The sequence below is a fragment of the Trematomus bernacchii genome, unplaced genomic scaffold, assembly GCF_902827165.1.
Source record: "Trematomus bernacchii unplaced genomic scaffold, fTreBer1.1, whole genome shotgun sequence".
NCBI lineage: Eukaryota > Metazoa > Chordata > Actinopteri > Perciformes > Nototheniidae > Trematomus > Trematomus bernacchii.
The window spans coordinates 267522-382111 of NW_022987550.1; the positions used below are offsets into that span (position 1 = coordinate 267522).

Consider the following 114590-nt stretch of genomic DNA (forward strand, 5'->3'; position numbering starts at 1 on the left):
GGTATGTTGAGCAAAACACTTCATAGACATTTTTTATATCTGAGACCTATAAAATATGTTTAAAAATAGTACAATAGGAGACCTTTAAGTGCTGTTCCAAACCAACGAGTGTTTTATCCAACAGAGAGTCTGCATCACCTGACTTCACCTGCTGCTCCACCTGACCGACCAACGTGTGTGCGTCCATCAGGAAACACGCTGCTTACAAACAGTTCAAACATTTACTGAACAACAAGATAGATGTTTAATATCTTCATACAGATGTTAAAAACTTCCTGTTCCCTCGTATTGTTTTTAACTCAGGATCATACCCATGTTTAGTCTAGAAAACGGTAAATGTGTGCATTATTTTATAAAGTTGTGTATATTTACAGACTGTTGCAAACAATAAGAAGCTTATAAACAACAGGTTTTAAAACTAAAAGAGCTTTACAAAAAAGAAACACAATTAAAGTTTTTTGTATTAACCTGTTACGCACCGCCCCCCCGGTACCAGGCGGATAAACGCGTAATTTGCAGGAAACAACGTCTAAGGAATCTTAATATTTAATAAACTATGAATGTTTTATATCCATGTAACGGGAAGAAACTCAGCTAACTGATCTTTTAACATTTTTTTTCCAAAAAAACCCCACAATGCTAACACTCAGCCTCTGAATTACCCACGAGTGAAAAAATGTAACCTAAAACTGCACCTAAACTCACTCATAACTCCCTTATTACTTATCCTAGATGCACAGCCAACCCCTCGTTTAGCATCTCCTGGAGACACTGAATCTGTGTAAAAAACCTCAACACTCAGTGATAAACATTTGCGACGCTATAAACGAAAGCGTACATCAGAACATGTGGAGCTAGGTAGCTAGAAACGCTAACATGGCTTACCTTGGTCAAAACTGGTCTTCAATGGCATTAAAACGATAAAAAAACGATGCTGCAGTTAATCCATAGGCTAATCCAATGTGTCTGTGCCCTCTTTGAAATGATTTATGATAATCCATAAGCAATAAAACTGCTTTTTCGTTTCCAAATGTCAGAGCTAGAGATAGGTCCACTCTGACGCAAAATTACATGCGCGAAGCCCCCACCTCTTCTCTTCACAACGTGTGTGTGTGGGGGCCTCCCCCTTCCATTCTATTGGCTCTAACGGTCAGAAAGAGGTGTCAACCATCCAAATCGAGCAAGGGGGGCCAGAGATATGGAAAAAAAAACATTTTCACCCAAATCACCTCAGAGTTGGGTTGCGGTCGAATAGTCCATTTAGCTTAGGAACCTTCCTAACGGAGTGAAATGACCCGGAAGTCCCTCAGTGGCAGCCATGATAAGTGCCGTTCGAATTCTCTAAAATGAAAGGAAAGGAGGTTTCAAACTTCCTTTATAACCTCCTTTAGCTTAGGAACCACTGGACCTCCCTAACCGACATGAGAGGAGAAAATGCTGCCCCACAATGCCTTGCGGCCGCGGCATTTAAGCCGAGGGAATGTCCGGTCGTTCACGGAAACAATCGATTATGAACGAGAAATGATATCATGAAAGTTACGGTTCAAAACGTATGTGGTAAGTTGCCAAAGTGCTTTGTTTTGAACGTTCATCAGTATTATAATCAAAAAGGGAAATGTGAACGTTAGTTTTGACTGAAATGATCAAATAAAGTCAACATTTCACAGTCTTTACTAAGCTGTGTGGGGTTTGTTCAACTTTTAAAAAGATGTTTGAATGGTGATATACACATTGATAGATGTTAAGAACTAACGTTTATAATAAATACATTTGTATTTATTTTAAGATCTTTTCATAGTTCACACAATCATACGTATTGGGATCATTTGTATTAATGTGGACCGGAGGGAGAGGGTGACGAGCATAAGTTTCACTTTCCTTTTTTATTTCAATTCCAACTTTGGTCATGAAGAATATGTTTCTCTGTTGTCCCCGTTCATAAAGCATAACAGCATCAGAGCACGGTGCAGAGTCTCTAGATGAGTTTACAGTAGTCCCTCGTTCTTATTAAACATCCCTGTTGTAGTCCGCTGTATAGAAAACTGTAGTTTCCATAGTTTCCCCACAGCAGCAGGCGCACATTTATGACCTCCGCTGGCGCATCATAAACACGTCGGATAGTGAAAGTGCAGTCGGATTCTCTAAAGTACCGCAGTCTCTTCTCCTAAGTCCTTTTGAATTCTCCTATCCACTCTCCCTTAACCCCATGACGTTCCACTCCGAGGTTAAGGAATAGACGATAGGGTTAGAACTTAGGAGCTGTTTTTTTGGAGTATTCGAACGCAACCTTGGAGTGGTTTTGGCTAAACCTCTCTAAAAAGGTCAAATGTCACTTGTTTTGCATCAATCTTGATACAGGGTACTTATTATATGTTGTACTTTGGATTCCTAAAGCTTTTAGTCTACTAACCCATCATCCAAGGGTAGTTTTCACTATAAGTAAAAAATAATTTTTGGACGGACACTATAATTTACAGTTTTTTACTATGTAAAATCTGAATTTTCTTTAAAATAAAAAACATCTATATTGATTCTGACACTTCTACATCCAACTCATAGATGTAACCTTGCTTTGATAAAAGAAATTATTCATATAACCCTTTTAGAAATTAAGTTGTAGTCATTTGTTTTGGGCATGTCATTTTCGAGCCTGAAACATGAAAAACAGGCTTGGTGCTTAACAGGTTAAAATGTTTTATAAGAGATGCTGATTTGAAACCATTGTTACGAATAGTTACGGCATTTCCTGTTTCTTCCAATGCTTGCCGCTTAATATACACCCTCCGTCTGAAGTCACACTCACAGTTTAACGAGGCTCCCTCCTTTCAGACGGAGGGGGAGTGGGTGGGGTTTGGAATTGGGCCTCCATTTACTTCATCACTGATTCAAAGGGTGGGCTTATACATTTAAGGGTTAATAATCTGTCATGTAAAACCCAATATAATAACTGATGTGGAACTAAAGGTGGATTGAACAGCAGTGAAGGGGTTAGTATGGAGGACAGAACATGGCATAAGTATAAACTGATAGAAACATAAATGTATAAATATATGTATGAATAAATACATTAAAATAATAAATAAATGGAAATAAAACAGCCTGTCCTCCTACAAAAAACGACCATATAGGTTGATTGTTCAGCAGCTAAATACGACCCAGAGTCACGTTTTAAAGTGTAGCACCTCTAGTGGTCGTGTAAGAAACAACATGCTCCCGTTGATTGCAAACGCTCTGGAGGGTCGTTTATTCACAAATAACCCTCTCTGGAAAATCCTAAATTGTGGAATAGTTTGGCCATTAAAATGCTTTTTGATTAGATTTCTAGCGAGAAGTGTATATTGTACTTTTATAATCTACGTCCAGTCGATGTGTAGGATCTATAGTTTGATAGATATTACGAAGATGATTTGAGGTCTTGCCAGGAGAACGTGTATATGGGGCAGCTTCCATGTAAAGTTAGCGTGGGTGAAAACAGTTTTTCCGGTCTCGAAGTTTTCATAAAACCGGATGTATTCCCCTCACTGTCAAATTATTACACAGTGATATCTGCATTACTCATCCACTAAAAAACTCAGTTTATCCTTGTTAATTACACAATATTGATTGGTTTAAATTGTGTACAATGCTTTTGTGTTTTTAACCTTCGATTCGGAGAAACACTACCCAGAATCCCCAGCTATCGTTTGGGACTACAACATCCGCCTTGCTTTACAAACCCCGTGATTAGTCCTCAAGCTCTGTGATTGGATGTTGGAGTGGCAGTGTGACAAGGTTACGCCGAGCGTCAAACAGCTCTTTGAAATGGAATGGAACCACGGCAGACTATCCAAAACTGGACTCGGACGGGTCCAGCCCAGCCCTCCCCCCCAGAATTACACATGCTGGCTATTGTGTGTTTCGCAACATGTTCTATGGCACGTCTCTACTGGGAATTGTAGTTTTAAAAGATGTTTTCGTATTTCCCACAATTAGAAGTTGCCAGTATTAAACTGTGTACAGCCCTGGAGGTTTAGGGGATACGAAACACAGTGGTGTTATCACATTTAAAACATATAATTAATAAATGGGTGAAAATTGCTTGTGTCCATAAGTCTTGTGTCTATGTCCTGTTGTTCATTGATAAGCCTGAAACATGCACTTGTATAGTTTCAGAGGCACATTTTGCAAATATGGCAGTAGCCATCGATAATCTTAAGATAAGATAAGATAAGATAAGATACTTTATTGATTCCAAGTTGGGAAATGTTTTTGTTACAGCAGCATGTACTACTTTGTTCTAATTCAGAGGTTAACCTGGTATTTTTACTCCACTACATTTATTTTTGTTACTTTGCAGATTCTGATTAATGATGTGAAATATAAACAATCCTTAAATCAGACTTTAGTTACACCGGAGTAAAATTCAGCCTTATTAGTTTGTCTGTTTTGCACATCCTCCTGTTAATATCTGTGGACGTCCTGCACTAAACTGTTTTATTGTAGAGATCACTACAGTATCTTCTTGATATTTTCTATTCTATATTTCTATCATTGACCCCTATTTTGTATGTAGGCTACTCTTAATATTTAAATGTTTTCATCAAATATAACTTATTCAACAACTAAATTCAATAACGTGCTTTAACCACTAGGCGGTGCGGGTTAAAAAACCAGTGGTCTCGTTAAAACATAATATCAAACATAATATGACTATTAACTTTATTGTGAAATTAAAACAGAACGGTAAAGAAAAATACAGTTTCAGTCTCTCGATTTGAAGCTTATGCATTGTACCATGAACCTGTATAGACCTGTAACAGTCAACTGCATGAGGAGTTGGAAAGGTAGTTCAGAAAATCAGTAGTATCTTTAAAAACGACAAGTCCCTTTCTATCAGCTGTGCACCGTTATGGTGTAAATATAACCTATCCACCAATTGGATCAAATATAAAAGTCAGCCGAATTAGTATTGATACTGCAAGGAGACGTATTGTGTGAAAATAAATGGAAGATGTTGTTTAATATATTTATGATTCACGTCACGTATTCAGTTTTGGCGGCACTTCTTCCCGTTTGTCTAGAAGTCTTCTCCTCAGGGCTCTATAAATAGAGAACTACGGCAGATATGTAATATTTAATGCAGCCGAACCGTGTATTACAATGCCGTTATGTGATGACTTCCAAAGAGAAAAGCAAGAACACTCCGAATAAAGTATTATTTTTAAATGTTTTCCAATTTCATATCACATAAACACCAAATCCCAACGTGCATTGCGTCTAAAACATCCAGGATTATGGGTGTAGTTCGATGTTTTAGCCTATCAAAACCTCTGAAAAAAGAAATGTGTCTCTCAGAATCGAAAGAGAAAAACCTATGGGAAAAACACAAAAGCATTGTACACAATTTAAACCAATTAATGTCGTATAATTAACAAGGATAAACTGATGTTTTTTAGTGGATGAGTACTGCAGATATCACTGTTAAATCATTTGATCATTGGTTTTATTATGAAAACGTCGAGACCGGAAATACTGTTTTCAACCTTTAACTTTACATGGAAGCTACCGCATATACACGTTCTCCTGTCGAAACCTCAAATCATCTTCATAATATCTATCAAACTATAGATCCTACATATCGACTTGACGTAGATTCTAAAAGTAAAATATACACTTCTCGCTAGAAATCTAATCAAAAGCGTTTTAATGGCCAAACTATCCTACGATTTAGGATTTTACAGAGAGGGTTATTTGTGAAAAAACGACCCTCTGTAACGTTTGCATTCAACGGGAGCACTAGAGGCCGAAAACTTTAAAACGTAATTATAGGTCGTATTAAGCGCTTGAACAAACAACATATTTGGTCACAATAAGGGCTTGAACAATCGACCCATTTGGTCGTATGAGTTGGAGGACTTCTTGAAATAAAATATAGAAGAAATGTGTATGTTAAAGGGGACCTATCATGCAAAATGCACTTTTGTACGTCTTTTCTACATGAACATGTGTCCCCGGTGTTCCAGGGAACTCACCAAGTGTCAGAAAACACAACCCTCTCTATTTTCCTCCATAGCCAAATCTCTAAAACGGGGCTGCAACGGATCTGATAAAAACTGATCCAGATTTGAACACTTTCCTGACGTCAGGACGGTGGCGCTACGGCTATTGGGCCAACTCCACCAATCAGGAGGAGACAGCCAAGACCATTGCCGTTCGAAAGCGCTGGAGACGCTGTAGTACATATGCCAGGCCTGTAGGTGGTGCTGTTCTCACAGAATCTGCCCTTGCAAAAACAGAGCTAAAAAATGTGAAATTGAGCAAAATGAGGCATGGCTAAAATGCATGATCTGTTTGGTATTTTGAAAAAAAAAAATTATAAATATGCCTTATATAGGTATGGTCCTACACTATATTATTATAATATAGCATGATAGGTCCACTTTAACACATTTAACGTGACACACAGGGGACTCATTTATTATTTTAAAACCACCATAATTATGCTAGATGTTCAGAATAAGTGTTGAACTGTAACGAAAAGAGAGCATCCAAGTGTCTTTGGTAGCACTTCACTGCGGCGTTATTGAATAAATAGGCTGCTGGAGAATGAGGTGAAATGTAATAGGTTAATTAAAGAGAATGCCCGTGATGAGCTGATTATATGCAGCTGCGGAGTGAATGTATATATATACCCAGTCTTCCAGAAAGAACTCGCGCTGAGCTTCATTTATTAAAAAAACATTTGAAAACATCAATCTATTGTTTAGACCAGGGGTGTCAAACTCAAAGCCCGCAGGCCAAAATTGGTCCGCGACCTCATTTTATGTGGCCCGCAAGAGCTTACAAAGAATATGATATACACTACAATTGGCGTAATTGTTGAATTGCTTGATAAATAAAATGTATAATTATTATTATCTAGCCGCCCTTTAGAGGACATGTGTAGGAGAAGAGAACATCCATCATATTCTTAATAATAGGAGGTTGTGGGTGAAGGCTGTTTGGCAGGTGGTGAGCAAGGACCATCTCCCAGGCATCAATCAGATGAACATTCAGTCCTTTAAATATGGCTCTTAGCACCTTATCACACTGCACCGAGAACCAGTCACTGTTGTTTATCACCACATCAAGCCACAAAGCTTTGGGGTTTGCAGTCCTGATGATGATCACCATTTTTGGAGCCCTGTCCAACAGCCGTACCACTGCACTGCGGATCCTTTGTAGCCGCCGGATGTACACCTCGATGGGGAAAGAACCAAAGTGAGCCGAGATGCCAAGAACGACAACAGTGTTGGGACCCCCGATTAAGTCATCTAGTTCATTGGCTATGTAACGAATTTCTTCATTTGAGCCAATAAAACGGAGAGGAGGACCATGGAGGCGGAAAGTCACCATGATTTTGTTTTCATAGTCTAAGGCCAGGAAAGGTCCATTTTTCCTCGAGCTGCCCAGGTTAAACTCCTTAAGATCTAAAGGTATTACAGAGGAAACAGATTAAGATGCAGTGTGAACATAATGAAACTGTTGCCGGAAATCCCTGTGGATTAGTTACCTGGTAGTGTTGCGTTGAGGAACTCAAACCACTGCCTGATGGTAGAGTCTCCATACAGGTGGACCACTTTGTCTTTTAGACACTGAGTGATGGCAGATGCGCCGGTGAATTGGCGAACTGTGGTGCCATCTAGTGCTCGCCATAAACCCTGGTAGTAATAGCCAGAGGCTTGAAAGTTCACAATGCTGCTCTCCACCTCTGGTTGACCTGAGAGAAAGTTGAAGGATAATAAGGGGCTTGTTTTACATTTCTTACTGACCTTAACCAAATCAAGGTATAGACTGAATGTATGAACATTTTATGGCCTTACTCCTGAGAGACACTGCAACAGCTGTGCCTTGTTGACAAAGTTTGAGCTGAGAGCTCCATGCTCCCTTTGCTCCTGTCAAATTGGCCTGCTAAATACATCTCTCAACAGAAGAATGATACCCAAAAGAAAGAGTTGTTGTTTTGTTCTGCCCCTACACTTTCATCATCTGTACATGGAGCACATTAGATTGTGAATTCAGTGATAAATGCATTCCTTACCTTCCTTTTTTGGTAAAACAGTGACACCGGCAGGTCCTGAAGCCGGAATGCAGACTTTCAAGTTGACACGACTGAAGAAAAGCACACACACAATACTACAATAAACATTAATATCCCAAATGCAGCTTTTCTACATGGTTGTGGAATGGCATGGAGGTTTACCTGGGGTAAACAGTTTAGAAGGTCTACTTTTCATGCTGTATCTTATCTTCATTATATTGATATAAGGGGTCTTTTGCTGCAGCTTTTGCCACCCTACATTTTCCTTGTGTGAACTTGGAGAGAGAGAGAAGAGAGAGAGAGAGAAAAGAGAGAAGAGAGGAGAGAGAGAGATATTTGCGAGTTGCATAAGAACAGGTAAGATAGCAGGGTTTACCACACATAGGCTATACTTGGGCGGGCCGCCCAGGTATATTAACGGCCGCCAAAGTATAATTCACAAGCCATTTAGGTTTCATTTTGTATATCCGTCCCCGAGCACGACGGCATCTGCGATCCCTCGCTCTACCCCTTGCTATCGCGTGAATGGTCTGCTTTATGTGCTCCGCACAGTAACCCCGCTGCGAGGCCCCGGCGAACAGTTCATGAGCGTGCATCCCCCCCCCGCCCCCCCGTTCATAAAGTCAAGTACCCCTCAAAAGCTACGGTTTATTTCATTTTAAGGATGCGCACCAAGCAACATCTCCAGGTGCTCCTTTGAGAACCAGGGCAAAAAAGTTATGTGCACCCCTGATTATAAAATGACAGACATGTGTAGATGTTATGTGTACAGATTAACAACATTATAAAATTGAAACAGAAAATCCAGATTTATATCCTATCAAACATGAAGGTCAACTATGATTCAGACTGAGTGGTTACATTTATATTATCCTTTAATCTAAACTACCTGTACTGACAAACTTCTCAAACTTCAAGCCAAGGAGATAAATAGGTAACACATGATGTATGTATTTATAAGAAGTCACACAAATGACCAGTCTCTTTGCTTCCTTACCCTTGAAAGAGCTCATCCTCCTTGGCCTTCAGCGTTTGTTTGTATCCTGCACTGCTGTGGGCGATCCTTGCATCACAGCTCATGTTCTTTGGCTTGTAGCAGAACCAAGGATCGCCGGTTCGAGGGTCGGTGAAGTCGCAGATTGGCTGCTTGGTTTGACGCAGGCAGATGTTACAGATGGTGGTTTCAGAGTGTGAGCCTGAGCGAAAGAGGCTTATGAAAAATACCCTGTCAGGTTGTTCACTCGTCAACCTGTTCAGCACTGTGATAGCTTCACTGGGATGAACTAGCGTCACCTGATTGGATAGACAACAAGAGTTTTTGTCTGAAATAAAAAGTCGTATCAACATTAGTTAAAAGGGGGTGGGGCTTTGTGAGTAATCAGTTGGAAGACAAATGACACGCCTACAGCAAAATCACATAGAAAAAGATAGTTTTAAGCATCACCTCAACCTGAGCTGCTCCGTCCCAGAGTAAAGGAAAGACAGCAGAGTAGCTCCCATTGAGATGGTCCACCACTTTCCCAGCTACACCTGCACCAAGCGTTAGGTTGTGCAGCCGGGCAAATAAAAAGTCCCCCCCAGACTTCTTGGGTTGTCCCTTGAAGTCAGAGATGATGATGCTAACTTCCAGCTGATCCCCTACGTGCCACTGTCCTCCTCCTCTCGCTGGGAGAATGGTGAAAGAGCTGTGAGCTGGATCACTGGTCAGCTCCAGGGAAAGAGGCGATGGCAATGCAGGAGTTTCAGGCCAAGCAACAGATTCTAGTAGCAGGCGTTCCTCCAGAGCATCCTTAGGGGACAATGGTGGGAAATTGCAGATGCTGCGGACTTCAGTAGTAGCTTTCGAGTAGAAGATGGTGGAGCTCATTTTAGGCTGAAACTTGAAGAGGTTGAGAGACAGAGAGAAGTTTACGTAGATACGTCAAACAAATGCAGCAAATCTATGAATATTTGTTAAGGCGGTTGATAAGAGATGTTGTTGTGTAATGTTTGCTCCATTCCAGGCTTCCTGATTTCTGTCTTCAAAGTTTCTCTTTCTTGACTGTGTTTGGCAAACTGCAGAATTACATGTTCTACGGATTCCTCAACCTGGCAGTGTTCATATAATCCAGAAAGATGTTTTCCTTATGAATAATGCCATGTTTTGTTCAGTCTAGTATGTCCTAATCTAAGCCTTGATAACACATTATCCAAATTGATGGTTCTTTTAAGTGTCCTGACTGATTTTTGGCTGCAGTGCATATAGGTGTACTGAAAACTCAGTGTCCTGGCGAAGGAATACCTTGCTATACCCGCAACCTCCGTTCCAGCTGAGAGGGTCTTCTCTACAGCTGGCCTGATTGTGAATCGCCTCCGCACCCGCCTCTCCCCTGAGCATGCAGACATGCTCATATTCTTGAACAAGAATGAGTATTGAATAGCTGCATTCTGTGCATACTAGGCCGTGTTACAGGTTGTTGATCTCTGTTGTAATAGGGTTACGTTACCCTAACCCGTTATGTTGTTCGTGTATGATCCCTCTTTCATTTAAAAAACAAGTTATGTTTTAAGCATGAAAGCTGTAGGCCTATAGCTGTCAACGGTTCAAACTGATCACCAGTTCAATACATTTGACAAATTCGACTTGGTTTCTAAACTTATTTGAACAATATTATTTTTAAAAATGTTTAAAAAAATGTACATTTCGGTTAATCGGTTAAACGTTTTTTTGGGGGTCGAATATTCGAATATACATTTGCTTTCAAATTCCCATCCCTACTGTATAGGGCCTGTCTCCTAAAACAATCTGACTAATGTTAAACATGTCACAATAAGTCAACCCTATTAGTGATCCCAGATAACAGTTCTCACCTGGAAGAATATTAAGAAAGCCATGAGCAGAAGGAGAACGATGGTGAAACATCTTCTTCCTTTAAAAGATGATTCCTTCATGATATTGTCCAGCTCCAGCCTGACACTGTGACCACTTCCTTTGGTACAGGATTAAAGGATAAAACATTTATGCCAGGTTAATACAAAATGTAATCATAGAATAAATTATAATTAGAAAAAGATAAAGTCACTCTTACCTGCAGCATTAGAAACATGCCTTTTATTTTTACAAGAATAATTATATTGTTAAATATAAACTCAAATTTCTACATAATAATGACTTTTTACTTTTGGTACTTAATGTATATTTTATTGCACTTATTTGCAGTTTTGAATGCATGATTTAAATGACTTTAATCTTCCCGAGAAGTTTAAAGTAGCATGACAATTGAAATAGTCAAAGTAAATGCAAGTACCTAAAAAGAATACACATTGATATTAGGTTAAAGGCAACATTTAGTGTTATGTTACCAATAAAATGAAACCCCAAATAGGCCTAATGTATTAGAGAGCATGGCCTTACCTTAGCATAGCTTGGGAGATTATGGTAAGAAAGTCTTAGTGTGATCCTACACTTTAGTATGGGATGATCTATCAGGGAGGGACTGGGACTGAAAAACGGCCCCTGGACTCTGACCAAGCCCACAAAAAACACGCTGTAGATTTTGCTCTAACATCTGTATCATGGTCAGTAGCGTCTGGAGCACGAAAGCAACCCTGTGATCCGCCATTGTTGTTGTTTTTGGCGAAACACATCAGCAATGACGCAGGTGACGCGGGGGTGAGCAGCAGAGGTGGGGAGAGGCGGGGAGAGGCGGGGCTATGGCGCGATCGTTATCAGGAAATGATCGTATAGGGTGTACACACGGAGCCGTTTGGCCCCCCAGAGCATTGCGTCCGCAGATCTACCCACATTGGGACCCGTCATCGTTATCCGCGTTTCCCTGTCGGCCTCGTGTGGACGAACCCTCTATAAGATAGAGAACTGTAGCGGATACGACCCGTTTCGTCCCTGTGTGGCTGCAGCCTAACACTCTTAATTCCAGCAGGATAGCCAGTAACCCAGTCTGCATTGGTTTTTGACATTACGTGCGTGATTCTTACGGTATTTGCTGCCTAAAGCTGCTTTATAGTATGATAAGCTCCTTCACTTAATGAAATCCCTGCAGTATGTAGAGCCTCTACAAAGAAAGAATGATACACGAGTAGATTTGCCGCAGGAGCGCGCACAGAGTAATGCCGGTTACGCACAGTCTGGCACTGTTTACCTTCATTAGATCTGATAAAAATGACAACAGGCTTCTACGGAATAACCACTGCTAATTCAACACACACCAGATGATCGGTTATTACTTCACAATGTGCTTTTATGATGAACGATACGTTCACCAGGGCGTAACCATGGAGTGCTAGTGGAGCCTCGCAGCGGCGAAACTGTGCCGCGCTTACACTAATTGCGCCGCATAAGCACATAAAGGTGCGATCAGTTGAGGCTCCCTCCGCGAGGTGAGGCCCCCTCCGCGAGGTGAGGCCCCCTCCGCGAGGTGAGGCCCCCTCCGTGAGGTGAGGCCCTCTCCGTGAAGTGAGGCCCCCTCCGCGAGGTGAGGCCCTCTCCGTGAAGTGAGGCCCCCTCCGCGAGGTGAGGCCCCCTCCGCGAGGTGAGGCCCCCTCCGCGAGGTGAGGCCCCCTCCGTGAGGTGAGGCCCTCTCCGTGAAGTGAGGCCCCCTCCGTGAGGTGAGGCCCTCTCCGTGAAGTGAGGCCCCCTCCGCGAGGTGAGGCCCTCTCCGTGAAGTGAGGCCCCCTCCGCGAGGTGAGGCCCTCTCCGTGAAGTGAGGCCCCCTCCGCGAGGTGAGGCCCCCTCCGCGAGGTGAGGCCCCCTCCGCGAGGTGAGGCCCCCTCCGCGAGGTGAGGCCCCACGCAGTCTGCGTGATCTGCGTGTAGGGAGGGGCGGCCCTGCAGATAAATATAAATGATAATAGCCAAACTAATCTAGCGAGAGTAAACTGACAGGCTGCTGTGCCGCATCTCACTTAGAAAAAAACACCTTTAAAAAAACCCACAAACAACTCAACCCAGCGAAAAACCAGTCTCGCGCGCAGACTTTCATTCACCCAAATGCAGACTACAAAAAAGGTAAAAAGGTCTAGAAACAAAAAGCGAGCTTTATTTTAAAAGCTGAACAAAAACATGGCATGAAACACATAGGTACTGTCGCACAAAAACTGACCGTGACCAACATGGAGGGAGACAGGAAAAACAATGAACCGACCAGGCACACAGGGGAAGACAAGACTAAATACAGAGAGGGGTAATCACAAGACAAGACACAGCTGGGGTAAGGGAGGCAGAAACACAAGGGCAACAGGTGAACACAATCAGACAATCAGACACACCAGGGAAACTAACGACAGGAAGGCAAACACAGGAAGAAGGAACAGAGAAGACACAAGGAGGAAAACATTTCAAAACAAGGGTGGAAAATGAAAACATAAATTCAAAACCGTAACAGAATTTCATTCAGAATTTCATTCAGAATTTCCTAGCAAAATAAAAAAGTTATATTAAACTAATCTTTCAACATAGTTTAATACAAAATAAATATTAGGAGCCCTACGAATAAGCCCTACAAATAACAACAATAAACATAATAATCAAAACATTTAAATGTTTTATTCAGCCCTGATTTCCAAATCCTGGATGGGCGGGCCCGGCCATGACGCCGGGTCTGACCCTAACCCTCATCTGAACTAGCAAAAACCCTAACCCTAAAGTCATCTAAACTAGCAAAAACCCTTTTAAAGGTTCCAATTTCTGATTGGCTGGGCGAATTGCAAACCACGCCCCGTAAAACTACAAAAGGTTTTGTGAAGCCGCCATTTTCTTTGCTCGCATTAGCATTATTAGCATTAGCATTAGCCCAGCGCACCAACGGAGAGAGACTAATTTATGGCAACACAAAAGAAAACATGGGAGCGGTGGAGTGATGAGGAGGTGTTGGCGCTTCTGGCGATTTACCGGGGACTTTGGGTGGCAGTATACGCCGTGAAGTTGTTTGCGGCCTGCCAGTAAACCCAAAGCAGAAGAAGAAGAAGTGACGTCAGCGGCTTAATTTGCCTAATCCTCCGTCAGGGACTTATTCCGGTGAGAACGCGATCTACTAGGACAGTTCCAGGGACTAAAGAGTTCGGCGGGACTAAGTACTGGAAACTAAGTACGGCAAAGTACTTGGTGTGAAAGCGGCTATAGACATACACAGAGGAATACATTTAATAATAATTGAGTTAAATAGAAAATGTAGAATTATGAAGAGAAATTAATGAATGCATTTAAAAATGTATATATATATATATAAAGTAAGTAAAAGGTATATTTAAAAAAAGGTTACGAATAATAAATAAAATAATACATTCATTTATGTTTTATTATGTTATTGTTTAATTCTCGCTGCAGATTCTTTTAAAACATTTTAGAAATGAAGTATATATTCCAGGCGGTATTCAGGGCGTCCGCTTTAATGAATATATAATGAGTCTGAGTGAACGTAGGCTGTGAGGTTCAGGTGAACTCAGGCTGTGAGGTTCAGGTGAACTCAGGCTGTGAGGTTCAGGTGAACACAGGTTGTGAGGTTCAGGTGAACTCAGGCTGTGAGGTTCAGGTGAATGCAGACTGTGAGGTTCAGGTGAACTCAGGTTGTGAGGTTCAGGTGAACTCAGGTTGTGAGGTTCAGGTGAACGCAGGCTGTGAGGTTCAGGTGAACGCAGACTGTGAGGTTCAGGTGAACGCAGGCTGTGAGGTTCAGGTGAACTCAGGCTGTGAGGTTCAGGTGAACTCAGGCTGTGAGGTTCAGGTGAACTCAGGCTGTGAGGTTCAGGTGAACGCAGGCTGTGAGGTTCAGGTGAACGCAGGCTGTGAGGTTCAGGTGAACTCAGGCTGTGAGGTTCAGGTGAACTCAGGCTGTGAGGTTCAGGTGAACTCAGGTTGTGCGGTTCAGGTGAACGCAGGCTGTGAGGTTCAGGTGAACTCAGGCTGTGAGGTTCAGGTGAACTCAGGCTGTGAGGTTCAGGTGAACTCAGGCTGTGAGGTTCAGGTGAACGCAGGTTGTTCCTGCAGGACGATACCAGCTCCTTCTATCTAATGACGGCTTCAGGTTTGTCTTTGTTCTGCAGTTTCACCCAGAGCAGGAGGAGGGCTACCCACAATGCATCAGGGGGAGGGTCCTCTCACCTGAGCAGGTGTGAGCGGACCCTCCTCCTGATGCATCGTGGGTAAAATTACCCTATTTTACATGGGGCTCTGGACCCAGAACTCCTTACTAAAACGACCTTATTTATAAAGGTTCCCTAAACTATTATAATCATTTACAAACTCCCAAAATCATTGAATTTCATACCGGAGTCTGAGACCAAACTCATTCAGTGTTATTCTGGTCCCCAAACAAAACACATGAAGGAACATCTTCAGCAACTTGACAACACATGCAGCATTTAGAGAACATTCAGCAACTTGAGGAGACATGCACAGCGTTTACTAAAAGCTGGTCAACTTTATAATCCTGAACGTCGCCAAGCGCTCCGTGCGTCACTCTTTAGTGTCCCCTGGTCTCCAGCTGTGTGCGTCACTCTTTAGTGTCCCCTGGTCTCCCAGCTGGGTGCGTCACTCTTTTGTGTCCCCTGGTCTCCCAGCTGTGTGCGTCACTCTTTAGCGTCCCCTGGTCTCCCAGCTGTGTGCGTCACTCTTTAGTGTCCCCTGGTCTCCCAGCTGTGTGCGTCACTCTTTAGTGTCCCCTGGTCTCCGTTGTGTTTGAGCTTCTTCAGCGTTTGGTTTCTGCAGCTTTTAGTAAACGCTGCCATGTCTCCTCAAGTTGCTGAATGTTCTCTAAATGCTGCATGTGTTGTCAAGAAGATGTTTCTTCATGTAGAACATTTGGGTTTTTATATCTGCATCCTTTCTGAAGCCGAGGCACATTTCTCCTGATGGAAAAGTGTTTGACCACCGTAGTTGTTGGATGATTGAGGGAATCATGTCATTTTACACTGGACACTGTATTCAGTGCTGTGTGTACAGTGTGTGTTCAGTGTGTGTTCAGTGTGTGTACAGTGTGTACAGTGTGTGTTCAGTGTGTACAGTGTGTGTTCAGTGTGTGTACAGTGTGTACAGTGTGTGTACAGTGTGTGTTCAGTGTGTACAGTGTGTGTACAGTGTGTGTACAGTGTGTACAGTGTGTGTACAGTGTGTGTACAGTGTGTACAGTGTGTGTTCAGTGTGTGTTCAGTGTGTTCAGTGTGTACAGTGTGTGTTCAGTGTTACTGTGGGTCAGGTTTAATCTGGTAATCTAATTAAATCTGTGCAGCAGGTTACTGTCGGGCAGCAGGTTTATTCTTGTTTCATGTTGTTGACATGTTAGAGTCAAAGATTTTTACTGTATCTCTCCATAAATCAGCGAATACTGACAGAAATAGTCATTTCCTGCATGTGTGTAAACAGCTTCAGAATATAGAGAGATGACTGCTGAGAGAGGAGGAGAAATAAATTCAGGTAAAGATTTTTGAGCATTTTAGAGTGAAAAAGTCTTAATATCCGTCAAAAGTTTAAATATTTAGACCAAAAAAAAAGTTTCAGATATAATTTTTTGAAGAAATCAATTTGGAGGTAAAGACATTTGAGAAACATTTTAGAGAGAAAAAGTTAAAATATTAAAAAGAGAAAATCGAGAATTTGGAGGAATAATGATGATTTAGTGGAAAGTATTCAAGTGAACATTCCAGAGTACATTATCAAATATTTTATGAAAGATAATCAGAAAAACGTTTTTGTCGGTAAAGTTTTTAGGAAACAGCTTCTTGAGATCTGGATTGTAAAATACATGTTGTTACTGCGCAGGTTCAACCGTAACCAACAGACATCACCTCTGACATTAACACCGTTCTTTCTACTCTCCTGTAACCTTCTATGTATGTCAGGAAACTGTCTGTTGGTTTTGCTTTGTAGTTATGGATCTGCTATGTCAGAATCAGAATACCTTTATTAGTCCCACAGAGGGGACATTCACATTGTTACCGCAGAAAAGAGCCGAAGACAGTTTAATGTTACCTAGAAGCATGCATACAAAATATTAAAGATTAATACATTATAATACAAAAAAGTTGAGGTGTCTAGGAACACCTGCTCACTGGATGTTTCTGTGCTTCAGGTTACAAGACACTGCTCAGAGGGATTTCTGGGAAGTTCACCAGCGGGGACCTGGTGGCCATCATGGGGCCCTCAGGAGCCGGGAAGTCCACCCTGATGAACATCCTGGCCGGGTATAGGTGGGTACGTACTGCATACTCACTGCATACTCACTGCATACTCACTGCATATCACTGCACACTCACTGCACACTCACTGCACACTCACTGCATACTCACGGCATACTCACTGCACACTCACTCTATACTCACTGCATACTCACTCTATACTCAGTGCATACTCACTCTATACTCACTGCATACTCACTGCATACTTACTCTATACTCAGTGCATACTTACCCTATACTCACTGCATACTCACTGCATACTTACTCTATACTCACTGCATACTCACTGGTCCAGTAAGACCACTTTACTATAAGTACTATTTCTATAGCACTTATAGGAATATCCTGTATGTAACAATGACTGAATTTTATTGTTAGAGCGCCCTCTGGTGGCCCAGGAGAAAATCACCCAGCTTTGATAACACTTTAATGATCAATAATTATAAAACATATCATATATATTATTCTGAAATGGACCAATCTGCACAATGACTACTTTTACTGTTGCTACTTTAGCTATATTTTTATGATAATACTTAAAACTATACTTTTTTATAATACTTTTACTTGAAGAACATTTTGAATGCAGGACTTTTACTTTAACAGAGTATTCCTACACTCTGCAGTGTTTCCCCTAGCTTTACTGCTTTGGGGGGGTGCTGCCTGGGCCGGCGGGGGTGGGATATATTTCTTTTTAAATCCTCAGGAGCAGAGAGAGGAGCTGTGGATTATTGTTATTAATTAATGCATCAGTGTTTCTTAGGGTCAAAAACACTAAACTCACAACTTAAAATGAAAGCGTTTAGTTTATTTAAGCCCCGCCCCCCGAGTTCCCACTCTCGGCTCACTAGAATGAATGGAGAGAGAAAATAAATCTAGATTCGGCTTTTAGTGCATTTTACAACTTTAAGGACCTAATGACTCTAATAAGGGCTATAAAATAGTTCATGCTGGGTAGTTTATTTAGTTTTAAAAAAATTATCCGCTGATTTACAGACTTCTCTTTCCCCATGTTAGTCAATAGCCGCGTTCACACCGCAGTACTTTTCCCACTTTAGTTCCGATATAGTTCCGAAATGTCGCCTTCACACCAAAAAGAGCCGGAACTTAAATTAGTTCATCAGAACCTTTTTACCCCCTTTTCCGTCCCTGCTAGAGAGCAGGGACTTTTGTGGGAGAAAAAGGTTCCTATGTCTGATTGGCTGGGCGGATTGCAAACCACGCCCCGTAAAACTCCAAAAATGTTTTGTGAAGCCGCCATTTTATTATCCTCGCATTAGCATTATTAGCATTAGCATTAGCACAGCGCACAAACGCAGAGAGACTAACTTGGCAACACAAAAGAAAACATGGGAGCGGTGGAGATGAGGAGGTGTCGGCGTTCTGGCGATTTACTCGGAAGAAGCTGCTGGGAGTCCCAGCAGCTTCTACTGAAGCCAGTCCCCAACTCCGGGGACTTCCGGCCGGGGACTCCGGGTGGCAGTATACGCCGTGGAGTTGTTGGCGGCCTGCCAGTAAACCCAAAGCAGAAGAAGAAGAAGTGACGTCTAAAGAGTTCTCATGAACTAAGTTCTGATGAACCTTTGTGGGAAAAGTACTGCGGTGTGAATGCGCCTATAGGGAAAAAGTATTTCTGGGCCGGGTGACGTCACAGACTGATACGGAAGCTGTAGTACCGCCGTTTGGCCACTACGATTGTATTCCTCAGAGTCCGGTGCACTTCCTGGGGGCTTGGCCTAAACCGTAACCCTAAAGTAATCTGAACTAGCCTAAACCCTGACCCTAAGTAATCTGAACTAGCCTAAATCCTGACCCTAAGTAATCTGAACTAAAGTCGACATTTCCTGCAGCTCTGTTGTATTGATCTCATCAAGCTGTATCTATTTTCTGCTCACTTAGTGTGACGTACCAACAGGCTGAATTTCAGCTTCATCTAAACTAAACTGTTGTTGTTCCCTCTGGAGTTGTGATGCCTCCACCAATGCAGTGAACACAACACATCAGTACAGCAGCATGTCTACTGTTCTGTTTAACAGCGGCTGACACACATGATGAAAACTGTTCTTACGCTACCTTCTGATGCTGAAGATAATCTGCATCAAGCAGAGTGAAGGTGAGATGAATCAGCAGCTCCAAACAGGAAACCAAGCAGAGACAGAACACATGTTTAAATGCAGGCAGGAGGTTTCCACAGCTCTACTGATTCACATACAGTCTAACTCTGTGAATTCATCTTCAGCTGAAATACGATCACAGGGCACATCTGGACTTTGGACCAACCAACAACAGGAAGCAACTCAAGTCAAACATTAACAGACAGCATAGAACATTATCATCTGCATCATAAAGGTTTACAGTTTTATCCTCAGAGACTTTGATTTTCAAAACTGAAATAAAAAGAGGCAAGGGGCCATCTCTTACTGCAGTCTGTTGTATCTTTAATATATATAGTTTGTGTGTGTGTGTGTGTGTGTGTGTGTGTGTGTGTTTGTGTGCGTGTGGTTTCACATGTTGATTACCTTTGTTGCATGTTATTGTGTAATCTTCAAGGACGTGACATTTTTAATTAGATGCAATTATTTCTTATTTTTCCAAGTGGACCCTGGCCCTCGCTCAGGCACCTGTTGGAAATGACGGATGTATTAGTTTATATCTTTGCAACCACAAGATCCACTACACCAATCCTTTGAGATCTAACACTTGTGAGATCACTGCAGGATATTAGAGTCTCCTCAGGTTAAAAAAATAAGTCACTGCAGACAATCAGAGTTTGATGCATTGTTCTCTAATAAAAAACAGAATTGAACTGAAGACAGTGAGTCTGTTTCCTCACTTTATAGAAAGAGTTCCACCCCCCATGTTATCTCTACATTGATCTTTTAATGTTTTGACAGCTTGTGCCAAAGCATCTGGGCCTACAGTTCTCCTCCACAGGTCCTGCGTTGCCCTCCTTATTGCACACAAACAACATCAGGACTCTTTAGGGTCACATGACCACAAAGACCATCACATTGTCGACCTGCAGACAGCAGCTTCAGCCAAGTCCAGACCGTGCTGACGGAAGAACTTCCTTGCAACAGTTTCTGACATTTTGTGCACAAATCTTTCCATAGTGCACCGGTGTTGGTGGGTGGTCTCAGACAATCTTTTTCTCATTCTAAACGTGTGATGGGTTTTCGACGGAATAGTGGATTTCTTACTCTCTGTGTTGCGCTAACAAGAGCAACCTGTTGAAACTTTATTACGTCGTTCTTCTGAAGTTTAGGCTATGAAATCTCTTTTACGATTTTATCTAAAAAATAAATTCTCCGTAAAAACTCTGCTTCACATTGGGCCTCACAGAGGGCACCAGATATAGGTATTGATAATTAATAACCCTAAATTATTTATCAGTAACAGATGAATTGGTATGGTAAAGGAACGTGTTAATATCATATAATACATTTAGAAAACACATTGGGAATCGATGAAGGGTACATGAGTTCATAGGACCAGGTCTTCTTTTCCATGACTTTTATTTTATCTCTTTGTGAATCACTTTATTCTAAATTTGCTGTCTTTGAATGTGCTACATACATAAACGTACGTAACGTAGGAAAGACAAAAGCAAACGAATAAACAAAAGATTGCAATAAAGATAAAAGAAAAATATTTTATTAGAAGTCTTTAGAAACATAACAAATATAGGACAGTACAACTCTCATTACCTTACAGAATAATTCAAAAGTCATTGCATTTTTTTTCAAATGTTGCTCATCATTTGACCAACAGAATGTTTTCTCAATCAAAACAAGAACAAAAAAATATTCTGTGGATCATTGCAGTCAGCATCTCGTTTCACACAATTCCATGTAGAAATGTTACATAGTATATCAGTATATGTATAAGTGTGAAAATGTTGACTCTCAGACCTGCAGAGGACACAGAGACACCGAAGAGGAATCAACACAAAACGAGAACCCTGACCCAAACCCAGCATAGAGAGGTTCAGTGAATGTGGTTCTGAAGGTGTGGAGGTGGACCAGTGTTTCAGAGGAGACTCTGTAGAAGGAGAGAGAGCCAGCAGGAAGATCCAGATACACTGCTACTCTACGAGAGGAGGAGGGGGGTGAGGAGGGGGAGAAGGGGGAGGAGAGGTTTGTATTTCTCTTATTGTGCCTGACATAGTAACCACCATTAGCGTACTCCAGACTCCAGGACTGATCATTCCCACCAAACACACAGTCCTCACTGTTTCCTCTCCTGCTGATTCCTCTGGAAGTCACTGCTATAGAAACCAGTCCTCTCCACTCGACCTCCCAGTAATGGCACCCAGTCAGAGCTTCTCTACACATCACTTGAGACCAGGTGTCAAACCTCTCTGGATGATCAGGATATGGCTGCTCCCTCTTCACACGTGTCACCGTCCTGTTGTTGTCAGACAGTTTGAGGTTCCTGTGTGCTGTGTTTGTGTCCAGCTCCAGTTCACAGGCATCTGATGGAGAGAACAGCTGCAGGTTATCATCTGTTCATTTATTAACTACTTTACTGATAGTTTCAAACTGACATTTTAAATTCACTTTATTTTTTTTATATTGTAACGCTACTGTTGTGGCGATCCAGCATAACACAACAGTAAAGAATGAAACAGAGAGGAATCAATAAAACACAAACACAGATATAGCTAATCAGTAATTATTATTTAGTTATTGCAACAAACAAACAATAATGGTAAGTACATCACCTGCTGCCACAGCAGCCAATCGCGGAAATGCCCCCCGACAGTAGCAGTAATCATACAGCATATGTAGCCACTGCAATGAGCACACACACTTTCCCTAAACATGTTTAACGCACACACATTTTATCATGCAGCCTACCACACAAATGTCACATGTGTTTCTCTGTGAAAACTATACTGTATATGTTGAAACGTCATCATCTCATGACATCCTTAGGATTAGTTAACTAACAAAGGTTAACTGTTTTTATAACCTGAGGCCTTCTCTGAACTTCCTCTAACCTCGGTGTCAGCTCACTTAAAATGAATACATGTATTGATAATTCAGAACGACCATTGTCTCTCTAACTGTGTGTGACCCAACTCAGTAACACACATCATATGGAATACCATGTGATCTTTAATGAATATCAGAAATACGCTGTATTAAACATTCTGCTATAACACTACCGTTAGCATACACGTTAGCGTTAGCCATACTAGCCTGTATACATGCTTATTGCACAGCTAGCATTAGCTATATTTACCTTGTTTACACTTAGCGGTCCTATGTGTTAATCTGTGTATGTTACATTTGCATGTATGAGATCATTAAGTGCCTTGTAACTTGTTTTTTTATAGTTTCACTCCGTTTGAATGTCAGTGGACTGCAAATAAGTCAATAAAGGAGCATGGCTGCTCATTCCAACCTGGTCTCACCAGAATGCGTGACTCCACCACGACTCCTTAACACCGCAGTGCGTGGTGGAGTCACGAACTTTGCTACATTTACGTGTCGGCACCACGCAAACAACCCCAATGTAAAGTGAATGAGGCTCCTTTGTCGTGGTGCACACACGCATTTCTACAACGTCCAGCAGTGAGCTTTTATTCTATAAAATGTTTTTAAAATCTACTTTATAGCTTGTAGTAACTCACGGGAGGCTTCTTTTATTTTATTTGTATTCATAATAATTTTTATTTTTCGTCAGAATGTATTATGGTGCATTATTCACCAATGTTTGTTCTCAAAAAACAGTGCATTGTGTGTAATACAACTGTGATTTTTATTAAATGAGTTAGTTTTTAAGGAAGGCCAGAGCTTCAGCTGTGTCAAATAGATTGTTCCCTTTAGTTAACGTTATTTAAAAGATAATTATATTCCTATTTGATCATGTCCCCTTTATTGTATTACGGACCCAAAGAGCTGAGCGTCCATTCCCATTGGATAACGGAGGATTTTACACCCAGAAGTAACTATTCCCCTTACTGTCGATTGATTTTATTTACAGTGATATCTGCACTACTCATCAACTCAAAAACACCAGATTATCCTTGTTAATTACACAACATTGATTGGTTTAAATTGTGTACAATGCTTTTGTAATTTTCCCCTTCGATTCGGAGAAACAAATATGTGTTCAGAGTTTAGGATGGCCGAAGACACTACACTACCCAGAATCCTCAGCTATTGTTCCGCTTTGCCTCAAGCTCTGTGATTGGTTGACCTCCAACTGCATTCCATATGAAAAAAACGTTTCGTCAAAGATCAAATCATACTTTATTCAGCAGTGCTTGCTTTACTCTTTGAAAGTCATCACATGAATGCATTGTAATGAATGGTTTGGCTGCATTAAACATTACACATCTGTCGTAGTTCTTTATTTATCTACAGAGATCGGGCCTCAGAATAGACCGGAAACTATTCTTTTCCCGTTCGGTTTTAATTTCACAATAAAGTTAGTAGTAATAATTTGTTTTGATATTATTGTTTTTTATTAACTACTAGACCGCTGGGTCATGTTAAGACCATCTTTTCTGTGTTGCTGTGGGTTTTTTACATTGCTTTTGTGTTACAAATATCAAAACAATAACAGAATATATCCGTCGTAAACTAAACCAGAAACAGCAGTATATTTTATTTTGTTAACACTGTAAACTTGACAGCTTTTTAACCCGCACCTCCTACTGGTTAAAGCACGTTATTACACGTTTAGAGTAATAACTCTATATTTATTCAGCACTGCTGAATAAAGTATGATTTTATCTTTTACGAAACGTTTTTTTCATATGGAATGCAGTTGGAGGTCAACCAATCACAGAGCTTGAGGCAAAGCGGAACAATAGCTGAGGATTCTGGGTAGTGTAGTGTCTTCGGCCATCCTAAACTCTGAACACATATTTGTTTCTCCGAATCGAAGGGGAAAATTACAAAAGCATTGTACACAATTTAAACCAATCAATGTCGTGTAATTAACAAGGATAATCTGGTGTTTTTGAGTTGATGAGTAGTGCTGATATCACTGTAAAATCAATCGACAGTAAGGGGAATAGTTACTTCTGGGTGTAAAATCCTCCGTTATCCAATGTGAATGGACGCTCAGCTCTTTGGGTCCGTAATACAATAAAGGGGACATGATCAAATAGGAATATAATTATCTTTTAAATAACGTTAACTAAAGGGAACAATCTATTTGACACAGCTGAAGCTCTGGCCTTCCTTAAAAACTAACTAATTTAATAAAAATCACAGTTGTATTACACACAATGCATTGTTTTTTGAGAACAAACATTGGTGAATAATGCACCATAATACATTCTGACGAAAAATAAAAATTATTATGAATACAAATAAAATAAAAGAAGCCTCCCGTGAGTTACTACAAGCTATAAAGTAGATTTTAAAAACATTTTATAGAATAAAAGTTCACTGCGGGACGTTGTAGAAATGCGTGTGTGCACCACGACAAAGGAGCCTCATTCACTTTACATTGGGATTGTTTGTGTGGTGCCGACACGTAAATGTAGCAAAGTTCGTGACTCCACCACGCACTGCAGTGTTAAGGAGTCGTGGTGGAGTCACGCATTCTGGTGAGACCAGGTTGGCTCATTCCCTGGCTCTCAAAAGAGTTTGGCTGGCTGTTGAGTCTATGTTCACACTGAGACAGTACAACACATAGAGAGAACAGTACACCTCTTGTGTAAGTACATACAAGCAGGTCACACAGTATGATCACAAATACATAAACTCTGTTAAAAAATCAGTTTTATTAAAAAGTACAGGCTGCATGCAGGGCCGGCCCTAGACTTTTGGGGGCCCTAAGCGAGCTTTGGCTTGGGGGCCCCCCTCATTCTAGCGCGTTCTCACTTCACACAACACGGAACCAACTTTTGTCTTATGATGTTAGCATAAGCACACATATTGTATAAATAAGCATGTAAACACCGTGGACCTAACATCCTCTAGGGGGGTCCTCACCTCCTCTAGGGGGGTCCTCACCTCCTCTAGGGGGGTCTGGGGGCATGCCCCCCCTGGGAAGATTTTTTTTAAATATTGAAGTTAAAAGCATCAATCTGGTGCACCCTAACCCTAACCCTGTTAACCTCTTAAGCACAGCGGTCACCCCATTGGACCCCTCCCACCGTTTTTTTTTCGAGATAATGTCTCAGGGCTTCTTAACATTTATGAAACTATTAATGTGTAGCACCAGATTAACGGGAAGAATCTCAGCTAACTGAAGATATGAACCATTTTTACCAAAACAAAACACAAGTCTCATAAGAAGCGTCTAAATGACCCCTGAGCGAAAAAATTCTAACGCACTGCGGCACACAATTCAAGATAAAAATACCCTTATTACTTATCGTAGCTGCACATACAATATAGCTGATTAAAGCTGAGACTCCACGGATTATTTAGATATAGTATCATCACTGAGCGATCCGAACTTGCGACAGGGGAAGCAAACACAGACATCACAACACGTACCTTTACGGAGCATTTACGGCAGATCGTCTCACCGTAGCTGTCAATTAGGTCAAAAGACGTGTTCAATGGCATTAAAACGAAAAAAAGAAATGCTACAACTGTTGATCCATAGGTTGATAATGTACCTGTGCCTTTGAAGAAATTATTTATAATCCATAATTCCATTTTTTATGTAAAAATCGGAGCGGAAAAGTTAGCTGCTAATGGTAGCCACCAGAGTGTATGCAGCTTCCGGTTTTGGTAACGCGTCACTCTCACTCCTTATTTGTTAACGTTTTGGTGTGTATAGAACTTTCCCTCGATTCCATTGGCTCTAGCGGTTATAAAGAGATTTCATTCATCAAAATCGAGCAAGTGGGGCCAGAGATAGGTCAAATCCACCCAAATGACCCCAGAAGTGCGTTTTTTTGGCTAAATCTCTCTAAAAAGGTCAAATGTCACTTGTTTTGCATCAATCTTGTACAGGGTACTTATTATATGTTGTACTTTGGATTCCTAAAGCTTTTAGTCTACTAACCCATCATCCAAGGGTAGTTTTCACTATAAGTAAAAAAGAATTTTTGGACGGACACTATAATTTACAGTTTTTTACTATGTAAAATCTGAATTTTCTTTAAAATAAAAAACATCTACATTGATTCTGACTTTTCTACATCCAACTCACAGGTTTATCATTACTTTGAGAATAAAGATTATTAATTGAACCCTTTTAGAAGGGAAGATATGGTCATTTGTTCTGGGAATGTCATTTTCGAGCCTGAGACCTGAAAAACAGGCTCAGGGCTTAAGAGGTTAAGCCATAAAATGGAAACTGAAGTATGGTGTTCCTAACCCTAACTTAGTCACGGTGAAAGAGGGTCAGACGACACACACACAGACTAAAGTATTTTCCATTTCAGCACTTTAATATTTCTCAGGCTCTTTATAGATAACAACACTGTGAACCTCTCTCTTTCTTTCCATTCCTTTAAACTCCATCATCCTCTCTTCCTCCAAATTTCCACTTTCTTCTCTATCTTTAGCTCCATTTGATTTATTTCTGTCACGCAGGTTGCCTTATTTTAATGTCAAATGTTCACGTCTGGCTGCTTTTCTGCCCATTTATTTGTCATTTCTCATAATGTAATTCCTCCGGACATTTTTAACATGTCTTTTACACAGTTTAAGTTTCTTTGTGATGGAGTTACAGGTGAAGAAAGATCTGATGGAGGCCAGTACGGTGGCCCTGAAAGTCAAAACATCTAAACATTTCACAAAACAGAATTTTAAATTATGAAAAAAAGGACATTTCACAAAACAAAACTTCACAATAAGGCTTTTCACAACATTTAAACAAAAAAACTAAACAAGTTGAAAGCAGTTTTTTCAGTTACTTTTTTAGCGCTGTTCCCACGACACCGGATGACCTCCATCTCCCTCTCTCTCCCTCTCTCTCCCTCTCTCTCCCTCTCTCTCTCCCTCTCTCTCTCTCTCTCCCTCTCTTTCCCTCTCTATAAATGGCCCGTCTGGTGGCATTTCGGGGACCCGTCAGACTTAAAAGGACCGAAAATAACGGAGAAAGGGAGGGGAGATTGACGGGGAGAAAACAAGAAGAATTCAAAGAAAGGGCGAGGAGGAGGAGAAACTGTTTTTGGAGCTTTTCTTTCTGACGTGTTTAGATATTAATCTCATGTTCTGTTTTTCACTATAGGGAGCAGGTTAGCCTAGCTTAGCATAGTGACTGCAAACAGAGGGAAACAGCTAGCCCAGGGGTCGGCAACCTTTTTGATATGAAGTGCCATTAAAAAAATTAATTGTTATCAGCGTGCTAACGATAGAGAATTATCAAGGGGGGGGGGGATTGAGGAGCTTGACGCTCGTGAACTATCAACAGGAGGGCGGGGGGAGCCTCGCTGCGGGGAAGCAGTGTGTGGAGTGGACCTGTCAGCAACTTACATGATGCCGAATTTAACAAACACATTTAAATAATTGGTTTAAACGGCATAATAATAAGGATGATCGTCCGTTCTGTGATTCTCCAGAACACACATGTTATGATATTAGGGTCATGCAGAGTGAGATGAGATCGCTGTCCCTTTAAGAGAGAGAGAGAGGGGTGTGGCGTGTGCATGTGTGTGTGTGGATGGTAGAGCGACAGTGAGGGAGCGTGTGTATGTTTCTGGAAGTGAAACGAGGCAGCAGAAAAACAGAGGTCTGTGATGTATTTTGTGAAACAGAAGAACAGCTAAATAAATGCAACGGCTTCCCAAGAAGAGCTCGCCTCTCTCCAGTCATTTAAGCTAAAGTGGGTTATTGAACCTGAAGCTTGTTGCTTCTGCCCTCCTCGACTATGGTCTGGGAGCCGACAGGAAAGTTCAACCCACAGATGGCCAGTCCGCCCCTTTGTAGCATATTATTTCAATGAGAGATGAGCAGATCGCCACTGGGCTTTCAACTAGGGGTGAGCGGATCGATCCCAAAATATCGATACTTCCGATATTACGTTACGTTTCAAAATATCGATACTAGAGCCTATAGGATCGATACTTTTATACTTTTTTCCCCCTCTCCTCTACTCGTCAATTTCATCAAAAACTATGTGCAGACGAACACAAGTATATGCGCTCTTTTCTTCTCTCTCCGCTGCTGTCCCCCTCTCCTCGAGGCTCGTGCAGCGCGCTCCCTGCCTGAACGCCGATTATCAAACTGACTGACAGCAGCCAGCAGGGCAGGACAGCAGGGCAGGACAGCAGCAGCCAGCGACACACACACACGCATGATGGCTGAGAGAAAGAGGAGCGTTGTGTGGAGCTATTTCACAACTGTCAATGAAAACTTAGTGAACTGTGATGTGTGCAAGAAGGCAGTTCGCTACTGTGGCCACTTTGTATTGTTATTGTTCATGTTTGCACTTTACATTTGCAAAAGTAAAACGTTTATTTGTCTGTGAAAACGGTCCTGTCTTTAATCATGAAAATGAATTTAGATTTAGTCTATTTATGATGCATTCAGCTCAAAAATCATGTCATGCAGCTCTCCCCTACATGAAAGTACATAAGAAGCTTTTCATTTGAAAAAGTATCGGTATCGGTATCGGTATCGGCGATACTGGCCCTGAAATACTTGGTATCGGATCGAATCCAGATTTTGTGGTATCGCCCACCCCTACTTTCAACTAAAGACACAGCCCGCAACAACTGCGGCATTTGTACAGCTCCTTATGGGTACTGCAATTTGTGCTTTCCTCTGTGTTGAAACGATCAGCCCTGCACCACGGAGGAAAGCGGCAGAAAGTCACCTGGAGTTAAACAGAGCGGGGCTGCGCTGCGTGCATGGCTTCCTTCTGCAGGCAACGGGGAGACGCGCTCTGGCGGCGGTCTCGTTCAGGATCCGAAAATACAATTTAAATATTTTTGCACACTTATTCCACTTATTCCTAGTGTGCCACTGGTTACGGTGCCGCGTGCCAGCCAGGGGTTGCCGACCCCTGAGCTAGCCTGTAACTAAGTCCATTTATTTTACATTTCTGAGGTACTTTACATGAGTTTTTCTACTGTACCTTATACTGTTCACCCTGCACTATATACCTGACCGTTTTAGATACTTTGCAGATTGAGATTAAGTTTAATAAAATACATTATAGAATATTTGTTCATGTATTATTTTAGGTTAAGATAAAACTGCATTGGTTCCTTCGTACAATTCTGGCAGAATTTAAAGTGAAAAGGACCAAATAGCTGTTTTATATAATTGATCAGTGCTTCACAAAGACTCCTTTAGTGGCACAGTTTGGTAAATACAGGTATAGAATTAGAGGACGAATATAGTAATGGTTAAATAAGTTGGAGTTGAACAGAATTAAAGACCAGACCTCCTCTATTTATGGACTTGATCTGCAACATTGGTTAAAAGTCTTCTTTCTTTACACCCTGTGGACGAAAACTCCTTATTTTCTACCAACAAAATATATTTGTGTCAATAAAAAGATGTTTTTTTGAGCATTTATTGATGAAAGAGAAGTGATGCCAGATTAAAACTAATTTCCATCTGCAGCCACTGATATAAATCCATGTAGACGCAGGAAAGGGGATTACATATAAACTATATGCAAAGAGGGCTTAAGAAAAACATGTATTTGGATGTACTTTTGATCACTTTATATCCCTCAAAGCAAATAACTGTTATTAAAAGTCATTCTTAACCCTAACCCTATCATTCTGCTAACATGTACAATATTACAATCACCATAAAACTATTGGAGGAATTCAGGTTAAAGTACTTCATGTCTCCTTGTTTGATGATGACTGAAACAACGCTGACTCACTGTGAGCTAATATCAGAGTCAGGATCTAATTTTAGAGTTTTTTTATTGCAAAACCAAGGACACACACGCACACACACACACACACACACACACATACGCATGCACGCACGCACGCACGCACACACACACACACACACACACACACACACACACACACACACACACACACACACACACGCACACACGCACCCCCCCCCCACACACACACACACGCACGCACGCACACACACACACACACACACACACACACACACAGACACGCACACACGCACCCCCCTCCACACACACACACACACACACACACACACACACGCGCCCCCCCCCACACACACACCACACACACACACACACACGCACACACGCACCCCCCCCCCCCCCACACACACACACACACACACACACACACACACACACCCCCCCCCCCCACACACACACACACACACACACACACACACACACACACACACACCCTTTGTTCTGTAAAGTCAAACATTATTTTAGAGGCCTACTTTCCAAAAGCTTCTAAAACCTAGTGAGGGGGGGCTTGTGCAACTGTGCTAGGCTAACATTACTATGTTACAACCCTAATAGTGCTGTTACAACATAAATACAACAGATGAGCAGAGGTTGTTTAACACACACACACCAAACAACATTAAATAATTACATGATATTATAAAACAAAAGTATTTACCAGAGTTTTTCCAGATCAGATCCAAATCAAGCCTCATTGTCTCCAGTGGTCACTTGTCTCTTTCTGGTGAATACTTAATCTCCTTATAAACCTGAATAGCACTAGCCAGGTCAATGGCTCAAGAACTGGGAACCAATCGGTGTAGTCCTGCTAGTTTAACAAATTAGCATGTTTGTATGGCAGAGAAAATACTTTTTAAAACGTATTCTTTTATATATATTTTATATATATATATTCAGTAGACGAAGCCTTGTATATTTAGAAATGAATAATTTCATTTCACCCACACTCTTAAGTGTTTACAGCCTTTCTTGGCTCTGATCAACCCCCATGGATCCTCCCCCAGAATGAATAGCAGGACCAGTAAAACATTTAAAAAAACTTATCTTTTCTGCTACATACAGTTAATTCTAATATTACCCCAACACAACCTCATATAACTTCATATAGGGATTCTTTAATAGTTGTGTGATGTAATTAAACATTACAAATACAATATCAGGGGGTCATTAACCTCTTTTTTAATAATTATTACCCTCTTTCAAAAAGAGAGTCCCTTGTAGTTAATAAAGTAATTAAACATTAGTTCACAAGCCATACAACTTAAGAGAACATCCTTAGTTAACACAAATCTGATACTCCTCCGATTCGCGCCAAAATTGACGTTACTGTGTCAGCTTCCGTGGTAGTAACAGTTTTCTGTGCTTGCTAGCTAGCGACCGACTTCATAAGGTGAATATTTTGTCTAAAAATGTCTGAAAAACGTAAAGGAGATGACAGCTCATCAGCAATCAAAAAGAAAAGGAGGACCTACCTAGAGAGCTATCTTAACTTAGGTTTAATGGAGGGAATGGACAAAACCCACCCAGAGTGTGTGATATATAGATAGAAGCTAGCCAAAGACAGCATGAAACCCAGCAAAATGAAGAGACACCAACAGACCATGCACCCAGAAATGGTCGGGTGTGATCGGGACTTTTTCATAAAGAAACAACAGCTTGCAAAGGCAAACAAGCCAATGGATATCAGAACAGCGTTTGTTAGGGCTGGCAGCGATGTACAGAAGGCCACGAGGCCTCTTTTGAATGTGCACTTTTAATAGCAAAGGCAAAGAAACCACACAACATTGGCGAGCAGCTCATTAAGCCAGCTTGCATTAAAATGGTTGAGAAAGTGTTCGGCCCGCAGGTGGCGGAGAAGCTAAAAACTGTACCACTGTCAAACAATACGGTGAAAGACAGAATTGACAAGATGGCAAGTAACTGCGAGCTGCAGCTGCTCGTAAAGCTTGGAAAGGGGCCATTTGCCATACAACTTGATGAAACTACAACTGTAGCAGACGAGGCTGTGCTCATCGTTTATGTGCAATATATCGATGGTGAAGATTTGAAGCAGGACATTCTTATGTCAGTCAACCTTACCACTACCACCCGGGGTGAGGACATTTTTACTGCAGTGGATTCTTACCTCTCATCCCACAATCTTTCCTATGAGAATTTAGTTGCATGTTGTACAGACGGAGCTGCCTCAATGATGGGGAAAAACAAGGGATTTAACAGTCGCTTGAAAGAAAAGGCCCCACACTGCACAATATTTCACTGTGTGATACATCGCCAGGCCCTGGCCAGCAAGAAACTGTCAGAAGACCTCAGCGAAACACTCTCAACTGTTGTTAAAATAGTCAATTTCATCAAAGGTCGCCCCACCAACAAGCGTCTATTCGCAGACTTGTGCGAGGATGAAGCGCACCAAACCCTCCTCCTGCACACCGAGGTGCGCTGGCTCTCACGCGGCCGAGTGCTGGCACGCTTTGTAGAACTGAAAGACAAAATAGAAGAGTTTCTACAAACTCGTCAGAGCAAGTGACTGAGTCATTCTGGATTAAAACAGCATACCTGGCCGACAACTTCAGTCTCTACAATGAAACGAACAAGCGTCTGCAAGGCGTGGAGTCCAACATAATCCAATGTAAAGAGGCGCTCAATGCGTTTGTGCGCAAACTGATACAGGGTCGGGAAAATGGAGAGGGGGGAGCTGCAACAGTTTCCACTACTGCTGAAACAATCCCGAAACAATCCTGAAACTGTGCCTGTGTCTGTACGTCTCGAGTTCATCCGCCATATGAACGCACTGCAAAAGGAAATGAAATCACGGTTCGCTGACATAGACGAGGGATTGTGGGTTTTAGATCCCTTTATTGCCAAAGTTGAGGATGTGGAACACCTGGATTGCGAAGATGAGCTCACCGACATCCAAGCTGACTCTCTGTCAAAGAAATACTTCCAGGAAAAAGGATTCAAAAAGTTTTGGATTGTCAAAGGACCAAGCCTCGCTCCAAAGCTCACACTGCATGCCACGACCAGGATTATACTCCCATTCAGTACGACATATCTCTCAGAAACAGCCTTCAGCGCACTTGTTGCCATCAAAACAAAAGCATGCAACACACTGGACGTTCACAACGACTTTAGACTGGCTGTCACTCACATTACACCGGACATTCCATCCCTGCGGGCATGCAAGCCCAAGGTTCACATTAATGAACCTACTTGAACCTCGTCTTCTCTCTGCTACCTGTTCCATGTCAGATAAGCATTTGATTTACCTGCTTAATATGCCAGTTTTTTATTTTTGTTTTATACAGGCCTATGCCACTATATTACCATTTTTTTATTAGGCATAGTCTATTATTTTGAAGTGTCCTGTTCTTGGAAATTTGAAATAAATATGATGCATACAATTGCAAGTTAGTAACTAATAAAGGCATAAAAAGACAGAAATGTATCATTTTTTCTTTGATAGAAATGTTTCTTCTGCGCGTAAGGTGTCGGTTTCAGTTGGATTATTTGTCACAAATTCCAACAGGAGTAATTTGGGGGGGCTCTGGGTGAAAAAGGTTGGGAACCCCTGCAGTAGAGGGCTCCGCCTGTGTTTATATAACAAGGGTTACCATACGTAACCCTCGTTATATCTGTATTGTTTGACCTTTTATATTTCAATAAAAGATATCATGTTACAATGTTTTTGTTTAGAGCAAGATGAGTTATTAACCGGGATAGAAAGGACGTTTATTTATGTTATAGTGTTCTATAAAAACCTGGCTTTTCATCTATTGTGGTTATTTGTTGTATTTGTTTGTATTTGCACTTATTAAAAAACATGTTGGTATTTGTAGTTGTATTGACCTTTTACTTGTACCTGTGTTTGTTAATCTCTTAATGTCATACTGTATCTCACACACTGGTGCTCTGTGTTTCCCCTCACACCCCACACACGGAAATTCAAGTTTAATACATCTCTGTACATTTTAAAGTTTCCCCTCTGTCTGTCTCCTCGTTGAAAATGTCAATAATCATTCTGAAACTGACTTTATTAACCACGTTAATGCTGCTGTGTGCACAATTTGGAAAACACCTTATATTAAGGTATACATGTGAGCCTTTATCTAGTTGTGTATTAGCACGTACATAAAGCATATTGGCTATTTATCCATCATTATAAAGCACTAATTTAGGGCATTCTTCCCCCAATAACCTCATAAATACTGCCTTTTGATAATAAATAAGAGGTTATTCTGCATTAATTAGGAGCTTTGCCATGTTTGACACCTATAAGGTGGTAGTACTACAAGAAAAGGGTGTCATTCTCCCTTTATTCATAGTTTATTAACAAAATACTGTATAAATAGAGTCCTCTTTCCCCCTCATTTCAGCAAATTACAAGAGAAGATGGCAAACATGCTTTCAGTAACCAAACAACGTCACGTGTGTGTGTGTGTGTGTGTGTGTGTGTGTGTGTGTGTGTGTGAATGTGTGTGTGTGTGTGTGTGTGTGTGTGTGTGTGTGTGATGCAGGGGGGCGGGGCCTGTGTGCTTGTTGAGTAAGAAATAGGAAGTCAACCACACATCATCTACAGCTTCCTCATGATCTGCACCAAAACCTCGAATCAAACGCACCCTGAAGACCTGAGGGGGGGGGGGACCCAGACCTCAGGGGATCAACACGTGGTCTGAGGACCTGTGAGGGGACGCCTGAAGGTAAGGGTTCATTCAGGCTTTATTTCAGTGTAAGCTTGTTAAATATCAGACAGGATGCACACTCACGACTAAAATAAGAAGAAGTGTTACTCACTGAATTCATCCTAAACGTCTTCAAACTTTACATTTTAAAATCTGCTTTCTCAACATTGTTATTTTAACTTCAGGTCACTGTGGCACACATAATCATATGTCAAGATGATTGGAGGTTTCTGGCTCAAATGCACTTTGGGAATTACCTTTCCCTTTAAATGTATACATCCTCAAACTGAAACCTTATGTGATTCTTTTAAAATATTAAAAGCAAACGAATATTTCGTCCCGCAGAATAAACCTGGAGACTTTAATGCTGATTGAAGTTGCTTTACATTTTTAAGGGTGACTCTGAAACATCTCCAGGAACTACAAAGTAAAAATAGCTTTTACTGCAACTTGTATTAATGTTCAATGTCCTAAAAAGGCTTGATGATACAATGAAGTTGATACACTTATATATACATATACAAATATATATTTCACAGTAAATCTACCGGCCTCTAAGAAAGCAGATGTGACGCTGTTACAACATTTCCTGATTCACTACTTCCTATTGCAGTAATATTTTTTACGTGACCACATATTTGCATTTCTGTCTGTTGCAGTAAAGTTCTCTGTCTGTGACCTCCCGCCTGCTGTCTGCATGTCAGCTCCCACACGACACAAATCCAACGCGCGTCAGTTCCTGATGTGTTCCATAAAATGACTTTATCTTTTTCTAATTATAATTTATTCTATGATTACATTTTGTATTAACCTGGCATAAATGTTTTATCCTTTAATCCTGTACCAAAGGAAGTGGTCACAGTGTCAGGCTGGAGCTGGACAATATCATGAAGGAATCATCTTTTAAAGGAAGAAGATGTTTCACCATCGTTCTCCTTCTGCTCATGGCTTTCTTAATATTCTTCCAGGTGAGAACTGTTATCTGGGATCACTAATAGGGTTGACTTATTGTGACATGTTTAACATTAGTCCGATTGTTTTAGGAGACAGGCCCTGCAGGGACACAGACAAACATGAGGGCACACAGTTAGTGTAAAAGAAACAGATTATGTCTAAATTATGCTACACGTATACTTCAACAACAACAACAGCGCATAAATATGAGAGGATACATTTTTCTGAAATATAGGTACGAATTCTTTTCAAAATACATTCAGGTATTTATTCTTTACATATTATTTTATTCAATTGGAATAAAAAAGCATATTGTTTAATGAATAGATAATATAAAATCCATAAAATTCCAATTTCTGAACTGCAGGTATGAATTGAATTCCAGAAATGTTTTATATGTGGCTAAAACGAATGTTTCCTTTTTCAGCTTAACATATGGGACACATTGGTGAGTTATTTTTGGATGTGTGTTGTGCATGAGCCATCCACAGTGTATGTTATATGTTTGAGTGTAATGTGTTAGCACAGGTGTTGCTGATTAGAAAAAAGCATCAGGTTTTCTGCTCAAACCAACATTAAAGTGCAGACACACGGAGAACATCAGATCATTTATCTACAATCACAGTCGAGTTGATGGCAATTGCACGAGGCATTACAGGGGGTAGAAGAGATGCAAATCCAAAGGATAATTCTTTGTTCAGATTTAAGTTCAGCAATAATGCCACTTCATTACATCTCATCGTAGGCAGGATATTGTGAATGACATTTGTAAGAGTCGGGAGTCATCCGATAATTTATTCCGAACTTAAATTACTCAGACCTCCTAATTGACCTAACCGAAGTTATTGAGTCTATGTAAGTTTACTGCTTGGCTCAGATCCACCAACGATCAGCAAGATCTCACCTCTATTAACTCCCCGAAGAACCAGGTTCAATTAACTGCTGTTTCAATTCAGACGACCCCCTAAATCTGTTTAAGCGATCCCGAAGGATTTTGATATCAGTAAATGAGGTGTGGCCCTACTGAAGTGTGAATGTGGCAGTGTGCAATCTTACCTTTCAAGCAGGAGAGGAGAGTGCAGATGTCTTTTAAGTTGTCCCAATAATAAAGGTGGGATCAGTTTATTTGAAGAAAAATAGGTCCAAACTAATACAGGGTTTTTACCTTCTCTCGTTACAACATTATAATCATACTAAACATATCATGCTGGGGTTCTTTTCTAATCTAAAACCTTAATTCATAGTTCACCCATTAAAGTCTTCCGACAAAATCCAAAAGGAATTTCCTCGTGGTGGCGAGGGTTCTCTAATCAGTCCTAAAATCACCACACAGTTTAAGTAAGTAAAACTTTATTTATATAGCACCCTTCTCAACACGAATGTACAAAGTGCTTTACAGTACAGTACACAATTCACAGTACAACTAAAATGTAGAATAAAAGGCATAAAAAGGCATAAAACAACAGCAGGTAATACATAGGATAAAACATACGATAAAACACCAATAAAAGACAGCTACTAACTCACCTCCTCCGATGCCCCAAAGGCCTGACGGAAGAGGTGGGTCTTTAACTGCCCCTTAAAAATCTCTTAAGATGGTTGGTTTAAGAATTCCAACACATTTAAGAATGGTAAGAGTAAGAATTCCAACACATTTAGGAATTGTAGGAGTAAGAATTCCAACACATTTAGGAATGGTGGGAGTAAGAATTCCAAATTATTTAAGAATGGTAGGAGTAAGAATTCCAACACATTAAAGAATGGTAAGAGTAAGAATTCCAACACATTTAGGAATGGTAGGAGTAAGAATTCCAACACATTTAGGAATGGTAAGAGTAAGAATTCCAACACATTAAAGAATGGTAAGAGTAAGAATTCCAACACATTAAAGAATGGTAGGAGTAAGAATTCCAACACATTTAGGAATGGTAGGAGTAAGAATTCCAACACATTTAAGAATGGTAGGAGTAAGAATTCCAACACATTAAAGAATGGTAAGAGTAAGAATTCCAACACATTTAAGAATGGTAGGAGTAAGAATTCCAATACATTTAGGAATGGTAGGAGTAAGAATTCCAACACATTTAAGAATGGTAGGAGTAAGAATTCCAACACATTTAAGAATGGTAAGAGTAAGAATTCCAACACATTGAAGAATGGTAGGTTTAAAAATCCCGTTCAAAACTCTCATCTAAACCATTCCCTCAGCATTCAATACACAGAGATTTACGCAATAGTTACCAAGTTTGAGAGAACCTTACCGAGAGCAAAAACCCAGCTCTCGGGGAGAGAGCGTCACCGAGAGAGAGCATACCAGGCGAACCCCCCCCTGCTCTCTCTCTCTCTCTCCAAAAAGGAAGTTCCTCCTCATCTGCCAGTGTCTTTATGCTCGAAAACAGGATAGAAAAACCTAAAGACACCTCCTCCATACCCATATTTGTGGAAACTGGGCATGGCCTCTGATGTAAAGAACTGGACATGACCAGACATATTCTATGGCTCTGGCATAAGACACACCTTCCCATGTTTGTGTAAAAAGGACATGACCCCTACTCTGCAGGACTTGCAAAATATTATTCTCGGCTATGACATAACCACCTTTTTGGGGCCTCAATGTATTTCTCCTTAAGTCAGGAGCCCCCCTCCCTGTGTACTGCTGTGAGGGGAGAGGGAAGAAACTGCCTCTTCTCTTATCAGTGACACCCATAAACCATTACAGGCCTTACACACTCAACTTAACAAACCACTTGTGTTTTGTTTATACTGTAAATATAGAACATCATAAAATATGAAGCATTTTCATTGTGGGTTATACAAGAATATGATTGATTATATTTGATTATAATTAACTTTCGTTTTAAGTATTCAACCTAATATGGAGATCTCAACACATTTATGAAACACCATAAAGATGAAGAAATATAAATATCGAGTAAACATTTATGTGGATAACATCATACAGAGGAATGAAGGGAAATGAAAATGTGACACATTAGCCAAGCAGTCTCTTAAACACGAGTAAATAATCAACATTGCACTCAGTAAATCTAAGGCAAATAAAATGAAAAATAGAACATCATTAAGGAGTGGCAACACAATTGGGACAAAAGAAACACAAGAAGACACCTATATGCACTGCAGCCAAAAATCAGTCAGGACACTTCAAAGAACCATCAATTTGGATAATGTGTTATCAAGGCTTATATTAGGACATACTAGACTGAACAAAACATGGCATTATTCATAAGGAAAACATCTTTCTGGATGATATGAACACTGCCAGGTTGAGGAATCCGTAGAACATGTAATTCTGCAGTTTGCCAAATACAGTCAAGAAAGAGAAACTTTGAAGACAGAAATCAGGAAGCCTGGAATGGAGCAAACATTACACAACAACATTTATTTTCAACCCCCTTAACAAATATTCATACATTTGCTGCATTTGTTTGACGTATCTACGTAAACTTCTCTCTGTCTCTCAAGCCCTTCAAGTTTCAGCCTAAAATGAGCTCCACCATCTTCTACTCGAAAGCTACTACTGAACCTCCCAAAGTCTGCAGCATCTGCAACTTCCCACCATTGTCCCCTAAGGATGCTCTGGAGGAACGCCTGCTACTAGAATCTGTTGCTTGGCCTGAAACTCCTGCATTGCCATCTCCTCTTTCCCTGGAGCTGACCAGTGATCCAGCTCACAGCTCTTTCACCATTCTCCCAGCTAGAGGAGGAGGACAGTGGCACGTAGGGGATCAGCTGGAAGTTAGCATCATCATCTCTGACTTCAAGGGACAACCCAAGAAGTCTGGGGGGGACTTTTTATTTGCCCGGCTGCACAACCTAAGGCTTGGTGCAGGTGTAGCTGGGAAAGTGGTGGACCATCTCAATGGGAGCTACTCTGCTGTCTTTCCTTTACTCTGGGAAGGAGCAGCTCAGGTTGAGGTGATGCTTAAAACTATCTTTTTCTATGTGATTTTGCTGTAGGCGTGTCATTTGTCTTCCAACTGATTACTCACAAAGCCCCACCCCCTTTTAACTAATGTTGATACGACTTTTTATTTCAGACAAAAGCAGAGTCTAGCCACCAATTGTACATTTTCAACAAAAACTCTTGTTTTCTATCCAATCAGGTGACGCTAGTTCATCCCAGTGAAGCTATCACAGTGCTGAACAGGTTGACGAGTGAACAACCTGACAGGGTATTTTTCATAAGCCTCTTTCGCTCAGGCTCACGCTCTGAAACCACCATCTGTAACATCTGCCTGCGTCAAACCAAGCAGCCAATCTGCGACTTCACCGACCCTCGAACCGGCGATCCTTGGTTCTGCTACAAGCCAAAGAACATGAGCTGTGATGCAAGGATCGCCCGTAGCACTGTAGGATACAAACAAACGCTCAAGGCCAAGGAGGATGAGCTCTTTCAAGGGTAAGGAAGCAAAGAGACTGGTCATTTGTGTGACTTCTTATAAATACATACATCATGTGTTACCTATTTATCTCCTTGGCTTGAAGTTTCAGAAGTTTGTCAGTACAGGCAGTTTAGATTAAAGGATAATATAAATGTAACCACTCAACCTTCATGTTTGATAGGATATAAACAGAGATGGGGTCGTTACTCAAAAAAAGTATTATATTACATATTACTTATTACTTAAAGTGGACCTATCATGCTATATTTGAATAATATAGTGTAGGACCATACCTATATAAGGCATATTTTCAAAATACCAAACAGATCATGCATTTTAGCCATGCCTCATTTTGCTCAATTTGACAATTTCTAGCTCTGTTTTTACAAGGGCTGATTCTGTGAGAACAGCACCATCTACTGGCCTGGCATATGTACTACAGCGTCTCCAGCGCTTTCGAACGGCAATGGCCGTGGCTGTCTCCTCCTGATTGGTGGAGTTGGCCCAATAGCCGTAGCGCCACCGTCCTGACGTCAGGACAGTGTTCAAATCTGGATCAGTTTTTATCAGATCCGTTGCAGCCCCTTTTTTAGAGATTTGGGTATGGAGGAAAATAGAGAGGGTTGTGTTTTCTGACACTTGGTGAGTTCCCTGGAACACCGGGGACACATATTCATGTATAAAAGACGTACAAAAGTGCATTTTGCATGATAGGTCCCCTTTAAAAAAAAAAGTAATATATTACTTTACTTCGTTACTCTCTACATAAAGTAACGCGTTACTTTAGTCGTTACTTTACATGCAGGGCCGCCCCTCCCTAGGCAGATCACGCAGACTGCGGAGGGTGCTTCATTTTGCAGAGGGAGCCTCATCTGAAGCGCAAATGCGGCGCACCTACGGTGTAAGCGCGCCACAGTTTTCGCCGCTGCGAGGCTCCACTAGCAGCACAGAGGGCCTCATCATATAACTTTGCGTGTTTGCTGTTTACTCGTTACTTTACTCGACATCCTCACTCTAGATTCGGAGGTGCTCCTTAGCTATTAGCTTCACGTTAGCATGTTGTCTTTGCAGGTGCTTGTAGAGGTTTGACGTTGTGTTTGCAGCAGTGGATAAAAGCTTCTGGCCTGGACACAGTTTGCACCTCACCGTCACATTCCTGTCCTTTCTTCGGACAAACTCAAAATAATGGGCATACCTCCACCCCTCGAAAGTTATCGCTGTTGACTGAGCCATATTTATGCACTGCATGTGGACGCGCAAGTCGCGCAAACATTACGTAAATATAAACCTGCGGCGGAAATCCCTCTTGTCTGTCAAGGGGAGAATCTAGTAATTCTTTATGTTAGTAGTTAACTGTAGTGTGATTACTGATTTTATCAAAAGTAACGAAGTAACGCGTGTCGGGCAATGTTAGTAACAGTAGTGTGATTACTGAATATAAAAGTAACGCGTTACAATAATCCATAAAACTCTCGATATAAAGGATATAAAGGGAAAATAAATTCTGTTTTAATTTTATAATGTTGTTTATCTGTACTAGGGATGTTAAGATTCACCGATTCACATCGGTGCACCGGCATAAACGTTCAAGATGCGAGTACACCGGTTGAAAGAGTGCACATCGGCTACAGTTTGGGTTGAACTCGCGATGCATCGATTGTAGCGTCTTTGCATCGGTAAAAAAACCGATTCATTCATATAATATCCCCTCATCTTGTCAGCACTCAGCAGAGACGATCTTTGCTCCGCACTACGGAGGCCGAGAGTCTCAGTTATCAACAAACATGGAAGTCGAGGAGAAAGAGATACACAGCGCACCGAAAAATACCTACAAATCAAACGTTTTGGCAACAATTCAGATTTTTCAAGAAAGATGGACAACTTGAAAAATCGCTCGCAAATTGTAAACGATGCTGTGCCGCTTTAAAGTACACAAGTAGTACGAGGAACTTAGCGACGCACATAGAGGCAATATGGGGTCTGCGGCTGAAAAGAGAAACCTGAAAGTTAGACATATGAGTTCGATCACTCAGTGAGGTGTTCTGTCAGTGAGAGTGGTGTTTAGTTTACAACAGCCTGTGGCCAATAATAGTTTACATGTCTTCCTTACTGTAAGCAGTTATGAAATACCTGTTTGTGAAAGGTTATTTGTATTCTTTATTGTTCCTATAGAAACCACTGCTTTCTGCTCACTGGTGAGTTAGCCTATGAATGAGTGTTAAGCACATCAGGCTGGCAGTTGTATGGGCATTGCACTATGGTAGTTGTTATTTGCACATTGTTAATCATGGGCAATGCATCCTTAAATTGTTTAACTGTGAGGTGTTATACAATTGTATCGCATATCGCATATCGCATAATGTTGAATCAAATCGTATCGAACTGTATCGCAACAGGGGTGAATCGTATCGTATCGCACCGCCTGGTGTTTCAAATGTATCGTTAATGTATCGTATCGTTGGCAACGTATCGAGATGCGCATCGCATCGGCCTCAGTGATGGAGATGCACATCCCTAATCTGTACACATCTGTACACTTTTCTCTCATTCTCCCCGAGGTTCTTCTATTTGTTTCCTTTAATCCCTCAATTGTGGGGTTTCTTTTAGGGAATCTTTCCTTGTGCGCTGCGAGTGTGTGAGGACAGAGGGCGTTGTGTGCTCCAGAATACACTCTGTAAAGCAAATGAGACAAATGTGTGATATTTTGATTATTTTATCAATTCATAGTATTTATAGACAGCTTTGGTCAAATACAAATTATGCCGTAAGGCTTAGTTCTAAGGTGTGAACCTTCCAAGTTCACAAAAGGAAAATGTAGGGTGGCAAAAGCTGCAGCAAAAGACCCCTTATATCAATATAATGAAGATAAGATACAGCATGAAAAGTAGACCTTCTAAACTGTTTACCCCAGGTAAACCTCCATGCCATTCCACAACCATGTAGAAAAGCTGCATTTGGGATATTAATGTTTATTGTAGTATTGTGTGTGTGCTTTTCTTCAGTCGTGTCAACTTGAAAGTCTGCATTCCGGCTTCAGGACCTGCCGGTGTCACTGTTTTACCAAAAAAGGAAGGTAAGGAATGCATTTATCACTGAATTCACGATCTAATGTGCTCCATGTACAGATGATGAAAGTGTAGGGGCAGAAAAAAACAACAACTCTTTCTTTTGGGTATCATTCTTCTGTTGAGAGATGTATTTAGCAGGCCAATTTGACAGGAGCAAAGGGAGCATGGAGCTCTCAGCTCAAACTTTGTCAACAAGGCACAGCTGTTACAGTGTCTCTCAGGAGTAAGGCCATAAAATGTTCATACATTCAGTCTATACCTTGATTTGGTTAAGGTCAGTAACAAACGTAAAACAAGCCCCTTATTATCCTTCAACTTTCTCTCAGGTCAACCAGAGGTGGAGAGCAGCATTGTGAACTTTCAAGCCTCTGGCTATTACTACCAGGGTTTATGGCGAGCACTAGATGGCACCAAAGTTCGCCAATTCACCGGCGCATCTGCCATCACTCAGTGTCTAAAAGACAAAGTGGTCCACCTGTATGGAGACTCTACCATCAGGCAGTGGTTTGAGTTCCTCAACGCAACACTACCAGGTAACTAATCCACAGGGATTTCCGGCAACAGTTTCATTATGTTCACACTGTATCTTAATCTGTTTCCTCTGTAATACCTTTAGATCTTAAGGAGTTTAACCTGGGCAGCTCGAGGAAAAATGGACCTTTCCTGGCCTTAGACTATGAAAACAAAATCATGGTGACTTTCCGCCTCCATGGTCCTCCTCTCCGTTTTGACGGCTCATTTGAAGAAATTCGTTACATAGCCAATGAACTAGATGACTTAATCGGGGCTCCCAACACTGTTGTCGTTGTTGGCATCTCGGCTCACTTTGCTTCTTTTCCCATCGAGGTGTACATCCGGCGGCTACAAAGGATCCGCAGTGCGGTGGTACGGCTGTTGGACAGGGCTCCAAAAACGGTGATCATCATCAGGACTGCAAACCCCAAAGCTTTGTGGCTTTATGAGACGATAACCAACAGCGACTGGTTCTCGGTGCAGTGTGATAAGGTGCTAAGAGCCATATTTAAAGGACTGAATGTTCATCTGATTGATGCCTGGGAGATGGTCCTTGCTCACCACCTGCCAAACAGCCTCCACCCACAACCTCCTATTATTAAGAATATGATGGATGTTCTCTTCTCCTACACATGTCCTCTAAAGGGCGGCTAGATAATAATAATAATACATTTTATTTATCAAGCACTTATTCAAGAATTGTAGTGTATATCATATTCTTTGCAAGCTCTTGTGGGCCACATAAAATGAGGTCGTGGACCAATTTTGGCCCGCGGGCCTTGAGTTTGACACCCCTGGTCTAAACAATAGATTGATGTTTTCAAATATTTTTTTAATAAATGAAGCTCAGCGCAAGTTCTTTCAGGAAGACTGGGTATATACATTCACTCCGCAGCTGCATATAATCACCTCATCACGGGCGTTCTCTTTAACCTATTACATTTCACCTCATTCTCCAGGAGCCAATCACTGTGCTGCAGCCAAACTTTAAAAAGGTTCTCCTCTCTCCTGCAGTCAGCTGTGATTTCAGGTTTTCATGCTGCCATCCGCCTCCTCCCCATCCACCTCCTTTCATGATATCCAGTGCCAGGAGAGTTAATCCAAAGATCTCATCACACCTCCTTTTCATCCCATCTCCTCATCAAATCCAGATCTTCAGCATCATCACCAGTGTCTAGACCCCAGGGGGGTTCCCTATATGCTCACGGCTGCATTTCCCCCTTTAGATATATGATTTCAGGATCGGGGTCTAATCGCCAAAGACTTAACATTTATCATATGACATGTGTCAATAAATGTTCTTTAAACAAAATGAAGTCTCTCCTGATTGAACTCAAGTTCAGAGGTATAACAAATTATAATACCAGCCTTAAAGGAGACATGTCATGGCCATTTCCACTGATCATAATTCCATTGTTGAGGTCTACTAGAATAGATTTATATTGTGCAATTTTCCAAACTCACATTGGTTTCTCAAACAGCATCTCTGTAAACTACGTGTATTCACTGAATTTCACTCTCTGCCTTTAACGGCTTGTTGTAGCTCCAAAAGCTCCAGCCCCCACCCTCCCTGTGAGCACAGTGTGCTCTGATTGGTCGGGACGTTGTGAATCGCGCTGAGCTCCGTGGAGCTGTTGTTTCCTTGTTTAGCGATACACAGTGAAACACAGCCAAACTCATCCTGAGCACACACAAACTCACAGCCGAAGTAAAAACAATAAGTGTGGCTTGATATTGAGTAAGAAAAAGGTTGATAAACGCTGTGAGAATGGGTCTGCAGAGAGAATTTCGCTGCGATCCCAACTGTCTGTTATCAGCCTGCACAGGGAGGAGAAATCCTGTGTGTGAGGAAGTCCGTGGATTGGTCAATTTGGACCAATCAGCGGGGGCTTAACGTAACGGCTCCGCGGACGTAACGTAACGGCTCCACGGATTGGTCCATTTCGTTCTGGGTACGGGGTTACGTCACCCCGTACCCGGAAGAATCAAATGGACAATGACGTATCTCCAACGAGGCATTTTGGGGAGGTATTTTCTGTGTTAGAGTTTTTGTCGCTACAGGGTGTACTTTGAGGGTTTTGACTCTGCACACCGTTTACATGCATAAAAACCTTCATAACACACAAGGGGACGGGTAATAACCGGAAAAGCATGACATGTCTCCTTTAATATTAAATGACATCCAACTTAACTTCAAAAGTCATACTGTATATTCATAAAAATATACCTCAGAAGATTTGAATGTGTTTTTTAAGGAACAGAAACCGGTTATTTTGATGATGGTAGGATGTTTATCAAAGTATTGGTGTAACACTGTTAATGTTGTCACGATCTGTCTGTGTTGTGTTTTGTCTTGTCTAGATCTGTCTTTGGTTTCCTGTTTTATTTTTGAAAATTATTCATCCCCGTCTTGCCTGTTGCTTCCTGTCTGTGTGTTCCCTCCTACCTGTTCCCTCCTACCTGTTCCCTCCTACCTGTTCCCTCCTACCTAATTACCCGATTGTGTTCACCTCTCCTCACCTGTGTCTTGTTTGTTTCATTAGTCCTGTGTGCATTTAGGTTCTGCTTTTTCTGTTAGTCTTTGTGAGATCCTTGTTTGTTGTTGACTGTGTTCACGGGGGAGATAGTTCTGCTGTGTTTGTTACTTGTAGCCTTGAAATAAAGGTATTATCTGTTAAACCTGCATTTGGGTCTTTCCTGCTTCGCTCAACACTGACAAATGTATTACACATACACAAGATGCTGTTTTGACATCATAATGATGAGTCAATGAATGTTTACTGTTTTGTGCTTTTAGTTGTGGGTTGATAAGTATGAGTTATTTTTTGGGCGAAAGCCTAAAAGGGTTATCATGGGTTAAGATCAATTCACACAACAAAATACTTAAAAAGAAAAACTCAACGAAATAAAAAAATGAAATAAGGAACTGCCCCATAATAAACTTTATTTAGTAAATGTGATGGGATGTATTGCCAACAGCCATGCAATTGCTCTGAGTTCTGAATGAATTGTATTGCAGAGCGACCTAAATCTAAGAAATACAAAATACTTGTGGGCAGTGGCGGCGCTAGGGGGTGGCTACTTGCGCTCAAGCCCCGGATGTTTTCTGAAAAGCCCTGAATGTTTCACTTGAAGCAATTTTTCACGTCTCGTGAGTAATGTGCAGTACCGGAGTCCAACGGAGAGGCAGCAGCTGCGGGACAGTAGCCTGCGTACTGCTTAGCCTTCCCTGCCCTGAAGAAGAAGTGATCCTTCGTTAGCTTGAAGAGTCTGATTTATGTGCTCCGCAGTAGCCCGGCCCGCTGCGAGGCTCCGGCGAGTTCACAGTTCATGAGCGTGTTCCTGTTTATCTGCAACAATGGAAATCACGCCGCAATGCACGTCGGGATGTTGGCAGCTCATCCCTTAAAACAGAAGCTTCAGAGTGATTATACTAAGGAGAAATATGAAGGGTCTATTTCAAGCTTGTTATGGAAATAAGTCATTGGGCTTTTCTTATCAACTAAGATGTGTTAGAAAATGTTTCCAACTTTAATTAAAAAATATATATATTTTAGTTATATTTTTCATTAGTTTTACCAAAATAATTTGATTTAATTGTATTTAAAATAAAATTTCCAAAGAAATAAATCCTTCGAATCTGCCTATTCAGTTTTTGTTTGAATGTGAAGGGTTAAATGAAAGAAGCTCGTCTCTGCGAGTTACTGTGAATAGAGGAATAATCAGTCCTGGAGTCTGGACTGCTCTAGTGGTCATTACTATGTCAGTCACAATAAGAGACAAACACACACTTCCTCCCCCTCTCTCTTCTCTGGTAGAGTAGCAGTGTATCTGGATAATCCTGCTGGCTCTCTGTCCTTCTACAGCAGGGGTGTCAAACTCAATTTAATCTCGGGCCACATCAGCATTATGGCTGCACTCAAAGGGCCGGTTGTAACTTTAAGACTATATAAAAATACATATATAAATATATATATAAAATAATGTATTATATTTCCTTATTGCCTCTGCATTGGATTATTATCTGATAGGGTGATAACTTCATAATTAACTACATCTGGAAGCATAAGTATAGGGCAAATAATTGACATTTAAATAAAAAAGAAGTGACATTTTGAAAAAAGGAAGTGACATTTTGAAAAAAGGAAGTGACATTTTGAAAAAAGAGTCAAATTCTGAGAAAAGTGCACAGTCTAAGAAAAAAAGGCATATTTGAAGAAAGAATTTTGAGAAAGTCTAATTGAGATGCATTGTGGGACATGTGCAATGTGCTTCTGTAAATCATGTACCCGTATAATAAACATATAGTATTCTTTGCAAGCTCTTGTGGGGCCACAGAAAATGAAGTCACGGGCCTTGAGTTTGACACCCCTGTTCTACAGAGTCTCCTCTGACACACTGATCCACCTCCTCACCTTCAGAACCACATTCACTGAACCTCTCTATGCTGGGTTTGGGTTCAGGTTCAGGTCTGGTTCCTCAGTGTCTCTGGTTCCTCTGTAGGTCTGAGAGTCTCTCCTGACGACAGAAACTGACTGCAGATCAGCTGCTGAAATCAGTTCAGTGTGTTCACCATCACACACACATCTGTCTCACACTCAGACACAAAACATTTATCTGATTTCATCCCTACGGCTAACATCATTTTTAAACTAACAAATAAATAACATTTCTACATTTACATTTGCTTGTTCTATATTTAGCTGTCTTGTGTAGGTTCAGAGAAACGTGTGATGTTCTTCGGGGTAACGGTGTGTTTCCTCTGGTCTCCTGTGGTGCCTTGTATCCTCTTTGAGCAGCGTCAGTGTTTGCTGCCATAAACTGATTCTGAATCCAGTTTGAAGCCACATGTTTACCATATGCAGTGTGGTATGCAATAATCAGAAATACTTTCTTTGTTTTGATTCAAAAGATGACGTATTGTTTTTATAATGGTACGAAACATCTGAAAACCAATTGCCTTCTTTAGCTTCCTCTTGAATAATACTGTAATGTAATAAATATAAAACTGATCTTTTTCTTCTAATGTTTCAAATTATTTTGAATAAAATATTTTCTTTTTATTCTGAGGCTGAGCTTTTGTTTTGTCATAAAGTAAAACTAGCACCAGAATCACTTCACACATCTTCTAACACCCCCCCCTACTGGTTTTACTACTACATATATTTTGAAGGATTAAATGCTAAAACATATTTGTGGAGAATATTCCATAGGCGCGTTCACACCAAGTACTTTGCAGTACTTAGTTCCGGCACTCAGTGCCCCGGCACTTTTTACCCCAGGGCACTTAGTACCAATCGTGTTCACACCGGAGTACTTTTCCCTGAGGGAAGATTACGCAAATGAGTCGCTGACGTCACTTCTTCTTCTTCTGCTTTGGGTTTACTGGCAGGCCACAAACCACTTCACGGCGAGTACAGTAGATGGCGGTATGCACCTTAAAGTTGTTTGCAATCCGCTACAAAAACAAGAGAAGAAGAAGAAGAAAAACTTCCCGCGTATACTGCGACGCCCACCCACTCGCTGTACATTAGGCGTCTGTTGTTTACCTTCCGACCTCAGACATGATGGAGATGGAGTCGACTGAAGTTGTGCTGTTTGTGCTCATGTTATACAGCTTTGTAACTGAGTTAATGCAGCCTGAGCAACTTGCGTACAATAATAAAACAAGCCGAGCTCGAGTGGTGGTGGAGAACGCTTTTGGCAGACTGAAGGGCAGGTGGCGGTGCTTGATGAAAAGAAACGACTGCAAGATGGACAAGATCAAAATCCAGGTGGCAGCATGTTGCATATTACATAACCTTTGTGAAAGTAATGATGAGTACAGGGACGAATGGACTGCCTTACCGGCGACCCAGCTTGATGGGCCAGCGCCAGCCATTGCCGAGGCTGGGGGGCAAGACACGCGCACAGCCCTTATGAGGCATCTGAACAGCGTGTAAATTGTAAACATTTTGACAATAAAGCTGATCTTTTGTACAGTGCTTTTGTTTCTCTCTTTTATTTTCCAGTCAAGACAGGCAACATTACAATAGTGTACACAGTGTGGCAATATAATAACAATAAACTGTGCCAGGTGGGTTGTATGCACAGTAAATAGGCTCAGCAGCAAACCCACCTTTATTATTTATTATATATCTTCCTGAGACCCACTGCATCCGTCTGCCATAAACACTATGGAAACATACATTTTGTGTTGTGTAAAATGGGGGGGGGAATTAAAAGTTTGCAAATCCCCATGTCCTCGTCAGAGGACAATCATAAAAACATTTAGTTTTAGGTCAAATAATATTTAAAATAATATAAATTATCATATTTGTGTATGTGCCCCTGCCATTCCTCCACAAGGTTGCAACATTGATGATAAATAAATGACAAATAAAGCTTCGCCAGTTTATAACCGATGAAACATGATGGTATCAGAATAATCACTTACATGTGATGTATAGGATGCTACACAGGTCACTAAAGATAAAGTGTCAGGAGAGATAAGCAAGATCCAGGATCTGTTTAGGTTCTCTTTATTGCACTCTCAAGACATAACAGTAAATAGAAGTTCACATTTTTAATGTAAATAAAATAGAAGTTGTACATGTAAGTTAACATTATCAATATAAAATAAAGTGTCAGTTGTATCAAGACTATATAATAACAGTAATAACAATAATATAAAATAAACTGTCCCAGGTGTAGGGATAGGCTCAGCAGCATACACACCTTAGTGCAAAGTTGTGTGTCAGTATTAATAAAAACAATGCAAAATGAACTGTCCCAGGTGTAGGGATAGGCTCAGCAGCAGACATTGTTAACAGTGGCAACTATAGGGAGGAAGACCTGTTGGCTTTCACTAGCTGGAAAAGCACTTCCAGAAACCCATTCTGAAACGTGGTTTGTCGCTCATCCTGCACCGACACTTCATCCTGGTGCTCCTGGCGCTCCATCTGCCGCTTCAACACTTCAGCCTGGCGCTCCATCATCGTGAGCATCTTGTCCTCCGTTTCCTGGGCCTTGGTGAACAGCACCATCTGATCCCCGTGCATCGACTCTTTCACCACGGCACGCCGGTCCTCCAACGCCTCGACGGTGTCAAAGAAATTCACATCCCGTGCCCGCTTTCCTAAGAGGGAAAATAAGCAAGATACAAGATCTGTTTAGTCGCCATGTAGTTTTACAACATACTAGGAATGTGTTTACAAGTCAACATTGGACAGGGAGCAGGCCGGGACAAGACAGTGTACACAATGCAGGTGTATAGTAGAAGATAATATAGGATCAAATAGCATAAAATATATATATATATACACACACACACTGAGTGTGTGTGTGGAGCTGCCGCTCAAAGTGCCCTTATTTATTGTTTTGTATTTTTGAAGAGTGCTTCAAAAATACAAAACTAGTCATGTATGCTACAGGACAAAGTAGTCCTGTAGCATACAGGACTACTTTGTTTGTAGTTCTGTATGCTTGAACTTTGTTTAATGTTGTTGAGGCAAGTTTTCTTACCGGAAGTCATGTGACCTCTAGCCCGGATGTTTACAATGTTTGTGAGAGAGTAAAAACGGCATGAAAATGTGTAAACGCCGGTCTAGGCGAATACGTTTTCACGCTGTTTCATAATTGTACCAAGAAGTAAAATAAACGTGATTGTGAACATCAGTTCGATGCGTAACGTTCTTTCAAGACCAAGTTACAGTGTGTGTACCTTTGCGTTTGGTTGCTGGTAAGGGGGACGAGCAAGCGCTGTGATCTGGAAGGGAAAGCTCGCTTGTTTCTAATCCTGAGAGTTGTCCAGCCTCGCCTGAAACACACGATTAGTTCCATGAGTGAAGCAAATTACAGAAACACTGCACAGTTATTCACAAGTCAAAACGTTTTCATAGCGGCCGAGAATATCTTGCTTGCTAGATGTTATTAGCTAGCTCGGGGCCGGTGTTAGCCAGTTCAGCCTAGCATGGCTAGCTTGATCTACTGAGCAAATAAAAGTACATCTGAGACCATTATTGTGCAGATTAACCTGTTAAGCACCAAGCCTGTTTTTCATGTTTCAGGCTCGAAAATGACATGCCCAAAACAAATGACTACAACTTAACTTCTAAAAGGGTTATATGAATAATTTCTTTTATCAAAGCAAGGTTACATCTGTGAGTTGGATGTAGAAGTGTCAGAATCAATATAAATGGTTTTTATTTTAAAGAAAATTCCGATTTTACATAGTAAAAAACTGTGTCCGTCCAAAGATTATTTTTTACAGATAGTGAAAACTACCCTTGGATGATGGGTTAGTAGACTAAAAGCTTTAGGAATCCAAAGTACAACATATAATAAGTACCCTGTATCAAGATTGATGCAAAACAAGTGACATTTGACCTTTTTAGAGAGGTTTAGCCAAAACCACCCCACCTCTGAGGTGATTTGGGTGAAAATGGTTTTTTGTCCATATCTCTGGCCCCCCTTGCTCGATTTTGATGGTTGACACCTCTTTCTGACCGTTAGAGCCAATCGAATCGAAGGGGGAGGCTCACACACACACTCATTGTGAAGAGAAAAGGTGGGGGCTGCGCGCATGTAAATGTGGAGCAGAGTGGAGCTACATTCTAGCTCTGGCATTTGGAAACAAAAAAGCAGTTTTATTGCTTATGGACTATCAGAAATAATTTCAAAGAGGGCACAGATACATTGGATGAACCTATGGATTAACTGCAGCATCGTTTTTTTATCGTTTTAATGCCATTGAAGACCAGTTTTGACCAAGGTAAGCCATGTTAGCGTTTCTAGCTACTTAGCTCCACATGTTATGATGTACGCTTTCGTTTATAGCGTCGCAAATGTTTATCACTGAGTGTTGAGGTGGGCACCCCTAGATTCAGTGTCTCCAGGACAACAAAAACGAGTGGTTGGCTGTGCATCTAGAATAAGTAATAAGGGAGTCATTGTGAGTTTAAGTGCCGTTTTAGGTTACATTTTTTCGCTCGTGTCTAATTCAGAGGCTGAGTGCTAGCATTGTGGGTTTTTTTGGAAAAAAAAAATTAAAAAGATCAGTTAGCTGAGTTTTTTCCCGTTACATGGATATAGAACATTCATAGTTTTATTAAATATTAAGATTCCTTAGACGTTGTTTCCTGCAAATGACGCGTTTATCCGCCCGGTACCGGGCGGATTGTGCGTAACAGGTTAAAACCCCAGTGCATGTAGTTGATTTTACCTTCGTCGTGGTCGCCCATTGAATCCGCCGTTTGAGCGGCCTCCCACACCATCGTGCCCGAATCGAAGGTCGATGCTGTCCCGGAGAAAAGGTCTGTGGCCTAGCAGAGCATCCAAGCGCTCATACCATTTACTGGTCTTCCGGTCGTTACCACACCGACACCTCCTCATCACTCCACCGCTTCGATTATTTATTGATGCTTGCCATAACTGCTTTCAAAACAAACTACTCTCCGTTGGTGCACTGGGTTTTTGTAGCGAGCAAATAAAATGGCGGCTCTACAAAACATTTCAGAGTTTTACGGGGCGCGGTTTGCAATTCGCCAAGCCAATCAGAACTGGGGCACTTTTTTCCCCAAGGAAAGTACCATCTCTCAGCAGGCACTAAAAATGGGGGTGAAAGTTCCCGAGATTAAGTACTCTTTTTGGTGTGAACGCGACATAAGGGGTACTAACGGAACTAAACGCGAAAAGTACGGTGAAAAGTACTCCGGTGTGAACGTGGCTCATAACACCACAGTGAAGTGCTAACAACAACACTTGGATGCTCTCCTTTCGGTTATAGTTCAACACTTATTTTGAACATTTAACATTATTATGGTGGTTTTAAAATAATAAATGAGTCCCCTGTTGGACAGTTGTGTGTCACGTTAAATGTGTTAAAATACACATTTCTTCTGTATTTTATTTCCACATTTATTTATCCTTTTAATGTATTTATTAATACATATATTTATACATTTATGTTTCTATCAGTTTATACTTATGCCATGTTCTGTCCTCCATACTAACCCCTTCACTGCTGTTCAATCCACCTTTAGTTCCACATCAGTTATTAGATTGGGTTTCACATGACAGATTATTAACCCTTAAATGTATAAACTCACCCTTTGTATCAGTGATGAAGTAAATGGAGGCCCAATTCCAAACCACACCCACTCCCCCTCCGTCTGAAGTCACACTCAGAGCTGAACGAGGCCCCTTCCTTTCAGACGGAGGGTGTAAATACAGCAGCAGCTTTGGAGCAAACTCCCCTCTCTCTGGCAGCAACAGGAAATGCCGTAACCCTTCGTAACAATGGTTTCAAATCAGCATCTCTTGGATAAAACATTTGGATACAAAAAAAAAAAAAAAAACTCCAAAAATCTTAAAGGGGACCTATCATGCAAAATGCACTTTTGTACATCTTTTATACATGAATATGTGTCCCCGGTGTTCCAGGGAACTCACCAAGTGTCAGAAAACACAACCCTCTCTATTTTCCTCCATACCCAAATCTCTAAAAAAGGGGCTGCAACGGATCTGATAAAAACTGATCCAGATTTGAACACTGTCCTGACGTCAGGACGGTGGCGCTACGGCTATTGGGCCAACTCCACCAATCAGGAGGAGACAGCCACGGCCATTGCCGTTCGAAAGCGCTGGAGACGCTGTAGTACATATGCCAGGCCAGTAGATGGTGCTGTTCTCACTGAATCAGCCCTTGCACAAACAGAGCTAAAACATGTCAAATTGAGCAAAATGAGGCATGGCTAAAATGCATGATCTGTTTGGTATTTTGAGAAAAAAAAAGTATAAATATGCCTTATATAGGTATGGCCCTACACTATATTATTCAAATATAGCATGATAGGTCCACTTTAAATTGTGTTTATTATGTTTAACAGTCTGTAAATATACACAACTTTATAATATAATGCACACATTTACCGTTTTCTAGACTACACATGGGTATGATCCTGAGTTAAAAACAATACGAGGGAACAGGAAGTTGTTAACATCTGTATGAAGATATTAAACATCTATCTTGTTGTTCAGTTTATCAGTAAATGTTGGAACTGTTTGTAAGCAGCGTGTTTCCTGACGGACACACACACGTTGGTCGGTCAGGTGGAGCAGCAGATGAAGTCAGGTGATGCAGACTCTCTTGATAAAACACTCCCCCTCCACACTCGTTGGTTTGGAACTGCACTTAAAGGTCTCCTATTGTACTATTTTTAAGCATATATTATAGGTCTCAGATATGAAAAACATGTCTCTGAAGGGTTTTGCTAACCCTCTGGTAGAGTAGCAGTGTATCTGGATCTTCCTGCTGGCTCTCTCTCCTTCTACAGAGTCTCCTCTGAAACACTGGTCCACCTGCACACCTTCAGAACCACATTCACTGAACCTCTCTATGCTGGGTTTGGGTCAGGGTTCTCGTTTTGTGTTGATTTCTCTTCGGTGTCTCTGTGTCCTCTGCAGGTCTGAGAGTCAATTTTCACACTTATATATACATATAATGATATACTATGTAACATTTCTACATGGAATTGTGTGAAACGAGATGCTGACAGCAATGATCCACAGAATATTTTTTTTTCTTGTTTTGATTGAGAAAATCACATTCTGTTCGTCAAATGATAAGCAACATTTGAAAACAATTAGTTTGGTAATTTCTATGACATTTGAATTATTCTGTAAGGTAATGAGAGTTGGACTGTCCTATATTTGTTAATTTTTCTAAAGACTTCTAATAAAATATTTTATTTTTTCTTTATTACAATCTTTTATTTATTCGTTTACTTTTGTCTTTCCTACGTTACGTATATGTTTATTTATGTAGCACATTCAAAGACAGCACATTTAGAATAAAGTGATTCACAAAGAGATCAAATAAAAACACAGTCATGGAAAAGAAGACCTGGTCCTATGAACTCATGTACCCTTCATCGATTCCCAATGTGTTTTCTAAATGTATTATATGATATTAACACGTTCCTTTACCATACCAATTCATCTGTTACTGATAAATAATTGAGGGTTATTAATTATCAATACATATATCTGGTGCCCTCTGTGAGGCCCAATGTGAAGCAGAGTTTTTTTTTAAAGAGATTTCATAGCCTAAACTTCAGAAGAACTATGTAATAACAAGTTTCAACAGGTTGCTCTTGTTAGCGCAACACAGAGAGTAAGAAATCCACTATTCCGTTGAAAACCCATCACACATTTAAAATGAGAAAAAGATTGTCTGAGACCACCCACCAACACCGGTGCACAATGGAAAGATTCCTGCACAAAATGTCAGAAACTGTTACAAGGAAGTTCTTCCGTCAGCACGGTCTGGACTTGGCTGAAGCTGCTGTCTGCAGGTCGACAATGTGATGGTCTTTGTGGTCATGTGACCCTAAAGAGTCCTGATGTTGTTTGTGTGCAATAAGGAGGGCAACGCAGGACCTGTGGAGGAGAACTGTAGGCACAGATGCTTTGGCACAAGCTGTTGTTGACAGTTCTGCTGTGAAAGTGGCCGTGTCAGACCTGACCTTTGCCTCACCTACCTCTATTAAGCTTACCATTGATAAAAAGAGGCTACATTGGCTGTGAATGGAAAGGATGTATGTTTCCTTCTTTGTTGTTACAGACATGAAACTAGATAGAACATTCTGAACTTTTGACCTATACACACACACATTCTAGATGGTGCAATAAAAGCGTAAAAGTTCCAGCTACCACCTTGAGAGCGGTTACAGCGGGTATGAAGACAATGAGGCACAGGATGCAGGCGGCCTGTGCACAGATTTTAATCAACTTCCTGGGCCAGAGAATCGTTACGTATATGTTTATTTATGTAGCACATTCAAAGACAGCACATTTAGAATAAAGTGATTCACAAAGAGATCAAATAAAAACACAGTCATGGAAAAGAAGAGCTGGTCCTATGAACTCATGTACCCTTCATCGATTCCCAATGTGTTTTCTAAATGTATTATATGATATTAACACGTTCCTTTACCATACCAATTAATCTGTTACTGATAAATAATTGAGGGTTATTAATTATCAATACATATATCTGGTGCCCTCTGTGAGGCCCAATGTGAAGCAGAGTTTTTTTTTAAAGAGATTTCATAGCCTAAACTTCAGAAGAACTATGTAATAACAAGTTTCAACAGGTTGCTCTTGTTAGCGCAACACAGAGAGTAAGAAATCCACTATTCTGTCTAAACCCCGTCACACCACCACCAACACCGGTGCACAATGGAAAGATTCCTGCACAGAGACAAGCTGTCCTTATTTGGGGAGACGGCCTGACGCAGAGAGGGAGGAGGAAGAATACTATAAAGAAGGAGGGAGAAGAAGGAACAGGACGGCTTGAGGACATTTGACTTGTGAACCTATTGCTATTGTATTTGGACTTGTCGTCTTTATTATTTTTTAAGGATTCTTTTTAATCCTCAATTTTTGTTAAAACCTTAATAAATCCGGTTTGTACTTTGTACACTTCGACCCAAACTCCTGGTCTCTCTCTCGTGGTATCTGAAGGTATCTGCTTGGTCTTAGAGTGAGGTAAGAATACCCTTCCTTGGAAAAGGCTGACATTAGTTGATAATTTGGATTTAAATTGTTTAAGGGGAATAGAAACTCTGCTAAGGTTAAACTATAGTTTCACATTGGTTACTGTGGTTGATGTGGTTGACATATGCTCTGCTGATGTGGTAATATCACTGCTGTGATATTGAATATTTGACTCTGGCTGGTGATGTCACTGCTGTGACATTGATGTTTGACTTTGGCTGTGTTTGATATTACATTTGCATTGTTTTGATTGATATATTTGGGGATCAAGAGAGGGTGGGGTTAGGGACTGTGGGTTCTGAAGCTGCCCTAATTACCAGGGAGTCTCCCATTAACAGAGGGATTCTCCTCCAGGGGCAGTTTTGATACTGCTCTGGGGGTTCTACCAGCCCACCAACACCTACTACACCATACACACCATTTTGCTATCCTAGCGGTCGGACATCCGTGGCTGGAGTGCCAGAAATAGGGATACGACGGTGTTAGAGGCCACGTTGTAAACTCCCCCCTAAGCAGATTACGTTGATCTTGCATGTAGATTCTGGGGGGTTTTGAAGTCATAAAAAGATTGGACGGCCGTTCACCGGAGCCTTATCAGCACCGGAGTTCGGTATCGGAGACGGCCTAGGTATTAACATTTGTTTGTTGTATCGAAGTTAGATTCCTTTTCACTGTCAAAACATTAAAATATCAATGTGGGGTGGAACTCTTTCTATAAAGTGAGGAAACAGACTCACTGTCTTCAGTTCAATTCTGTTTTTTTTAGAATAACAATGCATCAAACTCTGATTGTCTGCAGTAACTTCTTTTTTTAACCTGAGGAGACTCTAATATCCTGCAGTGATCTCACAAGTGTTAGATCTCACAAGATTATTATAGTGGATCTTGTTGTTTCAAAGATATAAACTAATACTTCCGTCCACTTGAGAAAATAAAGATTTTAGCTATTAATATAGTTAATTTATCCAGTTAATAACCTCAAATTTGCATCTAATTAAGAATTATACGTCTTTGAACATTGCACAACAATAACATGTAACAAAGGTAATCAATCTGTGAAACCACACACACACACACACACACACACACACACACACACACACACACACACACACACACACACACACACACACACACACACACACACAACACACACACACACACACACACACACACACACACACACACACACACACACACACACACACACACACACACACACACACACACACACACGCATTAGAATGCAGTAAGAGATGGCCCCTTGCCTCTTTTTTAGTCTCTGAGGAAAAAACTGTAAACCTTTATGATGCAGATGATAATGATCTATGCTCTCTGCAGTTAAGCCCCATGCCCAAAACGCAACATCTTGCAAGAAACAGCGTCTGAGGGCTTCTTAACATTTAACAAACTATGAATGTGTCATACCACTTAACGGGAATAAACTCAGCTATCAGACAATATTAACAATTTTTAGCAAAACGAAACACAAGGGTAATACCAAGCAACACACTCTCACTCCCTAAGCGTCCAGGAGCGACGCTTGGTCAGGGTCCCGTGGCGTGCAGTTGGGACGCGCCGAGGCTCCTTCAGCTTCATAAACGGACGCAAAGAGCTTTCAACTGATTGCAATTTATTCCCATCAGCGGCGGTATTTGACGCTCAGGGAAGCACCGCATCGGTCCATGTCGGCGGCATTTAAAGGCAATGTGAGCGTCCATTCCCATTGGATAACGGAGGATTTTACACCCGGAAGTAAGTATTCCCCTTACTAACTTTACAGTGATATCTGCACTACTCATCAACTCAAAAACACCAGATTATCCTTGTTAATTACACAACATTGATTGGTTTAAATTGTGTGCAATGCTTTTGTGTTTTTCCCCTTCGATTCGGAGAAACAAATATTTTTTCGGAGTTTAGGATTGCAGAAGACACTACACTACCCAGAATCCCCAGCTATCGTTTGGGACTACACCATGTGCTTTGTTTGACAAACCCCGTGATTAGTTCTCAAGCTCTGTGATTGGATGTTGGAGTGGCAGTGCGCAAAGTTTACACCGCGTCAAACAGCACTTTGAAATGGAATGAAACCTTTATATATACAGTCTATGAATGAAACCCATCGACGGCACACATTACATTACATGTTACTTGTTAGACGCTTTGATCCAAAGCGACTTACATACTCAATACTGTGGGCAATCCCCACAGGAGCAATTTGGGGTGAAGTGTCTCAGGGACACAATGACATGCTGAATGCAGTGGGCTTTGAACCTGTGACCCCCTGATCCCAACACCAAGGCTCTATCCACTGCGCCACACGCCTCCCCACACACACTATCCAAATCAAGACTCGAACGTGTCCTACTACCCCCCCTTAGGTCACAGGCTCCTCCAACAGTGCAACACAATAAAACAGATACACAGAAAAAATAGTGCAAGTAAATACAAAAAGAAAAATAGTGAAATAGTAAGAAGTTAAATAGTGCGATAAGAGTCTATATACAAGTGATTGGAATATGATATATTAGACAAATAATTTCTAAGTAGCAGCCAGATGAATGTTATGGATGTTGTTTCAAAGTTCAGGTGTTTAATAGTCTTCTGGCCTGTGGGATGAAGCTGTCCCTGAGTCTAGTGGTTTTAGTCCGGATGCTGCAGTACCGCCTGCCAGACGGCAGCAGACAGAACAGTTTGTGGCTGGGGTGATGGGGGTCTTTTATAATCCTGAGGGCTTTCTTTAAGGTTAACCTGGTATTTTTACTACATTTATTTTAGTTACTTTACAGATTTGGATTAATGATGTGAAATATAAACAACCCTTAAATCAGACTTTAGTTACACCTGAGTAAAATTCAGTGAAGGTGATTGTCAAGTGCAAACAATCAGGCGAGATATTTGATAGTTGGTGCTTGAGAAGACAAAAGATGTATCTGCAGATCTCTATAAAGCATATCCATTACTCGTTATTCTCTAATTGTTCATCAAAAACTGTATATAATGGCTATTTTGCACATTTTCAAAGGTTTATTGAAATATCATATACACAACTACAGTGTAGTTATGCAATGATGACAAACTTGGGTCATAGGTTCCTCAACAAGAGATCTATCAATATGTGTGTACCTCCACCATTAAACTGGCATATTCTGCACATTTCTTATTCTATCTACATACATCTTATAAGAGTATAATAAATATGTATAATATCGGTTAAAATAAGTGCTTCAACATAGTTAACATTGCAGGAAAGTTGATTTTCAAGTCCCAAAACAAACCATGCAATATATTAGACGTTAAGTACTTTGTCAGGCTTAATATAGATACCCCCAAAGCTTTTTGCTTACATGTATTTAAAAGAAGACCTTAACCTAAAGTATTATTTAATGTTTGAATAAATTAGTTTGTCTGTTTTGCACATCCTCCTATTAATATCTTTGTACATCTGGCACTAAACTGTTTTTATTCTAGATACCATTTACAGTATCTTCTTGATATTTTCTATTCTATATTTCTATCATTGACCTTCTACTTTCCTCCTATTTTGTATATACTCTTAATATTTAAATGTTTTCATAAAATATAACACATTCAAAAGTGCTTTACAAAAAGGCATTTTAAACAGTCATTAAAAAGCAACACAATCTACCTGCATTGCAATTACTCTAAACGTGTAATAACGTGCTTTAACCAGTAGGAGGTGCGGGTTAAAAAGCTGTCAAGTTTACAGTGTTAACCTGTTAAGCCCTGAGCCTGTTTTTCAGGTCTCAGGCTCGAAAATGACATTCCCAGAACAAATGACCATATCTTCCCTTCTAAAAGGGTTAAATTAATAATCTTTTTTCTCAAAGTAATGATAAACCTGTGAGTTGGATGTAGAAAAGTCAGAACAATATAGATGTTTTTTATTTTAAAGAAAATTCAGATTTTACATAGTAAAAAACTGTAAATTCTGTCCGTCCAAAAATTCTTTTTTACTTATAGTGAAAACTACCCTTGGATGATGGTAAAGTAGACTAAAAGCTTTAAGAATCCAAAGTACAACATATAATAAGTATCCTGTATCAAGATTGATGCAAAACAAGTGACATTTGACCTTTTTAGAGAGGTTTAGCCAAAAAAACTCCACCTCTGATGTGATTTGGGTGGAAATGTTTTTTTTCCCATATCTCTGGCCCCCCTTTGTCGATTTTGATGGTTGACACCTCTTTCTGACCGTTAGAGCCAATAGAATCGAAGGGGGATTCCCCCACACACACACGTTGTAAAACAAAAAGGTGGGGGCTTTGCGCATGTAGTTTTGCATGAGAGTGAAGCTATCTCTCGCTCTCACATCTAGAAACGGAAAAGCAGTCTTATTGCTCATGGATTATCAGAGATCATTTCAAAGGGAAACAGACACATTGGATTAACCTATGGATTAACTTCATCAGCGTTTTTATCGTTTTAATGCCATTGAAGACCACTTTGGAGCAGACTACAGAGACAAGGTAACCATGTTAGCATTTTTAGCTTCCTAGCGCCACATGTTTTTATGTCTGTTTTTGTTTATAACGTCGCGATTTCGTATAATTGAGTGATCATGAGGGTACCCTTCGATTCTGTGTCACCTCAGTGAGTGGGTTTGGCTAAACCTCTCTAAAAAGGTCAAATGTCACTTGTTTTGCATCAATCTTGATACAGGGTACTTATTATATTTTGTACTTTGGATTCCTAAAGCTTTTAGTCTACTAACCCATCATCCAAGGGTAGTTTTCACTATAAGTAAAAAAGAATTTTTGGACTGACACTATAATTTACAGTAAAATCTGAATTTTCTTTAAAATAAAAAACATCTATATTGATTCTGACACTTCTACATCCAACTCACAGATGTAACCTTGCTTTGATAAAATAAATTATTCATATAACCCTTTTAGAAGTTAAGTTGTAGTCATTTGTTTTGGGCATGTCATTTTCGAGCCTGAAACATGAAAAACAGGCTAGGTGCTTAACAGGTTAAGAGTGTGGGTGAAATGAAATTATTCATTTCTAAATATACAAGGCTTCGTCTACTGAATATATAATAATATATATAAAAAAATACGTTTTTTAAAGTATTTTCTCTGCCATACAAACATGCTAATTTGTTAAACTAGCAGGACTACACCGATTGGTTCCCAGTTCTTGAGCCATAGACCTGGCTAGTGCTATTCAGGTTTATAAGGAGATTAAGTATTCACCAGAAAGAGACAAGTGACCACTGGAGACAATGAGGCTTGATTTGGATCTGATCTGGAAAAACTCTGGTAAATACTTTTATTTTATAATATCATGTAATTATTTAATGTTGTTTGGTGTGTGTGTGTGTTAAACAACCTCTGCTCATCTGTTGTATTTATGTTGTAACAGCACTATTAGGGTTGTAACATAGTAATGTTAGCCTAGCACAGTTGCACAAGCCCCCCCTCACTAGGTTTTAGAAGCTTTTAGAAAGTAGGCCTCTAAAATAATGTTTGACTTTACAGAACAAAGGGGGATTTTAGGAACATGAATTTACACAACTGTTATGTAATTAATGTGTAATTGTGTGTGTGTGTGTGTGTGTGTGTGTGTGTGTGTGTTGTATTTAGCTTATTTTTCAAATCAAAATATGTTTGTTTTTTTGTTGATGTGTAAAGTATCCATAATAACGTTTTAAATACTTACTTTTTTGTTACAAGGTGATGAAGTCTACAGCATAAGCCAGCCGTCTATTTCTAAGCTGGATTTCCGCAGGGAGGTTTTAAATTGTTAGGCGGCGACCACTTGCTGCAGTATTTAAGATTAGATTAGATTAAAAAACCTTATTGTCAATTATATTTCATTAAATGGACATCTGCCTTTTGCATTTTTGCAACACAGGGTAAAACAGACAATGCCAATCCAGTAAGGGGCAGCTAAAATACAGAAGATACGTTAAATATTTCACAGTGGTGGTGCTCATAGACTTTGTGTGCATGTGTGTGTGTGTGTGTGTGTTAGTGTGTGTGTGTGTGTGTGTGTGTGTGTGTGTGTGAGGGCACATGAGGCGAGTTATGGTGGGTGCAAAAACTGTATAATAAAGAACTGCTTACTGGATATTTGATAAGAAAGTGAATGGTTTGTTTTAACCTGTTAAGCCCTGAGCCTGTTTTTCCAACACACTCTCACTCCCAACGCGTCCAGGAGCGACGCTTGGTCAGAATTCCGTGGTGTCCAGTTGTGACGCGCCGAGTCTCCATCAGCGTCATAAACGGATGCAAAGAGCTTTCAACTGATTGCAATGTATTCCCATCGGCGGCGGTATTTGACGCTTAGGGAAGCACGGCATTCGTTTGTGTCGGCAGCTGTTAAAGGCAATGTGAGCGTCCATTCCCATTGGATAACGGAGAATTGTACACCCGGAAGTAAGTATTCTCCTTACTGTCGATTGATTTGACAGTGATATCTCCATTACTCATCCACTCAAAAACACCAGATTACCTTTGTTAATTAAACGACATTGATAGGTTTAAATTGTGTGCAATGCTTTTGTGTTTTTTCCCTTCAATTCTGAGACAACTTGTTTTCTCTGAAATGTGGAGCGCCAAAGAGACTACACTACCCACAATCCCCAGCTATTGTTGTGACGACTTCTGTCCGCTTTGCGATTACATTACCCACAATCCTCAGGTACCGTCGTAAAGACGGCATACCTTTGCACTTTACGTGACCAAACCTGGATGAGAGAGTCGCAGTTCTTCAGAATCAAGGTAAGAGCATGGGTAACACATAGTTATAGGAAATAAACTTAGCCACGAATATATATAACAAATGAACTCGCCTGAGCTAGCTTGCTAGCTAGCTAGCTAGAACACGCAATGCAATTTCTCCATAGGATTTTGGAAAATAGCTCGAAATAAGGTCTGTGGTTGACACACATTTAAGAGACGGATCACGTTTTGTTCAGCCGGATAATCTCCACATGTCTACTCTGCTTTTATAATTTTCGAATCGTAAATCTATTAATAATACTTTGTATACATGTGTTTTTAGTATTAATAGTAATAATACTTTTATAATTTTTGTACAAATTACTTATTTAAATGACTGGTGGCAGTGATTTTGCTGTGCGATGGTGTGAAAATACCTTTAATGACAACAGTAGTAAGCATTAATTGGTTATTAGCCAAGTAGAAAATTGTAAACAACAACAATTACACTGGCATTGTTTGTTTATTTTTGAGTTTCTAAATTATGTTGTTTTCTCTCAACAGATCCTGCAATTTGTTCTCCAAAAAACAACCCTTTGTTTTTCCAAACTCCAAACAACCCAAAGGCACTTTTAAGAGCCAAGTCTGTCTTGTTAAACTGTCCTTGCTGTGTTGTACTTGATAGTCTCTTCCTATCTCTCTATTTATTTCTCTGTCTAACTCTGTTGTCAGTCTTTCTTCTGTGTCTCTGTCTGTGTCTCTTCACTATAATGAGTGATTCTGATCTTGAGGATCTCCTGAGAAGCGCAGATGAGCTGGTTGAGCAGAAAGAGTTAAGGGATGACCTACGGAGTGATGATGATTTGCTTTGTAAAGTGGAAGCAGCAACAGCAGCAGCAGCAGCAGCAGCAGCAGCAGCAGCAGCAGCAGCAGCAGCAGCAGTGTCAATGATGTGCTGGAAGAAGAGAGACAGTGAGGGAAACTTGATCTTTGCAAGACCACGTTCAACCCGGAATGTCTCAAATCAGGGTCAGTATAAGATATATATTTCTAGGCACTTGAGTATATGAAATGAATGAAAACATAACTCTTGGTAAGGGAAAAGTAGTACAATTTAATGGTATAAAATAAATGTTTTTTCTGATACAGCTGGCTGCAGTCGTAACACTGATCCCCCCGTTGATGCTCCTGACCCTGACTGTGATCTGGTCTTTGCTCCAGCTATCGCTCCAGAGACTGTTGGTATGTACTTCATTTGGTCTGGTTAGCCCGAAACACATATTCATACTTGTATCTTTATGTGATACGTACTTCATTTCTAAACTTCATAATTTGCTAGAATTAAGAACACAGTAGTTACAGCTTTCAAAACCACTCCATCCAGTATGTTTTAAAGAAAACTAATCATTGTGCTTTGGACTTTATTGTACCATTTTAACAGAGGGGTTTCTACGAGATCTCCAGCAGTCTCTGAGCGATACTACAGGAGATGAGGTGGTAGCACAAACCCCAAGTGCTTCTCTGCTGGCATCGACCAACTGGAGCACTCGAAAAAGTTTTTTTTCAGAGAGCTGGAGGGCAGCGAGACCACATCTGGTTAACACCGTAGTGGCCCAAGCAAATGTGGGAACACACATTTGCCAACAGTGTTGGAGCAAAACGTCTGTTGTCCGGTGCCGGGATTGCCGACCACATCCCTTCTTCTGTGCTGACTGTGATGTCAGCATGCACACCAGACACCCCCTCCACAACAGAGATGCTACTACTGCAGGTTACTTCCAGCCATTGGCCCCAACAACACATGTACTAAATATGGCCCTTTGCTCCTGTGGTAAGTTCTGGTTTGTGAATGTACATTTTCTTGCTGGACTTGTTGAGAATTTCATTTTGAAAATGTGAGCTTCCTCAACATCTCTGTGTTAATTCCCAGCAGTGTGCTTAAGTCTCTTTTTAATGTTCTGATGTAAAGTTAAATCCTAAATATGTCACATAACAATGTAGTATTTTTCAAAAGAGACAAATTATTTTTAATTCCCATTTGAATTTTTTTCCAGTGCGGTTTGTACCTGTGGAGATCCCGGACCAAATCTGTGGTTGTGCATCAGAGTCATTGAGCCTCAAGCCAGGAAAGACTGTGACTGTGATCACAATGAATGGTAAGAATGGGAAGAATGTTTGTCTTGTTTCTTAAGATAGATGTTATTGAAGTTTCTTCTTGATAATATCCAACCCTTCTCAAAGACATGTGGGATAGCTTGTCTATTAAACCTTAACATGGGTATTGAGTAAAGAATACCAAATGTATTAAAAACACCTTGTCTGTTTTTCAAGGACGATATGAGCTAAGCATGCCAGAGTTGGCTTGTGAAGCATGCGCTGCGACATGGACGACTGGGGTTGACGACTTTCTTCGGAGTGACTACTGGCCAGCTACCCTTCACTTCACCACCATTTATGCCACAGATGTTTTCTTCTCATTTGAAGAAATGAAAATGGCTGCACCTGGACTATCCTTTCAGGCATATTTAAGGATGCTCGATCAGCGAACGTTGCGCTTCGGCCGTGTGAGTATTGAAGTTACTTGTCCTTTTTGATCTATTTGTATTGTACAAATTGTAAGCTGTGTCCTTATAATTTATAATTTATTTTTGACATAATTATCTGTTGATGTCCTTATTTTGTTATAGACTGGGAAGATCTCAACTGACAGCTTCATCAAAAGTTTCTTTGAGTGGGAGGCTGTGCGTTATGAGGTCGACATCATGTGCAAGGAGGAGCCCTTCACCTGTCCTGCGTGTAGCCCTGATATGCTTGCAGTTTCCGTGGATGGAAACCGCAAGCATTACCGTTTCAAGAATGCAGCTAGGTACTATAGAAAATATATAATGTCACAGTATTTGAACAAATAACGAAACAAAAGTATCTTGATGTGAACCAATCAATCAATCAATAATCTGAGATGTCATACATTGCTCCTTTGATTTATTTAGATCTGAGGAACAGGCCATCTTTGACGGTGTCTTTATAGCCAGGGATGAAGACGTCTCAAGATTTGTGGACTATATACACACCACAACCAAACATGTAATATTGCAGACTCTAATTATGTATAATATAATATCCTAATGAAGGGTTTGGTTAGGTTAGTCTTTGCACCATTTTCATCAATACATTTTTATATATTAGGTCTCCGGAAGAGGTGTTTGTGGAGGACAGTGGTCGGCAGCCAGAGAGACCTCCCAAAAATCAGCCGGCAAGCTGGATGAGGAGGGATTAGAGCTTGCCGTCTGTCGACATGGAGTGCTCCTCTGTGCTCTCAATATGTACAGGGGAGAAATCTTTGCTTATCCCCTGTACCTACAGAAAAAGCTGGCCAGTAGTATGTTCTTTTGCATGGATGTGACCTGCAAATATTGGCCCTACCTCCAGAGAATCACAAAAAGCTGTCCAGAGCTCCAGCATCTTCTCAACATGAAGCCCTTTCTCTCAGTGTTTCATGCCAAAGCGCATGACTTCAAATGTGAAGTAAGGAATTGTTACCATGTGACACAATCACTTTATGTAAAAACCTCCTTGTGAATAGTGACAAGTTGTAACGAGTCGTACTTTTGAATATATTTTAAACAGGTGAAATGGAGTGGGGCATATCAAGAGGGGGCTGGACTAACCCTAGGGGAGGAGGTGGAACAGGTCAATGCCTTCCTCTCACGGATAGCAGTGACCACAAAACACATGTCAAAAGCAGGTGAGTTACGATAGAACCTTTACTGTCAGTTTTCAAAAAATGTTCAGAAAGGCACAGATTACACTAACAAATTACACCAACAACAGAAACTCATAAAAGCTCATTGACGGTTATGACCATAGAACACCATTTAGGATGGCAATATAGTATAAACCCCAGTTACAGTATAAGAAGTAAGAGGAATAGTAATAATGTGATATTCTCTTTTGCAGGACGTACAGACATGCTGACGCTGATGGCCATGCGCTGGAATCAGCAAAAAGTCAGCAACTTGGCCACCTCACTGTCCCGCAGATATCTGAAGGTAATAACATAGTTTTAGAAGAATTATTTGTGGCTGCAGCCTAAATGTAGATTTCTGTATTTACTTGTCTTTAATTGTTTGACGTTTGTAGACCACAAAAGCTCTGGAAAAGCAATTGCAGAACCTGGAGTCCATGAAGGCTGAGTTGGCAGTGACTGAAAAGCAGCTGGAAGACTGGGTCAGAGATGTGAATGAGTGGGCAGAAAGTGAGAACAATCTTAATGACGTTTTTCAACTTTTTTGTAGTCATGATTTATCAATTTATTTAAAATTTTCAGAATTAGTGATAACCCTCTATTGACATTTGCATTACTTATTTTTCATGAAGCATATGTAATAAAATAATATTAAAACATTTGATCAAATGTCACTGTTATTGTGAATTACTGTGCTTAATACACCTATTTCCTCTAAAAAGCAACAACAAACAACCCAAGGGATGCTGCTGCCTTGGCCAGCAAGATCGAAATGCTGACAGTAAGTGTCAAGAGACGTTCGCAGCGTCTCTACAAAGACACAGACAGCAACAAAGGTCGTTCCCGGATCCGCCGCAAGATCAGGGATGAGAAAGGGGTCCTGACAGCCACAGTTGAGAAATACAACTCAATGGTTCCAAGCACAGAAGCGCTGTGCCTCGAAGCCATTCTGTCTGTGGAGAAAGCTTGGCCATGGCAGCTACCAAACAGTGGTAAGTACACCAGTCTGCTGAATGCTCACAGCAAATGTGGAAAACCTTCATGTCTGATATATAAATCTATTTAAGACTTCATAGATTCTTTGAATGTTGATCTTTCATACACATTAATTCATGTTTTCTCATAAATGCTTTGCAGACTCTTTCGACCTCAGGACAAAGAGAAGAGCATTCGACCTTGTCATGGCAGTGAAGAGACTACAGGAGGAGAAGAAGATTCTCGTCACAGAAATGAACCAACACTGGAAGGTCCTTTCAACCCGCAGTGATTCCCTGAAAGAGATGTCCTGCCTGCAAAGTACAGTATATATTACATTTTTACTTTGCATGACTTTACACATCAGTGATAGGTGATGAAGTAACTAATATTGTCTTTATCTTATACATTTAAGATTCACCATTGGGCCTGAGCGAAGACGGGATGAAAGGTCTTCAGAGCATGTTTAGGAAAAAGCAGCACGACATCGGAGAAATGAAGACTCATGCTAGACGATGCTATCTGCAGCTTTTGACTGGAGCAGAGACCATCAGCTTCTTGCAAAGTCTTTCAGATGAGTCTTCTGACTGCGACTCTGACAGCTCTGATGACACACGGTGAAGCCCCCTCCAGACTACCTTCTATTTAACATCTACATGCTCCCCCTCTGTGAAATACTCCGCCAACATGGTCTCAACTTCCACTCCTATGCCGACGACACCCAACTCTACATCAGTACCAATCCATCATCCCAGCTGTCACTAGTCAACTGCCTCCGCAACATCCAAACCTGGATGTCAACAAACCTACTGAAACTCAACAAAAACAAAACAGAGCTCATGGTTGTGGCCCCAAAAACACTGCTCCGGAAGGTTGGAGATCTGCTCCTCACCGTCGATGGCTGCTCCATCCAGCCTGGGCGTCACTCTGGACTCTAGCCTCACCTTCAACTCCCACATCAGGTCTACTGTCAAAACTGCTTTTTTTCACCTTCGAAACATCTCCAGACTCCGGCCCTCTCTCCCCGACCCCGTTGCAGAAACATTAATACATACCTTCATCTCCTCACGCCTGGACTACTGCAATGGAGTTCTGTTCGGGGTCACCTGCAAAGCCCTGGACAGGCTCCAGTACGTCCAGAACTCTGCAGCCAGGCTCCTCACCCGCACTAAGCCCTGGCAACACATCACCCCCATCCTCCTCCACCTTCACTGGCTCCCGGTCAAGTCACGCATCCAGTACAAACTCCTCCTGCTAACCTACACATCTCTCCACTCCCTAGCCCCTGCATACATCTCTGACCTCCTTCAGCCCTACACCCCCTCTCGTCAGCTGCGGTCCTCCGACAAAAAAAAATGACACATTTCTTAATGTCTTAATATGTATGTCCAGTAAGTTATTCTTCAGGTTGTTGATATGCTGTTGAAGGCATTTTTTATCATTTCATTTTATTCAGATGTTATTACATGTCTACTCTGAAACACTATGTAAACAAGGTCCCATAACAATAAAGTTGATAAAAATTGTTTTGACTGTTCACTCATGTTCTGTTTGTATCTCTGTTTAGCAAACACACATTCTGATTAGCACCATGAGGGGGCGGATAAACCTTTTTGTCTGATGTTTTAAAATATGTGCAATAATATAGCTATATCCTGTATATATCACATTTAAAACAACCTTCAGTTGACCAAAGTGCTGTACAGGCAATAACTACAATATTAAATAACACAATGGGAGTACAATAATAAAACATGATAAAAAGCACAATAACTAGAAACATATATTTTTTTAAACATACAAATGTAAAAATATAATGTTCAACTAGTATTAAAAGTAATGACTAACATGAATAAAACATCTTCAGGTGTTATATATACATATCTGTCCTACACTAATAATGAAACAGATAAAATGGCATTGTAATCTGTGTACCTCATTTGTTTGATCCTCATAAATTACCTTTCAAACACCTCATCAGTTGCCTGTTTTTGACTTAGCCTACATAATTAGCCTACACCTGGTACAATGCCTTAGCCTCATATAGTCCATATTTAGCTTGATAATGGTAGTTAGATATGTAAATTAACATAATGTGTTTTTGATAGCATTGTATACCATGTGTACTTTATACGTCTGTATTATTCACCTAGTGGTTAAAGCACGTTATTACACATTTACAGTCATTGCAATGCCGGTAAGGTTGTGTTGCTAATCTCTGCTGCATGTTTTGTTGAATGGGTTACATTTGATGAAAACATTTAAATATTAAGAGTACATACAAATAGGGGGAAAGTAGAAGGTCAATGATAGAAATATAGAATAGAAATATAGAATAGAAAATATCAACAAGATAGGCTACTGTAAGTGATCTCTACAATAAAAGTTTAGTGCCGGATGTATACAGATATTAATAGGAGGATGTGCAAATCAGGCAAACTAATCAGGCTTTATTAAAACATTAAATAATACTTTAAGTTAAGGTCTTCTTTTAAATACATGTAAGCAAAAAGCTTTGGTAAATCTACAGATAAATATTAAGCCTGACAAAGTACTTAAAGTCTAATATTCAGGGTTGCCAACTTTGGGTACCTGGCTGGAGTGAGATTTTGATATCATGGGTTTAATTACACATATGCGCACTAAATGACTGCTATCATGTCAGTAGCGGGACCTTAGCATATATATTGGATATATATACAATATATGCAAATACACAATATTGGACACAGACTATAAAGGGCACAAAGTTTCATTCACTAATGAAAGTCAAACACATGTTTGTTTCCACTGTTTTATTGTGCCTGTCGCGATAAGCAAATAATTGACTTATCGTACGATAAATAAAAATGAACTCGATAAATTGCCATTTACATGAGGATGTGACAAGCAGTTTGAAAGGATGTACTTGAATTATTATTATATATTATCATTATGTCAGTGGTCTAAAATGGTCATACAACGGTGCCGACAATACTATCGTTTATCGCAATAATTTCCGGGAAAATGTATCCAACAAAATTAATTATCGTGAGAGGCCTATACATGAAACACACACACACAAACAAATCTACAGACTTACTCCAAACTGCCAAATATATTAATTAACACACTCTCACTCTCATATACTCTTTGACTCTATTTTGGCCTAGTAGAACAATAAGCAGCAGACTTTTACTTTTTATCATTTCTACTGGATCTTAGATCTGCGCATGCGCAATACGGGTCGGGGATTGAACAACCGGCTCCCACTGCTCTGCTGTCTGTTAACGTTGTTAAGAGTGGTGGGGGCCGGGAGGGAGCGGATTGACAGCTTGAGCAGCTGTCAACTCAACATTGTAAATAACCAACCAAAAATGATCGCCGGTTCATCTTGTTTTTGGCGTGAGAATAGGTTGGGCAGCGTGAGAGCGTGAGATTGAGAGTGAACGCGTGTGTCACACGCCAGATGCGTGAGAGTTGGCAACCCTGATATATTGCATAATTTGTTTTGGGACTTGACAATCAACTTTCCTGCAATGTTAACTACGTTTAAGCACTTATTTTAACTGACATTACATATTAATTATACTCTTATAAGATGTATGTAGATAGTATAAGAAATGTGCAGAATATGACTGTTTAATGGTGGAGGTATAAACATATTGATAGATCTCTTGTAATGCACTGTTGACGAACCTGCGAAGTTTGTCATTCATTGCATAACTACACCGTAGTTGTGTATATGATGTCAATAAACCTTAGAACATCTTGAAAGGGATGTGCTAAATAGGTTAAGGTTACCCTCTGAATTGTGGTGGAGTAGAATTACAAAGTAACAATAAATACTGCTGACAGTTAATGTATCAACGTCTCCATTACAAGTTTCAAAAACTAAACCTTTCTTATTTACACTATTGTCTTTGATTTATTTCCCAAATTATGTTTGTGAATTTAATGATTGTCAAATACAGTTCAACTGGGGAGTAAAACTGTTATAGCAAACCAGATAAGTCACATGTTGACCTGACAAATCTACATTTTCAAATAGTGCTTTTAACAGGAGCCAAATTGTGCTAAATTTCAGGTGAATACTTTGATAGTAGGTTTAGAATAAGTTTCTAGGTTTTAACATAATGTTTCTCATATGGTCCGTTGCTGCAGGACTGTCACATATCGTCTTTTAGAGATGCTCCTGATGTTCCGGTCGCTGGCATTTAGAAGATCTGGTCTGCATTTCCACGTTTTGGGGCAAATTCTAATTGTACCAGTATTATTCATGACATATACAGAAGACCATAACACAAATTGATATCTATCTTGTGTTTTAAGACTGAGGCAGCCCGAAAATAATGATTGTCACATTTGCATTAACATACCAAAAACTAAAACATTTTAAATGGCTTTACCCTATTGAGAAATAATTGTACAAAAAATACACAACAGAAACAACAATTTATTGAAACAATTTATTGAAAAAACGTATTGTGTGTGTGTGTGTGCGTGTGTGTGTGTGTGTGTGTGTGTGTGTGTGTGTGTGTGTGTGTGTGTGTGTGTGTGTGTGTGTGTCTGTGTGTATGTGTATGTGTGTGTCTGTGTGCGCATCAGACCTCCGCCCCCAGCTGCACAGCCTCTGCTCACTGCAGCTGGTCTTACCGTTAAAGGAGGATCAGAGTCATTAAATGTTTAAAGTGCTTCATTAAGAGTAAAATATATTAAATCTCTTAAACGAATCAGGAGATCGAACTCTATAAAAACATTAAAGTGTGTGAAATATACTTACAAATTCTATAATAATTTTTTGATTATAAAATAATAACATACAGTTCTTACTTGTGGTTTGTGATGCATGTGTGGTAGACCCACAGCACGTCAAACATTTAGGATATATACAAATACGGGTAGCATAACTAATACATATGTTAGTGATTTGTGTCTCTCTTCTGTAGGACAAATTACATAACAACATACAATACAAAAGTATTCAATTGAGATGAGCCTACTGTATCAGTGTATAAACCCTTTGCTTCCAGTACAACACATACATGTATGGTCATTAAGGAAAAACTTACCACTCGGAGCATGGTGTCCAGCGAATTTTCACTTCTTGTCTTTGCTGAAAGGCATGACATGAAATGGACAGAAATATTAATGAGAGATACTTTACAAAGTTAGGTGATACAACTTTACAGAACATTATTTGTACCATTTATAGACCATCAATAAGGTTAGATTTCTACACATAAACAATACTAACAGACAACAGCATCTGAAACCAGAGATACAGAAGAATCCACTATCGTACCAGTATGGAGCAGCTTCTTTAAGACTGGGAGTTTCCTACAACACAAGGTTATAAGGTGATGCAAAACATAGTCCTGTAATGCTTACAATGACAACAAAAGGTGCAGTGTCGAGGATGGATTGAGGAACCTCACCGCTCCATACTTGTACGATAGTGGATACTTGTGTATCTCTGGATTCAGAGGCGTTATATGTTAGTATCGTTTGGGCTCTGTGCAGATATCTCACTGATGGTCTGTAGACGGTACCAATAATGTTCTGTACGTTTTTATGTTATTTAACAAGAAAAACAAAAAGGAAGAAATTATAACACACTTACATTAAAAACTCTTCTTTCCACAATGCTCTCATAGAGGAACACCTTCTGGGTCCTGTGTTTCCTGCATTCTAAAAATAAATAACACCATTTTAATAATTAGGTAATAAGTCTTCCAAACAATCATTTAAAGAAATGTATTGTATAGTATATAGTATAGTGCAAATCGAACCTTTTCGACTTTTCTTTGACGGTGGAGGCGGTGGAGGAGAAGACAAGGAGGAGAGAGAAGGCTGGGAGCATGGAGGAGGTGGAGGAGAAGAAAAGGAGGAGAGAGAAGGCTGGGAGCATGGAGGAGGTGGAGGAGAAGAAAAGGAGGAGAGAGAAGGCTGGGAGCATGGAGGAGGTGGAGGAGAAGACAAGGAGGAGAGAGAAGGCTGGGAGCATGGAGGAGGTGGAGGAGAAGACAAGGAGGAGAGAGAAGGCTGGGAGCATGGAGGAGGTGGAGGAGAAGACAAGGAGGAGAGAGAAGGCTGGGAGCATGGAGGAGGTGGAGGAGAAGACAAGGAGGAGAGAGAAGGCTGGGAGCATGGAGGAGGTGGAGGAGAAGACAATGGGGAGAGAGAAGGCTGGGAGCATGGAGGAGGTGGAGGAGAAGACAATGGGGAGAGAGAAGGCTGGGAGCATGGAGGAGGTGGAGGAGAAGACAAGGGGGGGAGAGAAGGCTGGGAGCATGGAGGAGGTGGAGGAGAAGACAAGGGGGAGAGAGAAGGCTGGGAGCATGGAGGAGGTGGAGGAGAAGACAAGGGGGGAAGAGAAGGCTGGGAGCATGGAGGAGGTGGAGGAGAAGACAATGGGGAGAGAGAAGGCTGGGAGCATAGAGGAGGTGGAGGAGAAGACAATGGGGAGAGAGAAGGCTGGGAGCATGGAGGAGGTGGAGGAAGAGAAAAAAGATGGAGAGTAAATGTCTCCGGAAGCTCTGGCTCTGGCTCTCGCTCTGGCTCTGTCTCTCGCTCCGTCTCTGTCTCTCGCTCCGTCTCTCGCTCTGGCTCTCGCTCCGTCTCTCGCTCTGGCTCTTGCTCTGGTCCAGGGGGGGCTGGTGGACCAGCAGATGTCGATGCAGCTTGTTGTGCAGCACACACTGCAAATGTTGAAAATAATACAAGGGAAAATTAACAGAACACATTTTAAGGAAGACTTATTTTTTGCCTTACTTGCAAGAAATTAATTAAATGCATTGAATTTCCCTCTTATTATAAATCAACCAGGTAGTTCTTAAGTGAATGAAATTCAGGTAGTGTGAAAATAATGTTTTTAAGCTACCACAGCTGACTGTAGACATATTGCTATGTTTTTCATATCAGTGTTTAACACAACAACTTATCGTATTTAGTTAAGACCATGATCATAATGAAAATGTAGTTGCAGTCTGGAGCAGCTTCTCTCATTAAACTAGAAATAATTTAAAACTTGCAGATAAATACATTAAATCTGTAATGAAACATGGTGATAAGACTTTTGACAGGTTGTTGCCGGGTATGTTTTTGCAAAGAACCATGTGCGTCTCACAGAAGAAAATAGGCATGACTTTTCTTCTGTGTCATTTTGAAACTGTGGGTGCTCTGACATGTTTCGACGGATGCCCAGATAAAAAGCATAAGCCGTAATGATAAGCACACGTGCAGCGTACGGCACCATGTGTGTCCTGGACATTAGGGTGCGAGGTAGGAGTGTCATGATGTCTAATTTCATTGAATGTCTTTTGCCTCAACTCGTCTCTCGAGGTGTCTCCTCCTCTTCTCCCATCTCATGTGAGAGGGATTAAGACATGAAGAGAGGAGGCAAGAGTTACAAACTGGGAAAACAGAGCAGCCTCATATCTTTATGATGCCTGCAGAGATGTGTTTGTATTACAGACACATGCATAATGTGCATGCTTGCTAACTACAGGTGAGTAATGTCGACATTTGCATTCAATTCAACCCTTTAAATATTTGTGTATAGCACATTTCAATGTTGTCCAAAGTGCTGTACAGGCTTAAAACACAATACAAAATAAAGAAATATGCATACAAATAATTAATTATAAATAAAAACTAAAAAGTAGGTAACTGCAATACCATTAGTGTGGTACCCTCATATTAGTATCTTAGTGTTCACAGTGATAACATGCTGGCCCTGACAAGCCCATGTTGACAGCCTTTGTTCTATAATACAGCATAGGTTGTATTATATAAAAAAGGCTCAGGGGGGGATGACATTTTAATGATATAACGGGATAGATGTAACAGAAGTGTGAATTTGATGAATGCATTGACACAAAGCCCATGGACGACTACACAATGAGATAATAAAGTACAAGGATGATCTTACTTTTCAGGAGGTACTCATAGAGTTTCCTCATTTTGAGTAGGATCTCCCTAACGACCCCATCAGTGTTACCAAAATGGTGGACCAGATCCCCACGGATCTCCCCACTGCGGCCCTTATTGCAAAGGAAAAGGACCGGGCTGGAGCCAAGGGTGTGTAGTTTAAGAACCTGCAAGAATTGGAGCGAAAAAGATTGCATACAGGCACATTGATCAATGATACAAATCTTTTGGTTTGTTAAAGCCCGAAAAATGGTTTCACATTCACTGAGGGCAAGGCTGTTTGACAAATAAGATATGTAATCGTCTGAGAGGCCAAACATCTTAAATAATAAGTCATTTAAACTCACAGATAGCTCGGCCGACTTAACGGTCCTGCTGGCGTTCCTGTTGCTCTTCACAGAAGCCCCCCAGCTAGAGTCCTTCAATTCCGCTTCTTCTTTTTTTTTTAATTTATTTATTTGAAGGGGGCAGACACACGCCACACATGTTTTACGCCCAAGGGAATTTGGGGCCTGGCAGGAGGGGCACAGTTGGGTTTTGGGCTTTGTCATTCTGCAAATGAAAGTTAAACATAGAGGGATTATCTCAAAAATGTTTGCTGTCAGTTGATCAATTTGTTCTCAAATACACAAATATGTTATTAAGTTCATGCTCTATATTAAATGCAATTGAAGAGATAGAAGATACAGTCTAATATGCTGTGAATACTTGAGATAGTGCGCAAACTTCCAATGGTTTGAATCAAATTAATATATTCATATGTGAATATTCAATATATTCAAACACAAATGACAAGTGGGGTTTTTGTATAATAGAATGTAACATTTAAACGCCAATGCTAAGTGACTCCATTTTGAACAAAATTGAACAACATTCTGTTAATAATTAGGCTAATGTGTACTGACTTCTAATGTACTGTGTAATTTGTTCACATATAAACATCATGACATTAAATTATGGCATTCCTTCTTGATGACAGCTTATGGTAAAAAAAACAAATGACCAGCAACCGCAGTGACGCGTCCTAAAAATGTTACGTCATTACACCGAACACGTAAAACACTCCCGCTAAGTAATAAATAATAAATAAATAATAATAATTACAAATACTTTCGCTCCAGAGAGTCCTCTTTGTTTTGATGAGCGATACAACTAACAGTGCTAGCTCCTTTGATGACTACGACATTGTACTAACACAGCTAGCTAGCCAAACGGTGGCTAATGCTAGCTTCTAAATGACCCGTTATTACAAAAAAGAAAATAACTGTTACAGACTACATTTTCTTTAAGTTTCTCGTACTGTCTTACGAATCCTGCTGCCTGGGTGGGACTTGAATACATAACCCAAATATTTTATTTGTGTTATATTTGAATATTGTCGAAAATTAAGTGAGCAGTCGAGTTTATTACAGCTTACCTTGCTGGTGTCTCAAGGTTCCGAGCGATGTATCACGTGAACTACGTGACCTCGAGACCTGGCCTTGCGAAGATAGCTGAGGATTGTGGGTAGTGTAGTGTCTTCGGCCATCCAAAACTCAAAACTACTTGTTTCTCAGAATTGAAAGGGAAAACGTGACAAAAGCATTGTACACTAAAACCTATCAATGTCGTTTCATTAACAAGGATAATCTGGTGTTTTTTAGTTAATGAGTAGTGCAGATATCACATATTTATGTTTCATCCAATCACAGAGCTTGTTCACTTATCACAAGGTTTTGTCGCAAAGCGGACAGAAGTCGTCACAACAATAGCTGGGGATTGTGGGTAGTGTAGTCTCTTTGGCGCTCCACATTTCAGAGAAAACAAGTTGTCTCAGAATTGAAGTGAAAAAACACAAAAGCATTGTACACAATTTAAACCTATCAATGTCGTTTAATTAACAAAGGTAATCTGGTGTTTTTGAGTGGATGAGTAATGGAGATATCACTGTCAAATCAATCGACAGTAAGGAGAATACTTACTTCCGGGTGTACAATTCTCCGTTATCCAATGGGAATGGACGCTCACATTGCCTTTAACAGCTGCCGACACAAACGAATGCCGTGCTTCCCTAAGCGTCAAATACCGCCGCCGATGGGAATACATTGCAATCAGTTGAAAGCTCTTTGCATCCGTTTATGACGCTGATGGAGACTCGGCGCGTCACAACTGGACGCCACGGAATTCTGACCAAGCGTCGCTCCTGGACGCGTTGGGAGCGAGAGTGTGTTGGTTTTTCAGGTCTCAGGCTCGAAAATGACATTCCCAGAACAAATGACCATATCTTCCCTTCTAAAAGGGTTAAATTAATAATCTTTTTCTCAAAGTAATGATAAACCTGTGAGTTGGATGTAGAAAAGTCAGAATCAATATAGATGTTTTTTATTTTAAAGAAAATTCAGATTTGACATAGTAAAAAACTGTAAATGATAGTGTCCGTCCAAAGATTATTTTGTACTTATAGTGAAAACTACCCTTGGATGATGGTAAGGTAGACTAATAGCTTTAGGAATCCAAAGTACAACATATAATAAGTACCCTGTATCAAGATTGATGCAAAACAAGTGACATTTGAACTTTTTAGAGAGATTTAGCAAAAAGAAACCACTTCTGGGGTCATTTGGGTGGATTTCCCATATCTCTGGCCCCCCTTGGTCGATTTTGATGGTTAACACCTCTTTCTGACCGTTAGAGCCAATAGAATCGAAGGGGGAGTCCCCCACACACTCATTGTGAAGAGAAAAGGTGGGAGCTTCGCGCATGTAATTTTCCATCAGAGTGAACCTATCTCTAGCTTTGACATCTGGAAACGGAAAAGCAGTTTTAATGCTTATGGATTATCAGAAATCATTTCAAAGGGACACAGACACATTGGATTAACCTATGAATTAACTTCAGCAGCGTTTTAATCGTTTTAATGCCATTGAAGACCACTAACAAAATGTTAGCATTTTTAGCTACCTAGCGCCACCTGTTTTGATGGCCGTTTTTGTTTATAACGTCGCCATTTAGTATAATTCAGTGATAATGTGGGTGTCCAACGATTCTGTGTCACCTCACGATGTGAAACGATGTCATGGATGTAGAGAAGAGATAAATAATAAGTGTTTGTGAGTGATTTTCGGTGCAGTAAGGTGTTAGCATTTATCGCTCATTGCTAATTCAGAGGCTCAGTGTTAGCATTGTGGGTTTTATTTTGAAAAAAAAAAAAAAAAGGTCAGTTAGATTAATTTCTTCCCGTTACATGGATATAAAACATTCATAGTTTATTAAATGAACATGCCCTCAGACACTGTTTCCTGCAAGATGTTGCGGCAGTGCCCCGGTACCGGGGTCTGTCGGGCTTAACAGGTTAACATGTAAATAAATTACTCTCATGTATTCCTGTGTATTTAATGGATGATTTATTGCATTTTACTTCACAAATACATGGAACTGGAGTGTTAAAACAGCACACCAGTATGTAAAACACCACATTTTCTGCCTTTTATTATCTCATTATGTTAACTAAAGTATATCAGAAACCTTTTTTGAGATTTCCAATGGACTGATCTGACATGATGACTAAGTCTTACAGTGTGACAAAATGGAAAGTAGGGCAAACCCCAAAACTGCTATGGGAAATGGAAAAACCTAATTATTGATTTCCTGTTTATAAGATTGTTCATCCCTCTGTTAGCCAGACTACTTCAGGACACTGGAAGCTTTCTGATCTTTAACGCTTTTACGGGAAATGCCAGGATGTTTTGTTTAGGGTGGAGTAAATGAATGAATTTCCCTTTCACTCTTTACCTCTCCTAAGTTAACCCCTCTCCTCTCGGACCAGGAAAAAATGTGGAGAAGAGAAAAGGAAAGGAAAAGGACATTTTATTTTGATCATTTATTTAAGCCTTGGCATAGCTCATAAAACCCACATCAAAAATATGTTTTACAGATTTACAGAATAGATGTTCCTTTCATTAATATTAGACTGGAAAGAAAGCAGCTCCATTTGTATCTCCAATAGTCTTGTGTACAACAAACCTAATGACAGATTTTTTATTTTTGCAAACTATCATTGAATATTGTGGGAATGTTTACGGTGTGATCACTTCCCAAACACTTCAAGAGGAAAAACCTGTGCATCCTGGCCTGTAACTCCTGACCATTGCTTCCATGTTTATGTTGGCAAGCTTTTTTGTCGTTTGTGTCTCATTAACCTGTTAAGCCCTGAGCCTGTTTTTCAGGTCTCAGGCTCGAAAATGACATTCCCAGAACAAATGACCATATCTTCCCTTCTAAAAGGGTTAAATTAATAATCTTTTTTCTCAAAGTAATGATAAACCTGTGAGTTGGATGTAGAAAAGTCAGATTCAATATAGATGTTTTTTATTTTAAAGAAAATTCAGATTTTACATAGTAAAAAACTGTAAATGATAGTGTCCGTCCAAAGATTCTTTTTTACTTATAGTGAAAACCACCCTTGGATGATGGGTTAGTAGACTAAAAGCTTTAGGAATCCAAAGTACAACATATAATAAGTGCTCTGTATCAAGATTGATGCAAAACAAGTGACATTTGACCTTTTTAGAGAGATTTAGCAAAAAGAAACCACTTCTGGGGTCATTTGGGTGGATTTTCCATATCTCTGGCCCCCCTTGCTCGATTTTGATGGTTGACACTGACCGTTAGAGCCAATAGAATCGAAGGGGCAGTCCCCCACACACACTCATTGTGAAGAGAAAAGGTGGGTGCTTCGCACATGTAATTTTCCATCAGGGTGAACCTATCTGTAGCTTTGACATCTGGAAACGGAAAAGCAGTTTTAATGCTTATGGATTATCAGAAATAATTTAAAAGGGACACAGACACATTAGATTAACCTATTGATTAACTTCAGCAGCGTTTTTATCGTTTTAATGCCATTGAAGACCACTTTAGAGAGACTACAGAGCCAAGGTAACCATGTTAGCATTTTTAGCTTCCTAGCGCCACATGTTTTGATGTCTGTTTTTGTTTATAACGTCGCGATTTCGTATAATTGAGTGATAATGAGGGTACCCTTCGATTCTGTGTCACCTCACGATGTGAAACGATGTCATGGATGTGGAGAAAAGATAAATAATAAGGTTTTGTGAGTGATTTTCGGTGCAGTAATCTGTTAGCATTTTTCACTCGTTGCTCATTCAGAGGCTCAGCGTTAGCATTGTGGGGTTTAAAAAAAAACAAAAAAAAACGTTTCTTCCCGTTACATGGATATAAAACATTCATAGTTTATTAAATGAACATGCCCTCAGACACTGTTTCCTGCAAGATGTTGCGGCAGTGCCCCGGTACCGGGGTCTCTCGGGCTTAACAGGTTAACAAAATAAACTAGAGAATGCAATTCCTGAAGAAATTGCTAGTGGGAATGCTTTATGCTGAAAAGCTGACGCTAAACTGCTATGCTGAAATGTAATGTGTAAGAAGAAAGTGAAGAATTTAGATTGAAATGATACATGAACACTGGGGGCTTGAATGTGTGATGAGTGAAGAAAATAAAGTAAAAAGGCTTGGAAAAGCAGCAGAATATTTGAACTGCAAACTTTTGAACTAACTTGATGGTGAATGATCTGTCGCCATGGCAACGGCATTTGATGACACCCCATAATACGCTTAGATGCGTTAATGGCTGCATCGTTACCAAACCTGTGAAGTTTTGGGCCGTTTGGAACATTTTCACTGAAGTTATGAGAAAACCGTGTTTCATGGCGAGTATTGTGTTGCCATGGCAACGGCATTTGAAGAAACCCCATAATTGACGTAGAGCTGTTGAGGGCTGGACCGGTGATATACAAGCGAAGTTTGGGGGACGATCGGACCGTTTCCATTGGACTTACAGCGACATCGTGCTTTTATTTTTTTTTAATTTAACCTTTATTTAACCAGATAAAAACATTGAGATAAAATCTCATTTTCATGCTGACCTGGCCAAGAAGGCAGCAACATTACACATAACACAAACATATAAAATACAGAGAACATAACTAAGAAAACAAAAGACGAAAAAGCAGTCACTACATTGTGCACATTCGGACAGTAAAAAAAGTACACTACTTGTTACTGCAAGAGCAGCTGGTGGTGAGGACTTCAGACAACTTCAATTTAAAACATGCTATTGAGACAAGTGCCATCAGTTTTAGGCTTGATTGAAGGTCATTCCAAGACCAAGGACCATAATAAGAAAGACTCCTTTTTCCAGCCTCAGTCCGCACAGCAGGAACCTGGAACCGTATCCAGGCACTGGATCTGAGGTTGTAAGAGTCGCAAACTGGGGCAAATCTGACACATATGTAGAGTGGAAGCTTACCTAAAATGGCTTTATACATTAATAAAAACCAGTGCTGCATCCTACTCATAGTAAGTGAGGACCATCCAGTTAGGCTATACAGTGTGCAATGATGAGTCCTATAGGGTGCATTTGATATGTAACGCAGTGCAGCATGGTAAAGTGGGTCAAGTTTGGCCAAAACAGTGGGACAGGCAAATCTATAAATGCTATCACCGTAGTCCAGCTGGGACAGGAATAAGCCAGAGACCAACCTTTTACGGGATGAAATTGAAAAAAAACATTTAAGTCTGAAAAGGAAGCCAAGAGTGAATTTCAATTTCTTTGTTAAAACTTCAATATGGTGTTTAAAGTTCAGATTACTGTCCAACCAAAAGCCCAGATATGTGTAGGTATCAACAAACTCAACAGAAACGCCATCAAGGGTGTCAATGGAGAGGCAAGAGGAGGACGTTGACTTGGGAGCAAAAAGCATTGCTTTGGATTTCTTACTGTTCAATAGCAGTTTGGAATCAAGAAGTGCATGCTGCAGCGTGATAACATCTGATTTTAAATTGGAAACGGCCATATCCAGAGAAGGAGCACACGAGTATACAATAGTGTCATCAGCATACATATGATAGGTAGAAAATTGCATCTGATTACAAATATTGTTTACATATAATAAAAAGAGCAAGGGCCCCAAAATAGAGCCCTGTGGAACTCCCTTCTCCAAGGTGACAGGGTCAGAGACAGTACTACCCAACCTGACGCATTGAGTACGGTCGGTTAGATAACTCTGAAACCAGCAAATGGCATTGTGACCGAAACGAGACACCAACATAACATTAGACATAATGTGGTGATCTACAGTGTCAAATGCTTTGGCTAGGTCAATAAACAATGCAACACAAACTGATTTCTTATCCAAAGCAGCCTTAATATCGTCTAAGACTTTCAGACTGGCAGTCACAGTACTGTGCTATGATCTGAATCCAGATTGCATAGGGTTAAGGATGTTGTGTGAATTTAAAAAAAGTTTTAGCTGAGTAGAAACAAGGGACTCAAGAATCTTTGATAACACAGAAAGATTTGAGATAGGACGATAGTTTCAACTCCGTGGGATCACCAGCTTTCAAGAGGGGCGATACCAGAGCTTGCTTCCACACAGCTGGCAGTGTGTGAGTGGACAGGGAGAGATTACAAATATCAGTTACTGGTTGTGCTATAATCTGAGCTGCAATTTTTAAAAAGAATGGGTCAAGGCCGTCAGGCCCGGCAGACTTTTTAGGATCAATCGAGTGCAAACCCTGTAAGACTTCAGTGACCGAGAAATAAGCAAAATCAAAAACAGGGGAGTTCATCTCTTGACTATGGCTGTGAGTACGACCATTTAGAGAGTCATGACTTTGCTCATCAAAAATGTGACCAGCCTTTTTGAAGTGAGCATTAAAGGCATTAGACATACCATCTGAATCTGAAATAAAAGAATCACTGACCTTCAGTTTTTGTGGGAAACTAGAAACCTTCTTGTTCTGAAGTGATTTAATTGTTTTCCAGAATTTAGAATGGTCATTAAAACAATCAGTGGTTAAGCTCAGATAGTAATCAGCTTTAGCTTTTTTAATAAGGGCAGAACATTTATTTCTGAGGACACGAAAAAGAAGCCAGTCATCACTAGTGTTAGACTTTCTAGCTAAGGACCATTGCTTATTTCGATCATGAATGAGATCAGATAGTTGTCTAGTAAACCATGGAGTGTTCCTATTCTTAACTCTGAATTTTCGAAGGGGTCATGTCTATTAATAATCGATAAAAAGTGATCAATAAAAAATTGGACGGCAACATCAACAGATGGAATTAACGCTGTGAAGTGCCATTTAACCTCCGCCAGATCGTGTAGGAAAGCCTGCTCAGAGAAGTGTTTGAAGCAGCGCCTGAGCACAATAAGGCCCTTGGCTTTGGGCAACTTAGTGCTCCTAACGCAAGCGATAGTGCAATGGTCACTGATATCATTAGGAAAAACACCAACAGACACATACTTACGAGCTGCATTTGTTAGAATGACATCTATAAGGGTATCGTTATTGGGTTTGGCAGGGTTTATTCTAGTGGGACTATCAATAAGCTGAGTTAAATTCAAAGAATCACAAACCTGCTTAAACTGTGAAGATTTATCACTTAACCAGTCCCAATTTAAATCACCCAATAAAATGATTTCAGAAGAAAACGTAGACAACAATTCAGTAAGGCTAGTAGTTGCATCCATGATGGCCGATGGAGGCCTATAACAGCCAATAACAGTGAGAGGAGCATTTGCTATAGTTATTTGGACTGCTAGCAACTCAAATTGCCTTGGAATTGAAATTGAGTGAAGGACAGAGCACTGTAGTTTCTCAGCAGTGTATATTGCAACACCACCAGCTCTGCCCTTACGATCCGCTCTGAATACATTATATCCATCAATGTGAATAACAGTGTCAGTGACAGACGGTTTTAACCAGGTTTCAGAAACTACAACAATATCAGGCTTAGCAACTAAAAACCAGGTCTTGAAAACATCTAATTTGGGCACTAGGCTTGTAGCATTAACATGCAGAAAACCCAATCCTTGCCTACAGCTAAACTCATTCGGAGTTGGCAAATGATGCAAGGAAGCAGAGAAACACTCAGGACCAGGGTTAATGTTAACGTTACCAGAGAGTAATAGCAGTAACAATATTAACAGTCTGGGAGATGAGTTCTTCACATGGGCTCTGGACGCGTCACTCCTCAGAGGGGCGGGGCTGCTCCGATCCTTCGATATTAGCGAGTCCAGAGTCAAAAGGGCATACGGGAGAGCGCATTTCGTGCCATGAAACGTCAGCTTTTGGTAAAAACTATCCGATGGAGTCAGCGCTCCAGAGGTTCCACCATCCGAATGTCCGAAGTGAACAGAGGCATCGCTGGGAGGCAATCCGTCAGTTTGCCGACATGCGGGCTGACAATTAATCCCAGGAAAAAAGCGAACACAAGGGTAGCTTTAGGCAACATTGTGCTGCAACACACCCAATTCAGGATCCGCAGCTCAGGTCCCAGCAGCTCAGGTCGATCAGCAGCTCAGGTCGACCAGCCCCCGACAGCACGGCAGGACAGACAGCAATCCAGAGTCCGAAAGAGCGACAGCTCAGGCAGAGAGCTAACAATCCAGTCACAGCGAGGCACCGGCACAAAACGACGCAAAACATCCCAAAAACGTTTAAAAGCTTTTAAAACGTTTTTAAAAGCGCAGCAGACCAATTTAAAAACGGGTCTAAAAAGCTAAATAAAAATTATAAAATGTCAGTATGCACAAGAGGTAGTTAATGCCAAAAAAACTACGAGAATGAGACTAACAGAGACAGAAACAAATCAACGTGCTGCCATCTTGGAACACACACCTGGGTGCAATCAACCTGAAGTGATTCATGGCGAGTGGTCTGTCGCCATGGCAACGGCATTTGATGACACCCCATAATACGGTTAGATGCGTTGATGGCTGCATCGTTACCAAACCTGTGAAGTTTTGGGCCGTTTGGAGCATTTTCACTGAAGTTATGAGAAAACCGTGTTTCATGGCGAGCATTGTGTTGCCATGGCAACGGCATTTGAAGAAATCTTAAAACTGTCTCTTAGATGTCTTCACGGCTGGTCTGTTAGCACACATGTGAATTTTGATCACTTTTTGAACATTTTCATAGGAGTTAAAGGGACATCGTGTTTTATGGCGAGGGATGCGTTTCGTGGAAACGGCATATGGTGAGATTGCAGATTTGGCGTAGAGCTGTTGAGGCATGGACCGGTGATATACAAGTGAAGATTGGGGGACGATTGGACCGTGTCCATTGGACTTACAGCGACATCGTGTTTCATGGCGAGTGGTCTGTCGCCATGGCAACGGCATTTGATGACACCCCATACTACGCTTAGATGCGTTGATGGCTGCATCGTTACCAAACCTGTGAAGTTTTGGGCCGTTTGGAACATTGTGTGTGAGAGAGAGAGAGAGTGTGTGTGTGTCTGTGTGTGGTAGAGAGAGAGAGAGTGTGTGAGAGAAAGAGAGAGAATGAAATGAACAGTTAGAACTGACTGCTGTCAGTTGGAGTGATGACATCATCGTGTTCCATTACACAGGTGTTTATAGTTGAGCTAACGAGCTCTGTAGAGATCAAAGGTTTGCATTGTTCTGAATGAGAGATGAACCTCTTACATGTGAACGTTTTGTGGAAGAACGATAACAGATATCTGTGAAATTTCAAAACGTGAAGCATATCAAGGAAGTTGAGTATCTGAAGTAATAATAATAATAATGGGTTCCATTTATAAAGCACTTCATATTTGATTTCAAATCCCGAAGTGCTACAAGCAGTGAGCATGAACAGTATAAATAGACATTACACAACACGGTAGAATTAATAAAAAGCAATAAAAATAAATAAAAGGGTGGTAAAAAGGTCTAGGCAAAGGCTCTTTTGAAGAGATGGGTTTTGAGGCCTTTTTTAAAAGCCTCCACGGTCTGTGGTGCTCTCATGTGGTCGGGGAGAGCATTCCACAGACTGGGAGCAGCCGAGCAGAAGGCCCGGTCTCCCATAGTACGGAGCTTAGTCCTGGGGGGTTTGAGCAAGTTGGAGTTGCTGCAGCGGGTGGTCCGCAAGGAGGTATGGGGGGTGAGGAGTTCCTTGAGGTAGGGAGGCGCAGTTCCATGGACACACTGGTGGGTGAGGACGGAGACCTTGAATTCGATCCTCAGTTCCACGGGGAGCCAGTGTAGTGCTTTAAGGATGGGGGTGATGTGATCATATTTGCGCACCCTCATCAGGATCCTAGCAGCGCTGTTCTGAATGTATTGGAGCTTCTGGATGCTTTTGTTAGGGATCCCGATGAGGAGTGCATTGCAGTAGTCCAGCCTGGAGGAGACAAAGGCGTGGACCAGCTTTTCGGCGTCAGACAGAGTGAGTGTGGGACGGAGTTTGGCGATGTTCCTGAGGTGATAAAAGGAGTTCTTGCACAGCTGTTTAATGTGGGCCTCAAAGGTCAGATGGGCGTCCATTTTAACACCCAGGTTGGTGACTATTGAGGAGAGGGTAATGTCCTGGCCGGAGAAGGTGATGGTGGTGATGGTGGATGACCGAACCTGGTGTGGGGTGCCAACTATAATGGCTTCGGTTTTGGAGCTGTTGAGTTTCAGGAAGTTTTGCTTCATCCACACCTGTATCTCCTCCAGGCAGGCAGTGAGTGTGGGTGAAGGCAGAGCTGCAGAGGAGGTAGGGTTGATCCTGAGGTACAGTTGGGTGTCATCAGCGTAGCAATGGAATGATACTCCATGTCGGCTGATGATAGAGCCAAGGGGGCGCATGTAGAGTGTGAAGAGGGTGGGGCCGAGAACTGATCCTTGAGGGACACCACAGGTGACGTTGTGGGTACCCGACTCTGCCTCGTGTAATTTTTGTGTACTTTCGGGTTAATAATGTGGCCTTTTTGGCAGTTTAACTAAAGGTGTGTGGCTGCTGCTGTGAGGAAATATCTGCCTGAAATTACAATGGGCTTTAATGGAGACATGTTGAAATTCAGCCTGTTGGTGCGTCACACTACTGTAAGTGAGCCGAAAATAGATACAGCTTGATGAGATCAATACAAAAGAGCTGCAGGAAATGTCAACTTTAGTTCAGATGACTTTAGGGTTAGGCTTTTTGCTCGTTCAGATGAGGGTTAGGGTCAGACCCGGCGTCATGGGCGGGCCCCATGGGGCCGGGCCCGCCCATCCAGGATTTGGGCCCGCCCAGGAGAAATCAGGGCTGAATAAAACGTTTTAATTTTTTTATTATTATGTTTATTGTTGTTATTTGTAGGGCTTTGTCCTAATATTTTTTTTGTATTAAAATATGTTGAAAAAGTTCGTTTAATATCATTTTTTTATTTTGCTAAGAAATTCCGAATGAAATTCTGAATGAAAGTCTGAATGAAAGTCTGAGCGCGAGGTTTTTCGCTGGGTTGAGTCGTGTGTGGGTTTTTTTTTAAAGGTGGGTTTTGTGTGAGATGCGGCACAGCAGCCTGTCAGTTTACTCTCGCTAGATTGGTTTGGCTATTATAATTTATATTTATCTGCAGGGCCGCCCCTCCCTACACGCAGATCACGCAGACTGCCTGGGGCCTCACCTCATGGAGGGGGCCTCACCTCACGGAGGGGGCCTCACCTCGTGGAGGGGGCCTCACCTCGCGGAGGGGGCCTCACCTCGCGGAGGGGGCCTCACCTCGCGGAGGGGGCCTCACCTCGCGGAGGGGGCCTCACCTCGCGGAGGGGGCCTCACCTCGTGGAGGGGGCCTCAACTGAGCACACCTTTATATTATTGCTAGTTATCTTCACTGACGTTGCAGACGTGCTTAACACCACCGCCCTTTTTTTAAAGTGGACCTATCATGCTATATTTGAATAATATAGTATAGGACCATACCTATATAAGGCATATTTATACTTTTTTTTTTTCAAAATACCAAACAGATCATGCATTTTAGCCATGTGTCATTTTGTTCAATTTGACATTTTTTAGCTCTGTTTTTGCAAGGGCAGATTATGTGAGAACAGCACCATCTACAGGCCTGGCATATGTACTACAGCGTCTCCAGCGCTTTCGAACGGCAATGGCCGTGGCTGTCTCCTCCTGATTGGTGGAGTTGGCCCAATAGCCGTAGCGCCACCGTCCTGACGTCAGGACAGTGTTCAAATCTGGATCAGTTTTGATCAGATCCGTTGCAGCCCCTTTTTTAGAGATTTGGGTATGGAGGAAAATAGAGAGGGTTGTGTTTTCTGACACTTGGTGAGTTCCCTGGAACACCGGGGACACATATTCATGTATAAAAGACGTGCAAAAGTGCATTTTGCATGATCGGTCCCCTTTAAGTAACTTAAAAGTTACTGTTCACAGTAACGCATTACTTTTTGGTGTAAGTAATCAGTAAAGTAACTGAGTTACTTTTGAAATGAAGTAATTAGTAATGGTAACTAGTTACTGGTTTTCAGTAACTAGCACAACACTGCGAATGGCGCATCACAGTCCCTGGAATATAGCATAACATGAATACTTTCCATGAGGGGACGAAGGCTGGGAACAATACAAACCTGCCGCTGTGAAAAAGTAGAGACTAAGGTCACACTTTGTCCAGCGATAAACAAAAGGGGGGAACAAGGGCAGCTCTCTGCGTGCAGACAGGCAGGAGAGAGGCGCACAGCTGGATCCCTGACATCGCTCACTCTGACAAGACACTCCGTACAAAATGTGTCAGAGGAAAAAAGGAAACATCCCTCTCACAAGAGGGAAAAAGGGCCGCTCTCCGCGTGCTGAGAGGCAGGAGAGAGGCGCACAGTTGGGTCCCTGACGTCACTCAATCTGACAGGACACTCAGCACAGGGTGTGTCAGAGAGGAATGGGAGACATCCCTCAAATAAAATTGAATAAATGAACAGGGGGAAGACCAAGAGGCAGCAGTGCAAATGTCTTCCACCGACATTCCTCCGTGCAAAGCCATGGAGGAGGAAAATTCCTCTGGTGGAGTGCGCACTGATGTTCTCCGGGGGATCCACCCCAGATGAGACATATGCCTGCGACACAGCCTCACACACAGCCAGTGTGACAGCCGTTGTGCAAACAGAGGCTGCCCGAATGAGCGCTCTCTGTAATACACAACCAGGCGCTGGGAAGGGCGCAAAGCAGCCGTGCGCGACACATAGCAGGACAGCGCGCGCACGGGACAGAGGAGATGAGATGTGGCTTCCTCCTCCGACCTGTAAGGGGGAGGAAAGAAGCCATCCAAGGTGATCACTCTTGACCTAAAAGAGCTCATGATGACCTTTGGCATAAAAGCCGGGTTAGGGTGTAAAACAGCTGAACTGCCATCTCCTTGGATCCGGAGACATGACGGAGCCACAGAGAGAGCAGGCAAATCACTTACCCTTTTCGCTGTTAGAGCCAAAAGTAATACTACTTTGGCTGATAACAGTTTAAGGGGAACCTGATCTAAAGGTTCAGCGAAGTGCTGGAATACTCCCCAAAACGGAGAGCAGCTCCAGCACATTTACCTCTGACGCACGGGGTCGATGCACAGGCGAATGAACCACCTCTGGAGTCTCCTCCTGTGGGGGAGACCCAGGGGGATCACCACGTGACCAGCTGACGTCATGCTGAGCAGCTGTATCACGGAGAGGGCTGTCACCACGCTGCGGGATGTGACACGCCGGAGGAGAGTCGTCAGTTTCTCCACTCTCTGCCGCAAGAACCGCAAGAGCCGCGTTCTCATGCTGGCTGAGTTTAATTCCACTCCCAGATAAATGATTGTCTGAGAGGGAAGAGGACAGATCTTCTTCCAATGTATGAAAAAAACCCAGGCTTTGACAGATGCGATACGAGATGTAACGTCTGTAAAGCAACTTCCTCCCTGGAGTGAGCCCACAATAGCAGGTCGTCCAGATCCAGAACCACACTCTCATCCCTCCTCTGTGTAGTGGCTCCAGCCTTCTCTACACACCTTGAAAATGTGCGAGGAGCCAGGGAATATCTGAACGGCAGACGATTGTCTGGTCTGATATTCCCTGAAATGAGAAACGCAGGGATTTCCTGTGTTTCGGGATGATGGGTACATGGAAGTATATGTGCATGCTTCAGGTTTATGGAAGTGAACCAGTCGTCCTAGTGAAGACATTCCAGCACCTGTTTGATCGTCAGCATTCTGGGACAGAGGAATGCCGCGAGCTCTGCAGTTTATAAACCAATAGGTTAAAACCAGCAGGCTTCTGCAGCGAATGAACCACCTCTGGAGTCTCCCCCTGTTGGAAGAGACCCAGGGGGATCACCACGTGACCAGCTGACGTCAACGCCGAGCAGCTGCGTCATGGAGAGGGCTGTGGGGGTTGTGACACACCGGAGGAGAGCTGTCAGTTTCTCCACTCGCTGCCGCGAGAGCCGCGCTCTCCTGCTGGCTGAGTTTAATTCCACTCCCAGATAAATGATTGTCTGGGAGGGAAGAGGACAGCTCTCCTTCCAATTCATTATGAAACCCAGGCTTTGACAGATGCGATACGAGATGTAACGTCTGTAAAGCGACTTCCTCCCTGGAGCGAGCCAGCAAATAGCAGGTCGTCCGGAGAAAACCACATTCTCATCCCTCCTCTGTGTAGTGGCTCCAGCCTTATACACACTTTGAAAAAATGGGAGAGGGGAACTGCAGGGTGTACCCTCTGCTTGATTAGCCTGCTCATCCATCTGTCCATCAGACACATGTGCTGCCACAATGAGAAACACTCTGAGAGCGGGCGCACATGCTCGAGATGTGTTGTGGTTGTCATGGCGACGAGCCACGTCAGAGCCCTCGCCGCCGCTGCCCGTGAGGCAACCCAAGGTGGGCCTGGAGCGAAAGGGCTGTGAGGGAGCCTCCACACGCTGCGTTTCACTCCGGCTCTCATCATGAGGCGTACACGCTCAGGGGATGAGTGGAAGTGTGTGCAGTGCTGTTCACATGAGGCGTTATAATGGCGCTCATGGGTTTATTATGACCGTGTGTAGGAGGCGTATCTCGGACAGAGGAATGCCGCAAGCTCTGCAGTTTATTAACCGAGGTTAGGCAGCTGGCTTACACAGAGTGGGGGATATGTGAGAAACACTTGTTACTGACGACTCAGACAAAAAGTTGGAAAATGAACACACTTTATTTTACTCACAATCCCCCAAACGTCAGAACCGGCTCTGCTTCCTCGGAGGCTCTCGCGGAGCAGACCAGGAGCGGGGGAGCCTCACTCCCCTTTGACTCGCCGCCGGGAGACCCTGTCTCTGGGGTGGCGGGGGGGCGGAGACGTGGGACGGAGCCCCTGCAGCCGCCGAAGGGCGAGTTTCCCGACGCCGAGGCGGTTGCTGTGGGCGTCTCTCCGCTTGCGGCCTCTGCTGCCGCTGTGGCCAGTGTGGACCCTGCGGCTGCTGCGGCTGCTGCGGGCGTTGGTGCCGCTGTGGGCGCCCAGCAGGCTGGAGCCAGCTGACATGCTGGCGAATGTCGTCCGCCTGTTCCGCGGCCGTCTTCATGGACTCCACCATGGCGTGGAACTGGGGTCCGAACAGCCCGTCCGGGCTGATTGGAGCGTCCAGCAGCACTTTTCTGGCCATCTCCGTAACGGACGCCTGCTGCAGCCAGAGGAAACCAGCATCTGTGAATCCCTCCACCTTGGTGAGGGGAACAAATGTGGCCACCGGAGCCTTCAGGGTCCTCGGGTTCGCCGCCGCCCCCTCCCGGTACCTCCTGACGGCCGGGAAGCGTGGCCAGATCGGGTCACTCCTGACCGTCTGCACCCGCGAAAAAATCCGGCCATGTCGTCCGGAGCACACCTCTCCTGAGCTAGGGGAACGGGGAGATCTCTGCAGGGGGCCGCCTTGCGTATGATCTCCAGCAGTTCCCCTAGGATGCCACCTATCGCCGGTAGCGCTGTGGTGACGGAGAAGGGGACCGCATGTTCGGTCGCCAAGCTGGCACCTTGCTCCGACTCTGTCTCCCCCGTCCGGGGGAGAGGAGGGAGGGGAGAACCGAAAGAACCGTGGAGGGAGGCGGGGTAGGAGTCATCCGACTCCCGCCCAGCACTCGGCTCCAGGGACACGAGGCCCCCGTCCGCGGGCTCGTAAGCTTGGACGGGCCAATCGTCCTCCTCGGCCGCAGCAGCGAGAGCGTCCGCTCTTCGCTTCCTGTCGCCCGAGGGGCGAGTCCAGGGGCCGTTTTTCAGTCCCAGTCCCTCCCTGATAGATCATCCCATACTAAAGTGTAGGATCACACTAAGACTTTCTTACCATAATCTCCCAAGCTATGCTAAGGTAAGGCCATGCTCTCTAATACAGTAGGCCTATTTGGGGTTTCATTTTATTGGCAACATAACACTAAATGTTGCCTTTAACCTAATATCAATGTGTATTCTTTTTAGGTTCTTGCATTTACTTTGACTATTTCAATTGTTATGCTACTTTAAACTTCTCGAGAAGATTGACAAATAATCAGTCATTTAAATCATGCATTCAAAACTGCAAATAAGTGCAATAAAATATACATTAAGTACCAAAAGTAAAAAGTAATTATTATGTAGATATTTGAGTTTATATTTAACCTGTTACGCACCGCCCCCCCGGAACCGGGCGGATAAACGCGTCAAGAATTTTTGGACGGACACTATAATTTACAGTTTTTTACTATGTAAAATCTGAATTTTCTTTAAAATAAAAAGCATCTATATTGATTCTGACTTTTCTACATCCAACTCACAGGTTTATCATTACTTTGAGAAAAAAGATTATTAATTTTACCCTTTTAGAAGGGAAGATATGGTCATTTGTTCTGGGAATGGCATTTTCGAGCCTGAGACCTGAAAAACAGGCTCAGAGCTTAACAGGTTAACAATATAATTATTCTTGTAAAAATAAAAGACATGTTTCTAATGCCTCAGGTAAGAGTGACTCTAATAAAATGACTTTATCTTTTTCTAATTATAATTTATTCTATGATTACATTTTGTATTAACCTGGCATAAATGTTTTATCCTTTAATCCTGTACCAAAGGAAGTGGTCACAGTGTCAGGCTGGAGCTGGACAATATCATGAAGGAATCATCTTTTAAAGGAAGAACATGTTTCACCATCGTTCTCCTTCTGCTCATGGCTTTCTTAATATTCTTCCAGGTGAGAACTGTTATCTGGGATCACTAATAGGGTTGACTTATTGTGACATGTTTAACATTAGTCCGATTGTTTTAGGAGACAGGCCCTATGCAGGGACACAGACAAACATGAGGGCACACAGTTAATGTAAAAGAAACAGATTATGTCTAAATGATGCTACACGTATACTTCAACAACAACAACAACAACAGCGCATAAATATGAGAGGATGCATTTTTCTGAAATATAGGTACGAATTCTTTGCAAAGTACATTCAGGTATTTATTCTTTACATATGCTGTTATTCAATTGGAATAAAAAAGCATATTGTTTAATAAATAGATCAGTGGCGGCCGGTCCATAGGGGCGCTAGGGGCGCCGCCCCACCTCTTCCCATATTGAAAAAAAAAAATTAAAAAAAAAATTAAAATTAAAATTAAAAAAAATATATATATTTAAAAAAAATATATATTTTTATTTTTAATGAACAAGGTAAATATTATATAATTGGTATCAGTAAAATGTATAATCTACAATAAAATCTCGTTTAAAATTGTGTTACGATGTCTAAAGTTACTGATAAGTCACATGTTTCCTGCCTGGCCTTGCCCATGCACCTTCTCTCGTCTGGGCGCTAAGAGAGGAGCCTTCAACCAGTGCAGCAGCAGCCACTAGCAGCTGACTGTTGCTATCTGTAACGTGTAAACTATGCCGCGAAAATATAATTTCAGCCAATCAGCGTCGTCAAAGATGACGGTCACCGGGCGCCAATGTCAGCGCCCAGTGCAGTCTGTGAGTAGTTTGGACAGTGACTCGTATCCGGTTGACGCAGTAGTTGATGAGGATGGCTTCGTGTGCAGGTGGAGTCTCCGGACCTCGGTCCCCGCCTAATTCTGTTCAAGAGCTAATCTCCAATCCTTTCGAAAGGAGAAGTTTGGCAGATAAATTGTTGCTTAAAGACCTTGGACCGGACCAACCCGATTTGAATATATCGCAGCAATCTCGTGAAAAAGACAAAACTTATACACGAGGCTTCGCAAGTAGCTGGTACACAAAAAAGGCTTGGCTAGCTGGATGCAAACAGGTAAATGCTGTCTTTTGTTTCCCATGCTTGGATATCACTTTATATGTAGAGAGGAGGTTTCCCATGGTTGTTAGAAGTTTATTAATAAGTGGGCATTTATCACAGAAGTGATTGTTCTGTCTCCACGTTTGTTGCATTGTCTGTGATGTATTTTCCAACGGTTCCTGGTAAAGTAGTAGATGTTCAGGTTGATAAATAATATTTTCCACACTGAAGATTATGGAGGTATTGATCAGTCTTCTCATATTTTTAAGCCTCGATTTCTCCTTTCCCCCCCCCCCTCTAACATCACCAGAAGTCATCATTTAAGGGGTCATTTCTCGAAAAAAATTTGCGGGGGGAAACCCCCCGGACCCCCCGGACGGGTCACTCCCGGTACGTCAAGAGCCCCACCAAAAAAATAGACCACCGGCCGCCACTGAAATAGATAATATAAAATCCATCAAATTCCAATTTCTGAACTGCAGGTATGAATGGAATTCCAGAAATGTTTTATATGTGGCTAAAACGAATGTTTCCTTTTTCAGCTTAACATATGGGACACATTGGTGAGTTATTTTTGGATGTGTGTTGTGCATGAGCCATCCACAGTGTATGTTATATGTTTGAGTCAGCCTGTCCTCCTACAAAAAACGACCATATAGGCCGATTGTTCAAGCCATTATTACGACCCAGAAACACGTTTTAAAGTGTATGTTGTTTCTTACACGACCACTAGAGGTGCTCTAGTGGTCGTGTAAGAAACAACATGCTTGATTGCAAACGCTCCGGAGGGACGTTTATTCACAAATAACCCTCTCTGGAAAATCCTAAATTGTGGAATAGTTTGGCCATTAAAATGCTTTTTGATTCGATTTCTGGCGAGAAGTGTATATTGCACTCTTAGAATCCACGTCCAGTCGATGTGTAGGATCTATACTGTAGTTTGATAGATATTACGAAGATGATTTGAGGTCTCGCCAGGATAACGTGTATATGGGGCAGCTTCCATGTAAAGTTAGCGTGGGTGAAAACAGTTTTTCCGGTCTCGAAGTTTTCATAATAAAACCGGATATATTCCCCTCACTGTCAAATGATTACACAGTGATATCTGCATTACTCATCCACTAAAAAACATCAGTTTATCCTTGTTAATTACACAATATTGATTGGTTTAAATTGTGTACAATGCTTTTGTGTTTTTAACCTTCGATTCAGAGAAACAAATAGTTTTTTCGGAGTTTAGACACTACAGAGTTTCCGAAGACACAACACTACCCAGAATCCCCAGCTATCGTTTGGGAACTACAACATCCGCCTTGCTTTACAAACCCCGTGATTAGTCCTCAAGCCCTGTGATTGGATGTTGGAGTGGCAGTGCGACAAGGTTACGCCGAGCGTCAACAGCTCTTTGAAATGGAATGGAACCACGGCAGACTATCCACAACTGGAATTGGACGGGTTCAGCCCAAGCCCCCAGGAAGTGCGCCGGACTCAGATGAAAATATTCGTGCTGGCCAAACGGCGGTACTACACTTCCTTTTGGTTGCCAGGCCCGGAAACACTTTTTCCCATTGATTTACATGGGGAAAGAGTGGTCTGTAAATCGTTGGATAATTTTTTTTAAACTAAATAAACTACGCAGTATGAACACTTGTATAGCCCTTATTAAAAACATTCGTTCCTCAAGTTGTAAAAATGTGCTAATAACGTTATTCTGCGAGTTATTTCCCTCTGCATTATGAGCGCGCATCTAACCCACGGGACCGCGCCGCCCGGCACGTTCATGTTACGTGTTCAGCACTACATGCGTTTATCTTTACCCATGGATGCACAATAAGAACGGACCCATATCGCCTTACTGCCAGCCCACGGAGCTGTACTAATGGATATATTGCACATGTTTGCTGTAATTCATCATTTGTAAAATATTATACTACATGGGCTGTATGATTAAATCTTGTACCGTAAATGTTGTTTTAAATAAAGTTAATATTACCGACGTAGATTAACGTCCCTGTAGCTTCTTATTGCACCAACAAGCTTATTGCATTGTATATATATATATATACCTCAAATCATCTTCGTAATATCTATCAAACTATAGATCCTACATATCGACTTGACGTAGATTCTAAAAGTAAAATATACACTTCTCGCTAGAAATCTAATCAAAAAGCGTTTTAATGGCCAAACTATCCTACGATTTAGGATTTTACAGAGAGGGTTATTTGTGAATAAACGACCATCTGTAACGTTTGCATTCAACGGGAGCACTAGAGGCCGAAAACTTTAAAACGTAATTATAGGTCGTATTAAGCGCTTGAACAAACAACACATTTGGTCGCAATAAGGGCTTGAACAATCGGCCCATTTGGTCGTATGAGTTGGAGGACTTGTTGGTTTGAGTGTAATGTGTTAGCACAGGTGTTGCTGATTAGATCAGATTTTCTGCACAAACCAACATTAAAGTGGAGACATACGGAGAACATCAGATCATTTATCTACAATCACAGTTGAGTTGATGGCAATTGCACGAGGCATTACAGGGGTAAGAAGAGATGCAAATCCAAAGGATTATTCTATGTATAATGGTTTAGGACCAAATTGAACTGAGTGTTGAGGTGGGCACTCCTAGATTCAGTGTCTCCAGGACACCAAAAACGAGTGGTTGGCTGTGCATCTAGGATAAGTAATAAGGGAGTTATTGTGAGTTTAAGTGCCGTTTTAGGTTACATTTTTTGGCTCGTGGCTAATTCAGAGGCTGAGTGCTAGCATTGTGGGGTTTTTTTGGAGAAAAAAAATGTAAAAGATCAGTTAGCTGAGTTTCTTCCCGTTACATGGATATAAAACATTCATAGTTTTATTAAATATTAAGATTCCTTAGACGTTGTTTCCTGCAAATGACGCGTTTATCCGCCCGGTACCGGGCGGATGGTGCGTAACAGGTTAACAAATATTCATAGATTTGCTGCATTTGTTTGACGTATCTACGTAAACTTCTCTCTGTCTCTCAACCCCTTCAAGTTTCAGCCTAAAATGAGCTCCACCATCATCTACTCGAAAGCTACTACTGAAGTCCGCAGCATCTGCAACTTCCCACCATTGTCCCCTAAGGATGCTCTGGAGGAACGCCTGATACTAAAATCTGTTGCTTGGCCTGAAACTCCTGCATTGCAATCTCCTCTTTCCCTGGAGCTGACCAGTGATCCAGCTCACAGCTCTTTCACCATTCTCCCAGCGAGAGGAGGAGGACAATGGCACGTAGGGGATCAGCTGGAAGTTAGCATCATCATCTCTGACTTCAAGGGACAACCCAAGAAGTCTGGGGGGGACTTTTTATTTGCCCGGCTGCACAACCTAACGCTTGGTGCAGGTGTAGCTGGGAAAGTGGTGGACCATCTCAATGGGAGCTACTCTGCTGTCTTTCCTTTACTCTGGGAAGGAGCAGCTCAGGTTGAGGTGATGCTTAAAACTATATTTGTCTATGTGATTTTGCTGTAGGTGTGTCATTTGTCTTCCAACTGATTACTCACAAAGCCCCACCCCCTTTTAACTAATGTTGATACGACTTTTTATTTCAGACAAAATCAGAGTCTAGCCACCAATTGTACATTTTCAACAAAAACTCTTGTTTTCTACCCAATCAGGTGACGCTAGTTCATCCCAGTGAAGCTATCACAGTGCTGAACAGGTTGACGAGTGAACAACCTGACAGGGTATTTTTCATAAGCCTCTTTCGCTCAGGCTCACACTCTGAAACCACCATCTGTAACAGCTGCCTGCGTCAAACCAAGCAGCCAATCTGCGACTTCACCGACCCTCGAACCGGCGATCCTTGGTTCTGCTACAAGCCAAAGAACATGAGCTGTGATGCAAGGATCGCCCGCAGCACTGTAGGATACAAACAAACGCTCAAGGCCAAGGAGGATGAGCTCTTTCAAGGGTAAGGAAGCAAAGAGACTGGTCATTTGTGTGACTTCTTATAAATACATACATCATGTGTTACCTATTTATCTCCTTGGCTTGAAGTTTCAGAAGTTTGTCAGTACAGGCAGTTTAGATTAAAGGATAATGTAACCACTCAGTCTGAATCATAGTTGACCTTCATGTTTGATAGGATATAAATCTGGATTTTCTGTTTTAATTTCATAATGTTGTTTATCTGTACACATAACATCTACACATGTCTGTACCTCCTCGGAGAAGTAACCTTTCTCTCATTCTCCCCGAGGTTCTTCTATTTTTTCCCTTTAACCTGTTAAGCCCGAGAGACCCCGGTACCGGGGTACTGCCGCAACATCTTGCAGGAAACAGTGTCTGAGGGCATGTTCATTTAATAAAACTATGAATGTTTTATATCCATGTAACGGGAAGAAACTCATCTAACTGATCTTTTTTTTTTTTTTTTCAAAAGAAAACCCACAATGCTAACACTGAGCCTCTGAATTAGCAACGAGCGAAAAATGCTAACACCTTACTGCACCAAAAATCACTCACAAAACCTTATTATTTATCTTTTCACCACATCCAACACATCGATTCACATCGTGAGGTGGCACAGAATCGATTGACACCGAGATCACCACTGAATTATACGTATTTGCGACGTGATATGCAAAAACGGACATCAAAACAGGTGACGCTAGGTAGCTAAAAATGCTAACATTTTTACCTTGGCTCTGTAGTCTCTCCAAAGTGGTCTTCAATGGCATTAAAACGATAAAAACGCTGCTGAACTTAATCCATAGGTTAATCTAATGTGTCTGTGTCCCTTTGAAATGATTTCTGATAATCCATAAGCCTTAAAACTGCTTTTCCGTTTTCAGATGTCAAAGCTAGAGATAGGTCCACTCTGATGCAAAATTACATGCGCGAAACCCCCACCTTTTCTCTTCACAACGGGTGTGTGTGGGGGACTCCCCCTTTGATTCTATTGGCTCTAACGGTCAGAAAGAGGTGTCAACCATCAAAATCGAGCAAGGGGGGCCAGAGATATGGAAAATCCACCCAAATGACCCCAGAAGTGGTTTATTTTTGCTAAATCTCTCTAAAAAGGTCAAATGTCACTTGTTTTACATCAATCTTGATACAGGGTACTTATTATATGTTGTACTTTGGATTCCTAAAGCTTTTAGTCTACCTTACCATCATCCAAGGGTGGTTTTCACTATAAGTAAAAAATAATTTTTGGACGGACACTATCATTTACAGTTTTTTACTATGTAAAATCTGAATTTTCTTTAAAATAAAAAACATCTATATTGATTCTGACTTTTCTACATCCAACTCACAGGTTTATCATTACTTTGAGAACAAAGATTATTAATTTAACCCTTTTAGAAGGGAAGATATGGTCATTTGTTCTGGGAATGGCATTTTCGAGCCTGAGACCTGAAAAACAGGCTCAGGGCTTAACAGGTTAATCCCTTAAAAAGGTTAAAAAGGGAATTTTTCCTTGTGCGCTGCGAGTGTGTGAGGACAGAGGGCGTTGTGTGCTCCAGAATACACTTTATAAAGCAAATGAGACAAATGTGTGATATTTTGATTATTTTATCAATTTATAGTTTCACTTCCGGGACAGCTGTGGTCAAATACACTTTTATTATCTTTTGCAAAATGTTATGCCGTAAGACTTAGCTCTAAGGTGTGAACCTTCCAAGTTCACAAAAGGACAATGTAGGGTGGCAAAAGCTGCAGCAAAAGACCCCTTATATCAATATAATGAAGATAAGATACAGCATGAAAAGTAGACCTTCTAAACTGTTTACCCCAGGTAAACCTCCATGCCATTCCACAACCATGTAGAAAAGCTGCATTTGGGATATTAATGTTTATTGTAGTATTGTGTGTGTGCTTTTCTTCAGTCGTGTCAACTTGAAAGTCTGCATTCTGGCTTCAGGACCAGCCGGTGTCACTGTTTTACCAAAAAAGGAAGGTAAGGAATGCATTTATCACTGAATTCACGATCTAATGTGCTCCATGTACAGATGATGAAAGTGTAGGGGCAGAAAAAAACAACAACTCTTTCTTTTGGGATCATTTTTCTGTTGAGAGATGCATTTAGCAGGCCAATTTGACAGGAGCAAAGGGAGCATGGAGCTCTCAGCTCAAACTTTGTCAACACGGCACAGCTGTTGCAGTGTGTAGTCTCTCAGGAGTAAGGCCATAAAATGTTCATACATTCAGTCTATATCTTGATTTGGTTAAGGTCAGTAACAAACGTAAAACAAGCCCCCTATTATCTTTCAACTTTCTCTCAGGTCAACCAGAGGTGGAGAGCAGCATTGTGAACTTTCAAGCCTCTGGCTATTACTACCAGGGTTTATGGCGAGCACTAGATGGCAACACAGTTCGCCAATTCACCGGCGCATCTGCCATCACTCAGTGTCTAAAAGGCAAAGTGGTCCACCTGTATGGAGACTCTACCATCAGGCAGTGGTTTGAGTTCCTCAACGCAGCACTACCAGGTAACTAATCCACAGGGATTTCCGGCAACAGTTTCATTATGTTCACACTGTATCTTAATCTGTTTCCTCTGTAATACCTTTAGATCTTAAGGAGTTTAACCTGGGCAGCTCGAGGCAAAATGGACCTTTCCTGGCCTTAGACTATGAAAACAAAATCATGGTGACTTTCCGCCTCCATGGTCCTCCTCTCCGTTTTATTGGCTCAAATGAAGAAATTCGTTACATAGCCAATGAACTAGATGACTTAATCGGGGCTCCCAACACTGTTGTCGTTTTTGGCATCTGGGCTCACTTTGGTTCTTTTCCCATCGAGGTGTACATCCGGCGGCTACAAAGGATCCGCAGTGCGGTGGTACGGCTGTTGGACAGGGCTCCAAAAACGGTGATCATCATCAGGACTGCAAACCCCAAAGCTTTGTGGCTTGATGTGGTGATAAACAACAGCGACTGGTTCTCGGTGCAGTGTGATAAGGTGCTAAGAGCCATATTTAAAGGACTGAATGTTCATCTGATTGATGCCTGGGAGATGGTCCTTGCTCACCACCTGCCAAACAGCCTGCACCCACAACCTCCTATTATTAAGAATATGATGGATGTTCTCTTCTCCTACACATGTCCTCTAAAGGGCGGCTAGATAATAATAATAAAACATTTTATTTATCAAGCACTTATTCAACAATTACACCAATTGTAGTGTATATCATATTCTTTGCAAGCTTTTGCGGGCCACATAAAATGAGGTCGTGGACCAATTTTGGCCTGCGGGCCTTGATTTTGACACCCCTGGTCTAAACAATACATTGATGTTTTCAAATGTTTTTTTTTAAATGAAGCTCAGCGCAAGTTCTTTCAGGAAGACCGGGTATATCAGAGGTCGCGTTAACCGAATATTTTCCGTCTATGATGGAATTTTTCCAAGAATGACGGAAAAATCTGAAAGCAGTCCGTCATTTTGACAGATTAGAACACAACTCGGAACAGCGCCAAAATGTCCACCAGCGGCCCACATTATATTACATCCTTAGTGGCCAGGTCGACTGAGGGAGAATGTGTATAAATATATATAGATACATTTTCATAACAAAACAATGGGGTTGCTAAGCCGTTGCTAGGCCAATTGTTGGAGTTGCTATAGCAACTCCAAGCTACCCCCTGGCGCCGCCCCTGCCTCGTTGTTTAACCGGCTTTAGCAATCGCAAAATGTCACGGCAGCGCAGAGTGTCCGAAGCTTTTTTAATAAGCCCAGTAATTGTGATGGTGTGGATAAACGAGGTGAAAAAAGAGGGATTGATGCAGTGGAGGATGAAGGACAAGCCAGTAAGACTAAAACTGACAACGTTCAGCTAGCCAAAAAGTTTGCCCTCCCCTGCCCTATATGCTCACGGCTGCATTTCCCCCTTTAGATATACGATTTCAGGATCGGGGTCTAATCACCAAAGACTTAACACTTATCATATGGCATGTGTCAATAAATGTTCTTTAAACAAAATGAAGTCTCTCCTGATTGAACTCAAGTTGAGAGATATAACAAATTATAATACCAGCCTTAATATTAAATTATATCCAACTTAACTTCAAAAGTCATACTGTATATTCATAAAAATATACCTCAGAAGATTTGAATGTGTTTTTTAAGGAACAGAAACCGGTTATTTTGATGATGGTAGGATGTTTATCAAAGTATTGGTGTAACACTGTTAATGTATTACACATAAACAAGATGCTGTTTTGTCATCAGAATTGGGTTCTGGTCTGGTTCAGTGTCTGTGGTTCCTCAGTGTCTCTGGTTCCTCAGTGTCTCTGGTTCCTCAGTGTCTCTGGTTCCTCTGCAGGTCTGAGAGTCTCTCCTGACGACAGAAACTGACTGCAGAACAGCTGCTGAAATCAGTTCAGTGTGTTCACCATCACACACACATCTGTCTCACACTCAGACACAAAACATTTTTTCTGATTCCATCCATATGGCTAACATCATACTTACAAATGTATAACATTTCTACATTTTCATTTACTTGTTCTATATTTAGCTGTCTTGTGTAGGTTCAGAGAAACGTGTGATGTTCTTCGGGGTAGCGGTGTGTTTCCTCTGGTCTCCTGAGGTGCCTTGTATCCTCTTTGAGCAGCGTCAGTGTTTGCTGCCATAAACTGATTCTGAATCCAGTTTGAAGCCACATGTTTACCATATGCAGTGTGGTATAAAATAATCAGAAATACTTTCTTTGTTTTGATTCAAAAGATGACGTATTGTTTTTATAATGGTACGAGACATCTGAAAACCAATTGCCTTCTTTAGCTTCCTCTTGAATAATACTGTAATGTTATAAATGTAAAACTGTGATATTTTTCTTCTAATGTTTCAAATTATTTTGAATAAAATATTTTCTTTTTATTCTGAGGCTAAGCTTTTGTTTTGTCATAAAGTAAAACTAGCACCAGAATCACTTCACACATCTTCTAACACCCCCCCTACTGGTTATACTACTACATATATTTTGAAGGATTAAATGCTAAAACATATTTTTGGAGAATATTCAATAACTCCACAGTGAAGTGCTAACAACAACACTTGGATGCTCTCCTTTCGGTTATAGTTCAACTCTTATTTTGAACATTTAACATTATTATGGTGGTTTTTAAATAATAAATGAGTCCCCTGTTGGACAGTTGTGTGTCACGTTAAATGTGTTAAAATACACATTTCTTCTGTATTTTATTTCCACATTTATTTATTATTTTAATGTATTTATTCATACATTTATTTATACATTTATGTTTCTATCAGTTTATACTTATGCCATGTTCTGTCCTCCATACTAACCCCTTCACTGCTGTTCAATCCACCTTTAGTTCCACATCAGTTATTAGATTGGGTTTCACATGTTAGATTATTAACCCTTAAATGTATAAACTCACCCTTTGAATCAGTGATGAAGTAAATGGAGGCCCAATTCCAAACCACACCCACTCCCCCTCCGTCTGAAGTCACAGTCACAGCTGAACGAGGCTCCCTCCTTTCAGACGGAGGGTGTAAATACAGCAGCAGCTTTGGAGCAAACTCCCCTCTCTCCGGCAGCAACAGGAAATGCCGTAACCCTTCGTAACAACGGTTTCAAATCAGCATCTCTTGGATAAAACATTTGGACACAAAAGAAAAAAGAAAAAACTCCAAAAATCTTAAATTGTGTTTATTTTTTTTGTAAACCTCTTTTAGTTTTAAAACCTTTTAAGCTTCTTATTTTTTTTCAACAGTCTGTAAATATACACAACTTTATAATATAATGCACACATTTACCGTTTTCTAGACTAAACACAGGTATGATCCTGAGTTAAAAACAATACGAGGGAACAGGAAGTTGTTAACATCTGTATGAAGATATTAAACATCTATCTTGTTGTTCAGTAAATGTTGGAACTGTTTGTAAGCAGCGTGTTTCCTGACGGACACACACACGTTGGTCGGTCAGGTGGAGCAGCAGGTGAAGTCAGGTGATGCAGACTCTCTTGATAAAACACTCCCCCTCCACACTCGTTGGTTTGGAACTGCACTTAAAGGTCTCCTATTGTACTATTTTTAAGCATATATTATAGGTCTGAGATATAAAAAACATGTCTCTGAAGGGTTTTGCTAACCCTCTGGTAGAGTAGCAGTGTATCTGGATCTTCCTGCTGGCTCTCTCTCCTTCTACAGAGTCTCCTCTGACACACTGGTCCACCTCCACACCTTCAGAACCACATTCACTGAACCTCTCTATGCTGGGTTTGGGTCAGGGTTCTCGTTTTGTGTTGATTCCTCTTCGGTGTCTCTGTGTCCTCTGCAGGTCTGAGAGTCAACATGTTCACACTTATACATACATATACTGATATACTATGTAACATTTCTACATGGAATTGTGTGAAACGAGATGCTGACTGCAATGATCCACAGAATCTATTTTTGTTCTTGTTTTGATTGAGAAAACATTCTGTTCGTCAAATGATGAGCAACATTTGAAAACAATCAGTTTGGTAATTTCTATGACATTTGAATTATTCTGTAATGTAATGAGAGTTGTACTGTCCTATATTTGTTATGTTTCTAAAGACTTCTAATAAAATATTTAATTTGTTCATTATTGCAATCTTTTGTTTATTCGTTTACTTTTGTCTTTCCCACGTTACGTATATGTTTATTTATGTAGCACATTCAAAGACAGCAAATTTTGAATTAAGTGATTCACAAAGAGATCAAATAAAAGGAGAATTGTAGGCCCAGATGCTTTGGCACAAGCTGTCAACACATTAAAAGATCAATGTAGAGATAACATGGGGGGTGGAACTCTTTCTATAAAGTGAGGAAACAGACTCACTGTCTTCAGTTCAATTCTGTTTTTTATTAGAGAACAATGCATCAAACCCCGATTGTCTGCAGTGACTTATTTTTTTAACCTGAGGAGACTCTAATATCCTGCAGTGATCTCACAAGTGTTAGATCTCACAGGATTGGTGTAGTGGATCTTGTGGTTGCAAAGATATAAACTAATACATCCGTCATTTCCAACAGGTGCCTGAGCGAGGGCCAGGGTCCACTTGGAAAAATATTTTAGCTAGTAAAATAGTTAATTCATCCATTTAATAACCTCAAATGTGCATCTATTAAAAAATGTCACGTCTTTGAAGATTACACAACAATAAAATCCAACAAAGGTAATCAACATGTGAAACCACACAGACACACACACACACACACACACACACACACACACACACACACACACACACACACACACACACACACACACACACACACACACACACACACACACACACACACACACACACACACTATTGGAGTCAGGACTCAGAGAGAGACGAGGAGAGCTGGAGCTTTGATGGCAAACACTGACGGTTTATTTGGAGCTTCGGCCGGAGAATTCACAAGACATGTCACGGGCCATGGTTTGACCACACGGTAGAGATGCCAAATCACTTCTGAACAGTGGCGAGCCGTGAGCTTTATACCTAGGCCCTCTGACCCCCACCCCTTCCTTCGAAAAAAAGACGTTATTACGTCACAGCATATTCTTCAGCGGAATATCAAAACAACGGCCCAGGGTGCAAAACGCATCAATGACAGCGACCCTCTACCACACAAAACAACACCTGTGAACCCAATTTGTGTTCTTTGACATTGAAAAGGATATTGCATTGTGTTTGTTACTTTCATTGCAGTTGTATGTCTTAAGTGTAATTTGGCATGCTTTTATTTTGAAGGCGAGTTCACGCTGTTGACAGGAAGTTGTTGTTGCTATGGAAACAAGAAAAGTTTCACAGCGGGCGGAACTCGTCATAAAGTCCGCGATAATAAAACCCACCCATTTAGAGGGAAGATATGATTGGTCAATTGTACTGTCATTTGACATTACTCTCTCGTTCAGTTACTATAGCGGGCCCTCTGTGAACCCTCCTGTAGCTCCAGGTTTAACTAGTTCAGAGTGTAATCATCAACATTCTTCAATAGATAGACTAAACAGCTGAGGACACTGAACAGGCCCGGTTCCAGAACAAAATGACTCAGGGTGTATCTGAGATTAGAGAGGGTGCAGTGGTAAAGTGCTATTTTTTTCACTTTTAATTTTTCAAATGAGGGTGCATAACGGCTCAACTGAGGGTGCAATGCACCCTTATGCACCCCCGTAGAACCGGGCCTGACACTGAATCACATTTGTTGACGCTTATGGCTCGGGGTCATGCTCCCCCGGGAAGATTTTGTTTTAAATATTGAAGTTAAAAGCAACAATCTGGTGCACTTTGAGAGCAACATGAAGAGATCTATGGATACCTCTCTCAACACCCAAATGAAACAGAACTGGAAACAGATTTACTTTTTCTTTATGGATATTTTACAAATCACTCCCCTCCAGGTTGTTGGTTCCAGACTTCAGATGTGCTCTGTGATCGTATTTCAGCTGAAGATGAATTCACAGAGTTAGACTCTATGTGAATCAGTAGAGCTGTGGAAACCTCCTGCCTGCATTTAAACATTTGTTCTGTCTCTGCTTGGTTTCCTGTTTGGAGCTGCTGATTCATCTCACCTTCACTCTGCTTGATGCAGATTATCTTCAGCATGAGAAGGTAGCGTAAGAACAGTTTTCATCATGTGTGTCAGCCGCTGTTAAACAGAACAGTAGACATGCTGCTGTACTGATGTGTTGTGTTCCCTTCATTGGTGGAGGCATCACAACTCAGAGGAAACAACAACAGTTTAGTTTAGATGAAGCTGAAATAAAGACTGTTGGTACGTCACACTAAGTGAGCAGAACATAGATACAGCTTGATGAGATCAACACAACAGAGCTAGAGGAAATGTCGACTTTAGTTCAGATGACGTTAGGGCTACGGTTTTAGCTAGTTCTGTTGACTTTAGGGTTATGTTACAATTTTAGCTAGTTCTGATGACTTTAGTTTTAGGGTTTAGGCTAGTTCAGATGACTTTAGGGTTGGGTTTTTAGCTAGTTCTGAGGACTAGGGTTACAGTTTTAGCTAGATCTTATTACTTTAGGGTTAGGGTTTTATCTAGCTAAGAAAACTTTAGGGATAGTGTTTAGGCTAGTTCAGATGACTTTAGCGTTACGTTGGGGTTTTAGTTCATGCTGATGACTTAAGGGTCAAGATTTAGCCTAGTTCAGATGACTCTAGGGTGAGGGTTTTAGCTAGTTCTGTTGCCTTTAGGGTTATGTTACAGTTTTAGCTAGTTTTCATGATTTTAGTTTTAGGGTTTAGGCTAGTTCAGAAGACGTTAGGGTTAGAGTTTAAGTTAGTTCTGATGACTTTAGGGTTAGGGTTTAGGCTAGTTCAGATTTCTTTAGTGTTAGGGTTTAAGCTATAGTTTGATGATTTTAGGGTGAGGGTTTTAGCTAGTACAGATGCCTTTAGGGTTACGGTTTAGGCTTGTTCATATGACATTAGGGTTATGGTTTTAACTAATTCAGATGACTTTAAGTTTAGGGTAAGGGTTTAGACTAGTTCTGATGACTTAAGCTGTTTTCACCCCATTCTGTGGTTGAATTTAATTTAATTTATTTATTTAAAACAAGGGACAGTGTACATTAATCAACATATTAAAAACATGTAAAAGTACTCGAATTAGCCAAAAGGCTAGTTAATGTTGAGCCTCTACTTTGTGCTGCGGTTGTCGTTATGTGTCTAATATTTTGTCTCCATTATCTACATTTGCTATAGAGGAGCAGATATATTAGAAACAGCTGCACAATAAATGTAATCCTGTACATCACCACCATGAAACAACAAGAGCACAGATTGTAGAACTCTCCTGACAAACACAGTTTTCTCACAGGTTGGATTTACTACAGGACTGTTGGTATTTTTCTGTCTCTCTATATGTTTTCAGTCGCAGCCAAACTTTTTGTTGTTTCCAGGAATTGTGTGTCATTAGTTTTATTGTTAGGGGTTTTGTTGCAGTACCAAGGGTCAGCCCTCTCAGTCTCTTTGAAACAGACCAACCTTTTTACAGCCAGTGTCTCTCAGATAATGAGGGGAGTTCAGAGTCTGAAGCTGTTTACAGGCGGCCTGGTTACTGATAACAGCTAATAAAAACTGCTTCAATATCAGTAAGTAAGACATTTCAGAAAAACATATTTAATTGATTATATTCCTTTATTGTAGAATAGTAAATAAGCATAATTATATCAGCAGAGACCATGTTAACTGCGGAAGGTATTTGGGTATTTATCTTCATCGGTCTGCATGTTGTGTGTATTCAGATTTTACTTTACTCTCCTCTCAGTTATTATTGTTGATGAATATATAATATTATTAATGTGCAGGCTCTACTAATGTATCCCTAATATCACTCAAAGCTCTCTAACAACATCTTTAATACACAACCCTGGTTAGAGGGCAGAATTCAGATGAAGGTTAACAAGATAACATAAAATACGCCACAACTGCAACTATAAAAAAAGAATAAACACATAACAGATAAACACATGAGGCATAGATATTATCCAAGACTCATATTCCTAGCTCAATTTTATGGTCATGTGTAATACATCGTTGTCCTCAGTGCCCTCTGCCTTACACAAGGAACAAACACCCTCAGACAATAAACACTACATTCAATACACAGTACATTCAATACATTCAATATACAGTACATTCAATACATTCAATATGCAGTACATTCAATAAACACTACATTCAATATGCAGTACATTCAATAAACACAACATTCAATATGCAGTACATTCAATACATTCAATATACAGTACATTCAATATACAGTACATTCAATATACAGTACATTCAATATACAGTACATTCAATATGCAGTACATTCAATATACAGTACATTCAATATACAGTACATTCAATATACAGTACATTCAATATACAGTACATTCAATATGCAGTACATTCAATAAACACAACATTCAATATACAGTACATTCAATAAACAGTACATTCAATATTCCTTCTCCAGCTGGTAGTGTGAATGTGATGAAGTTGTGGTAGTTCTGTTCAAGGATTTCTGTTGCTGTCTGTCCTTCGAAGCAGTGTGCAGTCCTGAACAATCGGATGCCAAACCACACAGTAATACTCTCTCAGTCGTGCAGAGAGAGAAGCTCTCCAGAGCTGTGCTGTTCAAACCAAACTCTTTCAGACGCTCAGTAAATTCATCTGTTAGGCTTTATGGAGGAGGACCTTGGTGTTAAAAGACCTAACACTAGTGCTCAGCTGATATGTATTTCATGAGACAGACAGCACCATCTGGAGGACAGCTACTAGAACTTCATCACTTCGTACACATCAAAAAGATGCAGGGTGTCAGAACCGGTCTAAGAGCTCAGACATGTGACTGAGGTGCATTTAACTCTTAATACTCTGAACTAAAGTGCATGGATGAAGTGAGAAGGGCTCAGATACAGCCATCCTCCTACACTGACACTGAGCTGGTTTCACTGAAGAGCCTTCAGCTCAGCTCAGCTCTCAACATTTGGTCAAACTTACTGTTGGAATCAGTCCAGAAAATACCGTGTAGGGAGAACATAGCTTGAATAATAGTCTGTACCGGAATCATATAAATAACTTAACAATATTTTTTTCAGCCGATGATCCCAATGATCAACAATATGTTCTGTTATCTAAACATAACCCTGACTTTTGTTGAAACTTTATTGAGAAAGCAGTTTAGTTGTAGTGCATAGTATATTCAAAAATAAATTACATATCTCCCAAAGTGTGTGATCAGGCAGACATGCATCACATGTCACATCACATATCAGAGCTAATCTTCATTTCATTAGAGGGTCAGTTAGCACCATCTAGTGGTCAGCTAGTAGAACTACATCACCTCTCACTGACTGGGTTCCTGACACTGGTTACACCGGTTCTCACGTGACTCAGATGTGTTTTATGAGGGTGTGACGGCGTCCTTTGTTTATCTCTCTTTATCTTTTGTCATCATTCAAATATATAGCTATTTATAAAGATTTATATTATTATAGGACACATGTTGAGTTTCTCTCTACTCCCATAAATCCCCAAAATGTATTTGTTCTACAGGATGCATATGTGGGTGCATTAACACATTTAGCAGGATTATAACAGAAGAAATATCAAATGTTTCAGATGCCTTTTAATTTTCGGGATTATTTATTTGTTTTCTGCCAAATTCTAACAAAATATAATAGGGGTGTCAGAGCGAATGTTTCAAGTGTAACAAATACATTTTGGTTAGATACAACACATTACCATGAAAATACATTCAGATATTACATTTTAAGGGTTATATGAAATCAGCCTGGTCTTCTAAAAAAAGTATTTTTCCCATTAATCCAAACGTTGCGAGGAATTTATTCGTAGATTACATTTGATTTTGATGTGTCAAAAATGCACCATCTAGTGGTCAGCTAGTAGAACTACATCACCTCTCACTGACTGGGTTCCTGACACTGGTTACACCGGTTCTCTCGTGACTCAGATGTGTTTTTACACTCCTTTGGGGGTCCTCTCAGACATCAGGGGTCCCCAAAGGAAGACAACATGTCAACTATCCTTTGTCTTTCTCTTAAACCTTTTTCCATCATTTAAATATATAAAGATTAAAAAAGTTGTAAAGAGTCAGATGATGATTTTCTACCTGCACCCATAAATCCCCCAAATGCATCCGTTCTACAGAATGTAGAAAGAGTTAAACACAGAAACATGAGGGTGCATTAGCACATTTTCTAACCGAAGAAAAACTAATTTGTTTCAGATGCTTTTTTAATGTTTGGAATTAAAGATTTGGGGATAAATATAACAGTAGTTTTGTTGCATGAACAGGGAGACATTTAGTAAAAAGGCCTTTAAAGTGGAGCCAAGAAGCTAAACATGTAAATATGGCTCACCTTGGTCAAAAGTGGTCTTCAATGGCATTAAAACGATAAAAAAACGATGCTGCAGTTAATCCATAGGTTCATCCTATGTGTCTGTGCCTTCTTTGAAATTATTTCTGATAATCCATAAGCAATACAACTGCGTTTTAGTTTCCAAACTCCAGAAGGAGACATTCCTCCAGTTTAGTTTCGCTTTCCACACGCGAAGCGGCAACATTTTTTCTTTACAACCTGTCTGGGTGGGAGCCTCCTCCTTCGATTCTATTGGCTCTAACGGTCACAAGGGTATGTCAACCAACCAGATCAAGCAAGGGGGGCCAGAGATAGGTCAAATCCACCCAAATGACCCCAGATGGCCCAGTTTTTGTCTAAATCTCTCTAAAAAGGTCAAATTTCACTTGTTTTGCATCAATCTTGATACAGGGTACTTATTATATGTTGTACTTTGGATTCCTAAAGCTTTTAGTCTACTAACTAAAGACAAAAGTGTTTGGAGCCAATCGGTATTAAGAATAGATTTTAAAGCAAAGGCCATCTTTTAAAGTGGTTACTAATCGGATATCGAGGAATTTCACTAGTATAAGTATCTACTACTAACTTTCTTGTAACTTTAAATCCTTAGTCAAATGTTTATTTTAAATATACAGTTAGTCACGTAGATATATTAATTCCATCCAAAGTTTAGGAGGTATGTCAAAGTATTTATGCACATTTAAAAAAAATCAAATTGAGGTTTATTATAAGTTTGCAGCAACTTGTGAAATACACATATGGTTAGAATGAAAGCAGGGAATTATAATTCTGTAAAACGCTTTGAAAAGCAGTCTTATATTGTCTCACCGGTCTAAATAACATGAGACTAAAATGTGTGGAAATACTACATTCCTCACTAATACTACATCAACATTTTACAATGTACGTTTGATTGTTATCACACAAGTTATATCTCAGATTGCAACGTTATTTATTTAAGTTCAGAGGTCCATATGAGCAGCGCCCACCCCCCGATTACTAAAACTAATCGATAGCTAGGGTCCTAATCTTGTTGTTTCAATGATCCCTCTCCTATATCTATAAATATATCTACGTATAAGGTAACACTTTATATTAAGGTACACAAATTAACCATCAACTAGTTGTTAATTAACATGCATATTAGCAGTATATTGGCTCTTTATTAGTCATTATAAAACACTTATTAATGCCTTATTCTGCATGACCATATTCTACAAGTAATACGCCATTAGTTGAGAGTTTTTCCTCAATAACCCTCTAATTAGTGCTTATTTATTGCAAGTAAGGAAGTTGTTGTACATGAGTTTTGGTCTTAATATGCTCTGCTCAATATGGGCCTAATAAGGCAGTACCACAAGAATAGTAATTCTACCATAATAACACTTAACAAATATGATCTATTCTTATGTAACAAGACATGAAACTATAAATGTTAATTGTGTCTAAATAATTCAAAATTAGGTATTTATATTAGGGCTGTCAAGTTAACGCAAAAAAAAATTAACGCCACTAATTATTTTAACGCGATTAACTCATGTGTATTTTTTGTCCTCAGCCGCCCCGTAGTTTCAGAGCGCATCGAGTGTAAAATACCATCTACAAGCTGATGCTGACAGCCCCGCTCCTGCCGCCCGCTTGTGGCAGACCACACTTCCACGCTCACTTCCGGCAGGCCCGGACTGGCCATCGGGAGGACCGGGAGGGTGTGTGTATGTGTGGCGCGACTCGCGTGAGCAAGGCACATCTTACGTGTTGTTGTTGTTGTTAGCATCTGGTGCTAGCTAGCTGGATATAAGGAGCTGTTTCAATGACATTTCGCCGACAACTGCGCCGAGCACTTGGCTTTATGCAGGTAGCCAGACAGTGGGACATTGTACGAAAAGTCAGCACACTCAGCACGGATAGTGCGCGCAACATGATTGCAGCGTCCAGGCAGCTCCCGTTCGAGCATATATGCCTTGAGCTGCGCACACACACACACACACACACACACACACACACACACACACACACACACACACACACACACACACACACACACACACACACACACACACACACACACACACACACACACACACACACACACACTTTGTATTGTATTATTGTATGAGAGAGCTTCCAGGTTGAATTGAGGCGAATATTTGTAATGTTCAGAGGTTGTTGTGTTTAATATTCATGAGAATATTTGTCATT

General features: G+C 41.0%; 4 protein-coding genes and 1 long non-coding RNA gene across 10 annotated transcripts; 3 read left to right on the top strand and 2 right to left on the bottom strand.

Moving 5' to 3' along the window:
- Nucleotides 1–6695: 6695 nt before the first annotated feature.
- LOC117477041 (NXPE family member 3-like) lies at nucleotides 6696–11120 on the bottom strand. Its single transcript, XM_034123751.1, has 6 exons — nucleotides 10910–11120; nucleotides 9504–9938; nucleotides 9057–9352; nucleotides 8060–8130; nucleotides 7532–7738; nucleotides 6696–7448 (listed from the first exon to the last, which is right to left on the bottom strand). Exons 1-6 carry the CDS (start codon nucleotides 10988–10990, stop codon nucleotides 6898–6900), a joined length of 1641 nt encoding a protein of 546 aa, XP_033979642.1. The 5' UTR covers nucleotides 10991–11120; the 3' UTR covers nucleotides 6696–6897.
- Nucleotides 11121–34616: 23496 nt separating this feature from the next.
- On the top strand, nucleotides 34617–44438 carry LOC117477036 (NXPE family member 3-like). Of its 5 annotated transcripts, none has more exons than XM_034123742.1 (9): nucleotides 34617–34727; nucleotides 35369–35440; nucleotides 35559–35677; nucleotides 36091–36111; nucleotides 39147–39599; nucleotides 39788–40083; nucleotides 43069–43139; nucleotides 43461–43667; nucleotides 43751–44438. In XM_034123742.1, exons 2-9 carry the CDS (start codon nucleotides 35407–35409, stop codon nucleotides 44299–44301), a joined length of 1752 nt encoding a protein of 583 aa, XP_033979633.1. In that variant the 5' UTR covers nucleotides 34617–34727; nucleotides 35369–35406; the 3' UTR covers nucleotides 44302–44438. The 5 variants fall into 5 exon arrangements, with proteins under 5 accessions (XP_033979633.1, XP_033979634.1, XP_033979635.1 ...); XM_034123743.1 differs by having other exon boundaries at nucleotides 39156–39599; XM_034123744.1 differs by lacking the exon at nucleotides 36091–36111 and having other exon boundaries at nucleotides 39156–39599.
- A 12528-nt stretch (nucleotides 44439–56966) lies between these two features.
- LOC117477040 (NXPE family member 3-like) lies at nucleotides 56967–102829 on the top strand. Its single transcript, XM_034123750.1, has 8 exons — nucleotides 56967–57177; nucleotides 94373–94491; nucleotides 96082–96102; nucleotides 98561–98995; nucleotides 99184–99479; nucleotides 101401–101471; nucleotides 101797–102003; nucleotides 102087–102829. Exons 2-8 carry the CDS (start codon nucleotides 94411–94413, stop codon nucleotides 102635–102637), a joined length of 1662 nt encoding a protein of 553 aa, XP_033979641.1. The 5' UTR covers nucleotides 56967–57177; nucleotides 94373–94410; the 3' UTR covers nucleotides 102638–102829.
- LOC117477034 lies at nucleotides 63729–70127 on the top strand. Of its 2 annotated transcripts, XM_034123740.1 has the most exons (15): nucleotides 63729–63941; nucleotides 64446–64910; nucleotides 65031–65123; nucleotides 65323–65712; nucleotides 65936–66037; nucleotides 66213–66445; nucleotides 66569–66747; nucleotides 66872–66965; nucleotides 67068–67406; nucleotides 67509–67626; nucleotides 67839–67930; nucleotides 68022–68136; nucleotides 68349–68618; nucleotides 68764–68922; nucleotides 69017–70127. In XM_034123740.1, the coding sequence occupies exons 2-15, from the start codon at nucleotides 64652–64654 to the stop codon at nucleotides 69220–69222; spliced, it is 2649 nt and encodes an 882-aa protein (XP_033979631.1). In that variant the 5' UTR covers nucleotides 63729–63941; nucleotides 64446–64651; the 3' UTR covers nucleotides 69223–70127. The 2 variants fall into 2 exon arrangements, with proteins under 2 accessions (XP_033979631.1, XP_033979630.1); XM_034123739.1 differs by having other exon boundaries at nucleotides 63729–64910.
- LOC117477049 lies at nucleotides 73411–74463 on the bottom strand. The gene is made up of 3 exons (XR_004555306.1): nucleotides 74373–74463; nucleotides 74204–74271; nucleotides 73411–73696 (listed from the first exon to the last, which is right to left on the bottom strand). It is a non-coding gene; the product is annotated as an uncharacterized LOC117477049 (long non-coding RNA).
- Nucleotides 102830–114590: the final 11761 nt, after the last annotated feature.

Coding starts and splice junctions, on each gene's coding strand:
- LOC117477034 (XM_034123739.1), top strand. CDS start 64,652: ATGAGTGATTCTGATCTTGAGGATCTCCTGAGAAGCGCAGATGAGCTG. Junction 66,038..66,212: donor GACTGTGATCACAATGAATG/GTAAGAATGGGA, acceptor CTGTTTTTCAAG/GACGATATGAGCTAAGCATG. Junction 68,923..69,016: donor AGAGATGTCCTGCCTGCAAA/GTACAGTATATA, acceptor TATACATTTAAG/ATTCACCATTGGGCCTGAGC.
- LOC117477040 (XM_034123750.1), top strand. CDS start 94,411: ATGAAGGAATCATCTTTTAAAGGAAGAACATGTTTCACCATCGTTCTC. Junction 94,492..96,081: donor CTTTCTTAATATTCTTCCAG/GTGAGAACTGTT, acceptor TTCCTTTTTCAG/CTTAACATATGGGACACATT. Junction 96,103..98,560: donor TTAACATATGGGACACATTG/GTGAGTTATTTT, acceptor AACCCCTTCAAG/TTTCAGCCTAAAATGAGCTC.
- LOC117477041 (XM_034123751.1), bottom strand. CDS start 10,990: ATGAAGGAATCATCTTTTAAAGGAAGAAGATGTTTCACCATCGTTCTC. Junction 9,353..9,503: donor ACGGAGCAGCTCAGGTTGAG/GTGATGCTTAAA, acceptor CTATCCAATCAG/GTGACGCTAGTTCATCCCAG. Junction 8,131..9,056: donor GAGGATGAGCTCTTTCAAGG/GTAAGGAAGCAA, acceptor GCTTTTCTTCAG/TCGTGTCAACTTGAAAGTCT.
- LOC117477036 (XM_034123742.1), top strand. CDS start 35,407: ATGTCAGCTCCCACACGACACAAATCCAACGCGC. Junction 35,678..36,090: donor CTTTCTTAATATTCTTCCAG/GTGAGAACTGTT, acceptor TTCCTTTTTCAG/CTTAACATATGGGACACATT. Junction 36,112..39,146: donor TTAACATATGGGACACATTG/GTGAGTTATTTT, acceptor CTGTCTCTCAAG/CCCTTCAAGTTTCAGCCTAA.